The following is a 139,431-nucleotide window of genomic DNA, read 5'->3' as shown; positions in this document are numbered from 1 at the left end:
GGTGTAGATGAAATATCGAGAGACACCACTTATCTAGCTGCTTTTTTAGCATGTTGGCTCTGCAAATTTGCCTTACCTGCACACCCTGGCAACATAATTCGTCCTGGGACTTTCAAGGTCGCAAGCATGTTAGCAGATGGCTGCAACATTTGTCTTTCCATCCCGGTTCTGGCCAGTATTTACAGAGGCTTGAACGAGATTGTTTCCTCACCAGATCCTGGAAGCTACTCTGCGATATTTCCTATTCACTATGTATTCGGATGGTTGAGTGAATATTTTAGAACTAATTTCACCATTCCTAATACCAACTATTGGCCTAGAATGACATTATATGCAGGCGAAGGAGGAGCAAGATACTTTGACCATTTTGAAGCCCAAAATTTATTCAGATCATGTAAAGGAATAAACTTAACTCGAATGGCTAAAAGATCCTCAAAAGAGCGACTTATTGTAGATAATGGCGAGATGACAAAGGCTGACTTTGACACCCTAATCAATCTTCGATCATGTTATTTGACATTGCGCCAAAATGACCATCTTATCATTGAGCCCTATAGTCCACACAGATTTAGCCGACAATTTGGGTATCATCAAGATATTCCTGGACAATTAAAAAATGACTTTCGTACTTGCACCTTAGAGGAATTTTTAAAGCATTGGAACTCATCCGTTCATTATTCTTCTGGTTGTGATGCGTTACTTCCTTCAACCTTAAGCCACCAAAAATCCTCAGTTACCAGAGCATATGCCAAATGGTGGTCCAATGTATATATTGATCCATTTACACAGAAAGAAACTATCTCAAAGCAATCTAAACGCACGATTTCCCCACCAGAGAAACCAACTAAAATCAGGAAGGTTTTAATTAAAGGGCTAAAGTCAAATCTCCCATCTAAGCCAGTGCCAAAGTTAACCATCAAATCTCATAATGATTGTGACGTTGTTTGAGGATCTAGTAGCCATCACCAAACAGTAGAAGATGTCCCACCACTAATCAATAACCGTCGCCGTCGTCAATTGTCAATGGAGTTAGATGAGGATGTGAAAGCTTATGATGAGGATCGTAACTGGAAGCATGTCACCGACAAAGTGAGACTTGATTCAGTACAGAAATGTGTTGCCACTTCTCTTGATCAATTTTTTACTGGGGTACCTAGTAGTTCACAACCTATACAGGTAATTGTTATTATATATATATATATATATATATATATATATATATATATATATATATTTTTTTTTTTTTTTTGTACTGCAAATTACCATTATTTATATTTATTTATTTTAATAGAGAAAAGACGGCAAGGGATTTCTTGGGGAATATGTCTCATTGTTGCTAACCCAACATGTAATGAAGAATCTATTTATGGACCGTCTGCCTTAGAGTTGGCCACTGCGATAGGAAAAGGTACAGAGATTTCACTACAAAGAAGCAGAGTTAGTCAACACTCGGATGTTTTGGGGGTTGCTGAAGTGACTAGTCAAGCTATGGAGGTGGTTGAAAATATTGGTAAAGATCATGTAGTTATCCCTTCTTTGATTTTAAGAGAACAGAGTCCACCCTTGCATCGTGTTGCCTCTTCTGAAATGTCAATTTTCAATGCGGAAGAGATCGTTCTTGATGTTCATCGTCGTGCTGCTTTATTCTTTATTGATTCCATAAAGAATATCATACGCGATACTCCTACCGATAAAATACCGTCTCGAGCATCTAAACTTCAAACACTTTATGAAGGACTCGCAAAACTCCCTGGAGACCATTCAGCTTTGAAGAGGCGAATTGACTCATATACCAATAATGCGGCCAATTATATTGCTACAACTTCTTCATATACCTGTATGATGACTTCAGACTCTCAATCCCAACGATTGACCAGTATTGATGCACAGCTCACCAACGCTAGGTCTATAGAAGATGATGGTGCTAAACGTATAAAATCACTTCAATCTAGTTTGAGTGAAGCTGAATTTAAAGAAGCTAGATTAGTGAAAAATTGCAGGAAGCCAGGGAAGAGACTCAAGGGTTTAAAGTCCTCATATCGACAACGGATGCACAGTTATCTCAGAAGAAGGAAGCCATCACCAAACTTTGGGAAGATCGAAAATCAATAGAAGAAGCTAACGTCATCTCGAATCGCGATCTTGAAGTAGTGAAGCAACTGGAAGAGATATTATGGCAAGAACGTGACGAAATTATCGCTATGGAATTTTAGTATTGATCATCATTTTTTTTTTTTCAAAAACAAAGTTGTAACTTTGAATTTTAGCAATAAAACAAATGATTTATTATCTCCATTTTATTTACAAAGATGTTATCATTATTTATTTGTTTCACCGTTCACAGTTTATACTCTTGCGGGCCAGGAGTTTATAAAGAATTGTTTTTTTTTTTTTTTTTTGCAATCACAGTTTTAACTCATGTAGGCCAGGAGCATAGTGCAGTTTAAGCTCGTACGATCAGGAGCATTGCCTTCATGGGTAGTAGCGCTTCAGGAATTTGCCATTAATGGGCCCCACTCTTACTCCGTCTTCATCAATAATGAGATATGCGCCGTTAGTATAAACTTCGCGAACAACATACGGTCCATCCCATTTGGATACAAATTTATTTCCCTTGCGATTACAATCGGTCTACGAACAGCTAATACTAAGTCTCGAACTTGAAATGACCGAGGTCGAACTCTCTTATTAAACGCTTTAGAAAGTCGAGCTTGATAACACTCTAACTGTTATTGAGCTTCTAATCTCTTTCCATCCAATGCTTCCAGTTCTTGAAGACGTAAGATGGCATTTTCTTCACTTGTAAGACCTTCTTGTATGGCTATCCTTAATGATGGGATTTGTTGTTCCAATAGAAGAACTGCTTCTACGCCATAAACCAGAGAATATGGAGTTGCTTAAGTAGGTGTCCGATGCGTAGTGCGGTATGCCCATAATGCTTCTTCCATTCGCTCATGCCAATCTCGCTTTGTTTGGTTGACTACTTTCTTCAATAGCTCACATAGAGTCTTATTGAATGCTTCTGCGAGACCATTTGCAGGGGCATTGTACATGGAGGATTTACGTTGTTTGAATCCAAATTTCTCACAAAGGTCAGTTACCCAACTGTTTTTAAAATTCGTCCCGTTATCAGTGATGATGTATCGAGGGACACCATATCGATAAATAATGTTGGACTTGATGAAGTCAACCACTGTTTCCTTTTTCACATGTTTATAGGGTGCAGCTTCTGCCCATTTTGAAAAATAATCAGTTGCAGCCAAGATATACAAGTGGCCTTTTGAAGACTTTTCTAAAGGACCAACTACATCTAATCCCTATGCATCGAACGGCCATGACGTCACAGTAGGGTGTAATGGTTCCGGTGGTTGGTGTATGAAGTTGGCATAGAATTGACAGGCTTGACACCTTTTTGCATATTCCAAGCAATCTTTGACCATGGTGGGCCAATAATAACCCATTCTTTTGACGCGAAAGTGCAGCTTTGGACCAGATTAATGAGCTCCACAAATCCCAGAATGTGTCTCCTTCATTGCATGCGTTGTTTTATCATTTCCAAGGCAGCGAAGGAAAAGGCCCTCATAGGAACGCCTATACAATGTATCGTTGTAATAGATGAAACGAGATGCTCGCCTTCGTATTTCAGTCTTATGGCGTAGGTCTTCGGGAAGCTTTCCATGTTCCAGATAATCAATGATAGGAATTCTCCAGTCTTCTTCCTCTTGTGTCCAACAAGAAACCACATTACTTTCTTCAAATTTATCCTCCAAGACTTGTGGCAAGACCCATCTTTGACATACAGGAACATCAACCAGGTCTTCATCAGTTAACGCCAATGTTGTAGCCAAATTTGCCAAAGCATCAGCTATCCGATTTTCTTTTCTTGGAATGTGCTCTAGAATGACGCTATCAAACCATTCCAACAAATGAGAGGCGTAACGATGGTACGGTACTAGATCATCTTTCTTAACCTCATATTCTTTAAGAAGTTGGTTGATCACCAACTTAGAGTCTCCATATATTTCGAGGTCCGTGATGTTCATCTCATTCGCCATTTGAAGGCCGATAATCAAGGCTTGATACTCAGCTACATTATTTGAGCAGTTTTCAGCAAGTGCAAAAAAGTATGGAATGACATGTCTCTTTGGAGAAACAAAAACTACACCTGCTCCAGCCCCATCTGATCGTGCTGCCCTATCGAAAAACATTATCCATGGAGGGAGGATGTCCACAAGGAAGACTTCTTCATCAGGAAAATCTTCAGAAATTTCCCAATTGGCTGGAATAGGATGGTCAGCTAAGAAATCAGCTAAGACTTGTCCTTTTACTGCTTTTCGTGGCACATAAATAATTTCAAATTCGTTGAACAAAATTGACCACCTCGCCAATCGTCCGGAAAGGACCAGCTTAGACATGACATATTTGAGAGGATCTGCCCTTGCAACAAGATGTATCGTATGAGCCAAGAAATAATGCCTCAATTTCTTAGAAGCGAAGACAAGTGCGAGGCATGTTTTTTCAATTGGAGGATAATTTCGCTCCGTCGGGGTGAGTCTGCGACTTAAATAATACAATGCCTTCTCTTTATGTTCTTCATTATTTTGAGCAAGTAAGGCACCCAGCGATTCTTCTTGCGCAGCAATGTAAAGTATGAGTGGCTTTCCAGGTACCGGTGCTCCCAATACCGGAGAATTGAGAAGGTACTTTTTGATGCTATCAAAAGCATTTTGGCATGATTGGTCCCAATTAAATGGAACATCTTTTTTTAGGAATCGGTTAAAAGGCTGACAACGACCCGCTAAATTTGAGATGAACCGACGAATGAACGCAAGTTGACCTTGTAAACTTCTAAGTTCACGTAAATTCTTTGGTGGCGGCATCTTTTGAATGACCTCAATTTTATTAGGATCAATCTCAATACCACGATGACGTACGACGTATCCCAGGAATTTTCCTGAAGTCACACCAAATGCACATTTAAGGGGATTCATCTTAAGTTGATATTTTCGAAGGCGATTAAAGACAGTACGTAAATCCTGTAAATGATTTCTTCGTTCTTTTGTCTTAACCACCAAGTCATCAACATAACATTCAGCAATCTTGTGGAGTATGTCGTCGAAAATCCTTTGCATAGCGCGCCGGTATGTTGCTCCCGCATTTTTTAGTCCAAAGGGCATAACTTTGTAACAATATATGCCTTTAGGAGTGCGAAAGGCAGTTAACTCCTCATCCCTCGGAGTCATTCTTATCTGATTGTATCCAGAGTAACAATCCATAAAAGAGAGAGCTTCATGTCCAGTGGTTGCATCTACAGTGAGCTCAGGGATGGGAAGAGGAAAATCATCTTTTGGGCATGCCTCATTCAAATCACGAAAGTCCACACAGATTCGAATTTGTCCATTTTTCTTCTTCACTAGAACAATGCTCGAAATCCATGTTGGATATTTGACCTCACGGACAAACCCTACTTCAATCAATTTGTTGAGTTCTTCCTCTATCCTTGGAACTAGCTCTGGACGGAAGAAACGTTGAGACTGCTTAATCGGACGTATCCCACGTTTGACAGCGAGATTGTGCACTGCAATTTTAGGATCAAGACCGGGCATCTCTTTGTATGTCCAAGCAAAGACATCCTTGTACTCAGACAATAATTGAAAGTAATCATTTTCTTCTGAGGGGTTTAGGAATGCACTAACAAAAACTGGTTTGGGTTGATCGTCAGTTCCTAAGTTGATTTCTTTGAGTTGATCAACAGTAGCCTGCCCCCCGTCTTCTAGTGTTGGTGGAGCTTTCTCGATATCATCTGGTTGTTCACAGTCAGGTTCCTCTTCAACAGTGATGTGGTATGAAGTAACACAAGACGATTCGCCAGTGCCATCTATTCTATCCACTTCTGCTGATTGATTAGTAAATACAATGGTTCACCTTCGAGCTTTCAATGTAATATCATTGGTGACATCTATCTCTGTCTTACGTTTCATTCGCGAAGGCACTAGGCTCTGAACCTCACTATTATTCACCACGTCGATGTTAGCTTCTTCTGACTTCACAATCTTGCTGTTTTTTAGTGGTGCATCATGGATAGTACCAATTCGAGAAAATATTGACTTTCGAGATTGAGGTTGTGCAGATTTTCTTCCTTGGTCATGAAAGCTCATTCTGTTAAAAACAGAGTTACGAGGCAAATTGCTGATATGAGAACTTGAAACATTTGATTCTCGGCTTAACAACCTGTTGAATACAGATGTTCGATCGCATGGAGCTCTTATACGGTCAAAGATTGATTTTTGATGCCCAGTCTGCTGATCTTGTTCATCCTCAACTTCTTCAAACCCAATGTATGAGGTGCTTGACTTCTTATCCCTCTTTGTGATTTGAATTTGAAGTGGCTCAGAAGCTACGAAACCGAGACCAGACTTAGGTGAAATGATTTTATGCCCTTGATCTTTCAACTTCTTCTGTGTCTCATTGAGGCCGTGCACCTTCTCACCGGTGACCTCAGCATTAAGTTTTCCAAGGCTTGCAGGATTTATAAAATCATACCCCGACTTAGCCAAAAGTTGGTATGCTTTAGGATCGAATCCTTCGTCGGTCCTTTGTTTTGGAAGTAATAAATGATCAACCATAGATTGAGAAGGCCGCACGAACCCTTTTAACGGAGACTTGGAAGGCGAAGACTTCTGAATCTTAGGGAGATGAAGAGTTAACTTTCCTTTAAGCTTTTCCATGTCTTCTTTTTCCTTGGTTTGTGACATCTTTAATTTAAATTCCTTAGTTTCAATTATCTCGATAACAGGTGCCTGCCCTTCTTGTCGCTGAGATTTGGGAACATACTTTAAAATAGGTTTCGTCCGATGTGCTTTTATCGAGACCCCTCGCGTTTTAGCTACCTTTACAATGTCTGTCACTGAAACGTCTAGTGGATCACTTAATGCTTCTTTTGCTTTTGTAGATTGAATCTCTTGTGTAGACGGAAGGCTTGGGATGGGCACTTCCGAAGGTGTATCATGATCGATATAGAACTTGGCATCGGTAAAATGAGATTCTGCCTCTGTAAATGGCTTATGATCCGTCACAACCGTTTGTACGCTATTTTTGTAGAATTTGAAGCACTGATGAAGAGTCAATGGAATGACGCCATTACTATGTATCCAAGGCCTTCCCAACAATAAATTGTAGGACGTCTTTGCATCAATCACATGGAATAAGGTTTCTGCTTGGAGCTCGCCAATAGTTAACTTTGCCCGAATCATGCCGATAGCTCTCTGTCCTCCTTGGTTAAAACCTTGAATAATAAGACGGCTACGCGATAACTCGTCAATTGTGATGCCAAGATTTTTCATCGTAAATTTTGGCATTAGATTCACCGCCGAGCCACCATCAATAAGAATACAAGTAACTCTTCGTTTTTTTATGTAACCGGAGACGAAGAGAGGACAATTGTGCGGCTTCGAACCCAACTGAAGATCCTCGTCCGTGAAAACAATTGGTGCACAACATGACTCAAACGTACCTCTGACCACTTCATCATCATCAGATTTTTCAATGATGGTTGTATTATGGTTCTCTACAGTCTGGACTTCATCTTGATCCTCGTTCTTCTCATCATTAAGGCTTGTTTTCTTAGTTGAAACCATGTAAGTTGTTATAACTTCGTCATTTAGGTATCCTTTTGGAAAGAACTCTTGCAAAGTAATAGGCTTCTGACTCTTTTTGCTTATAGAGGTGTGTTTAGTTGACTGTATCTTCTTGACCCATTTTCTGTTATGGCCAGACTGTTTATGGTGATATTGGGGTTTCTTCTTCCTTTGCCCTCTGTCAGAATAATTAGTCTGAAAAATATCAGCTTGTTGCTTCCGTGGTTTCTTTTTTGTCACCAGAGTCCATCATTCTTCATCATCCTGAGGAAAAACCCTTCCAAATGTTGAAATGTCACATACACTCCCTTGGCCAATATAGATTGGGATTGGTTCCAATGAACCAAACTGGATAGTTGTGCAAGATACCTCCGAAGTTAAAGGTTGAGAACGAGCACTCCCCACGACAGAGGTTGTCAAAGTAGCAGTAGTATGATTTGAAGTTACAACTTCGTCTGTATCCAACAAGATTTTTCCTTGTTTTGCCAGATTCATCACCACCTCCTTGAAGATAAAACACTTCTCAATTGGATGACTGATAATGCGATGATATTTGCAGTATTTTGGATCGTTGATACGTCCCATCTCTGGAGGACGTTTGCATTCAGGGAGTTCTATAACTTTAGTTTCAAGTAAACATTCCAAGATGCCAGGAACATCGGAATCGGGGAAGGGGTATTCTTTCTTCTCTAACTCCTTTAGCGTAGGACGCTGTCTCTCCCTCTCTTGAAACTGGCGAGGCTTTTTATCATCCTTCTTGTCATCTTTAATAGATATCTTGATTGGGGTGGTTGAGATAGCCATTAAATCTTTAGCCGCATTTTTTGATGACTTGTCGCCCTTCTTCCAGTCCTTCTTATCTTTGCGTGGTTCTATAGTTACGGGACTTTTGCCGTCATGGGATTTCATACTGATCTCCATATCATGGGCACGCGTAGCCAATTCCTCAAATGTGCGAGGTTTTATGCCTTGCAGAATGTAGAGCAGGCCCCAATGCATTCCCTGCATACACATCTCCACAGTAGATACTTCTGACAAACGGTCCTTGTAGTCAAGACTGAGGGCTTTCCACCGATTAATGTAGTCGATTACAGGCTCATCCTTCCATTGCTTCATGTTAGTCAACTCTATCATACTAACAGTACGACGAGTGCTATAGAACCTGTTCAAGAATTCTCGTTCCATCTAGTCCCAACTATCAATTGATTCTGACTTTAGGTCAGTGTACCACTCGAACGCGTTTCCTTTAAGGGACCGGACAAACTGTTTGACTAGTAAGTCCCTCTCTGTTCCGGCATTGTTACAAGTCTCAACAAAATGGGCAATGTGTTGCTTGGGGTTACCTTTTCCGTCAAATTGTTGAATCTTCGGAGGTTGGTATCCTACATGCATTTTCATACTGTCGATTCTCCTTGTATAGGGCTTTGAGTACATGAGAGTGCTCTGTGAGACACCACCATATTGAGCTCGGATTGTATTCGTTATCATATCTTGCAATTGTTCGACAGATAATGAAGAGACTGAAGAAGAGGTATGATTGGTTTGACCAGTCGCCTGTTCTATCCCCGGCGTCTGGTTTTGACTGGTCGCTTGTTCTATCACCGGCGTCTGTTTGGGATTCTCCCTGTGAGTACCTTGTGCTGTGGAAGGTGTAGGTTTCCCAAACGGTGGTGGTGTGAAAGTTGCACGATTCCCGGATGGCATTGGTGTTTCACCGAAGGTCTGAACTTCCAATTTATTCATTAGTGTAGCGATTTGCAAGTCCTTTTCTTCAATAGTCTTTGTGAGGTTCTCAATGGAATGAGCCATAGTTGCTAGTTGTTCCTCCACCGTAGCAGCTCCAGTCATCATAGCAGCAACCACATCTGAGTATGATAGGCCTTGAGAATCCACGTTCCTTGAAGTGATTGATTGCTCTGAAGTCTGACGTGGTGACTCTGGGGGTGAACCGACACTAGAGTGAGCATCATAGATAGAACGAAGTGAATCTGGTGGTGGAGCCTCCTTTGGAACAATGTCAAGGTTTTTGACATGTTGAGTTTTCACGTTCGCCGGTGTTGCAGGATTAGTTTTCACCACATCTTGCTGAAGTTTGAATGACGCCATCGCCTGAGACTTGCTACGTGTCACAGGGCCCGTCAAGGTACTTCCATCGCTTAATTTGGTCTTCGTGCCACTTTTCATGGTGGCTTTAGCGTCGACCTTTGCAATAGCGATGTTCTTTTGGGCTTTCTTGTCTGTCTAAATCTTAGGGGGAGCCATAGAATCTGATAGAGAAGAAACTTGATGGTAGGAGAAAGAGATGAGAGGCAAAGGTGGTCCCACCGGGCATGCCACAAATTTGTACACACAAATTTTGTAAGTCTGTAATAGAAACAAAATATGGAGCAAATAGAATTTTATTAATTTATGAATATGGAGTACAGTCCTTTGTAATATCTTTTACAAAAAAAGAATGGTCCTCTGATTCGATCTCCTTATTTTTGGTTGATTGGATCCAAGGGCTGCACGAGCTTGTTCTTGAATCACTGTGGAATTTGATGAAGAACGGCACGTTGTTGGATGTGCTTGATGTTCTTCACTTTTGGGTTTCGATTATGAATTTGTGTCTGAATTCTGAGTCTCTGGATTTCTGAGTCTCTGAACTTCTGAATTCTGAATTTGTGTTTGAATTTGTAGACTTCTGAATTCTGAATCCTCTCCCCTTTTTCTTCCTCCAAGCCTCTATTTATAGGCTTCTTGGATTAATAGGATGATGACACGTGTCATCTCCTGATATGAAAAAAAACTATAACTGGGCCGGGCCGGTTATATTGTGATAATTATCTTTAAAGATAATTATTCAAAATATATTTTATTATGATTAATTATCGTTTCATTTAATTATCTGAGCTGGGCTAATTAAATAATTTAAGTGGACCAAGCCTGGTAAAATAATTTATTTAAACATTAGGCCTATATTTAATGGGTCTATTCGTTAAAACCAAAGCCCACTAAATTTTAGTGTCTACATTTGGTTTTTTTTTTTAATTGTATGAATAATTTTCTATTTTTTGAGTAATTAACCAAAAAAACCCTAATATAATATCCACAGTACTTACTATATATTAAGAAATATTATTGTAATATATTTACTCTATTGTAATATATTTACTTTCCTTATTAGAGTATATCAAATTTCACTAAAAGTGGGATTACGGCTTGTAAGTTTTAGAAATAAGATTAATTAAAATACTGTATTGTATATATATATCATACTCTGTTATTGATAATACATATGAAAAGTTATTTAGCCAAATCTTCATTGTTCATCATTTAATCCTAAAATGTCTATGGTTTATTTTCTTGAGACTATATGCCTGGTACCCGCCCAATGAATCGATAGTCATTATTTCTCTTGAAAACTTTACATTTTATATAATCAAGATAAATAATTTTTATGAATACCTGTTGACCGGAGGTACGTGGTCCCGGAATTGTATAATTTCTCCTTTATTTTAACCCATCAAATATTTTATTTGCATCAAGATGTCTGCCACCTCATTTCCACTGCATTTAAATTTATGGGCGTTGCAGTTTTGGACAGGTCTGACTTCTTTCAGTCTGACTCATCCGAATGGGCCTGTTTTTCTGTGTCTAGTAGCCCATAAATACAATATAACCAAATAACAAGGCCTGGAGGGTCCAAACCACAGGAAAATTATTGAATACCCGGGGGTACATACCCCCGGGGCATACCAACCCTTAGATGTGGTGGTGGGCCCCACCACATCTATAATCCAATGGCCCTCACTATCCCAAGTATTATATTCCAGGAGTATTCAATAACTACTCCCAAACCACCTATCCATATATATATATATATATATATATATATATGGGCCTGAATGAAAATACATACACTCAGACAATCTGGCGGTTGTTTACTATCATCTTTAATTTAGCTTGCGCTATTCCAGAGGCTTCCCGAAATTGAATGACTATTATTCAATATGCTTTATATATATATATATATATATATATATATATTGCATTATTACAAGAATATGCTTTATATTAAAAAATGTTAAATTTATATAATAATAACATAAACATTTATGTAATATTAAAGATACAGCAGTACTCCTACAACATACTATACTATAATAATAATATTAAATTAAAAATAAAATATATTTTCCTTATTATTGCATCTTCAATTAACAATATATAATATTTTCAATATAACGGTCTTAGCTAACTTTGATTCTGTGGATGATTACACAAACGTGTAGCAAAATTGGATTCCTCCAAAAAATGGCATGTAGTGTCGAGGGTTTGTGCTGAATAATAATATTAAATTAAAAATAAAATATACTTTCCTTATTATTGCATCTTCAATTAAAAATATATAATATTTTCAATATAACGGTCTTAGCTAACTTTGATTCTGTGGATGATTACACAAACGTGTAGCAAAATTGGATTCCTCCAAAAAAATGGCGTGCAGTGTTGAGGGTTTGTGCTGAATGTCAACTCTTTTGTTTGGGTTGCTCTCAATCGCCGACAGCGACTTTAATTGAAAACTGAAAGGTCAGGTACCTTAACTAAAATAAACAAACACGTCTCATGTCCTTTACTCGTTTGCGTATATGAACAGAAAGAAAGTAAATGCGCAAGTGTGTGTATATACACACACACACATAATAATAAGTCAATAATAATAAATACTGAATCGAGCTCTCGCGATTAATTGAAATGGGAAAGCGTTTTCTCGTTCTACTTCTCAAATACCACTCGATAAAAAGAAAAAGGTAACGCGGGAATACTTTTGAATGCCAAGGCAATAGTCACATGAATCTCCATTTTATGAGTCATATTGAAGACATTGACACGTTACACACGTATTCCCATAATTTGTTGAATTTATGAGCCATGTTCTCAATTTTGTCATGAACCAAGCATGTATGACACACCTCACTTTGGCATTACATCATTGGTTTGGAGCTCTTGTAATTTTTATTAAATGAAATGAAACGAAATAATAATAATAAACAATTTTTTCAGGTCATTTAAAATTGACTGAGTTTTTATATTTAAATGATATGGGTGAATTGTAAGGTGATTATACAAATTCAAATTTTATCGGGAAGAATTGTGTACCAAAGGTTATATAATGTTAGAAGAATCAAGTATTGACTTCACTTTTGTTTTTTTTTTTTCTTTAAAAAAACAAACTTCGTAAGAAATACACTTACACACCCGATTAAACAGTGCACTCCAACAAGTTATTTTGAACCTCGCAATTATTCTAACTACAATAGTTTATCTAAAAAATGAGATTAACACCGATCTTATTTAGTGAGTCAAACTTAGACTCCGAGGAGTGTGTCTACCAACTGGACTACTGTAACAGGTGGGTGCTTTGTGATTTAATCCAAAAGCTTAAACTATTATGTAGAACTAACACCCAACCCATTTATACTCATTTCAATTCCCATCGGGATTTGATATGAAACCAATCTCTCCTTGTAAGTTTGTAACATTCTCCCCCACCTAAACTCGCAACACCCTTATTGCGGCCAGGCAACCTTGCTTACCTGGATGGCACAGTTGAACACATTTCGAGACGAGTGCTTGGCGTGACACTAGATCAAGGATTGTGTATTGCTCTAATACCAACTGTAACGGGTGGGTGCTTCGCGATTCGATCAAAAAGTGGTGCGTTTGGATATATAGGAGAGAAAAGAAAGAAATGATAGTATTAGTTAAAAAAAAAAAAAAAAAAGAAAAGAAAAGAAAAGAAAAAATGATAGTAATAATTTCTATTCATGTTTGGATAAATAGCAGAGAAAAGAATAGAAATGATAGTCAATATTGTTTGGGTAAGATAGATGAGAGAAAATAAAAAAAAATGATAATAACCAAATTATTATCATACATTTTTATATTTGTAAGTTGTTTCTATAAGTCCTTTTTCTTTTAAGTTCAATCAAAGAATACTAAATCTGGATTATTGTTTGAATGTGCCATATTAAATGGCATTTTTTTTTTTTTTTTGAATGTGCCCAGGTAATTGATACCACCACCTACAAAAATTTTCTTGAATGTGCCCAGCTAAATAAAAAGTTTCTTGAATGTGTCCATGCTTTTTTTTTATTGTTTGAATGAGCCGAGTTAGACCATTAACAAATAATTTATTGAACTCAATAGTAGGAGAAAAAATGTCTTATTTGTTGCCCTAGTAGTACACACAATGTTACATAATTAGGACTTGAATGAAACAACAAATCCATACATTTATTTATGAAGGTTAGTTTTGGTGTCCTCAAAATACTATTAAATTGAGAGAAAATAGAGGATAGTTATTCCTTCCTATCTCTCATTTGTTATCTCTCCATAATTGTAACATTTTTGTTCGCTGAAGGTTTACCGATATGGAGCCAATCCTATATCTAACTCAAACTATTTTCATGGAATGTAAAACACATCCACAGTCAAACTTTAAAATTTATGTTTGAATTTACTAATGTGGTGTCAATCTCACATCTAATTCAAACAATCTCATGAGTGAAATATCACTCTCAGACAAATTTATCGATATGATGTCAATTTCATATTAACTCAAACAATCTCGTAAGTGAAATACATTTGTCATCTTTCAACCTTACATGAGCTTCGGTTAAACGCTTGTTATTTCTTTTCTTTTCTCGTCTTGTCTAACCACTCAATTCATTTAACTTTTCATCTCGATCCGACAGTAGACAAGTTTCCTTTTATAAACAACTAGCTAGCTTGTCCCATTATTAGCATGTGTAGCTTTGTGGTTTTAAATGTAATTTTATTTGCATAAATTTAGACGCGTTTGAACGGACGTGATGGACTTAATTTCCACGATCAAAGACCAATATATCGCGATATATTGAACTAGAAATTAATTGTATTTAAAGACAAAAATACCCTTAATCTTGAAATCAAAAGGACAACTGAGTCCCGTACAACTGTTCAAGAATGTTGATGGAGACTGTCAGTGCAGAAAGGTGAGAGGAACCCAAATGAGAAGAAAAAGGAAGCAGCACCAACCTAATTTCATCCTCATCTTTCACTAGATACGTATAGTATATATATTTGTATATGTATGTATATATGTATATATATTGCTCATTAGCAGCAGTGGCGTGAGGGAATACTGAGTCAACACAGCTAGAGTGATGGGCTGTTGCCAATCGTTCTTCTCGAATGAACCTCAATTGGACAAGAACCAACACCACACCAAAAATCGTCCTCATCTGTCCAACGGCAGCGCCGCCGCAGGTGACGGCGACGGTGGCGTCCCGGCCTTCTCTGAGTTCTCGCTGTCTGAGCTTAAGGCGGCCACCGACAACTTCAGTTCGGAGTTCATAGTCTCGGAGAGTGGTGAGAGAGCCCCAAATGTCGTGTACAAGGGCCGATTACAGAACCGACGGTGGATCGCAGTCAAGAAATTTACCAAAATGGCCTGGCCCGATCCCAAACAGTTCGCGGTACTGATTTGTGAAATTTTTTTGTTCCTGTTTTTGTATTTGTTTTTGATTTGAGGGTTTTTTGAAATTAGGGTTTGATGCTTATGAATGTTGTTTTATTGTTCTGATTTGTTAGGAGGAAGCATGGGGCGTTGGGAAGTTGAGACATAAAAGGCTGGCTAATTTGATTGGTTATTGTTGCGACGGCGATGAGAGGCTCCTAGTTGCTGAGTACATGTCCAGTGACACCCTTGCAAAACATCTATTCCACTGTATGTGTGTATGTTTCCATTCTGCAAATTGGTTCTAATTTCAATCATTGTTAACGGAAGTTCCTTTGATTTAAAACTCATATAAGGAATTAGATAGATAAGTGATAACCCTGTATATATGGTACAATTATTTCCCATTTAAGTTGATTAGTTGACAAGTTTTACTGCGCTTTGCTTGTTAGTATTCATTTGAGTTTCCTTTCCGGTCTTCTTGTTTATCATTTGGGTGAAGTATTTAGGATTTTGGTTTTTGTGAATTTCCTCGTCATCTGGTATAAGCATTAATCCTAATTGATGGGAATTAGCCTATCACGAACTTAGTTTATTTAATACATTAATGTAAAAATCCTTTCTATTGCATACATGACTATTTACTACTCCCACCAACCCAAAATAAGTGTCCATTTAAGAGATAAAGAAGTTTTTAAGGAGACATGCAATTAATGCAATCCCTTTTCAAATTACTAAATTTCCCTTTCCAGTTTGAATATATATATAATCAAGTTTGAAAATTTTTAAAACTTCTAGGACATATTTTGTTTGAGCTATTTAAGTGCGACAAGTATTTTGGCAACCCAAAAAGGAAAGATGGACACTTTTTTTTGTTACTTGGAGTATAATTTATTGAGCATACCAGCCTATTCAAATTAGAGTAATGCTATTGCGAGAGCGCTCTCACAAAAAGTCTAAAGAGCTCCCTCTTATAAGTCACACGATTCCTTTTTTAGGGATTTGGAAGAGAGAATTAATTAAGAAAGAATCCTTTGCAATAAGGAAACAAATAATCCTTTTTTTCTCTCTCTTCTTTCCACGTTCTCTCTTTCTCTCTCTTGGTTAACACCATCACCTAATCTGTCTCATTCTCTCTCTTGATTAACCCTCAAAGAGTCCGTCTCTTTCTCTCTCATAGTTAATCCTTTGTCTTTCTGTCAAAGAGTCTCGGAAAAATAATGTCATCTTTACCTTTTCAATTGAATAAGTTATGAAAGGGTTTGGATTCTTTACCTTTTCATTTAGTTCTTAAAGTTGGAAATACTTAACAATTGAATAAGTTATGAAACATGTCATATGATTAATTTCTTGAAAAAATATTAGATTTTTGTTTTATTATTATGTGTTTGCTTGATATAATTTAGACGGTATATGGCTATTTCATTGTTTATTGAATTGTCATTTTTAATTTAAAACATCTTATCAATTGATTCTACTTTTGTGTAGATTAAAAATGGAAGTCATTAGCGTTGATAGCATTCTTATACAGTAATTTCCCAAAAGAAGACAATTAAAACACCATTCCACCCCCCTCCTTCATATCCATCGTAATTTTTTCTTCATCAAGAGATAATGGAAACGACTTAATCTGTTTGAGGATCTTTTGATTCATAACTTAGAGAAAATAAAACCTTCAAGAAAACAAAGTCTCACCTATCTTCGGTAACCGAATTGATGGCATAGAGAGAGAGAAACCAAGGATAGAATGCAGGTGGAGAGACTCTTTGACAGAAAGACAAGGGGTTAACTATGAGAGAGAAAGAGACAGACTCTTTAAGGGTTAACCAAGAGAGAGAAAGAGATAGATTGGTTGAGGGTGTTAACCAAGAGAAAGAAAGAGAGAACGTGGAGAGAAGAGAGAGAGAAAAAATTATTTGTTTCTTTATTGCAAAGATTCTTTTATAATTAATTCTCTCTCCCAAATCCCTAAAAATGGAATCGTGTGGCTTATAAGCGGGAGCTCTTTAGACTTTTTGCGAGAGCGCTCTTGCAATAGCATTACTCAAAATGGAATCGTGTGGCTTATAAGCTGGAGCTCTTTAGACTTTTTGCGAGAGCGCTCTCGCAATAGCATTGCTCTTCAAATTATTGGTACCAAAAAAATAAAGACTCACATTGAGGGTTAACTTTGTCTAAAAAAACTATCCAAACAGCTACTGGCTATTAGTATTACTTAATCCTTTTTTTTTTTTTTTTATGGTTTGAATGATGGAAACCTCGCCATAAGCTGTTAAAATTCTCTAGGGAAGCTGCTTCTTATGGAAGGTTTGGTCACTTCACAAGTATATTGGTGACAGGCTGACAGCACAGTTATTTAACTTCACCAGGCAGTAATCCATTATGGTTTCAGGTTCTGGGAGAAACCGCTCTTCGTTTGTGCCTTGGACATAAAGTACAGAAAAGAATATTCGATCCAGTAGTCAAGCCATGCAACTGGTTCGATTTGTTCCAAAACTTGAAAAGGCCAGACACATTTTATTGCCGCCTTCATATTGGAATGAGCTGCCATAGAGGCTTGCCTGTAGGATAATAATTGAAACCAAAGCCTACCTCAAACTCTCCATTTGTGTGATGCTTACCCTCTCAATCTTTCAACCTTGCTTGAGCTTTGGTTAAATGGCGCTTCAAACTTCTCAAGGCATGGTCTCTGTTCTGTAAATTATGCCCAATCCAATTTACGTCAAATTCTCTAGCATTTTATGCCTGTAGTATTGGGGTCGGACTGCCATGCACAATACTAGATGAATGGTAGTAGTAGTAGTAGTAGATGCATACTAAGTGGTATTATCCTGCAATTAGGCCAATGGCAGCCACTTGACTTACTGTTTGGGTGATTACTCGCAAAATAAGGTATGCACAATTTCTTGTAGATACGGTCTAGATTCATCATTATCAAACTTCGACACATGGAAGGAGTGTTGGTGAGCCCAAAAGGCATCTCCAAGAATGCATAGTGCCCCTACTTTTTCTGAATGTTGTCTTTGGAATATCAGGTTGCGTGAACCAGATTTGATAATAATCAGTATATAAGTCTAATTTAGAAAAGAAACAAGAACGGTGTAGTTCATCTAGGTTTTTGTCGATGACAAGAATGGAAACTTATCTATAATGGTTGCCTGATTCAAGCCCTTATAATTGACGCACAGTCTCTTACAAAGCAATAGTACCGAATATGAATACAGACTGGAAATTTGGCATATGATACCAGCATTCAACCTCTCAGATATGTGAGAAACAATAAAATCTTATATCTATTGGAGGCACACTGGGACTCAATGGAATTTGGTGGTCTTGTGAGTAGTGCGGAGGTGGTTATTGGGGTTCTGCAAAAACTTCATGGTAAGCATTCAATATTGCCATCAGATCTGCGAGAAATGGATTGCTCTGATCATGATTGGTTGTAGGACAGATTTGTGCCCAACTTCTTGGTAAGCATTCAGTATTGCTATCAGATCTGTGAGAAATGGATTGCTCTGATCATGATTGGTTGTAGGACAGATATGTGCCCACATGCGCAATGGGTGTTTGTCTGAGTAGCTGCTGCATTTCTGAAGGTGATTTGATTGGATTGAGTTCTTTGAAATTCTTATGAGAACACGATCATATCCTGGTAGGAAAATTCATGGTTAACCTTTCAAAAATCTTGAAGTACTCCACCAATGTCTTCAGCCGCTGAAGGCCAAGTATCATATCTGCCAGCTTTAAAAGAACAACAAACAAAATTCATAATGAACTCTGAATTGTTTATTAAGATCTCGACCTGCTCACAGCAGCATTGGAACTTGAGTTTATTTTTGTTGGCCACTACACATGAGAAGGTTGCCTAATTGCACCTTGTACTTCCAATTGGTGAGTAGTATCAACGGACATCAAATTGTAGTACTTCCTGAATTGATAAGCACACTCCTTTGTTGGTGTTTCATCCAAGCAGTTATCCTCATTTTTCATTTGGGGTTTCACCAGCAGGGGTTTTAAATCTTTCCAGGTCAGATTCTTGCTTTTCCTGTTCATCATCCTTCTGCTCACCATCCAGAACATATATTTGGATATATTTTCATTGTTGACCAGGTACAAATATCTCATTATAGCTTTTAGCAATTTCCTTGGTCACTGTGTTCTTTCATTTTTGCATTAGAAAGCTTTCTTTACTGTGGGGGATTTGGTCAAGTTGTGCACTGCCTTGCCCATTGTACCCGGATATCCAGAGTAACAGACCACTCTGAGATGTTGGTTGTTACTCTTTCAGATGGGGTTATCTTGGCTTGTTTTGCTTCTTTTTCAAATTAATTTTTTGTTGCTGTACTAACATAAAACTTAAAAGCCTGCTAGAGCCTAAAGTGATGTTTGTTGAAACATCTGAACCTCTGGGCCTATGTCATCCTACAATCCAAGAATGAAGCTGCCAATGAGTTCCTTCTCAGTCCACCCATCTACTTGATTAGCTAGTTTTTTCAAACTTCTGCTGATATCAATCACCTTTCCTATTGGCCAATTTTGGCCGGATCACAGTCAAAGCGTCATTGTCAATTGGACTAAATCAAATACGTAAAAGTGCTCACCAGCTCCTTCCAAGTTACATCCCTGTAAATTTTGTGATTTATCCCCGACCATTGAGAGGCAATCTCCTGCATGTGATAGTACTTGAGAAGAATACATTAATTCTGTGGAGCAGATTGATGGTTACACCCAATCTGTTGGGTAAGTTCCATAAATTGGAGGAAAGAAACCTGAGCATATATGGTTTGCGCTATCCCTCTTCCCTGTCTTTTACTTTCATCAACAGAAATCACTAACGGAAGTTACAGCACCCCAGATTTGTAGCCAACATCAGCTAAGCATCACTCACATGACTGATTAAAGGAGTCAAATTGGCCAGTCAATGTTTGCTAGGCTTCCTTCATTTTTGCGATTTCTGATTCTGCACGATTCACCCTTTCCTCTATTTCCTGTAGCTCATAGGTTTCTTAGGCAGATCAGAAGCTTGGCTCTGATAGTAGATGTGAGATTCGTTCGCCTCTGGTATTAAGAATGACCAATTGAGGTGGATTAGCTTCCTATGGCAATAGTAGTTGATTCGAAGCATGAGTTCCCTTACTATCCGCACCAACAGAGCAAAAGTAAACTAAATCTTCCCAAACACGAGAAATAAGAACATATATGCAACCAATCAGGTGGTTGGAGAAGATTCTTGATAGTTAAAAAAAGGGATAGTGGCGGGGTTTGGAGAGGGTTCAAAATTGCATAACCAGTTGAAACTGAGGATCAAAATTGCCTGCATAGTTCATACTCATTTGATTGAAACTCAACTTGTTTAAACATCCAAAATTTATTTAAACAATAAGCTTAAACACACACATTGCCAACTAAAAATGTTCTTTTTGTTATCTGTTGGTGTATTTTTAGTTCTAAGTTAGACGTAGAAAGAGGAGATATAGAAATTGAAGGGTTTAAAATAAACTGCATAAATACCAGATATATTATATATAGGATCTATTTTAGAAAACCCAAAGATAAAACTGACAAAGTGGTGATGACAAGATGACACTGAAATACTTCGAGATGTTGTTGACTGTTTTTTATTTTTTATTCTTCCTTTTAATGACTATAAGGTAAGCCACGATTTATGGTATGTAGAGTGTTGGACTGGGAAGAGATATGCAGTTTTTTGGCCTTAATCTTCATTATGCTTGTGGTAGTGCCTTATCTGTGTTTTTCTTTCCATTCTCTTTCTTGCGGTTGAAAACATCTATTAGGTCTTAAATTTCCAGCTTGCCAAAGATCATCACTCCATTTATAGCTTGTTCTTATAAGATCTTACCTTTTATAATCCAATTGAAGGATATCTAACTAGGAAGCACGGACACTCCAAAATGGGCGAAGAATCCGCGTCCGACACGGACACGCGTCGGACATGCCCCGACACGTGTTGGACACGCCAAAAAATGTGTCTGGAATATATATTTTTTTTTTTTAATTTTCGGACACGGCACGGACACGAACACGGCACAGACACTTCTGGAAATTTTTTTTTTTTTGAATGCTGCTATATTCTATTTTTTTGTTTTTTACTACCCTTTTGGTATTGTAAATGGTAAAAGTCCTAGGTCAAATGATGGATGGGAATAGATTATAGTACACTGACTTGGTTTTTGTATCTTTTTTGGGGACTAGCCTTTAGGTTTTTGTGAATGTTAAGTGCTAACAGTAAAGTCCTGAATGTTAAAAGTCATGAATGTTAATAGCCCTTTTTGTCTATGCTTTTGTATTTGGAGTAAAGTTGCAATGATGATTAAATGGTACTAGTTATTATTCTAATGTCTTGTTTTTATTTGGTTTTATAACTCTGCAACATTGTTCTTTTATAGTTTATTAGTTATGAGTTATGATTTGTGTTTTTTTTTCATTGTGAGGTTGATGAAAAATAGTAACACTCAGTAATTTTTAAAGTACTACATCATATATATATATATATACTATTCGCCGTGTCCGTGTCCTAATTTTTTTGGATTTGCCATGTCGCCGTGTCGTATCCGTGTCCGTGCTTCTTAGATATCTAAAATTTCACCTTGATGTTCTTGCTAGTTCATTTGCATAACTTTGTTCTTCTGTTTCGAAATATTAAATTCACTTCATTACTTCCTCCACAGGGGAGAATCAAACCATCGAGTGGGCCATGCGGTTAAGAGTTGCTTTATATGTTGCTGAAGCATTGGATTATTGTAGCACTGAAGGCCGTTCATTGTACCATGACTTGAACGCATATAGAATTCTCTTTGATGAGGTCTTGTAATGAATCTTCTTTGACTTACCACATTAGATTATATTTTTTGTTTATTATTGAATGTATATGTAGATGCATTAAGACAATAACATCTGGAGAATCTGTGGATGGCTTTTGCAGAATGGCGATCCACGGCTTTCATGTTTTGGTTTGATAAAAAATAGCAGGGATGGCAAAAGTTATAGCACAAATCTAGCATATACACCTCCTGAGTATTTAAAAAATGGTAATTCTTCTCATATTATCTTTATTTGCTTATGTAAATCTATTTGTGTTAATTTATTATATAGTAGTCATATTGTAACTTTTTGAGACGTTTTATTTGCCAGGGAAAAAAACCTTTTGAGACGTTTATGTACCTTCTATTCATACCAATATGTTATGATGATAAATTATGCATTTTTGAAAAGGGCAGTTCCTAGGAATAAGATACTACTGATCATTATAATTATGTGTCAAGCATTAACAAATTAGCTGGCTCCAAATCCATTAGTGAGTTCTCTCTTTTTTATGACTGCCTTTGGAGTTCCAGCATGGCCCCTGCTGTTTCAATTTTCAAGTAAATGTGGGATGGAAGTTTCTGTTTGTTAGTACTTCATCCTCTGCACTTGGGACTTTGTGGTGGTTGAGGAAAACCCTGAGAGTGATTGATTGAACAATGGTGCTCAATTTACTATAATGCAGGTTATTCTGTGTTAGAGCTGCTGTGGGTTTGCATAGTGACTTCATGTTACTAATACTTCCTCTATACCTATGTTATATCTGTTGTAGGAAGGGTCACTTCGCAAAGTGTTATCTTCAGCTATGGGACTGTCCTTCTGGATCTTCTCAGTGGAAAGCCCATCCCTCCAAATCATGTAAGTATTATTTAACGTTATGTATTCTGTCTCTGATTATGAGACTACTAGTTTTAGTGCAGATGTTCAGTAGGATAAACCAGAGGAGTTACTATGGAGGAAAAGAATATTCATTTAAGAACTTGTTTTTGCTCTGATAATGTTGGAATTCAAATGTTTCCCACTAAGAGAATATAGCTAAATTCAATTTGCTAATATTGTTATTTTTTTCCCCCTCCTCAAATCATGAGGGGTTAGAGTATAATCATCAATAGCTATGGCTGATGTATGTGAAACTAAGGCTGGTGAATTTATAGATTCAGGGCGAAGTTCAGGATTTATTGAATATTCATCCCTTGTCCTAGCTACTAGTTTTAAAAGGATGTTAGATATCCCAAATCAATCATTCTGAGATTTATTGGTTGAGCTGGTATGCAAAATACTTTTTTTTTTAAATCTCAAGAATTTAATTTTGCATGTTTAATTCCATAGAAGTAGCAATAATGTAGCATTCCACTAGACTGATTCAAAAAAATTGTTTATGACCTGGATCTAACATAAAAATTCATTTGCATATTTATATAACATAAGTTACATGTTCTCGGGGCATAATTTTATGGCTTCTATTGTTTCTTTGTTTATTTGGATTTTTAAACATTTATGAATCATGATTTAGCATAATGTATAATGGATATCTATAATTTTTATTAATTTCAGAACATGAACTAAGGATTTCTGGTTAGAAACTGAGAAATGGATTGGATTCTCACACTTCATAGCCTAATTATAAGAGGAAGAGGAAATGTTTTTCTTTGCTTTTGTGTTTAAGGTTCTTCCCAGGAGCTTTTCCTCAGTTTGGTAATTTTAGGACCATATTCTAAGCATCAGGAATGCATACTGCATTGACACCTCTCTGTTTTGGGGCAACTCAGTGCCAACTGCCAATTGCCAACTAATAAAACCTAGGGAATAGAGGAATAATATCCATTTTGACATCAACATTAGCCTACTTCTTAGTAACTATGATCCCAATCCAAAATCTACCCATGATCTCATGTTTGGAGTCTACCACCTTGAAGCAAAACTCGTGTTCCACTCCAATAGGGCAATAATATAAATGTTCTTTATATTTACCGTTCACTCTTGGTTTTTATCTAATACCTTGTCCAGGAAGCTTCCAAGTCAAATGCTGTTTACAAAGAGTTTACTGGTTCAATGTAGCAGTAAACTTGGTTCTTTAAGCCTGTTTACACTTTAAACTGACTGTTTTAGTTTTGAATGGATGGTAATGTATTTGAGGTTAAAAGTCGTTTTGGACGCGTTATTTCCATCATTCCTTGTCAGTTGTCATACAGCCTTTCGACATTTATATAGAGAATGTGGGACCAGGAAATATTATTTTATATTGAGGTTTATATATCAGCAAAATGGCTTGTGTGGAGATGGTTGATCAGATAGACTCAAGCTCGTGCTGAGTTGTCAAGATTGGGTTGGTTTGAGTCAATTTACTTTAGCGAGTTGGTCAAGTTCACAGGACTTGAGAATCAGTGTCATCATCACTTAGTATTATTATTATTTTTAATGTCAAGCTTTTTAGTGAACAACTGAATGGGTTGATTGTTGTCAACCATAAATAGTTAGGACGAAAGGATTGTAACGATGAATGCTGTTGATTCCAGATAAAATGTATTTGGTTTTCTATTATGTAGATGCTATGGAGAATCAAATGCGTAAATAACATCCGTGTTAGTTGTGTCACTGATTGCTACCTTTACTAGCCACTGGATGGAGCACTGTATAGTTGCTATGAGTCATGGGAATTTCGGTTTACTTATCTTGTATTCTGTTTGTGTGCAGGCTCTTGATATGATACGGGGCAAAAACATTCTTCTATTAATGGATTCACATTTGGAGGGGAAATTTTCAACTGAAGAGGCTACTGTAGTTTTTGATCTTGCTTCAAGATGCTTGCAATATGAACCTATGGAGCGGCCATGCACCAAAGACCTTGTTGCAACCCTTTCACCGCTGCAAAGTAAACCTAATGTCGGTCCTCATTTCTTATTCATGCAATGATCTTCTCTTTGCCTCGTGATTTGTTTTATGTTGTAAATGCCGCTTGTGCTTACTATGTTATCAATTAGTGCTAGTTCAAATACTAATCTGCACAGGTAGCCAAGTTGGCAGCAATACCTCATGATATTAGATGTCTTAGGTTCGTCTCTCCCTTAGCTTATCTGGTGCATGTGATTTTCTAATTATAGAATCCATCCATAACAATTAGAGTCTCAACTAACCAGGAAAAGGATGGTCCAAACTTTCAAATGCTCCATCTGAGGTCATATGTGAAAACCTTTTAGCTATTAAATTTCTTGCACCAGAAGATCATGGTGGTTATGCTAGCCCAGTAAGGTTCTAGCTTTGCCACTTGTTGGCAATTTGTTGCATTAACTAACAAAATATTCAAAAAGGGTGTGGTGTGCTACAGAATATTCAAAATAGGTAGATTACTCACTGAAGCTGAAAGCATCCCACCCAACTTTGGCCTTTTGGATTTATTATTATTAGTATTATTGCACTTATTTATTATTATTATTATTATTGCACTTCTTTTTGGATTTAGTTTATGGTGGTTGATTTACACTTGCAAATGTATGTAGCACTCTCCAGGATTCTTCTTTTTCATTTGGAAGTGCATTTTCAGGGGCAATTTTTATCACACTCGAGAATGATAATTTGCTTACTATATATATAGTAGATGTGATTAGTAGAAGGGCGTGCTTTTAGTTAGCACTTGAAGACTACATTTCTTTGCTTTCAGGTTCCATCTTATATGATGTTAGGAATTCCAAAACATGAGGAAGCACCACCAACGCCACAACACCCTCTTTCTCCTATGGGTGATGCTTGTTCACGAATGGACCTCACTGCTATCCATCAAATTTTGGTGATGACTCACTACAAAGATGATGAAGGAACCAATGAGGTAATTGACTTGTAGTAAGCTAAGTTTGCAGTTGCCTCCAATTCTCTGCTAAAATGTGGTAGTTTGATATTGTGATGTGCACAGTTATCTTTCCAAGAGTGGACTCAACAAATGAGAGATATGCTGGAGGCACGGAAACGTGGGGATCTGGCATTCCGTGATAAAGATTTTAAAACTGCCATCGATTGTTATTCTCAGGTTAGTATTTTGTCAATTGAAACTATAACTGGTTCGGTGATATCACGTGAAATAATTTCTCCAATCCAAGAAGTTGTTTGTGATGGACCCGGAGTTGCCTACGCATGATTTCATTTTGCTGCATAAACCATCTAAACAACCCCCGAACAACTATTCTGCAAAAGACCAGAAGCAAAAATGTTCATGCTCGAAATGTTTGTATTATTAGCCTTGGGATGTGTGAGGGAAAAAGAAATTAATTATACTGCCTCTTCTGGTGTAAATTGATTTTGCTTCTTTGTGCAGTTCGTAGATGTTGGAACAATGGTTTCACCAACTGTATATGCACGGCGAAGTCTATGTCATCTCCTCTGCGATCAACCTGATGCAGCCCTCCGAGATGCAATGCAAGCACAATGTGTGTACCCAGACTGGTCCACAGCATTTTATATGCAGGCAGTTGCCCTTGCCAAGTTGGACATGCACAAGGATGCTGTTGACATGTTGAATGAGGCAGCTACCTTAGAAGAAAAAAAGCAACGAGGTGGGAGATGATGAGATGATGCTGATTAACTGTACTATTCTTTCATAATTATAGCTCCATCAATTGTTGCTGTCACCAACGGATTGGGTTTCTGTAGGATGTAGGTTGGGAGTAGAGTGGTCATCCAAATATGTATTATAGAGGGAGATACCCTTGTTCTTTTGCACTGAACAGCTATGTCATATTTTCAGCATCTGTTGAAATATAAAATTGGTTTGTTGTGTACATATGTATGTGAAGATTGTAATACAACACAGTTTTGGGGTTAAAAGAAGTAATTAGGCGACATATAACTCAGCCTTGCCATCAATGAATAGGCTCATGAACTCCTCCCCATCTACAGTTTCTTTCTCTATGAGAAGTTGAGCAAGTTTGTGGAGGATGTCAATGTGGGTTGTAATGATCTGCTTGGCCCTCGTGTATGCATTCTCTACCAGCTCTCGTACCTCAGCATCCACCACATCAGCAGTTGCCATAGAGTAATCTTTCTGGGACGACATCTGCAGGTGAAACACATACACACACACACACATCAATTGCGGCATCCATTATATACATAAATAGATATAGATAAAAATAATATATCCAGTTGCAACTCCTACCTGTTGACCTAAGAAAGGATTTCCACCAGGTCCACCGATGGCAACTTGTCCAATCTTTTTGCTGAACCCAAATCTCTCTACCATCTGTCTTGCCACTCTTGAAACTTGCATGAAGTCATTAGATGCTCCTGTTGTCACATTCTCTTGGCCAAAGATAACTTCTTCGGCAACCCTAATAAGTGAGAGAAAAGAGAGAAAATGGTTGTGAATGATAAATAGCAAGTGGAGTTGGCAGACTAGCATACAATGGATAAAACTCTTGCACCTCCAATATAATATTGATTCTCTAAAGATTATAAAGTCAACCAATTGGAATTAGAGAATGAATCAGACCAAAAGGGGTTCAATCAAAGCTGTATATGCTTCTCAGGAACATTTCAAGATTAAGATTTAAAGATGAGTTTGTGTAACTAACCTTCCACCAAGTGCAACAGCCATCTGATTCTCTAGGTAACTCCTGCTGTACAGTCCAGATTCCAGTCTCTCTTCACTTGGAGCGAAAAAGGTAAGGCCACCAGCTTGTCCGCGAGGAATGATGGATATCTTGGCTACTGGATCATATTCAGGCATTAGCGCACCAACCAAAGCATGCCCGGCCTCTGCAAAATAAAGAGCACAAACATTGCTATTATTCAGAAACAACATTAGAATATAATAGGCATTCCGAAGACGGCTTTGTATAAATTTATACATACCATGATATGCTACTAGTTTCTTCTTCTCCTCCGAGACAACAGCATTTTTCTTCTCTGGTCCTGCAATTATTCTTTCTAGAGCATCAGATATTTCATCTTTGCTTATTTCCTTGAGGTCACGCCTTGCTGCAAGAATGGCTGCTTCATTCATCAAATTTTGCAAGTCGGCTCCCGTGAATCCTGGAGTTCTCCTTGCAATTTTCTCGAAGTCCACATCTTTTCCAAGTGCCTTTCCTCTAGAGTGAACCTGTCATACAAAAAATAGTTGGTTGGAAAATTAGGACAAAACCACAATAATCTCACACTTGATTAAACACACCCACTCAACATTTTCAAACTAGAATCAATTGAATAAACGACACTCAGAATCTACATGTGAACCTCACCCAATTCCTCTACCACCTAAGCCAAGGTCTTAGAACAAACAAATTGAAGCAAAATGTTTAGAACCCCCTGGTAGGGAACAGATATAGGAAAACCAACATTGCCAAGATAACTAGTCCGAGTCATATACGTAAGCCTACTACTAGATTCAGCATCAAATTCAAACAAAGTAATCCTTGTGAAACATCATTCAGACTGCTAATACTGTTGTCAGTTAATATGGTTGATAAACCCCCAGTTTACGAATTTGAACCACACAGCTAACCTAAATAGCTGACATTAAACATAATTGACAAAATAAAATTACATCAACATGCTCCATTATGTATAATCTTGATTAATTGAAAACTTGAATATCTATACATTGTGCCTACACAGCTAAACTAAATCGCTGACATTAAAAAAAAATTGACAAAATAAAATTACATCAACATGCTCCATTATGTAAAATCTAGTCTTAGATTAATTAACAACTTGTACACCTATACATTGTGCCAATATTGTATAACCTAGATATTGATTAGTTCAGATTCTAATTTTTGTTCACATGTTAGATAGTCCTCTGCATAACTGGTTTTAGACATGTCAATTCAATAAAAGCTATACTTGGTAAGAAATATAAAGAAGCAGCAAATGGATAAATAGTTTCAATGGAGGCAACAGAGATAGCTAACCTGAAGGATCTTAATTCTCCCAGCCACATCTGGCCTGTCCACCGTGACTTGGCGATCAAACCTCCCCGGCCTCAACAATGCAGAATCAAGAACATCCGGCCTATTAGTTGCAGCCAACACTATAACACCCGAATTACCCGAAAATCCATCCATTTCTGTCAAGAGCTGATTAATAGTTTGCTCTCTTTCATCATTCCCTCCTCCAAGTCCTGCCCCTCTCTGCCTCCCCACTGCATCAATCTCATCAATAAACACAATGCAAGGTGCTTTCGACTTCGCCTTCTCAAACAAATCCCGAACTCTTGAAGCACCAACACCCACAAACAATTCTACAAATTCTGATGCTGCACACGAGAAGAATGGCACCCCGGCCTCACCGGCCACTGCCCGGGCCAAAAGGGTCTTCCCGGTACCGGGTGGTCCAACCAAAAGACACCCTTTCGGGATTTTTGCACCAAGAGCAGTGTACTTATCAGGGTTTTTCAAGAAATCAACAACTTCTTGCAACTCCAATTTCGCCTGATCAGCTCCGGCAACATCAGCAAATGTCACTCCAGTCTCCGGAACCTCCTGGAATTTTGACTTGGACCTGCCAAAGTCCATCGGACCGCCAAGTCCGCCAGGCCCACCGGGCCCCCCCTGAGCTCGCCGGAAGAGGAAGAACAATCCAGCAAAGGCAATGAATGGGAAGATCAAATTCCCGATAAAACTGAACAACCCATTGCCGGAATCACCCTCCGCGACCGATATGTCGACGCCGTTCATCGCCAAAATATCAATCAGGTCCGGGTCATTGGGGACAATCACGGTGGCTCGGCGACCGTCCACGGCGGTGAGCTGGAGGGCACTGCCGTCTTTACTGAATCGAACCCTCTCGACTTTGCCCTTCTTCACAGCATTCAAGAACTCGCTGTATCGCCATTGACTGCCCTCTGGAAGGTCGGTCTGGGTTTGTGGTTTTGGGGCAGTCAAGAGCAGATTTTGGGAAAAGGGTGATGAATTGGGTTTGGTGGCTTCAGCTTGAATTACAGATGGAGGAGTAGTGGGTGGGGTGGGACTGTCTAGGGCTAGGGCTTGTGGGGAGATTGTAGAGAAGAGTAGAGCAGCTAAAGTGGCATGTGATGATATGCTGTTTAGGGTTTGTGAATTGTTGGGTTTTCTGTTGAGAATTGATTGTGGTACTAAAAGCTTTCTTTTACAGAGAAAAGGTAGAGATTTGGCGGTTTTGGGCGTTGGGGGTGAGAGTAAGATTTGGGTACCAAAAAACTTTGAGGAGAGCAAAGGATTGGTAGTTGAAGAAGCCATGAGATTGGTCTGGCTGCAGTTTCTCTCTCTTCTTTCTCTCTCTTAAATTGTAGAGCAAGGAGCAAGGAGCAAGGAGCAAGGAGCAAGGAGCAAGGAGATGACTAACCCAATCCAGGACCAGTAGTATTGGACTGGAAAATAATAATTGGTATATGAAGTGTGTGATTATTAATGTGTAGAGAGTAGCAATGTTGGAAGATCTATAGCTTATAGTTTTATAATGGTTGAACCCAGGCCATAGATATGGTTGTTGCTTGATCTGCATAATATGCATATACGTGTATGAAATAATATCCAGTCATTTCACTTTGATTTTTCACATTTTGACTCACCAAAAAAAATATCTGATTACATTTTATTTTTTCCCAAGTTAAATATGAACTACATTTGGGAAAGGAATATTTCTAGAAGACGACTACATTTGCAAAATAGAGTTTGACGAGTTGTATTAGGGTATCCAGTTTTAGGAATTTTCTGCTCAACCATTTCTAAATCATCATGGATTATAAATATATCACATCATTATTTTTGTTTAAATTTAATTATATACGAAATTATAATATAATGAATAAGTACACAAGTAATAATATGACATTTTCAATAATAATGGAGAGAGAAACTATTAGAGAGATCTAAAGCAGCAGTTAGTTCTATTTCTGAGGAAGCAAAAATACAAATTCTCCTCTTATTTATTTATTTTTTAAACTCAATTCTCCTCTTATTTGATTAGGGAGGAATAGAGAGTGAGCATGAAAGGTTATTGTTCAAACTAGGCCCACTACGGATCTGCATGGCTCTTATTGGGCCTCCTATGTATCAGGCTCACCCCACAAAATCAACGGATCTGAAATAGCCAACCCAACACCACAAGAACCGTCGAAACTAGGGAAAAAAAAAACACAAGAAGTTTATGATAGGTATGATTTTACTTTATATATTATTTGTTAGGTTAAAAAAAAGGTTATATTTGTAATGTTTTATATAGATAAGGGATTGATTTGCAAGTCCAGATAGTTCAAGATTATTTTTACTTTTGCATAGTACAAAGATTTTTTTTTGCACTTTTACTTTTTTTTTTTTTTTTAAACCTCATTTTGTGTTAAATTTCAACACTTTAAAGAGTGAATTTTATCACTTCTGTGTAACGCTCCAGTTTTACTTCAATCGGGTGAATTTTATAAGGGAGTTGTTATAGAAGTAAATATGATATATTCTTTTCTTTTTTACTTTATCCATGTTTGACAAAGGTCTACGTTGAGATTGAAGTCGAGTCCATCGAACGAGACATGTAATCTGAAAATTTATGAATAAATTATTTTTGTTAAATTTTAATAAATTTTTTCTTCCTAAATATTTTAGGACAACCAAAAATATTTTACATCCAAACAAACAGAAGCCTAACTGAAAAACAGAAATATAAGGATTAGGAATATTCTATAATACAGTACTATATATTATGAGAATTGAAGAAAAAAAATAATAAATAGGTAAATATATGAATTTATTTAGGGAAAAAAAAATTATTGTGCGAAGCACCTACCGATATGGTAAGTGCACCATGAATAACATAGGTGGAATTTACAAGTGTTAAAACTCTTGCTATTAGTTACTTCCGCCGTGCCGAAATAAACGTGGGGTGTGAGTCACAAATACAAAAGGCGACGTTTATTTCTGGACAGAGGAAGTGTTTAGTAATTTTATTAAAAGTAAACAGAGCACTACAGTACTATAATGGTACACGGTCAACTTGTAATCATGACCATTCGAACTCTCAATCCAACGGCTCTGGGTAATGGGTCACTACTCCTGTCGTTAGTCTCAGATTGTTTTTTGTTTTGTTTTTTGGTTCTCTCTATCTCGGAAGGCTAGGGCTGGGACTGGACTGAACATTTGGAGGAGAAATTGAGACTTTTAGAGAGAGAAACAGAGGAGAGAGAGATGGGAGGAGGCCATGGGGCAGGTGGACGCAGCACAACATACAACGGCTTGACCATGCATCACCCCAAGCGCTGGCATGTTGTCACCGGAAAGGGCATGTGCGCCATCATGTGGTAACTCCATTGCTCTCTCTCTCTTTCTCATCCGATTTGGCTTCAATGGTTGTTTCATGCTCATGTTTGTGTCTGCTTTTGACTGTTCGATTCATGTTCTTTATTATCTTCAAACCACAAATCGCGATCTAGAAGTCGTTCCATACGGAGGAATGAAAATGAAATTCTAGGTTTGTATGTTTTCAGCTCCTTTATTGTCTAGGTTTCAGTTTTCTTATGATGCGACTCATTAAGGATCATTTGGACTAAATTTTATCAACAACCTCACTGAATCAGTCTAATTCACTCTACAGTTAGCTGATTCTTACAGGCATAACATTATATTTGGATTTTGGTCAAGCACCGAAATTGATTCTTCGAAAATGATACGGGTTTGGGAATAATACTGTTTGGGGTACAATAGAGAATGTCTCCAAGGGGAATGAGATTTCAAATGTCTCTAAATTTTAAGGTTGAGTCCTAAGGATGTTAATCTGGCATTGCTAAAATCTTCAATTGGTTAAATTTCTATAATTTCTTTCAAGGATGTTCTTACTTAAGTTTCAGAAAACGGGCGTGGTAGTAAAGTTTTCATTTGATGTGGTCTGCTGAGAATCATTGGATTCCCTGCAAGGGATTAAGTCCCTGGTCTGTTCTGAATTCCCTGATGCTTCTTTGAACGAAGCTCAAGTTATTATGGGATATGATATCTATAGAAAATAGATTTACTTGAATGTGATGGTGTTTTGCGATTGTTAATTTTTTGACTTGTAAATAGTAAGTAGTGGTATTCCTTCAAGGACATGGAAGCTTTGAATATTTTAACATATGTTAGGGTTATGCAAGTTTAGTGAATAAATTACTTTATAAAATAGAGGAGGTACTTGTGGATTAGATTCAAATTGTTGAAGGGATTTCATGAAAGTGATTTTTTTTTAATTATACCATCATTTCTAATTTCAATATTGACCCCTAAGGCAAATTTGTCCATGTCTTGGAGTTGTTATCTAATCATGTGCAGGAGATAATTGCTTAACCATTGATGATTATGCTGTGTATCTTGGTGTTGGTTAGTATAGCCAAAGGTCTGCTTTTTCTTTCTTTGACACAGGCAGACTTCCTTTGACATAGAAGCAACTGGAGTGAAATGGAGAACCCAAAGCAGAGTGCTGTCAAGTGTTAGATGAGAATATATGTTGCAGTGATCCTGGGACTATAGAATAGTGGCTGTTGAACTGGGTTAATAACTCATCTTTGGAGATGATACTGCGGCTATAGAAGGAAAATACTGTATTTATGTACTCATGAGGTTTTTTAAATTTTTAATGGAAAAGTAGGCTTTATTGGATGAAGGATATATAGTAGGATGAGAGAACGGGAGTAACACTATATTCTCTGAACCCTGTGCAGCCTAAAATTCAAAATAATGATCCTAGAATTTAAAATAGAATCACATCATTACCCCTTTTGAAGACCTTGGGTGGTGTAAGTCACTCATCTGTTGCAACTTAAGCTGGCTTCAAGAACTTTAATGGTTTTGGTAGGTGATTGTAATCAATTGATCAGATGTTAAATTTAAGCGCTGCCATCTCCCTTTTTGCGTGAATGGATAGGCGGCAGTATATAGGCTATTTCCTATTTAAGATGCGTATTATGGTCATTTTCTTGTTTATTCCCCTGATATTGTATCCTTTATCTTGTAAACTGTCAAAGTTCAACATCCACTTGTTAATGTAGACAAGGAGCCTTGTGTAGTACGGATGGTAAGCAAAGGAGAATAGATTATGTTGGAGACGAGGACAGGGCTGCTTACTATGCTGAGTGTCAAATGTTACCCAGTTGGTTGAGAAATGCTATAGTTACGGTCCAGTCTTGTCTTGCTACAAACATGCACTTGATCCCACCCACCCACATCACATTGCTATTATATGTACTGAAAATTGTATGGTGATTTGATGTTTCAGGTTTTGGATTCTGTACAGGGCTAAGCAAGACGGTCCTGTAGTATTGGTGAGCTTCAAATATAACTCCCTTTTGTTTTGAGTGAGTTCTGTTTTTGTTTTTGATATATATTTTCTCTGAATATGTTGTTATATTTTAAGGGTTGGCGACATCCTTGGGAAGGCCATGAAGATCATTCCCATGGCCATGGACATGAACATGAACATGAGGTATTTTCTTGGCAAACGTCACTTAATAGATGATTATACTGAATACTCCAGTTTAAGAATTGAACCCTTGACCTAACCCCTTGATTTGAAGATGCTACGGCAACCCGTGTGCTATAATGGCTTTAGCAATCACTCTCTTGCAGTTTTTTAATACAATTGATTATGAAATAGGTAAAGTTGATGTCAAACAGAGTGGAATAGAGAGTGAAGAAGAAGCTCGTATTGCTTTTTTGCTTCTTGATATGGTTATTGTGTTTTAATGCGTTGTAAATAAAATAAGAAATTGGTGATCATGGCAAAATATATGGGAAAATCAATTTAAGTGTTTTGTGGATGAGGGAGGAAACTCCAAATACCATTGAAAGAACTGCTGATTTGAAACACTTAGTCTATTTAAATGGAAAACACGGGCACTAATTCATGTATTGGTTAATCTCAAGTTGGGATGGATATTAGTTGCTGTAGGTGGGACTAAATTTTGCTGTATGTTTCGAGACTGGTAGAAGGAAAGAAAATATGTGGCTATAACCAACCCACCCATGAACTCCGCCCTTAGTCCTGCCCTTTCTTCTTATCATTAGGTAACACTCAATGAACAGCAATGATATGGTTGGTAAGAAGGGATCCTGATTAGTGATACACCCTTATTTCTTATCATTTATCTGTTGGTTTATTGGTTCATATTAATGCTTATGCCACGGCCCCTATCCAGTCTAGCTGGCAATTGAAATGAACCATGAGTTGGTAGAAAGTAAGATGTTTTACGTTGTATTGAAATCTATATCGACAAAGGGTGACATTTACGTATCAGTTTCTCTGTGTGTGCGCATGTGTTTTTGTGGTACTAAGTTGCATCATGTTGTTTTCAGGTATCCCATTAAAGAGTTGAAAGGAGAAGGCATAAAATGCTTTTGCTGGTATTCTCTTGGTTTGAATGTTATTTGGAACATATTTGTTAATTTCTGTTAAATAAGGTGATTCTGAAAAGAGATTGTTATGAACATGATGTGACTCACAAGAAGTCCAGACCTATATTTAACGTGCTAGTTTGTGTAATACATATGTTTTCATATGTTTTCCATTCAGTGTCTCTGCATCTTTGTTTGTGAGCAGTTGAGTTTACTGCTTTTGTGATAACTGCTGATGGTATTGAAGGTAGATGAAGCATCATCTCATTTTATTTAGTTACTTTGCAATACTAGCCCATCTCAATCATTGCGACGCTGCCTACCATATTACCTATACTCCCTACCAATTCATTGTCTAAAATTTACTCAGTTATTTATAGTTTGGCAATTTAGGAAAATGGTTTCAACATCCTCTAATACGTGTGACCAACGGACGAATGACCTAGCGGTATCAGACCCTTACCTCTCAAAAGGTGGTCAAGGGTTCAAGCTTTAGTGGAGACGTGTGTAAGTACCAATTAGAAAAAGAAAAAATAAAATAAAAAAAATAATAATAATAATAAAATCCTCCAGTATGTGTTAGTTGATGCTCCTGACCCTGGTAAAATTCTTACTTATTGGTTTTGACTTAATTAGAGAAGAACAGCAATTACAATTCGGATTTTGATTCTTTCTGGGTAATGTTTCTCGCTGCCCACGGTCTCTTTTAACGTTCCAGTCGGGGTTTTCCCTTGGATTTTGTGGTGATATAGGGATGTGAGAAGCAGAGGTAGGATTTGGGAGAATCGTATTTGCATTAAGCCTTTTCATCCGTTGGTACAACCATCTTCTTTTTTTTTTTTTTTTTTCATTTTTGGGCTCCTTTGACCCCTTGGTTTATGCCATCATGCAATGTCTTGTTCTTGATACTCTGAAAATTGAAAGGTCTTTTGTGTTTAAAATTATTGTTGATTCAGTCAAGACTTGGGAGGGTGTCCTAAAGCTATTGCTACAAGGCAAATGAAGTGTATGGAATACAATTCTTGTATATCATATATATATATATACATGTTCATGCATGTGAAGAGTGCAGATAGCGATCATCTGATCATTAAGCTACTTGTATGATTCCGACTAATTTACGTTCAGTTTGTGGTTGGTGATCTAATTTAGAGAGATAAACTGAAAATAATTTCTCAAGATGATCTTGAATGGGATCCTTTAATTTTAGAATAATGATATGGAGACTGATGAATTAACCCGAATAAGTATCGAATCTGATGTGTTTTTATTCACTTCATCTACTTAAACAGTTTTTAAAAATAATTGTTTAACATAGGATAAAAATGGCCAATCACGTCAAATTCGATATTAATTATTCTTTTTCGATTTTTCTATCATTACTCTTAATTTTATGCATCTGCACAACATGCTTTTGAATTTAATCTCAACTGTGCTTTTGAATTCAATCTCAACTGCTTGCCGTGATGAGCGAGCGGAATGGTGTGTTTTTTATAATAATTTTTTTTAAAAATATATACATAAATTAATTATAGAATGTTTTACAAATAAAAAATGCTTTTGTTTTTGCTTGATTACTCTGTAGATTGGCCTGTAATGCACCAAGCTAAACTATTGAAAAATAATGACGCTCTCTTTAGTTATATACAAAATATGTTTTACAAATAAAAAATGCTTTTGTTTTTGCTTGATTACTCTGTAGATTGGCCTGTAATGCACCAAGCTAAACTATTGAAAAATAATGACGCTGTCTTTAGTTATATACAAAATATTCATTCTTTGGGGAGAGGAAAATTATTTAATAATATCCCTTCTATTCAGATTTCCTTTTTCAGAAGAGGAGAAATATTATTTGTCTGTCTTCTGTTGTAAACTCCTTTCCCTTTCTCTTCTGGAACTCCAGGGAGGTTTTCAAACCTTTCCTCTTATTCATCTCAATATTGCCAAATCATGATATATATATATATATATATATATATATATATATATATATATTTCAACCAAATCATGAAATCAAGTGTGGGATTTAAGATGTTTCACTATAAAAAGTCGTTATTGGAGTACTGTAACCAACTTCTTTTCTCCTCCTTCAATTTATTTATTTATTTTCCCTTAAAGTGATCTTAATATGGTCTTTTCGGTTAATACAAAAGGAAAATATGATTTTCTTAAATATGAATCAATTGAAATATTTTGAAAAGAAAACACTATTTCATAGGATAATGACACATACATAAGTAACGTAACCAAATCTCAGCCTGATCGTCGGTATGTACAGTTAAAAATTCTTTAGTAGAACATGTCCTCCGCCATGCTGAACCGCTTGAGAAACCAAACCCAACAACTCAAATACTCCCCTCCTCCTATGCACAAGATCCAGCCTTCGTGACACCCGTACACAAACAACTCCTGCAACCTCTCCTGCGTCGGAGAGATCCTTGTCACAACAAAGACAATCTGCCTTCAAAAACAAATTCAAAATATATATCATAAAATAAATTACCCCTAGATGTAATTAGTGCGTTGGAAAGGATCCTTGTCACGACAAAGACAATATGCCTTCAAAAACAAATTCAAAATATATATCATGAAATAAATTATCCCGAGGTGTAATTAGGTGAAATTTGTTCGTACATGTAAATCACATCGCACTCCATGGACCTTGTAACCGAATGATATTTTTTTTACGTTTCAAAATGGATGGTGAGGATTTGAGTCTCCAAATAAGTAAATTGAGTGTGTGTATGACTCTTTTTGTTTGCAAATGTTAAAAAATTATATTCACATACTAAATAGTAGTTTGTTTGTTTTTTGTTTTTTTTGTTTGTTTTTTTTTTTTTTTGACACTTTACCCTTATTAAAAAGACAACTGAAATACCACTTTATGATTTTTTTTTTTTTTTTTTTTTCTTTGTAAGTGTTTTTTTTTGTTACACATATTCCAGTGAATATATTGGATCTGTTTAGTTTTGCTGTAATTCATAGGGTGTTTATCTTGATGTTGAGAAATAGAGGTCAGACAAAAGATTTACTTTTGAATCTTTCTAGTCTTCACCAAGAAAATGAATTCTCCAACATATTCCCTTTTTTCATCTTCACCATGAATTCTCCAACATAATCCCTTTCTTCCATCTTCCACATCTCATTTTAGATCTTTAGGAGTTGAATGTGATTCTCTTTTTACCTTCTTAATTTACTTCTTCTAGTATTTACTTTTATCATGAAATTTTGATAATTCTTCAATATTTCACATGCTACAAGATCAATTAATATGTTCAACTCAATTATTTCTTCATTTCTTTATTACAAATATGAATTTATTTTGATATTCTTACAATTAATATGTTCAACTCAACCAATTTTTTAATTATTATTATTACTCTTTTGACATTATTGTAATGAACTATATTGATCAAAATTAGTTTTTACAACTAAGTTTGGAAAATATGATTTTGCTTGCTTAATTTATGTTTTGCTTTTACAGTTCTTTGTAAACTTTTGATTTAGATAACCGAGAGGAAAGAGTGTATACATATCTAAATTTAATTTCTTATTTTGGGTAAGGTATGAAGCAATTTTTCACCTTCTCATCTATTATCATTGCAGACTAAAAAACATTGAACTCCTGAGGAGAGAGTTTGAGTGTAATTTGTATTATCTAAAGAATGTTTTATGAGACTTGGTTGGGAGTGGACAAATGAGCTACCACCCTATAAAGGCGCGAGGCCTTGCAATGAATGACTAGGATCTAAACAAGTGGCTACAATCCAACTATAGGAAGTATTGGTTCTAAAATGTTACAAAAGAATTTCCATACAACGCTAGACTACCCTAAGAGAGTTATATATATACATACATAACTGGCTTGGAAATAAAAACTCTATACAAGTGTAGAGAGAGTGCTCTAGACTTCTAGATATTCCTGCCATGCAGGGGCAGGTTTGAATGAACTAATGAAGTAGAGGCAACACCATGAACCTGACTTTCATATTCAAAACCATTTCTAGGTCTCAATGTTTCTTATATCTAAATTTTATTGATGGTCTATAATTAATGAGATATCCTAGTTAGCAAAAGATTCCATGCCCACCTCATCATCAAGTCATAAACGACGCATTATGTGAAAATTGTTATTTGCCAGAAGTCCCCATATATTCCTACTGTGTACATTATCTTATGTTTCTTTAAATTAGATATTTTATGATTCTTCAAAGGCTTCAGAAATCTCATCCTTCAAGGAGCAAGTGGAATCTGAACAGCTTTAATCAGTATTTAAAATGAATGTCTGTGTGTAACATGAATCTGGCAATCAAACTTATTCTGGTTCGGTTCAATATCACAAAGAAATAATTGGCGCAAAGGAAAAAACAAAGTAGCAACGTAATATCAATAGGTTTCATCTGAATATATATATATATATGTGTGTGTGTGTGTGTGTGTGATGAATATGGTATTGCTATACATGTGTTTATGATGTCGTACATAAAGTTGTTGCAGCCATGGGAGATGATGAGCTTGGTCATGTACAAAATTGGTTAAGAAAATGAGCTAGTGGTTTAGTGTTACGGGGTTTGGACCTTGACAGGCCCCCTGACAGCCATGGGATGCTGTCAGCGTGCACTAGGGGGTGCCTAGTGGAATTTTCGTAAATATGGCGAAAAGTGAAGTTTGGAGTTTTGGCTCGGTATCTTTATGGGAGGTACCTTGAGTCCATATAAGATGGTTGGCGCAGACGACACTCGATTTGGATGTCGGGAAGGGCCTGAAAGGCTATTATGACTCCTCGAACATAGGTGATGTCTACTCCTGTCAGAGTGCTGATATTCGTTGGAACTATACTAGGGAGGGGTCTGTTGAGCACATCAGTTGGGCTATGGTATGGCTTGCTTAAAGGGCTTAGCCAACGTGCATGGGCACGTGTTGCACCACTTCTAGATGGTTGCACAAGAGGAGAGTATCCAAACTACCGAAGGGCAAATAAGTGTGCAGCAGCGCTCATGCGGGCGTCTAGGCGGGCGTGCAGCCGCGCGTGTACGGGCATTCAAGCACGACGCGTGTAGATGAGCACCAGCATGCGCGCCGGCATGCAGCAGCGCACTTATGGGCGTGCAAGCACGCACGTACAAAGGGGCGTCAGCGTGCGCGCCAAGGTGCGCAGCAGAGCGCGTGCGCACGAGCGTGCAGAGCTTGGCACTCCGTGCACTCAAGAGGCATTTATATGTGGGTGCAGATTAGTGCGCTTGGCACAGGTTAGGTTCACAAGGTTGGCTCAGATGTTGCTTAAAGCATAGACCACACAAGTCATGGACGTGTGGCATAATCAAGTCAGGGACATGGGCACAAGGCAGTGAGCGTAGGCAAGGCTCAGCGTGCAAGGTTGGCTCAGGGGACTCAGACATGACTTATGGTTACAGAAGATGGCTAAGTGGGCTAAGGCGGTTGGGGGCAGTTACTAGCACTTCCCACTCATGTGCATATATTATGGGGAGTGGTGATGTGTTGAGTAACTTCCTATGCATGTGGCACAGATCTGAGGTGACAACACATAGGTGGTTGCGGTCGGTTTCCCTCTACTATGCTGATATATAGAAGGTGGCAAATAATGTGCAACTTCCTGTGGACATGTGGCATGAGCATAGCATGCCAACAAGCTAGCAGTTGGGCTAGTCAACTGCATATGTAGTGCTGGCACACTTAGAGGGTGCCAGCACGACCCTAGGTGGATAGGGGTGTCATCCACCACTTTAGTGGGCAGTTGTTGGCGGTTTTGAGAGTTTGCCTATATATTGCTAATGTGGGTTCTGTAGGAAGCAGATTGGGAGTGAGACACAGAGTTGTGTTGTGAGAGACTCTTGTATGCTTCTGCAGGTTGAGGCCTTTCCTTGTACTGTTTTGTGAATAATAGTAAAAGGTTGGAAACCTTGTGCTTTTGTAAATTCGTGGGTGTTATTGTCCTTACATTCTTGTAACTATACTTGTGTGTGAGAGTGTTTTACTTGCTGTGTGTTCTAGGTAGTAAGTGTGAGTTGGCTGAGCTAAGTTAGAAATTCAGAGAAAAATTGTTCATATTTTTGGCTTAGTGCCCTCACAAGTCACTAGATTCGTGTTTAGAATTTACCCTTGTGACAATTGGTATCAGAGCCCAGAGTTGGGTTCATCATGGCCGGTGGTAATGCTACAGAAGCTCTCAGAGATCGTGTGACTCGTTTGGAGGCCTTGGTGGGTGCTCCATAATCTGACAATGCTACTGCCTTGACGGAGCAGATGGAATTGTTTACAGTTGAGTTGCAGACAATACGATCAATGCTTGAGAGTTTGTGGGCGAGACAAACTCGAAGATGCAGATTATGACGGATGATGTGATGTCCATGATAGACCTCTTCGAAGAACATGTGAAGGATTTGGAGGGCGAGGTGGCTCTGTTAAAGAGGGCTATGCATTAAGCATTCAGGTTAACAACTTTTCTTTGAATTTCTAACTTAGCTCGGCCAACTCACACTTACTGTTAGAATAGTGGAGTTGTTGCAGTGTTAACATTTAGCTTTCAGGTTGGTCAGTGCCTACATGCTAAGTTGCAGGCAGAGACTTGTGACATTTTTGTGATTGCTTCAACGAGGACACTGAAATTCTTAAGTGGGGGAGGTTTGTTACAGGGTTTGGACCTTAACAAGCCCCTGACAGCCATGGGATGGTTGTCAGGAGCAAGGGGAAGGTTGATTATCCAATTAAGTAAGGGGAAGGTTGTCAGAAGCAGATGCATCTTATCTTACCCAGCAGCTGTAGTAGAATGAGTATATAGTAAACGGTAGACCAGTGGGATCAAACAAAGGTCTTCCCTGTTTACACTCTTAAGTTTAGACAATTTGCTTTGTTTTTGCTATTTCAAGTGTTGGGCAATTCCCTTACATGTTAGGTGCTGCTTAGATCGAAACTAAACCTCTTTTCCCTCTCTCACCAACCACCAATGACGTCGGCCACCACCAACTACCAATCTCGCTATACTCACTCTGACTTATCTTCAACCATTACCCCTAGTTTGTGAATCAAGTATTCAGAGTTTAAAACCATCACCAGCGCCACACCTCAATCACCACCACTCATCGGCGAATCCCTTTTCTCCGGCGAAGCACTACCTCCCCTTCCTAACCAATAACTTTGTAATCCAATTTACCCATCGCAGTTCTAATGCCCCAATCAACTACCACCACCAACAACTACATAATAGCCTCCACTACGACACTTGCCACATCCACTTCGATGACTCAATTGCAATTTTCGATGCCATCATCGCACTGTCGTTCGCGTGCTTGCCATCACAGTCCAGCATCATATCTATTTCTCCCAAATTTGATGTTTTCTTGACCACGGCGTGTCAATTAGGGTTCCAATAATTCCTTGTGTCGCTAACGTGCCGAGCCTAGGTGGAATGATTTTTTAGAATTTTCTATTTCTGTAAATACTCCAATTTGCTTCAACTTCAGCTTCACAGTTATGTATGTATATATATTGTAAAATATATGCGTGGTGTTTGTTTTGTCTTAATACAAAGTGGTTGTGGGGTTGGGATGGTGGTTGTGGCTGCTATTACAGGATTAAGTAGTTGGATACAAAGTGGTGGTGGTGGTGATTGTGATCGGAGGTGGGATGACAGTGGTACAGGCGTGCAGAAGAGGGAGAGAGAATTGTAGAGAGAGAAACAAATGAGGGCAATTTTGTCTTTTAAATTTGTTGATATTTTTAATTTAAATAAATTTAAAAAATTAGGGTAAAATTGTCCTTTCACGCGTTTTTAACGGTGTTAATAACGGAAAAGCAAAATTGGACCTAACTGATAATAATTTTTCAAAGTTGTTTCAGTGTAATATTTGACCAAACCTGAGGGGGTATCACTGAAATTAATATATATATATATATATATATATATATATATATGGTAATAATCCATATATTTCTGATAACAAAATAATAAAATTAAAAGGGAATTTATGTTTGGTGCACCTAATAATAAAGAAAATGTCATTGGACCACACTATTCAGGTAGATGTTTATGTTATTAGTTTTATTTACACATGACTCTTCTATAAATTTGAAATTGTATAATCAATCCATTTAGAAGGTTTTATTAAAATTATAGGAAGACTTGAGCAAGCTCACTAGTCAAATAAAAAAGAGTTTTATATTTATTTCTATTCAACCATTTAATTTAGTTAGAGAGTGATTGATTTCTTTATTATAATAAAAAACTAAAATAATAAGTACAAGAAAATAGATTATTTTGGTTTGTAACCTTTCTCCTTCTATACTCAATTATTCACATCAATTGAGAAAACATTTACTATCAGAAGAGACAAGTGTGTGTGAGTACCAACTAGAAAATAAAAATATATATAGAAAATAAAAATTAAATTGGAACATCTAAATAAATTTTGAAATGAAAAGTATCTATCTCATCTAAGATATTTATACATAATTAGGATTAAAATGCAATAAGTCCATTCAAAAATTTAATAAGCATCTATTTCATCTAATAAGCATATATCTCATACAAAAATTTAACTCAAATCCCCTCCTGTTTAGAGAATTTGGTATATTATTAGTGCAACACACTACATCATAATAAAATAAAATTATATCCCAAAATACAATATTCATATAATAACAATGTAATAATTATGCAAATTATTTATATCGAAAATACAACACTTATCTAGGATTTCCATGTCAATAGCTTAGGCAAAATCTTCTTTTGCACTATTAGAATGATTTTACATTTTTACTTCACAATAAAGAAAAAGTCATTTGGGCCACTATTCTTATTGATGTGTATGTTATCGTTGATTAAGTGCAATTTTGATGCAAGTTTTCTTCATAGTCTTTCTCATGGAAGTGGGGGTGCTGTGTTTCGTGATTTTCTGGAAAATATTCTTCATGTTGTTGTGTTTCGGCCCTTTTATGCTTCGTCGGCGCTGATGGCTGAAGCGCTTGCATGCCACCATGCTATCCTTTGGGCTTCCCATTTTAGGTATGATTGTGTATGTTTCGAATCTGATGCAAAGGGCGTTGTTGATGCAATGAAGGATGTTTTAGTTTGTCCAACAGAGATTGTTTCTCTTTGCTTTGATATTCAGATAGAGCTTCATTTGTTCTTTGTGGCCTCTTTGCGGCATGTTCATCGTTCCGGCAATAGGGTGGCTCATGCTCTTGTTGTATTGTCTCAGGTAATGTCGTCTGCTAATCGAGAGTTGGTTTCTATCTCGCCTTCGATTGTTGATTGTGATCGAGTGGACGCCATGGGTATGGCTATGTAGGTTCTGTTTGTTTTGTTTTGTTTTGTTTTTGGGTCGTTGTTTTGCCAAAAAAAAAAAAAAAAAGTGTATGTTATCGTTGATGCGCGTGCTACTAGTTTTATTTCAGTGACACATGACTATGAGTGACGTTATATTGTAATAGAAATTTAAACTAATAAGTACAAACATGTCAATTATGTTGGTTTGTTCTCTTTCCTTCTCAATTATTCAAACTTGACACTTATTTATTTAAATATATCGTAAATAAATCCATGAAGAAATCGTAAATAAATCCATTAAGTCATCAAAGAATATAGAAAATAAAATGATCAATAATTTTTGATGTTTAATAAGCGTCTATTTCAAATGTTACAAACATTACAATCAACTTATTGCATGCGTTACAATCAACATATTGCATTATTTCAATTTGAAATAGTTGTTTATCAAACACAATTATGATTAAAATGCAATAAGTCCACAAACATCTATTTTAGATGTTTATACATAACTAGAAAATGTCAAACATTTAATAAGCATCTTTCTCATCTAAATATTTTAACTTGGATCCCCTCTTATTTAAGAGATTTGGTGTATCAGAGGCACTATATCACAATACAATAAAAGTACACCACAAAATGCAATACTCATATAATAATGAAATATTAATAGTAATGCAACACATTTATATAAAAAATACAATACTTACGCAACATTGTTACATTGTATTGCAATATCATAACACTATTAAATTAAGAATTTAATTATTTAAATAATTGTTAAATAGTTGATAAAAAACATTGAACTCACTAATTGTGACGTCCACAACTTGCATTAGACACAACCAAAATACAAATTCTAATTTTTAAATATACATAAAAATAAATAATAATATATCTTTTGAATTAGGAGAACGTCTAATACGTATCACCGTATCATGTGAGTGATGGAGGTGGGACTAACGCGAGCAACCCGATTTCCATTCAAAATTTTTATAGAAATGGGATGGGACTGAGTTTAAATTTTAGAATCCAAATTTATTTTGGACGGAATTTGGGCAAAAGTTTTTAGTAACCCAAGAAACTCAAAGAACCCAAAATATAAGAATAGTTTATAACTTTTTATATTTAAAATTATATTATTTATAAAATCATCAATCATGGATTCATCATATGAGATCATTTTATTATTGTTACAAGATTATATTACACATAATTTAGTTGATTTTTGTTACCCATTTGGACGGTTTAGGCAAGGGACAATAATAATTTATTTCTTTTAATACTAGCCAGGGAAAACTGATGAGCGCTGAAAAGTGCGCATTTAAACCCCTTAAACTTAGGTATTCTAGAACCTTTATCTATCTTACTTTCCCGTTTTAGACTAATTTTGTATTATTTTCATTTTCAGGTACTTATCCCCAAAATAAGCTAACTCAGCTAAATAAGAGCATAATTGAAGCAATCTTGAGATGAATCAAAGAAAGGAGCAAAGTGGGAACAAAAGGAAGCAAGTGGTGGAAATTCAATAAGTTCGATCGATCTCAGGAAATATTCAATCGATTGAAAGTTTATCGATCTAGACATTTCAAGATGGATCCAAGCTCTTTTGTCCTTATCCAAAGATCCCACAAAGTTTGATCGATCTAACTTTCTTCCGATTGATCGAAAAGATTCCATCTTATCTAGTTGTACCACCACACCTACCACTTTTGTCTCTTTCTCAAAAATACCAAAATATCTCAGATTTGTCTTTATCCAAAAGGGCGCCGCCATAGAGGATCGATCCAGCTTAAGTTCCATCGATCTCAGCCATGTTCGATCGATCTCACCACAAGTTCGATCGATCGAACTTCCCCAAGTGTGAGAAAATTTAATTTTCAGCTCATTAAAAGTTGTCTCATATCCAATCATTGGGAGGAATATTGGTGTACGAGCCCAGGTCATTGGGGGTGACATTTTAATAGGGGTGGCCACGGATCGGATCGGATTGGATTAGGCATCATTCCTAATCCGATCCGCTCACAGCGGATTAGAGAATGTTGAATCCGCCACCAATTTGTTAGTCCACGGATCGGATCTGTGAAATGACGGATCAGATTGGATCCAATCCGCGAACTAAAATTTCTAAATTAGTCTATTTTTAATTTTTTATCAATTTCATATCCAATTACAGAAGTGTAAAATAGAACATAGATTAACCCAATTTAAATGCATAATAACAAGAATAATCAAACGGTAAAATATTGCATAACCAAGAGGATGGTAGTTATCCAAATTATCCGAAAAAACAGTAGGACTATGCCAATATTACATAACAGTAGCAGTGAAATGAAATAAAAAAAAGGGATAGCAGATCTATATGCCAAATATTACATAACCAAAGGTCCAAAAGTAGTAGTGAACCAAATAGGCAAATATTACATAACCAAAGGTGGCAAATATTACATAACCAAAGGTCCAAAAGTAGCAGTGAAATGAAAAAACAAAAAAAGGAAGTAGCAGACTAGCAGTGCAGTGAAAAAAAAGGGGTAGCAGAACAATTTCCATGAATCTCCTCAAACCGTAGACTATCAGTAAATACTTACCAAAAAAAATAAAAAATAAAAAACGTCATGTATGTGGCACACGGATTGCCATGGATAGAGTTGTTATATATTAATATTATATATATATATATATATATATATATATATATATATATATATATATTTACGGATTACCCACGGATTGCCACGGATCGGATTCACGGATCGGATCGGATTTTTAATAGCCTAATCCGTGATCTGATCCGTGGACTACGGATTCAATTTTTTAGAATCCGCCACCGCTCCGTGGGTCTGGTAATCCAATCCGATCCGTACGGATCGGATCGGGTTCGCGGATTGGCGGATTTTTTGCCCACCCCTACATTTTAACCTACCTATATAAGGAATATGAGCCATTCTTGAGAAGATATATATATACATACACTAGAGAGACTTTTAACACAATTGATATATCATATTCTTAGTGAGGAAAAAAAGAAGAGAGGAGGCTAAAGACACAAGCGTGGAGTTCTTCCATTAACCAAGAAGAGGAGCAATTTCTACCATGGAGTTAGCCCTTGAGGGTTGGAGGACACCATCCATAAGTGGCTAGACATTCTCTTGGGGCTAGAATTAGCCCTAAGCATGCTTTCTATATCTTGATTTATGTATTTTTGAGGGGATTTGTATTGTGATATATGTTTTGACATTTTTATATACATAGATCTTGTTTATTCAATGATTTCTGAGGTTTAATGCTTCCAATTAATCATTTCATTCTATCCATATGCCTATGTATGCTAGAATAGATGTTCATGTGTTTGTTTCTAGGTTTTGTATTATTGATGCATGTTTCTGTGTATTGATGCTATAGATCTAGAGATTGTCAAGACATAGTACTTAATAGAATGCTCTTGTGGTTTATTTGATGGTTTATACTCATTTCTTGATGGATGGTGCCTCTCCCTTAGTTTAATTTTATGTCATTAGCTTAATTGTAGTGTAGCTGTAGTTTAGATGTTAAATGGGAGGACAATCCATACTTGTTATTTGATATTCTAAACTTATGAAAACAAGTAGCATATGTCTCTAACCTTATTATGTGTTTGGATTGTGAGCTTAAATAAATGATTAATGGCTTAGTTTGATATATTATGCTATCCACCATGTTGCTTAGACAATATATACTTAATTAGTCATCTATACTTGTTAAAACAACCACACACATACACTATTGTTGCAATAAATGTTTTTCCCCTCATTAATCATTCATTAAGGGTGTAGAAAAGCTATGTTTAGTGGTGATCTCTAAACCCCAAGATCTCTCTTTCTTATTTTCTCTCTATTGCATTTAATTGTTTACTTTAGTTTAAATTACATCTTAGTGTAATTCAATCACCAACCAATCTTTTGATCACTCGACCTACTAACCCTAATCTCGATTCCACAACCTAATACGACCTACTAATCCCTTGGGACGATCCCTACTCACCCTTACTATATTTTTAGTGAAAGGTAGTAGTGACAAATTATAAATGTAAAACTTGGCCACACTCATCTTAGTTCATATCTTTGCAAACTTTTGGTGCATAGATACGGCACGTACCAAAACTTTGCCATAGAGATCAATAATTTGAAATTATAAAAATGGTATGATAAAAAAATTATAAAAAATTATTGTCATAAAATTCCTTCAACCATTTGTATGACAGTAATTTTTTTCTGTGTAATGTTCTCTACAAAAGATTGAAGAATTTTATGATAGTAATTTTATGACACTCAAGTTCTTGCAATGGAATTTTATGCCTCTCTCAAGTTCTCACAACGTAAATGTTACCGTAGGATTAAGAACTTGAGAGTGTATGATTACAAGTTGGCCACGTGGATAAGGAGCACACTCACAACCTGGTAAAATCCCTACTATGAATATCTCGTGGAATGTTCTTTACAAAAGGAGTTGGTATATAAGAACATCACCAATGTAAAATGTTATTCTCCATACTAAGCTATATTTTTTAAAATAAGTTTAGGTGCCAAAATCTTATATTTTAACAATCATGTTTTAATGATACCTTTTATATCCAAAATGCTACTGCTATATATGAGAAGTTTTTTGGCACCTGCTATATATGAGAAAACTTTCGAGATTCTCATATTTTAAGAGGCTGTATAACCGACCATTGGAGTGCATCAACTACAACAACGTGCTATATTTTGAGTTTGAGAGGACTTTTAAAAGAGCATTGGAGAAGCTCTAAGAGCATCTCCAATGAAAAATGCTATGCTATATTTTAGCAATTCTGCTCCAATGGTGCATTTCATCTAAAATGTTATTTGGAGTGTCTTATTTTCATCCACCTATTATATTTTGAGAAACGGCACGGTATAAGAAAAAAGAGACCTCTCAAAAAAAATTTAAGAGCTGCTATTTATGGTAATACTTTTCACAATCTCAAAATATGAGAGATCTTTTGAGAGCGCGCCCAAGTGTATTATTTTCATCAACCTGCTATATTTTGACTTTAAGAGGCCCTTTGAGAGGGCATTGGAGTCGCTCTACACGTTCCAAATTAAACGAAACCTACTATTCCATGGGATTCGAGTCGGAAAAAATCCCTTCTAGTGAGATTTCACTGCGCAGAGAGTATTGATTGTTACCATTTTCCTATAGAACTATGTTTAAAAATTACTAAATGTGAAAAAAAAAAAAAAAAATTAATTAAATTATACTTACCTCTATGAGATTTGGATAAATTACATACATAAATCGTCAACGTTTACTATTTTAATCTCTCTAAACTCGTTCACCGATGACTTTGAATGTGAAAAGTCAATAATGCTCTTATATTATATATTATATTACAAATATTTGTTAGTCTAAAAATTCAAATAACTCGTGTGTAATTTGTTCAAAATTAAGAAAAGGTTAATATAATTTATCTTTATTATTTTTTTCATTCAAGGGAAGGGTAAAATTGTAATTTTATAAAATTTGATTAATAGGTCTAGCAGAAAGAAAAACATTAGGAGTTTCCTTAAGCACATATGTGAAATTTCAAGGGCGGTCAAAATAATAAATGTTAAACAATAATTTGTCCAAATCTCAAAAGAGATTAGTGTAATTTATCCAAGAAAAAGAAATATAAATAAAAATAAAAATAAGGCTGAATGTTAGTTTATGGTACCTTCTCATCATTTTACACCATAGAAGAATAATTTAAAAACTGTTTTGAAAAGAGTACTGCTACACGCGCCACAAAAAATAAAAATAATAATAAATTGTGACATGTATTTTGAATTAAAAAAAATATAACATTTTAACGCAAATTTTTTAATTATTTTCACCTGTCTATTTTAAAAATTGTGACTCACAATATTTAGACAAATCCATGAGTTTCAATCAACGTGAAATACTTTCCCAAACTCATTACCCATAACCACACATTTCTAAGGTTTAGTTTACCACAAAAAAATGGAATGAAATAAAATAAAATATCCGTTCCAACAAGTATGATATTGAGAATGACCATTTATTTTATTAAAATGAAAATGAAACTCCTTGGTCGTCGTCGTCGTCGTCGCCGCCGCCGCCACCATCGTCGTCACCGTCACCGTTGTTGCCATCTAACCACACATTTCTAAGGTCTAGTTCACCACAAAAAAATGGAATGAAATAAAATAAAATATCCATTCCAACTAGCATGATATTGAGAATGACCATTCATTTTATTAAAATGAAAATGAAACTCCTTGGTCACCGCGGCCGCCGTCACCACCACCATCATCACCATCACCGTTGTCGCCATCTTTCACTGTAGCCAACGCCTTTCACCGCCACTGCTTTCCACCTCACCACTGCCCTCCCACTATCGCCCCTGCCACCGCCTTCCACCACCACCGCCTTCCACCACTACTGCTTTTCACCACATTCCATCACAGTCAGCCTTCTACCTTTACTATTGTCTTCCACCACCACCGCCATTTAAAATGGTCATCATTTCATTCCTATGTCATTTTATATGTGGAACCAAATTCATTCCCAACTTCATTAATTTCATTTTGTTCCTGCGTATCAAACTATACTTGAATGTCTTTTGGTCCACGGTAGATTTTGTGGAGTTAGATCTCGGATGATTATCTTCGACAGATTAGTCTCTGTGTTCTAATTAATCAGATGGGTCATGAAGATTAGGGGATCTTGTATGAGTAACGGTTGCTAAGATGCAGGTGCAAGAGATGATTACCTGAACAAAAGAAGGCTCCCTTGCGACGAAGAAGAAACCATAAAGGTGATTCCATATGGTGGTGAATCAATTCTGAGATGCCAATGCAGGAAGCAAAGAACGAAGCTTGATTCGTCGTAGTTGCTTAAGTCGTTGAAGGGATGGAGAGAATAAGAGAGGGTCAAATTTTGGGTGAAACAAAGAGACTAACGTGGACAATAATTTAGTGGCAAGTGTGCTATTATTAAAAAAATAATAATAATTTAGTGGTGAAACAATTTTAGATTGCATTTACAAGTATAAAATTGATGTCTGAAAACTGAAATTGAGAATTAAATTAATCAAAATTTAAACTAACTTGTTCCAATTTGATTATATGAATTTCATATTATCGAACACAATAATATATATATATATGTGTGTGTGTGTGTGCAAAAAATACACTCACACACCTACTTTTACTCTTATAAAAATTTAAATTCTTGAAATTTTTACTTTGTAAGATGAGAAAATACCATTCTTGGCACATCATATCTTTTTTGTTCTTATATATTAATTTATATATTTACCCATTTGCCCTTTTTTTCTATCAATTTTAGAATTTAGTATTATCAAATATTTTATGATGCAATAATTAAAAAAAAAAAAAAAATCAAATAAGTAATTTTAAAATTTATCAATAGCAATTTTGTTGTTTTATTAATTTAATGAATTCAAGTCTTTTTTTAATCTCTTAATATATAAATTATGATAATATCCATATGTTCTTATTAAGGATGCCAAAATGGGTCATGAACCACTACACTGTCCATATTCGTCCACTTTAAAATGGATATGAGTGAATCATTTTAAAATATGGGTCAAACTGGGTGACCCATATTCAACCCATTTTGCTCGAGAATTAAACGAGTTGAATACGGGTCATCTATTTTGACCCACGTTTCACTTATTATATAAGAAACTCAATTTCACATCCTCTATTTGTCTCAAATTCACTTCTTTTTTCTCTCTAAAATTCTCTTACACGATATCAAATTCTCTCTCTCCCACTCTTTCTCTCAAATTCTTTGGAGTAACTATGGTATTACTCTGCTACATCCACAACACATTGTATATTGTATTATATCTACTCTGCTTTCCTACCTAAGGGATTCTATGGGAAGGCGTGTTAGAGTTGTATCAATATTCTTTTTTGGTTTATCTACCACACACACACACACACACACACAAAAAAAAAATTCTAAATTCTAAATTCTAAAATAAAATAATATAAATTTAAAGAATTTCCAAATTAGAGGATTTATAATTATCCATACATATTTTTACAAGTTTTTATCCATATAAAATCTAGAACTATAATAATGAGATTATCCAAAATAATAACATTTTTTTCCCCTAAAACTAATTGTCGGGTTGACCCAATCCATATTTAATCTGTTACAAATAAGTTTAATATGGATCACAACCCATATTAGACCCTGTTCAAACTCGATCCAACTCGCCCGTTTGCCACCCTTAGTTCTTATGGATAATTCATCAATTTAATTGAGAAGAGTAGTATTAATATTAGTAAGTTAATTATTCAAGTTAATTTCTAACAATTTATAATAGTATAAAATATAATGTATTGTTTATGCTTGAATGAGGAATTGGATGCTATTGTCACCTAAAATCTATAGCGACGGTTCTAGTAGCATAGTAATGTCGGAATTTCATTTTTGATGACAATTTTTTAGTTAGGGAAAATAATGGGGAATAGTTTTCAAAATAAGGTAACCAGAGTATCTACCTTAGTTCAGAATTATCCTTCCCAAACAAATTCACTTTCGAGAGAACATTTCGAATATAACTAATGATTGAAAGAAAAACCATGTTAAAGATCAGCATTCTTCTATATAGGTACCCTCCCCTCAATCGGATGTTTTACTATCAATAGTTAAAATTTAGTCTTCTAGAATTCAATATTTAAATACCTAAAAATCTACAAAACTCTCTACTCTTTTAAATCTTCTATATATACTTTACAAATCTTTACGAGCTCTACAATATTTTAAAATATTTTAATTTCTCAATACTCGGCAATTTTCATTAATGTAAAAGACTCTAGAACTCAGCACTTAATCATATCAAAAAAGAAATGAAATTATTTTAATAAATTTATCTTTACTATTTGTCTGTGATTAAAATAAAATTAAAGAAGAAGATAATATTAGTAGTTTACCTTTACTATTTGTATGTGATTAACATAAAATAAAATAAGTCTAATTTGGATAAAAAGTATTGAGTTAGAAATAAACTTTATATCATAAATTTTACCTAAGGCAAGATCCATCACTGTAGCTGCACATTAAGTTTAAACTGTTAGGATTTATATGCCCTGGCATAACAAATTCCTATTTGGATTAAAGTGACATATGTTTCTGACATATCTAAAATATTTATGATTTATATAATTGGTGAATTCAATGTATTATGTTTTGATTCACTATGAAATTGATAGTGTCCCTGTAATTACAAGAAATATTTATATATATGTATGTGATGGCAATCAATGCATGATATATAAATAGTAATTATAAATTGTTCATAATCGGTAATTATGGATGGACTCATAATTAATTAAGACTTGAACTGGATCCGCGTTAGGTTGAGATATATTGCGAGAACCGTCGTATGCAATTGCTTCCTATCACCGTCATGGCATTTGACTCTTAAGCATGAGAAAATTATAAACTCTTTTATTAATTAATAAATACTTTGATTTGTTCGGCGGATACTTCGGGATCCTTATACCGACACTTTGGGTAGTTATGTAATTAATAGTTAGATGGTTATATTTTCGATATTTGCATCATTGCTACTTGTATTTATTTTGTATTGATTATGGTTGATCACAAAGTAAATTCGAAGGCCTTCGTATGTTTTTAGACAAAATGATTTATTATATATTTATTTATTTAAATTATTATTTTTGTCAAACAAATGTTTTATTGTGATCGAGCCAGAAATAATCAAAGGTACCAAAATAAATATATTAATTAAGTAGTCGGATTGATGGCTTTATTTATCCGATAACTAATTATGCATAGAGGGGTCAAAGTGCAATATTGACTTAGAGGTTATTTATTATTTAATTGGAGTTCAATTAATTTCTTTTAGTGGAGCAGAAATTAATTTATGAATTAATTGAATTGAGTCCATGGACCGGGCCAATTATTAATTCATTGTAGCCAATAAAATAATAGGCCCAATGGATTCTCACTCATAGCCCAACTTGATATTGGAATCATATTAGATTTGAGACATGTGAATTAGAGATTGAGAAGGATTTGTAGTTTCCTTTTCTTTATCTATGTTGCCTATAAATATACATGGTCTATGTATATTTTTGGGGGTGATTTTTGGAAGAAAGAAATAGGAATCTATTTTCTCTCTCTAGAAAATTAGGGTTTATGTTCTCATCTAATGGAGGCTTCCACAAGCCTAATTTTCAAGGTCATTCATGGAGGCTTATGAGTGATTTCTAAAGGCAAAACCATTATCAAGAAGATAGAGATCCATGGAAAAGGTGTCTAACAAAAGGGATTTACAATAAGTGAGAACATTCACTTTAGAGGAGAGATCTAAGGTTTACTCAAATCTTGATGTAAGTATTCAATCTTTTAATTGAATGATACATCATATTTTATTTTTACATAAAACTTGTCTCTATGTGGTGAATCAAAATCTATGAATCAAAATTCCTCAAAATTTTTTTAAAACTAGCACGTTTCCCAACATAAACAACCCTTGGAATAAATGGAAATCTGAAGATATCAATAACGTGCAAATGATGGTGATTGGATCGGGATCAATGCTTTTAGGACTATATAATAATTTTTGGTTGTGTGCGTAGAGAGGTAAATTTATGATATAGTGTATATTACATTATCTGCATTTTCTTTTAAATTAGAGATTAGAGACCTTTAATTTAACGAGTGATAACACCTGAAGTTTGTTCATCAAAATTCAAAGTGGGGCATGGATGGGATAATTTAACAACCTTCTGTGAAACAAAAAAGGAGAAATTATTACATGTGAAGAGGGAGGCTTCAGTGGAGCTCACGCCTTTATCATTGTTGTGTGAAGTCATTGTTGACAAGAGTCTATCTCAGAAATCAGGTCATTGTTGTTGGTGTTGTGAAAATTACATATATTTATAAAAAATATAAAGTGCAATATTCATATATAATGATTCAAACTAACGAATAATCAAAGAATTATTCTTTATTTTCAGTAATATAATATTAATATTAGCTCAATATTATAAATCAAGAAACAAAACGATAATAATAAAATAGGTAAAAAAGGACTGGTCTGATTGTTGAGGCATGTGTAAACACATTAATCAAAATGATAGTCTTCCCCTTAATACTGATGTTGGCCAACCTAGTCAGCTCTAAGATATAACCCAATCAGCTCGCAACGGTGCTTCTTCCATGTGCACGACCGCGGGAAGATTAGGTCTAAGTCCATATATATAAGTCCAGTTGCTCATACACTCAATATTCAAACAACTCTAAAAAAATAAAATAGGTTTACAACCTTACAAAAGTGTCACTAAATGTTTTTACAATATATCAAGTACTATAAATGCTTTATATATAGACTATAAGTATAATTTAATTAGTGGAATAAAATTCCAATAAACCATAATACAATTTAATTATATTTTTATTAAAATATTCCCAACAGTTGGCAACTTTTTATTGGGAGCAGGGAATCAAATTCTCTCGCGTACACATTTTTTCTCAAGCAAATTCACCACGAAGTTTCACCATTTTGAATGGTGAAATTCTACGAAATTTTAGTAGTGAAAATTTCACTAGTTAAAGTGGTAAAATTCAATATACAAAATAATACAGTATTGTTTTTGAGAGGAAAAAGTTTTCAAAAGTTTGATTATCATTGCTCTTTGATAAATAGTGACATAACACTTTTTGTGCACTTATAATTTCGTACGAGGAGATACCACTAGAAATAAGTACAGTAAAGTGACCATCATTTAGTGATCACCATACTGCAATCATCCACTGTTCTTCAACAATTAGTTTTAGGTCTTGTTAGTTGTTACCAAATTATCATATTTTTCTTAAAATCTAACTTAATTCTAACATATATATATAGTGAGCTAAGAGTGATAAAGCTAATCAAGTTCATATATTATAGGGATGAGTACAAAAAAACTACTTGAAGTATACTTTTCATAATACTTCTGCTCCCTATTTATTAAAAAAGGTGTACAAAAATTAACCCTATACAAACATCCCTCTATTAATATAATACTCATTTTATTCTTTTATTTTTTCAAAAATGCCCCTACCATTTAATACTTATATTTATAACATTTTTATTCTTTAAAAAATGCGCCTACCATATAATACTTATATTTATAACATTTAATAAAATAAAGATGATTTCCATAGCGTGATTCTGATGTGTCAGCCGATATCTAGGGTCGGTTCAAAGGGCGACCCCTCAAGCAAGGGGGAATTCTTGCCTATTTTTAGACATCAAATCTTCCTTATTCAGAAGCTATATTTAGATATTCCCAGAACGCGAAAGGCAAGCGAAAAGGCTTCATCAGGTTAGCCTGTTGCTTCCCATGAGAATCTTCAAGGGACTTTTTGATTTTACGCCATTAGAATGCGCAGGAGACCAATTTGGGTCTGAAACTTTAGGTTCGGAATCAAGTGGCATCTGCTTAAGAGGAGTAAATAGCAGCTTCAACCGAGCTTACGTCTTACGCGTGAACAGGAAGAACAGAAATCCTTTCTCTAGATCCTCTATTTCTAATGAATTTGATTTGTAATCTGGGAATCGAGCAGAACCTTGCGAGACCGCCCTCGTAGCTCGCCGGTTTTAATGGACACTTGAACTGGGCACGTCGTCACCGGAGTGGGTCTTGACAACTTCGAGTTCTTGTTCACCGACGGATCTACAACTCACCCGACGGATCTTCTCCGGTCTTCCCTTCGGCGGCGACTACCAAGATGAGAAGAAGAAGTAGGGCAAACCCTTTTTAGTCATTTCACAATTTATATATATATATATATATATTATAAAATATGTTGTTAAGGACATTTTACTTCAATTTTTATAAATGGAAACCATTTGCACAAATATGATATTTTTTTACACGGAGGCCTGTAAACATCTATAAGGATATTTTTTTTACGCTTGACTTATATATTATATCATTTATTATATAACATTCACAAAAAAAAAATCTCTCACGATTAAGTTTAATTTAATTTTTATAACATTCATAAATTTAATTTTTATTTTATAAAATCTACAAAATCAGTTTGGCATACATTGATAAATTTTTCCCATAAAACAATAATAAACAGCAAAGCCTTCTTTTGGCTGGTGGTAACTAACAAACAACAATGTTTATCAAATCCAACAAATCTCTTCATTTTATAATACAAGTAAAGGGTAATCTTGTCCATGTCTCTCGGTTGGTCGCAGCCACCACCGGTCCCAACTTTCACACGATGCACATGTTGATATTCCGTGTGAAAATCTAAACAAATATCACGTGCACATGCCGTGCAGAAATTGTTAAACGGTTACTCTAGTCTACACATTTCTTATCTATAAATATCCGGAAAAAGTAGAATTTACACACTCGGAGTTTCGGACCAGAAGATCATAACAGAGAGACGTACTTTACTTCAATGGCGACGATCGATTCAAGAAGTGGCTTCTGCAAATCCAACTCTATCTTCTACAGTAAACGCAAGCTCATTCCTTTACCTTCCAATCAGTCCCTTGATGTCACCACATTCATCTCCTCCCGTCCCAATCACGGCACCACCGCCTTCATCGACGCCGCCACCGGCCGCCGCCTCTCCTTCTCCGACGTATGGACCGCCGTCGAATCCGTCGCATTGGCTCTCTCCGCCATGGGGATCCGCAAAGACCACGTCGTCCTCCTCCTCTCCCCCAACTCCATCTTCTTCCCCATCGTCTGCCTCTCCGTCATGTCTCTCGGCGCCATCATCACCACCACCAATCCTCTCAACACCAGTCGCGAAATCGCCAAGCAAATCGCCGATTCCAAACCTGTTCTCGTCTTCACCATTCAACAACTCGTCCCCAAAATCGCCGACTCCAACCTTCCAATTGTCCTCATCGGCGAACACGAGCAATCAACTATTTCAAAATCAGCTAAAATTGTGACTACATTAGAGGACATGATGAAGAAAGAACCGAGTCAGATCCGAGTTAAAGACCGGGTGACTCAGGACGACACGGCGACTCTGCTTTACTCGTCCGGCACGACCGGTGCGAGTAAAGGTGTGGTGTCGTCTCACCGAAACCTAATCGCGATGGTTGAGACCATTCTGAGCCGGTTCAAGCTGGAAGCCGGCGGAGAGCAGACTTTCATCTGCACCGTCCCTATGTTCCATATCTACGGCTTAGCTGTGTTCGCGATGGCGCTATTGGCGTTAGGATCAACGATCGTTATTCTCTCAAAATTCGAAATGGACGAGATGTTTCTGGCGATCGAGAAGTACCGCGCGACGTATTTGCCTCTGGTGCCGCCGATACTGGTGGCGATGGTGAACGGCGCTGATCAGATAAAGCGGAGGCATGATATCAGGACGCTGAATTCGGTGTTGTGTGGCGGAGCGCCTCTGAGTAAGGAGGTGATAGAGGGGTTTGCGGAGAAGTATCCGGGTGTAGGGGTTTTGCAAGGGTACGGGTTGACGGAGTCGACGGGGATCGGGGCGTCGACGGATTCGCCGGAGGAGAGTCGGCGTTACGGGACGGCGGGGATGTTGTCGTCAAACATGGAGGCGAGGATTGTTGATCCGGAGAGTGGGGGTGGGGGATTAGGGGTGAATCAGACAGGTGAGCTTTGGCTTAAAGGTCCCACCATCATGAAAGGTAACACTAACGACAACACATACTTTTTTACCATCGTTCTTTATTCTTCTTCTTCTTTTTTTTTTTGGGAGGAAATATCAATTAGGGGTGCACACGATTTCGGTAGGAACCGAAATCATTCAGAACCGGAATCGGAACCGTATAGGTGGAACCGAACTGGAACATGGAACTGACTGTCAATGAAGATCTGAAGAGAAGATGAGAGGATGAGGAGTGACTAGTAAGGATGAAGATCTGAAGAGATGAGACTTGATTTGAAGAGGAGGCGAGGGCGATGGCTGATTGGCTGATGAGAGGACTCAGAGGAGGCGAGGGTTTAGGTTTAGATGAGAGGAGGCTGGAGGCTACGACTGAAGTCTGAAGCTTAGGGCAAAAAACAAAATTCAGAATCTCAGACAATTTCATTTTCGAACACCATGAACAAACAAACATCTACTTGGCAACTAAAAGTTCACATATAAAAAACACTAGTTTCAAAAACCAATTTGACTTGTTTCATTTTTCCACCGTTCTCTAAGCCACCAAACGAATGAAAAATAAGTAAAAGATCGGAAACTCATAACTCAAACCATAAGATCCAAACACTATTACCAACCAAACCTAATTCAACACCTGATTTACACCTAATTAACCACTTGAGCACAATAATTCAAAATTTCTTACTTTTTTCAAAATAAATCTAGAACAGTAATTACTTGAGAGAGGTTTAGCTTCAAAAGAATCGTCCCAATTCTTCGACGTCTTGACCTCCGGCGGAGTGAAACAAGCGACAAAAACTCCGGCAACCGATTTAGCGGGCGATCTTGACGGCGTGGCCTGGAGTTGACTTGTACGCGGAGGACGAGGAGGATACGGAGACGGAGCTAGGCGACCTGGTCATACGGACCTAGTATAGTTACTTTTTATATATATATATATATATATATATATATACTGTTTCGGTTCTTACATATTCCCACGGACTGAAATTAGAATAGTATGTCTACTATTTCTAAATTTAGAATCTAGATTGGAATCGAAACTGTAAGAACTAAAAAAAAAACGGTTCTGTTCTTTTATACACTCCTACAATTATTAGTGGTTGGTGTGTCAATTTAGTCCAACAGGCCCGAATCTTTTGAGCCCCAACTTTGATTGTTCTGGTTGACCCAAGACAACTAGTACTATATATACAAGTGTATGATTACATGTTTTTTTTTTTTTTTTTTGATAAGTACAAGTGTATGGTTACAATATTAATTTATTAGCATCATGCTCTTGACTCGGACTCTTCACGAGTAGTCAAGTACTCCATATGATGCATATTGTTCGAAGAATGTGATATATGTATAAATATTGATTTACATAAAAGCATTACTTTCTCTACAAAATAAAATTAAATGATTAGCAGTGTTCATGCAGGAGATTTGACACGTCCAATCAGCTTAAAATATCATAAAATAAAATGTAATTTGGTGAAATGAAGTCAAAAGAAAGGTTGTATAAAAGTTTAATTGATTCGTAAATGATCTGTTAGATGTGTGTCTCAATATTTGTACATTATCACAACAAAAAGACAGAGAGGTCATGACACCTCATTGTAGCATTACACAATATTTATATCTATTATCTATTGAAAAATGATATAAGACCTGATGTGAAAATTATTGATTGGGATAAATACCTTGAAAAGAGTGTCATTTTAAAAAAGAGTCCTTTTCAGACTCTGTTAATCGGCGTAACTACAAAAGCCAATTGGTTTTTATAGCATTACTCTTATACTATCCGGTGTATTGGCACTATTGTTATCATAAGTAACTGCTACATATATTGTGTTAGTAGTATATTGGCACTATTGTTATCATAAGTAACTGCTACATATATTGTGTTAGTTTTACTTATAATTTATGTATGATATGTCTTATAAGTAGTATACTGTATAACTAATAGGAAATGCTTGTAAATTGTATTTTAGTACAAGTATACATGACTTGCTAATTGTTATGCTTTTAGTTTATAAGCTTTTGTAGTACATGTTTTTTAAAATTTTACTTGTGTACTTAAGACTTGATAATACTAGTTTTTAAGTTGATGCTTGTTTGGTGAAGTTCGTACTTATTAATCATTTTATAAAAATATAATTAATATTATGGTACTTAGTATACCGGATAAAAATTGTATACTTGAATCGGAAATTTATTATATAAATCCATATGAATATATATATTTTTTTAGGATAAAGTGCTCTAAACCCTCCTGACTTTCTTCACTCTCCTTAAAAACCCTCGTGAACTTTAATGAATGCACTTAACCCCCTAGACTTTCCTATTTGTTGCAAAAAATAGAAATTCGTTAGTTGTCACCTACTTATAATTAACATTCAGTAATGGCACGTGACCCACGTGCCTTGGTAAAAATACAAAATACCATACATATCCTTATCACCGTTGAGTCCATTATATTCACCATTATTATATATATACATACCTTATATATTCATTCGAAGCAGGAAACCTTTAATAGGCTGAAAAATTGAAAATCATAAAAATATAGGATTTTGGGGAGTAATTTTATAAACCCATTTCCTTATCATTGATAATTGGAGTGTTAATCTGGGAATGAGGTAGCTATTTACGCTATTGAGTGAAAGATATAGAACTTCATAACTTCGGTATGGCCATCAGGAATTAAAAAAGTGAAGTTTTGATCGGATCCAATAATACGGGTCAATTCAGAACCGGATCTCTAAAAACCGGTTTTAGTAAACCAAGGTTGGGATAGCTTCACATCCGTAGCCAAACACCACTCTTCGGTCTGCAGAACTGGGTTGAACTAGATCTCTGCAAACTTGGTTTAGTAAACCAAGGTTGGAATAACTCCACATCCGTAGCCAAACACCGCTCTTCTTCACTGTTAACACCGACGAGGAACACAATCTGCATTCGAGACCGCCACAAATCAATTAACAGCCAAGGGAAGACGGTGAAGCCCCTGCAAATCTCTCGGCTACAGCAAAGAACCACACTCAATTTCAAACGAAGCCACCAACCACAAAATCATTCACAACGGCGAATACACAAGACAGCCACCGGCGTCAGCAAACGGAGAGGTCGTCGGTGGCTACACAGCACAGTCGATCTCTGCAAATTTCCGATCTGCACACTAGTTCACAACAAAGGCACAGTGATGACAACATCTCCTCGCCGACAATCCAGAAATGGTCATCGAAGAAGAAAAACGTCCATAGCACAATTTCAACCGCAAGCCGAGTTCGTCGACGCTAGGCGATCTCTTCACGAGCTAGTACACACCCAGCAATCAGGGTTGAGAGAGAAAAATTGGAAGCAAGAGGGATGGAAAATCACTGGAATTCTGAGACGAGTCAACGGTGTACATACGACTTTTTTGGCATATTGTTAACTTGGGACTTTTTGGCGCGAGAGAATGATACGTTCGGCGCCCATTTGATACAACCAATGTTATTGACAAGGTTAGGTGGGTACGTGTCTCTTCTTTATTAGTCCTAGAGATTATTATGCCATATCATCATCTGATAAAAAACCAACTATGACGACGTCGTTCAATTAAGGGGCTAAAAGGTAACTTCAATTTTCCGTTAACGGCTGCTTCACGGTTAGTCATTGAGTGCAACAAATTTATAGTTTAGAGAGTTTTGCTTCCTTTGGGGTTTTCTGCAATTGAGGTCATAGATTAGGGAGTTTAGTACACTTTACTCTATGTTTTTATGAACTTGTATACTTGCCAGTTCTTATTTCTTTTGACTAGTTAGTTACGCCCACAAAAGAAAAAAAATAAAAATAAAAAATGTGTGTTTGGTACTCTTTTAACCTGTTCAATGCCACATATAAAGTCTCTTCTGCAGCAAGAGTACCTGTTCTTATGTGCCATGTGTGGCCTACTTTATCTTTTTAAATTTCTTTTATACATTCCAATCATGTTATTTGTCAACTTGTACTATAACTTCACCTCGTGATATTGGAAAATTTCAGATTTTGCTAACTTTGGATGATTTTCCCATCAAAATTCTCAATTTTACCTGTGCCTATAAATCAAAGTTTGTGGAACCTGGTGATGATTGTATGCTCATATGAAATGCCAGTCGACTTTAACGGAAAAATAGGATTCATGTCCGTTCCCAAGAGAGAAAAGCTTTGTTGAGTTGAGTATGAAATGCCTTGACTGCTAGTGTTTTCCCAAACATACTGTAATCCTCAATAGCCCAAGAACCCTGGTTATTTACGTATCTTTTGCTATGATCTGTTTGCGATGATTTGCAATGAACTTTCAGATGTGATAGATTCTTAGGCACAAAGATGGCCCTGTCTGGCAATGTTGTACATTGTGTAGGTTCATTCATTGTTCACTAGTTGGAACATTTATGTTAAATCAATCTTGGAATGGTTCTTTACAGGTTATTTCAGTAATGTAGAAGCAACCACATCAACTCTAGATTCAGAGGGATGGTTAAGAACCGGAGATCTTTGCTACATTGATGATGATGGATTCATTTTTGTGGTTGATAGGTTGAAGGAGCTAATCAAATACAAGGGATACCAGGTGAATGTGATATTTAGTTACTAATTCCTCCCCAGCTGGCTGCCTTTATCAAACTCCTGTAACTTAATTTTAATTATACTTCTCACATTACATGGTTGGTTCATTTTCCTTTATAATCCGATCTGTCTATATATTTATAAAAAATGCATTTATCATGTTGATGATGCGAAGAAAAGTTGTCTTAGCATTCGAATTAAATAATTCTCATGAAGACTTTTGTTTAGTGAATATACTCTCATGGATTAGACACTTGAATTTTTTAGGTCCCCCCAGCAGAGCTAGAGGCTTTATTACTTACACATCCAGAAGTTGCTGATGCTGCTGTCATACCGTAAGTTTTTTCTTTTCCATCAGAATGGAAGACCTTGCAAATTCGATAACATAAGAGAAAATAACAATAATAATGTTCCTTTGTCAAGATTTTCTTTTCATGTTATTTCCAAAATAATTTTCAAGTTGTTTTTTTTTTCCCCAAGAACGCAATCAATCTCATATGGTCATTTGATGAACTAAGAGAGAACTTAAATTTGATATTTTGTATCTTAGATTCCCGGATAAGGAGGTTGGGCAGTATCCCATGGCATATGTGGTACGGAAAAGCGGAAGTGATGTATCCAAGAGTGAAATCATGGACTTTATTGCTAAACAGGTTATTTAAAGTTTAAACTGGAGTTGTTCAAACTATTACAGCCAGCCACTGACTTATTCCAAATTCTTCATCTTACGAGATTTGTGATGACTTACTAAATTGTTAAATTAACATGCTAATATATGCAAACAGGTGGCTCCATACAAGAAAATCAGGCGATTGGAATTTGTAAATTCAATCCCCAAGAATCCGTCAGGCAAGATATTACGGAAGGATCTGATAAAGCTTGCTACCTCCAAACTTTAGAGAAACTGGGTGTCTGCTTCGAAAGGATCAGGAAAGGTGATTGTACCGTTTAGCTCAATCCGTGTTAGAACTCATTTGCATACTGTAATATAGCTTTGCGGCTTGTTAGTTTTCTTTGATAATTATGCCTTGTATGTATGTATGTAGTATGTATAATAATACTAGAGAGCTTCTATCTAATAATGTCAAAATGGGCACTATTTGATTTACCTGTACGTTCATGAATTAATAAAATGCATGTTTTTGCTGATATATGTTTGTGTGTGTATCTGAAAACTTTTTTCTTCTTTTGTGCCATTTCAGTATTTTATGTTGTATGAAGAATGATCATTGATATGGTAATGGCAATTACATACTAGTTAATATTTCTTTATGTGAAAAGGTTATTTAGAGGTGGGGAATAAAAATAAGAGAAACTTCAGAAACTATTTTAATCTTCATTTAAAAAAGTGTGAGAATTATTTCTTGAACTCCTTTCAGTCTACAAGAGCATGGCATTGGCAAGTTCTACAAATTTCAACCGAAGCCCCTAAAACTATGAAACCCCATTACTTAACCACAGATTTGAGCTCGCCTCGATTGGCGGCCTGAAAGAGAGGAAATAACGAAGAAATCGAAGCTCCTCTGGAATCTGTGATTGAAACAAGTGCTTTATTCCTCCTTAGCAAACACAGAATGTTTTCCATCAGTTCCTCCTCACATGGAACTTGAAGTGGCCCGTGAATAGTCAATCCGAACTCTACCTCAGCCATCTCCAGTAGCACTCTGAAAATGGGGTGATTCAGATAGTAGAGAGGCACAACAAACCTTTTGCCTTCCTTTGTGTAGACAGCAAAATGACCCTTTTTTCTCTTCCTCCATTTCTCTATTATCTCACCATCTTCTTAGAAGGACTTGTCTTCATACTAAAAAGTTTTGGGGGTATCTTTGTGTTGTTGCTCAGAGCAGATTTGAAGCAAAGATGAGTGATGGGTCAGTTACAAGTACTTGTTACAGGTAATAGATATAGAAGGTTTTGTATCTATAGGTTGATGGCTTCTGGCGTTGAGGGATGGGTTTTGATTGGTTGGGACTTCTATTGGCAGTTGGCAGTTGGCAGTGTGCTAAAAGGTGACGTTAATGTGATAAGATTGTAGATTGGTTGAGAATGAAGGGAATGAGATGGCCTGTGACTTCAAATTATATTGAAATTATGTTCTTGATTTGTTTCGAGAGTAAATTACATTTATCTCCCCTGGTGTTTGGAGACACTATAAATAGATAGACCGTTCAACTGGTTGAGAATGAAGGGAATGAGAGGGCCTGTGACTTCAAATTATATTGAAATTATGTTCTTGATTTGTTTCGAGAGTAAATTACATTTATCTCCCCTGGTGTTTGGAGACACTATAAATAGATAGACCGTTCAACTGGTTGAGAATGAAGGGAATGAGAGGGCCTGTGACTTCAAATTATATTAAAATTATGTTCTTGATTTGTTTCGAAAGTAAATTACACTTATCTCCCCTGAGTTTGGAGACACTATTCACAGATAGACCTTCAACGGTTATTACTTTGACTTCTTAAGGTTTCCACAAATTCATTAATTGTTTGACAAAAAGTGATTTTGAGTATGAAAAGTCAATAATATCTTGATTTTTATACAATGGAAGAGCAAAATTTTTAAAGTGTGTTGGGACAGGTTTAGAGCAGTTTTAAGGTTCCTACCAAAGTCTCACTTCATTTTCTCAATCACAGCATTTCAATAGCAAAACCACAACTCGCAGGGTCATTTCGGTAGACAGTTTACAATTTTGGCTTTTATCCTTCTTAATGCTCATCATATATACCCATCATTCCATCACTAATAAATAAATAAATAAAACCCATATGTCTTCCATTGCAAATCTTCCCCCTTACTTTCCCTGTCCATCCCACTCATCATCATCTACCCATTACCATCTCACTGTGCGTAACTCATCACAAAAATTCCATCATTCCATGTTACCAAATTCAATTAATTTCCTCCAACTCTTACTCTTTTCCTCCCTCCATCTCTCCATAATCCACCACCAAATTACTTCTATCTTCCCATAATCCATTATCATTCGACACAATCACCACCTTTCCTAGCCCATTAGAATAATTTCAACTCATGGAAGATGACATTGATGAGCACCTCTTTGATTACTTGGTGGGTGAGCTAACCCAACACCGAGCTGAATTTCAAGAAATTCGTCAGGATCAAAGATCAATGATAGACATGATACACGCGCTTATGATTCATAATGAACTTACTTCCGACGCTCCGCCGCCTCCATTTTAGCTCTCCTATCAGGTGCTTTCGTTCTTTGTTTTTATTTTATTTTTAGTTATTATTTTGTTGCTTTTGATTTTTGCCCAGTGAGGACACTATCTAATTCAAGTTTGGGGGCATAGAGTCTACTCTAGATTTAATTCAAAAAAAAAAAAAAAAATCAATTCTTTTTCTTTGGGATATTGACTTTAATTCAAGTATTTGAGAATTGTTGGGGGGATTAAAACACTTAAATAATTTTTAAAATTCTTTTTTGAGATCGTCTTGAATCCTTAATATTCGTGTTTTATCTTATGTGGGTTCCATTATCTAGTATTATAGGAATTTTAGTATTTGTAGTCCCTAATGGATTTCACATGCACACTAGAATTTTATCTATGGGTATTTCTATTTTTGGTTGAATTCTGATGAACATTGATGGATATGAATTTGTGAACTTTGAAGGTTCTTACTATGGCATATATATAAAGAAGAAGAAGAAAAATTTGAAATAAATTGATTTGATTTGTCTAGGTTTGTAGCCTAGTTGACTTGAGCAATTAAGTCTTTAGGAGTGTCTTAACACCTAATGCCCTAAAACTATATACTTTGGGAGTCATTGGCTGAAAGCCTGTTACATGAGTCTTCTAGAAAGCTTAATAGACCAAACATTGCACAACCAATCAATACAATGTGTGTAAGAAAAGAAAAATATTTTGTCATAGAAAATAACTTGAGAAGGGATCTGAATAATTGAAGTTATAGAAGTTGGGTTCAATTGAAAAGACATTACTACATAGGTGATTTGCTAGTTCACAAATTTCACAACATTAGGTATTGATTTTGCTATTGTTCTTGTTATACAAGTGTGTGGGAAATATTGGGATGAAGTATGAAAATAAGGACAAATGAGTATTGTCAGTTGATAATTTTTAAAGTACTTTTGTGTAGTCTTCCCCTTGATTATTGTGATGATATAAAAATAAGTTGATTGCCAAATGATTGAATTATGTTGCATGTTTGTGGATATCATCTCTGGAAACCCTCACGAGACTTCACTTGTCCACTAGGGGTTTAAAAGACTTGTTGCATACGTTAAATGCAATCATGATTCCCACGAAAACGGCATTTATGTTTTCTTTAGTTTTTTATGCTATGGGACTAGCAATATTTAAGTTTGGGGGTGTGTTAGGCACTGAATGTTATATATTTTAGCCCATTTACTTGCATGTTTTATTCTCTTAATAGTAGTTTATTTGTGATTTTACATTGTTTTATTGTTTATATTTATTTCAGGGCTTTAATTGTAAAATCAGTCAAAACCAGTGATTCCAAGCTTTAAAAGATGACATTCTGTTGGACCGAGTAATGTTGAAAATCCAAGTCTAATTATACTTAGAAAATAGTCCAAAAGAAGTCACAAGTTGATGCGAATGGAAAGAAGAAAAAAAGGAAAAATCATTTTCCAAAAAGGAAACTTTCGCCAAAGTTGGTAACTTGAACCCATTTTGGTAATCTGGCTGTATCACCCTCCTCGAGTGTCAAAACAGCTAAATTCTTGTGTACGTTGAAAGGAAATTCGAAGAGTTACAATTTTGTATTTCACGATAATTCCATAAAACAGTTGTTTACCTTGTCAAAATTGGGCTGGAAGTCTGTACGAATTTTGGAGTCCTTGTTTGGCAGAATTTCTATGTATGTCTTCTATATGAAAAATGGAACTTTAGGACTGATCTTTTATTATTTAAAGGGAGTCCTCTACAGCATTGAAGTGTCATTATACAGAGGAGCTTGAGGCTGAGATCAGAAAAGAAGCATTCAGAAGCAAGAAAGGATCAATCCATGGCGGTAAAGATGTCTTCCTCAACTATGAAGAATTCCACTCCAGTCATGCTTGGCTAAACGTTTTGCTAGGGTTGTGATGTAGCTCCAGCTTAGCACCACTGGTTTGATTGTATTTATTTATTGGAGAACAATTATTATAATGCATAATTGTGTAATCTATAAGGTTTTTAATTGAATTTTCAATAAGAATCGGTTTTAAAGTTTTAATTCAATTACAAATATTTTTCTATCTTGTCTTAGATATTTGAATCTTGTAATTAAACACAACTTATGCACTTCTTGTAGTTGTGAATGAGATGATTATACAATGGTATTTCTCTGAATATAATGTTAAAGATTTGATGGATTATGCCTAAAAAAGATAGATCATGTTACACCCTAGAGTATAGTAGTTAGACAGATGATTTATACCAATCGAAGATAGTCCATGCTTAGCTTTAAATTATATTATTTTCTAGTTGAATTAATATGTGATTCTAGCCATGATTAATTCCCTATGCATGTTATATGATATATTTCTAATAAATTAATACAATTAACTGGTGGTGCAACGTTAGTGGTGAAGTCATTCCCCTAGTTTTCTCTCTCTATTTTCTATATCCTATTCAATTATTGTTCTCATTTTATTTTTTTTCTACTTAGTTAAATTTAGAATAAATCATTACAATCTGATTATCCTACTTTCAAGTTAATTTGAAATTAAAAAATCTGTAGACAAACTTATTTTACACAAGTCATTTGGGTACGACACCCTTATAAGTAAGCCCTATCTGCAGAGATTCGTGCACTTGCGAGTGGTACATATAAGTCTCAACAGCTATATATGGCAATACTTTTGACAATCCCAAAATATGAGACATCTTTTGAAAGCCCAAGTGTATTATTTTCATTAACCTGTTATATTTTGACTTTGAGATCGAGGCCCTTTGAGAGGGCATTGGAGATGTTCTACACATTCCAAATTAGACGAAACCTACTGTTCCATGGGATTCGAGTCCAAAAAAATCCCCTCTAGTGAGATTTCACTGTGCAGAGATTGTTACCATTTTCCTACATAACTATGTTTAAAAATTACTAAATGTAAAAAGAAAAAAAAATTATGTAAATTATACTTACCTCTCTTGAGGTTTGGATAAATTACACACATTAATCGTTCAACTTTTATTATTTTGATCTCTCTAAACTCGTTCACCGGTGACTTTGAATGTGAAAAGTTAATAATGCCCTTATATTATATATTATATTACATATATTTGTTAGTCTAAAAATTCAAATAACTCATGTGTAATTTGTTTAAAATTAAGAAGAGGTTAATGTAATTTATCGTATTATTTTTTTCAATCAAGGGAAGGGTAAAATTGTGATTTTATAAAATATGATTAATAGGTTTACTCGAAAGAAACGCATTAGGAGTTTCCATGAGCACATATGTGAAATTTCAAGGACGGTCAAAATAATAAATGTTAAACAATAATTTGTCCAAATCTCAAAAGAGATTAGTGTAATTTACCCAAGAAAAAGAAAATTAAAAAAAAAATTAAAAATAAGGCTGAATGTTAGTTTATGATATCTTCTCTTCATTTTAGACCATAGAAGAAGAAGAATTTGAAAACTATTTTGAAAAGAGTACTGCTACACGGGCCACAAAAAAAAATAATAATAATAATAAATTGTGACATGTATCTCGAATTAAAAAAAAAATAAAACATTTTAACACAAATTTTTTAATTATTTTCATCTGTCTACTTTGAAAATTGTGACTCAAAATATTTAGACAAATACTTTCCCAAACTCATTACCCATAAGTCATAACCACACATTCTAAGGTCTAGTTTACCACAAAGGAATGGAATGAAATAAAATATCCATTCCAACTAATATGAAATCGAGAATGACCATACATTCCCTTAAAAAGAAAATGAAACTCCTTGGTCACCGCCGCCACCACCATCACCGTTGCCGCCATCTTCCACTGCTGTCGATGCCTTTCACCGCCACTACTTTCCACCTCACCATTGCCTCCCACTACCGCCCCTTCCACCGCCACCGCTTTTTACCACCTTCCATCACAATCACCGCCTTCCACCATTACTATCGTCTTCCATCCCCACCACCATTTAAAATGGTTATCATTTCATTCCTATGTCATTTTATATGTGCAACCAAATTCGTTCCCAACTTCATTAATTTCATTTTGTTCCAGCGTATCAAACTATGCCTGAATGTCTTTTAGTCCGCGGTAGATTTTGTGGAGTAAGATCTTGGATGATTATCTTCGATAGATTAGTCTCTGTGTTCTAATTAATCAGATGGGGTCATGAAGATTAGGGGATCTTGTATGAGTAACGGTTGCTAAGATGCAGGTACAAGAGATGATTCCCTAAACAGAAGAAGGCTCCCTTGTAACGAAGAAAAAACCATAAAGGTGATTCCATATGGTGGTGAATCAATTCTAAGATGCCAATGCAGGAAGTAAAGAACGAAGCTTGATTCGTCCTTGTTGCTTACTTGCTTAAGTGGTTGAAGGGATGGAGAGAATAAGAGCATCTCCAATAGACCTCTTCGAATTTGCCACATCAGCATTTTTCAATAGCCACATAAACATTTTCCATAGTCACGTCAGCATTTTAGAGTCCCTAAATTTTAGCTATCACATGTACTCCAATGGTGCACTTTCGCTCTCCAAAAATATTAATATTTTAATATTTTTAAAATTTAAAATAAAATTTATTTTTTAACTTTTTCCTAACGGCTATATTTCTAATGGCTATAATGTCAATAGGAACATTAAAAAATTTAAAAACGAAAAAAAAAAATCACTTTTTTCCAATTTTTTAAAACTTTTTTTTGCCTAAAAAAACCTTTAAGGCACTATTTGTGTCAGCCAAACAGTGCCTTAACAGCTCTTTGGTTCAATTATTTTAAGGGGAAAAAAAAAAAGACCAAAGCCAAAAATCTGAATTTTAGCTTTTATTTGAGCCAAACATGCACTTAGGAATAGTGTTCTGGGCTTAGGAATAATGTTCTGGCCTGAATTTAAAATATAAAAACAAAAACAAAAAAAAACAAAACAAAAAACAAAAATGGGCCCACAAAAAGTGAGCCCAATCACCAACCCACTCTTACTTTCTGGCAACCTCCATCAAGAGTCATTCTTTGGGGCCCACTTTTCCCATAGTCCATTGGAGCATCCAATCTTCAAAAATTGGTCCAGTTTCGCCAAAAAGAGCACTGATGAAGTTGCTCTAAGAGGGTCGAATTTTCGGTGAAGCAAAGAGACTGACGGGTGTTGACATAAGGACTATAATTTAGTGGCCTATTATTTAAAAAAATATGTAATTAATATATCATTTAGTTTTCTTTTTTATTTTGACAAAATATTTAGATTGCATTTACAAGTATAAAATTGATGTCTGAAAACTGGAAATGAGAATTAAATTAATCAAAATTTAAACTAATTTGTTCCAATTTGATTATATGAATTTCATATTATCAAACACAATATTATATATATATATATATATGCAAAAAATACATTCACAAACCTACTTTTACTCTTGTAAAAATTCGAATCCTCGAAATTTTTACTTTTAAACATGAGAATACCATTCTTGGCGCATCATACCTTTTTTGTTCTTATATATAAATTTTTATATTTACCCATTTGTCCTTTTTTCTATCAATTCTAGAATTTAGTATTATCAAATATTTTATGATGCAATAATTAAAACAAAAAAAATCAAAAAAGTAATTTTAAAATTTACTGCAAACTTAAAAATGTTAAAGTCCTCCAAAACGTTCAACATCAATTTTGTTGTTTTATTATTTCGAGGTCTTAGTTTTATTATTTTGAGGTCTCTTTTAATCTCTCTTAATTTAATGAATTCAAGTCTTTTTTTAATCTCTTAATAAATGAATTATGATAATATCCATATGTTCTTATTAGGGATGCCAAAATGGGCCATGAACCACCAACCCGTTCATATTCGTTCACTTTAAAATGGATATGAGTGAATCACTTTAAAATATAGGTCAAAATGGGTGACTCATATTCAACCCATTTTTATAGAGGATTAAACGGGTTGAATATGGGTCATCCATTTTAAACCACGTTTCACCCATTATACAAGTAACTCAGTTTCATATCTTCTATTTGACTCAAATTCACCTCTTTTTCATTTCTAAAATTCTCTTACACGATCTCCAATTCTCGCACTCCCACTCTCTCTTTCAAAAATTATCTCGTATCATCCTCTTCTCTCTCTAAAATTCTTTGGAGTACTATAGTATTATTCTGCTATATCCACAACATATTGTATTGTGTATTATATCTACTCTTCTTTCCTACCTAAGGGATTCTATGGGAAGGCGTGTTAGAGTTGCATCAATATTCTTTTTTGGTTTATCTACTGCACCAAAAAATAAAAATAAAAAAACATTTACCTTCATGGATATCTAATCATAAAATAAAATAATATAAATTTAAAGAATTTCCAAATTGAAGGATTTATAATTATCCATACATATTTTTACAAGTTTTTATCCATATAAAATCAAGAACTATAATAATGAGATTATCCAAAATAATAACATTTTTTCTCCCTAAAACGAGTTGGCGGGTTGACCAAACTCATATTTAACCCGTTACAAGCGGGTTGAAAATGGATCACAACCCATATTGACCCGCCCATATTAGACCCTTTCCAAACCCAATTCACACCCGTTTGCCACCCCTAGTTCTTATATATAATTCATCAATTTAATTGAGAAGAGTAGTATTAATATTAGTAAGTTAATTATTTGAGTTAATTTCTAAGAATTTATAATAGTATAAAATATAATGTATAGTTTATGCTTGAATGAGAAATTGGATGCTATTGTCACCTAAAATCTATAAGTAATAGTAATGTTAGATCATTTATTCAGTGTCAAGAACATTTCAAATTTCATTTCTGATGACACTTTTTTACTCAGGGATAATAATGGGGACAGTTATTCCATATATTTTAATATTGAAAATCATATTTTTGATATAGACAATGATCATTCTAAGGGTAAAAGATTTAACTTTCAAAAAAAAAAAAAAAAGATCATTCTAAGTGAACTAGAAATTTCATAAATTCTAGTTATCTGAATCACGGCACCCAGACTATCGACCTTTGTTCAGAATTATCCTTTCCAAACAAATTTACTTTTAAGAGAACATTTAGAATATAACTAATCATTGAAAGAAAAACCGTTTTAAAAATCAGCATTCTTCTGAATATGGTCAAGCTTATAAGACACTTGGCAAGAAGTTAATATACAACTATCACTTATTTATAGGTGTTGAGGGTGAAATTCACACGGTCCGATACGCTACCATTTTTCTACAAGGAAGAAAGGAGAAGATCGATGAACCTTGACAGCACCGGTGTAGTGCCTACCAAGAGCTCTCCGACGATCAAGTTAGTTACCGGAGGTCTAAAAAGAAAGCAGGGATTTAGTAATAGTTTTTTCGTCGTACCTTATTCCCAAGTCATCGTCCTATTTATCGTCGCTTCCCTTATTCTTAATAAGGGAATTTCATCATCCTTATCTCATGAAAATCTTATCTTTGATAAGATTTATCATCATTCTTATCCATATAAATCGTTACCTCCAATAATGAAATATTATCATTGATCACCGAAGAGGTCGGGCGGTTGGTCAAAGTAGGTTAGGTTTATTTTTTCTTATCAGTTACCCCCCATTCCCAATAATGAAATATTATCGTTGATCACCGAAGAGGTCAGGCGGCTGGTCAAAGTAGGTTAGGTTTATTTTTCCCTATCAGTTGCCTCCCATTCCGAAGTTTGCTCGTCTAACTTTGGGAATGTAATAATAATTTTTTTTTTTTTTTTTTTTTTTTTTGCCCTTGGAACAGTACCCTCGGGTACTATTCATATGAACAGTAACTCCTCCTTTCTTTTTCTTTTTTTCTTTTCTTGCCCTAGGAACAGTACCCGCAGGTACTATTCACATGAACAGTACATAATTTTTTTTTTGCCCCCGGAATAGTGTCGTGGGTACTCTTCCCTTGGGTACTCCACCCCTGGATACTACTTTTGGTACCCTTGGGTACTCTGCCCCTGGGTACTATTTTTAGTATCCCTGGGTACTCTGCCCTGGGTACTATTTTTGATACCCTTGGGTACTCTGCCCCTGGGTACTATTTTTAGTACCCTTGGGTACTTTGCTCCTGGGTACTATTTTTAGTATCATTGGGTAATCTTCCCCTGGTAAATGAATGAATTGTACGAGGTTCACTCAGGTCGTCACTTCTTTAATAAAGGAATTAAATTTTACGAGTTTTACTCGTTCCTTTAATGAGTGATTTTTATTTATTATCCCTTATAATACGGGGATATAGATTACGGGATTCATTCAGCCCGAGTCCTGGTAATATAGGACACTCATTTACTATCCCTTATAGTACGGAGATATGGATTACGGGATTCATTCAGCCCGAATCCTTTTAATACAGGACATTTATTTACTATCCCTTATAGTACGGGGATATTGATTACGGGATTCATTCAGCCCGGGTCCTTTTAGTACAGGACACTCATTTACTATCCCTTGTAATATGGGGATATTGATTACAGGATTCATTCAGCCCGGGTCTTTTTATTACAAGACACTCATTTACTATCCCTTGTAATACGGAAAGTAGTCATCTCGTCTCTCTAGTAAATAAATGAGGCTTTAATTATCTCACCCTTTTGTATTGAATGAGTAGTCGGCTTCTTGTTTCTTTAATAAGGGAAGAATGTGTAGTTGGCCCTTTAAGGAGATAAATAGATTATTATGAGCTTAATATTACCACATAGGTAGTAGGGAACTGAAAATATAATATTTTATTGCGTAGAAATTGAGGGTCATCCATCTTATTGGTGATGGTGACTTTATTGGAAAATAAAATAAAATAACATGTGAAAGGATGAACTGAGATGCCCCCAGTCTTTATTTTGAATGACTTGATAAGGCTAATTCCAGCTGTGAGACAATTGTTAATCGGTATACTTATCTGAGTCCTCCTCACTATATGTCCTATCGCTTTGGCTGAAGAATGATCTTTGATAATTGGTATTCTTTTCATCCCTGGTGAGAGGGGCTAACCTCTTCTTGTCTTCTCCTTCCTTTCCCTTCCGTGCATTCATAACGTCTTCAGCGTTCATGTGTTTCTGCGCTCTGATCAACAACTCTGCCATGCTAGTGGGAGGTTCTTTAGATAGGGCAAACAAGAATCTGGAGGTTTGGAATCCTCCTATGAAAGCGGTCAAGGCCACCTTGTCGTCTACCTCTTCTGCCTGCAACATCTCTGTGTTGAATCGGGTGATGTATTCCCAGATCGACTCGCCCTCTTGCTACTTCACGGTAAGCAGGTAGGTGGCTGGCCTCCTATGCCTCTGACCTGCAATGAAGTGGCTCACAAAATGCTTACTCAGTTCTTCGAAGGTGTTGATGGTTCCTAGCTTCAGCTTGTTGAACCAAACTCTTGTTGATCCCTTAAGTGTAATGGGAAAAGCTCGGCACATAATTTCGTCCGGTACGGCGTGTAAATGCATAAGAGCTTGAAAGGTTTCTAGGTGATCTAGGGGATCTTTGGTCCCATCGAAGCTTTCGAATAAGGGCATCCTGAACTTGTTAGGCAGTGGACATTTCGTAACGACGGGGTTGAACGGCAAGTGGGTCCTTTATACCAGGTCATTCACGACAACAAGAGCTTTCCCTTTCATAGCCTACATTACACCTTCCATTTTCCCCTTGAGATCCTCGATCTGCAGGTCGAAATAGGTAACTTTCTTTGTCTTTTCCTTAAGGCAGAAAGCTGTGCCTTCCTGAGGTCGAGAATTCCGTGGGAGAGATAGGTGTACCACCTCTCTATGTCGATTTCCCACCTGGCTTTGTTCCACTCCGATCTCATTTTGGCAGGGATGATTATCATACTCTTCAAGATTCCCATTACCTCCATTTATATTTGAGAGATCTTGTCGTGGCAAGTTTTGTTGAACCGGTGCAACAAGATGTTGCAGGAGCGTTGCACTTTGCTGGATCAACTGGTCCATTCCCTGACTCAGAGTTTGGACCTGCAGTTCCAACGCTGCAAGCCGTGTCTGGTTGTTTGGGACGTCTAGGTTTTCACCCGACTCTACCCTTTGACCAGATCCCTGCGACGGTGTTCCCTTGGTAACCATACCGGACCGCAAACGTATATACCTAACCGAGTAATTAATTGATTCAAGGGAATCGTCGTTCCCACAGACAGCGCCAACTGTTGAGGGTGAAATTCACACGGTCCGATACGCCACTGTTTTTCTGCAAGAAAGAAAGGAGAAGATTGATGAACCTTGACAGCACCGGTGTGGTGCCTGCCAATCCGAGTCGTCATCCTATTTATCGTCGCTTCCCTAATTCTTGATAAGGGAATTTCATCATCCTTATCCCATGAAAATCTTATCCTTGATAAGATTTATCATCATTCTTATCCATGGAAATTGTTACCTCCAATAATGAAATATTATCGTTGATCACCGAAGAGGTCGAGCGGCTGGTCAAAGTAGGTTAGGTTTATTTTTCCCTATCAATAGGTATCCTCTCCTCAATCGAATGTTTTACTATCAATAGTTAAAATTTAGTCTTTTAGAATTCAATATTTAAATACCTAAAAATCTACAAAACTCTATACTCTTTTAAATCTTCTATATATGCTTTACAAATCTTTACGAGCTCTACAATATTTTAGAATATTTTAATTTTCTCAATACTCTCCAATCTTCACAGATGTAAAAGGCTCTAAAACTCAGCACTTAATCATATTGAAAAAGAAATGAAATTATCTTAATGAATTTATCACTATATTCTTCACATTAAAATGACAAATATATAGGTAATAAGCGATAAAATATGCAAATTTTAATATTGTGCTAAATATTATTCAAATTAAAGTGACACTTTGAGCACAAAGGAAGGATCAAAAGAGAATAAAAACATACCCTAAGACTCATATGATATTTTATTTTGTCAATTATAAAAATAAATGCAAAATTGGTACTAAATTTTTTTCATTAAACTCTAGTCATTTTCGTCCATTTACTTCCCTTTTTTTATTTTTTATAATATACTATTTCCCTACATTACCTTTCTTTTCTTTTTCTTCCAGTTCTCTCTGCAAAATGGCCCTAAATATGCACTCTAACCCCTCCTCAAGTTCAAGGATAGATTCCATTAATGTCTCCAATTGTTTCAACACATTTTGCACTTGGTACAGTTTTGCTGTCTGTACTTGACTTCTGCAGGATGTTTAAGGCAGACAATGCATCATCAATGTTTCTCACTTAATTCATTGGCATCAGCTTCCTCTGCGTGAACTTGGAAACTAATGACCAGCCACTTTGCTTTGATTTTGCTTTTAGTCTCATATGAATAACATAAGAGGGACTCCAAGACCCATAAATGCCTTTGTCTGACAATGCTGAATTAGTGTTACTCTCTAATCTCTTCAAACTTGCAAATCACTAGCTTGGACACCATTTTACTCACCTTTATTGAGATCGTACAAGCGCCAACTCCATCAACAACAAGCTCTTGAACAGCTTCCTTCATATGCACCAAAACATCTCCAAAACCACCACAAGCATCCAACAATCCGTGAGATCCATCCAGAAGCTCTTCTGCCCATCTGTCACGCCTTACATGAATCATTGGCAGTTGAAGCGAATCATGCATGAATGGCTTCAGGTCTCTGAGGCCACCTTAGCTAAGGCATACCGATGAAACAGACGAAAAGGGTGTGGCTTTTTCTTCTTTTCTTTTCTTTTTTATCTAAATGAAGATTTTTTTATAAAATTTCAACAATAGCGTACAAAAAATAAGCAAGGGAGGACATACTCCCACTTACACAACAAAAAACCTTCCTAAGAAGGCCACCAAAAAATATAAAATAAAATAAAGTAAAACATGACAAAACAAACAAGAAAATAGATTACAAGATGTCTTGAAGACTAATCCCCATTACATCCATAACCTCCCACAAAATACACTTAGTTAGTTCTATAGAGTCACACAATTTATCATTATGCAACCTCTCATTTCTTTCTTTCCAAATAAAATATAAAACTGCAATAAATAATATCCTCGCTTATTTATTGCCTTTTCCTTGAAACCTTAGAGTAAAGATCATTGCAAAATTCTAAACCTCATCAACCCTTTGTAAGTTCCAAGCACAAATATCAAAAAAAATCATCCACACTTGCCATGTATACTCACAGCTACAAAACATATGATCCAATGATTCCACACTTCTGTAGCACAAATAGCATCTAGAAACCAAGGAAATACCTCTGGATTGCAGAAAAGAATGCCGAGGTATAGCATTCTGCAATACCAGAACCGAATGAGTAGACCACCTAGGTCTCCCTCCACTCCAGCATAGACCAGACCAATTAACCTCAGGATTAGAACTTCTACATTCCTCCCATGCTGCCTTGAAGCTGAAAATAGTCTTCCACTTGACTTGTTCATCCCCTCCATAGATTCTGTGATCATGGAAAATCTGAATAACCTCCTGTGTAGCATTTCTCAATTTATAATCATCCCACTAACATTCAATCATGAACTCACTTAAAGCGATCGTCTTGTTTCTGCTGAGACCTCCCAGAATTCTACGGTTTAATAAATCACCCAAGAATTTCCCATCGCACCATGGATCTAAGAACACCTTAATATTCTGCCCATTACCAATCATGTATCTACAATTTCTTTTAATAATCTATCTTGTTGTTGGGAAACGTGCTAGTTTTAAAAAAATTTCGAGGGATTTAAATTCATAAATCTTGATTCATTACATAGAGACAAGTTTCATGCAAAAATAAAACATGATGTATCATTCAATTAAAAGATTGAATACTTACATCAAGGTTTGAGTAAACCTTAGATCTCTCCTCTAAAGTGAATGTTCTCACTTATTATAGATCCCTTAGCAAGACGCATTCTCCTTGGATCTCCATCTTCTTGGTAATTGTTTTGCCTTTAGGAATCACTCATATGCCTCCATGAATGACCTTGGAAAACTAGGCTTGTGGGAGCCTCCATTAGATGAGAACATAAACCCTAATTTTCTAGAGAGAGAAAATTTATTCCTTTTTTTCTTCTCATCAAAATCACCCCTAAAATATACATAGACCATGTATATTTATAGGCAACATAAAGGTAAAGAAAAGGAAACAACTAATCATTCTCAATCTCTAATTCACATGTCTCAAATCTAATATGATTCCAATATCAAGTTGGGTTATGAGTGAGAATCCATTGGGCCTATTATTTTATTGGCTACAATGAATTAATGATTGGCCCGGTCCATGGACCCAATTGAATTAATTCATAAATTAATTTCTACTCCACTAAAAGAATTTAATTGAACTCCAATTAAATAATAAATAACCTCTAAGTCAATGTTGCACTTTGACCCCTCTATGCATAATTAGTTATCGGATAAATAATGCCATCAATCCGACTACTTAATTAATATATTTATTTTGGTACCTTTGATTATTTCTGGCTCGATCACAATAAAACATTTGTTCGACAAAAATAATAATTTAATAAATAAATATATAATAAATCATTTTGTCTAAAATCATACGAATGCCTTCGAATTTACTTTGTGATCAACCATAATCAATACAAAATAAATACAAGTAGCAATGATGCAAATATTGAAAATATAACCCTCTAACTATTAATTACATAACTACCCGAAGTGTCGGTCTAAGGATCCCGAAGAATCCGCCGAACAAATCAAAGTAATTATTAATTAATAAAAGAGTCTATACTTTTCTCATGCTTAAGAGTCAAATGCCATGACGGTGATAGGGAGTAATTGCATACGACGGCTCTCGCAATATATCTCAACCTAACGCGGATCCAGTTCAAGTCTTAATTAATTATGAGTCCATCCATAATTACCGATTATGAACAATTTATAATTACTATTTATATATCATGCATTGATTGCCATCACATACATATATATAAATATTTCTTGTAATTACATGGACACTATCAATTTCATAGTGAATCGAAATATAATACATTGAATTCACCAATTATATAAAACATAAATATTTCAGAAACGTCAGGAACATATGTCAATTAATCCAAACAGGAATTTGCTATGCCAGGGCATATAAATCCCAACAGCTCCCACTTGCCCTCATAGCCAATTCAAATTGCACCTAACTCCAATATTATCCAGATGATGATCAAAATTATTGATCAATGACACCTTTGATAATGGATCAACAAAGTTGTGTTCCAATGCAATGTTCCAGCTACAAGTACATTTTCTTGCCGGATAATATCATGTAGAACATGATACTTCCTATCAGTGTATTTTGTTCATCTATGGAACCTTGGGTCATTGGTTTGGACTACTTCTGCACTATTGTCGCAATATAGCTCGATAGGCAGGCTAGTATGCTCCACAACCTCTAAATCAGTGAGATCAAACCAATAGGCTTATATTGCCACCTTTAAGGCTGCAATATATTCCACCTACAGGTTTGAGTCAACAGTTGAAATCTGCTTGACAATCTACCAACTGATTTCCCTTCCATTAAGTGAACATACACTAAGTCATGAACCTCATAGTATCTACTTCTGATTGAAAATCAGAACTAGCATACCTGACTAGGACCATATCATCACATCCATAAATGAGTATGATATCATTGATTCTCCTTAGGTACTTAATGATATTTTTCACAATAGACCAGTTGTCAAGTCCAGTATTGGACTGATCTCTACTGACTATCCCTACTATGTAGCGGATGTCCTGTTTGGTATAGACCATGGCATATATGAGACTCTCATATGCCGAAACATATTGTTCCAGTCTCATTTGCTCAATCTCCTTTGATAGTCTTGAAAAACTACTTACTAGAGAGAGCCATCCATATCAATAAAGCAAGAACTCATTCTTTGAGTTATGCATACCAAACCTGGTCAAAACTTTATCAATGTAGGATTATTAAGATAAGCCTATTTTCCTTTTACCCTGATCTTGCAAAAGCTCGATCCTAGGAATCTAGCTTACATCCTGAAAATCCTTCATTTAAAAGTAATTGAACAACTACCTCTTTATTGATGACAAAACTTCCACATCATTCTAAATGAATAGGATGTCATCAATATATATAGAATTAGAAAAATAATGACATTCCCTTGTACACTCATGATTTATTCACTAAGAAATCTTCTGGTATCTTTTTGTAGATTAACTTGCCTTCCATAGGAATCACCCTACTAGAAAGTTCTACAAGATCCCAGAATTTATTAGAATACATAGATTCCAACTCTGATTTCATAGTAACTCACCAAAACGATCTGTATCCACATCGGTTCACGCTTCCGTGTAGTTTACTGGGTCCAACTCATGTTTAACAGGGATGTCCATAATGGTCTCAGCTAAAAACATGATTCTGTTGAATTAGATGATAATCCTCCCACTACATCAATGTACCGATGCAGAAATCGATGATGCTAACGCATTAATAGGGAATTCATATATTATTCTCAATCTCTATAATAAGTGTGTTCACATGTAGTACATCTAGTACTCATACCATATTCTCTAACATTATGCTACTAGGTATGTAATTCATAATATGATCCTCCTATGGATAAACAGTGAGTGTAAACAATCAACTTTTATCATTGAGATCATAAAATAATCCATCCTAGTGACTTTTAGAGTAGCTATCAAATCTATCATGCGTATGATCTGTTTCCAACTTACTTGTCCATATCAAGCGCACATGTGCAAGACTACCCCATATGCGCATGTGATTCAAACTAAGATTTAGTCAAAAACACAGCTCAACGGTATCCTTGAGACAGACTAAGATGGAATGCAGTTCATAATACGCATCAATATCATTAATGCTAAACTCTTAAATGAAAGAGATAATGTGGCATAACTGATCATAGATCTAACCATGTTAAGTGGAATTCTGTTATTCCTATTTGACACCTAAATACATTTAGCGTCAATTGCGGAAAACTGGTACATAATACCCTCATTGACCATATAGTCTTTGCACTATCCCAAGAAATACTCATATCCTCGATCAGATCGAAGTGTCTTGATAAGTTTACCTAATATGTGTCCCACATCAGTCTTAACCTTCTCAGAAAATACCAAGAGTTTAAGACTTGTGTTGCATCAGATAAACTTATCCAAAACGTGAGTAATCTTGCTTGGATGTTCATAAGACCACACGTGTCAGTGTGTACCGACTCCAATTGTCCTTTATGTCTATTTCATCTGGCTGATTAAGCCCTAAGAGTTATCTATCCTTCAAAACAGGGTTCACAAGTTTGGTTTAGGCTCCCCTGCCTCACTAGGTAATTAACCTTCTTTGACCAATCTTTGAATCTTATTTTGATTGATAATAACCCAAAAATAGACATTAAAAATACAATGAGTCAGGAATAACAATTTTTCTCTTAACATTCAATCTTGAAGATGCAACATTAGTTTCTACATCCTGCAAATCTTAAGAGTTTGTGATTATAGTATATTAACCATCTTTCAATGCACCAGAAGCAATCGCATATCTATTCAATTTTATAAAACCAGTTTTACAAAATAACAACACAGTTTTTATAAACCAAAAGTGAAATAAGAATGAGATTGCGTTTCACTTCTGTGCATAAAGATAGTTCTCTAATACTAATATCCTCATACTCTCTAATTTCAGATGTAATACTCCCACTGACTTAACTACAACCTTGGCATCAGGTCAAAAGATAAATATATATCCATATCATCAAGGCTTCTGGATTCCTGAAATCCTTACAATAAATTGCAAACATATTTAGTGGCTCCAGAATCTATCCATCAGGAATTAATAGACGCAACCACATAACATGGCTCAATGATTAAATATATATTTTCTTATGCCACGTCATTGCTTAAACAGTTCGTCCTTTAGTGTTTTAGTTAGCGACAAAAGAAACAGTTTTCTTCGCCCTCAACATACACTGCCTTATTCCCTTTAACCTTTTTGAATACCCATGTTTTGTGCTAGTCTAGTCCTATTATCATCATTCTTCTTTGCTTTGCCCGTCCACTTGGGCCTAGAAGAAGATGGTATAGACTAGGTTAGATTGATAGGAACACCCATACTCTTGATTATCCCTTCATCTGTTACCAATTCTATAAGAATATCAGCGAGTGTAAACTCAAACTGATTCCTTATTTAGTTCACTCTAACAGAGTCGAACAAGTTTGGTAACAAGGCAATAATCATGTCAACTTGAAACTTAGCACCCAAGTCAGCCCTATTGATCTCCAGCTAATTTTAAATAATAAACAATCATTTTTCAAAATTCGATTTCATACTGGAGTTCCTTAGGCTATCTTGATGCTATTTAAGTTTGACATAGTACTTTGGCATACTCTCTATCTAATCTCACCAAAACATCTTATTAAATTTTAACATGATGCTTGAAGAAAATAAAATAATGTAAATGTTAGCTTTGGAGCGTATTCGAGGTAAACTCTAGAATATTGCACCAAGTCATCTCATTTGCCTTATTTCACTTATTCAAAGCATTAATGTTCTCTTGGGTATCTTAAAGTAAAAGGATTAGGTTTAGAAGTAGTAAATACATTTGTACCCTTACGTTGTGAATAAAATATCTAAGTTCATTTCTCAGTCAATATTAATGAGGTCCAGTTACATTGAATATGTAAGCAAGTAGACAAATTGATTAGACATAATTCATCTGAATATAAATGCATTCATACAATATGCAAGGTGAATTATTAATACTGTCATGCATATTTAAAATTAAAATGAATTTGTTTACCACATAATATAATAAATCTCAATCGAACAAGAGATCATTATCATTATTGGTGAACAATCCCTTTTAATTAACGCGGGTCCCTCAACTCTGTAGCATAATAAATCAACTAATCAATATGTCAATAACTTATCATGTTGGAGGAGTTCATTATTACTATTATTGAGATTCATTTCCTATTAAGCGAGCACTTCCATTAAAATAATAATATGTGGGTCCCTTAACCACTGCATGAAAAATCGAATAACCAATACGCCAATAACTTATTCGGTTGGCGAAGTTCATTATTGCTATTGGCGGGCAAATCCCATCATTTCCATATCTCTTAAGACAATGCCTTGTCTATCATATGAAATGATTCCCGATTTAATTTAGCCTTTCTAAAATCACCTAGTATAGACCACTTCGTTGGGAAGCTAACACTATTGATTTTAGATTGAGTGTATAACGTTATTAAAACTCTAATGAAAAATAAAACATTAAATATCTTGTCATTATAATCTAGATTCTTTAAATCATGCGTAGGGCCTTATTTTTAAAGATCTAATTACAATGAACATTTAATATTTTAATTTTCATGAGACAACCATTCTTGTAATATTAAGACTCTTCAAATCATGCGTGGAGCCTTATTTTTGAAGATCTAATTACAATGGTGTTAATAACGAAGGCCATGGGGCAATGTATAAAAATCTCCGCTCCCACTCAATTTTTAATCATTCATAATTAGGGTTTTCAATTTATTCAAATACATGATATGATGCATGCAAAACGTCTTGATTTTAATCCAATTAAATTTAGAAAATATTTGGACTTTAAACGATTCACTAATATTTAATTTGAAGCACACTTTAAAAAAAAATAATTTATAAAAAATAATTTTGCGTTTCCCAATAAGTGCCCTCAAATTAACTAGTAATCAGATCCAATTAATTTTCACAACTTAATTAATATAAATCAAGCCATTTAAATAAATATCATGGATCCAATGCATGAATAATAATTAATAATCAATTATCTATTCCATGCATCACATACATCAATAAATAATTAAACCACAGACAGAAACAATTTAAATGGCCAATGGATTTAGCTTTTAACATTTAATTGCTCTAAGTATTGCCCGAGGGTCCTCCATCCTTTTGCAAACACCCGTAGGAGACAAGAACGCGCCTGAAGAAGCATAACAGTGCCTGGAACAAGCCTGAAGGACCCCACACGCGCTCCCACGCGCCCAGGGGAGCTGCCAGGTCAAGACACGCGCCCCCACGCGCTTGCACGCGCCTGGGGCGCGTGGGAGCACCTCCACGCGCCTGCACGCGCGCGTGGAAGAGGTTGACTTGTGCTGGCGCTTACTTCTCACGCGCCAGCAAACTGATGACCCTGGCGCGTGCTCCTCACGCGCCAGGTGTATTATGTTGGTGCTGCACTTGATTGCAGCCCTTGATCAACGGTTGTGGATCCGGTTGCATGGTCCTGCGTTGCACCGGATCCTATCTTTTCCTCCGGTCTTGCCTCTTGCCGCCGGCGAGCCTCCGGTCACCGGAAAACCGCCGTTAATTCCAGAAAAATTAATAAAAATTTCCATAAATTAAATTTAGGCCCTAAAAATTTCAGAAAAATTCCAGAAAATTTCTAAAAAATCCCAGAAAATTCCTGAAGCCTAATTTAACCCTTTTGGACCTTCTTGAAGCTTCATAGCATCCTTTGATGAATATTACATGGCTTTAAAAATATTTATAACTTGAAATACAATGGGAAAAATAAATTACATCATTGAACTTTCAAACGGCTAAATCAAAGCCTTAATTACATTCATCCAAAGATAAAATTACATTCAATATTCCTATAAGCTTCATCCATGACCCAAAACACACATCATCATTCATTCACAATTATACATACATCATGATCATATAATAATATAAACATATGCATATATAAATTTGGATCCATGATGATGATTTTGATAAAAACATGATCTCTAGTAATGAATCAAACCATGCTCTGATACCACTGTTGGGAAACGTGCTAGTTTTAAAAACTTTTCGAGGGATTTAAATTCATAAATCTTGATTCATTACATAGAGACAAGTTTCATGCAAAAATAAAACATGATGTATCATTCAATTAAAAGATTGAATACTTACATCAAGGTTTGAGTAAACCTTAGATCTCTCCTCTAAAGTGAATGTTCTCACTTATTGTAGATCCCTTAGCAAGACGCATTCTCCTTGGATCTCCATTTTCTTGGTAATTGTTTTGCCTTTAGGAATCACTCATATGCCTCCATGAATGACCTTGGAAAACTAGGCTTGTGGGAGCCTCCATTAGATGAGAACATAAACCCTAATTTTTTAGAGAGAGAAAATTTATTCCTTTTTTTCTTCTCATCAAAATCACCCCTAAAATATACATAGACCATGTATATTTATAGGCAACATAAAGGTAAAGAAAAGGAAACAACTAATCATTCTCAATCTCTAATTCACATGTCTCAAATCTAATATGATTCCAATATCAAGTTGGGTTATGAGTGAGAATCCATTGGGCCTATTATTTTATTGGCTACAATGAATTAATGATTGGCCCGGTCCATGGACCCAATTAAATTAATTCATAAATTAATTTCTACTCCACTAAAAGAATTTAATTGAACTCCAATTAAATAATAAATAACCTCTAAGTCAATGTTGCACTTTGACCCCTCTATGCATAATTAGTTATCGGATAAATAATGCCATCAATCCGACTACTTAATTAATATATTTATTTTGGTACCTTTGATTATTTCTGGCTCGATCACAATAAAACATTTGTTCGACAAAAATAATAATTTAATAAATAAATATATAATAAATCATTTTGTCTAAAATCATACGAATGCCTTCGAATTTACTTTGTGATCAACCATAATCAATACAAAATAAATACAAGTAGCAATGATGCAAATATTGAAAATATAACCCTCTAACTATTAATTACATAACTACCCGAAGTGTCGGTCTAAGGATCCCGAAGAATCCGCCGAACAAATCAAAGTAATTATTAATTAATAAAAGAGTCTATACTTTTCTCATGCTTAAGAGTCAAATGCCATGACGGTGATAGGGAGTAATTGCATACGACGGCTCTCGCAATATATCTCAACCTAACGCGGATCCAGTTCAAGTCTTAATTAATTATGAGTCCATCCATAATTACCGATTATGAACAATTTATAATTACTATTTATATATCATGCATTGATTGCCATCACATACATATATATAAATATTTCTTGTAATTACATAGACACTATCAATTTCATAGTGAATCGAAATATAATACATTGAATTCACCAATTATATAAAACATAAATATTTCAGAAACATCAAGAACATATGTCAATTAATCCAAACAGGAATTTGTTATGCCAGGGCATATAAATCCCAACAGAAGCAACAATGCTCTTCCAGATTGAAGATGAAGACTCCCTAGGTATGACATTCCAGAATGAAGCCTGTTTCAAGTACATCTGTTGATACCAAGCCACCCATATTCTATCTTTAGACAACAAGAAATCCCATGCTAAACTGCATTTTGAGGCCATGTCAATGTCAACAAGTCTTCTCATCTCCAAACCCCCTTCAATTTTGGGAGCAGCTAACTGCTTCCACCTCAAACCATGTAATTTCTTTCTATCTTCGACATGTCCCCATATGTAGTTCCTCATTTGCCTCTCAATTAAATTAACAATCACTACTGGAAGGGTGTACACAGATGTCCAATATTGTACCAGAGGGAGTATAACAGCTCGACATAGTTCCACTCTACCAGACATGGAGACATTCATCCCATTCCATCTAGTTGTACAGCTAGCCCCTTAACCTGTTTAGTTAATCCTCAACAGTAGAAATTGGAGGAGATTAGGTGGCAAATAGCTTTGGGATTGCAAGAGAGCCATACATTATCCCTTATGGCATGAAAAACCCTAAAACCAAAATGCACAGTTGATTGGAGATTTATATTCAAGACAGCCTCACTCCACCAAATATATATAGAGAGAAAAAAAACACACACATGTTATATATTTCACTATCCTAATTTCATCTAGAGAAATGATATGATCACAAGAGTACCATGCCACCATGTTCCCAGAATAATTGATCGCAAAAGGTCTTTCGAAAATATGATTCATACCCTGCTTGCTACTTGAAGACAATTGGAACATGTGACAGCCTTGTAATTTCCAAAAAAAAAAAAAAAACACATGTGACAGCCTTGTGCTATATATATGAATTATTTATGGTCCCACCTGTGGACATGATCTATTTATCATTGGGCTGATGATACCCTTTTCGAGAATATATATATATATATATATATATATATATATATATATATATATTAGTTTTTAAATTTCAACTTGTCCCCCTTCTTATAATTGAGCTAATTAATATTCAAATCTAAATAAAAATCAATCAATCAACTCCCATGTGTGCATGGTGGGAAAGTGCCTAGCTTGTTCCCTGTTGACTAAGGCAAGATCCATCACTGTAGCTGCACATTAAGTTTACACAGAGGTAAATTACATTCAGACTCTTTCATATAGGTCATGTCATTTTTCAACTAAATTAACATTTTAGTTTTATATTTCACTTGCACGTGAATTAGTAGTTTAACATTTCACTTAAATCCAAATGTCAATTTTTTATAGAGTTACAGAATTTGTAAGTATTAAATAACTATATTATCCTTTGAGCTCTTGTTGACTATTTTTGTCACCAGACTATCCCCATTATTATATCCCCTTCCTCTTCTTCCTCATCCTCAGACCATCATCATCCCCAATTCACCCAACAATTTTGCACAGTACTTTTGAGATATATATATATATAGACAGATAAATATACACACACATACAAAATAGCCATATATATACACACACACACACACACACGTACACAGATCCAAAATAGCCATACATATATAAATATATACACACACGTACAAATCAGGCAAACAGGGGTTTCCTCGCCAATTCATATTCGTATTTGTCTTCCTTCTCTTACCAAAACAAGTCTCTTGCTGAAGGAAACGAACCCGAAGTCATTGTTTCGATCCCGCGGCTCAGAAGGAGGGCTAGCCATATGGTTAACGTCTGCAACATCTCCCTTCCTTTTCTCTTTGTGCATTTATAGGGCTTAGAATTGTGATCAGTGATGAATTGGGGTACAGAGATGGTGTGAGAAGGTTTTGAATGTTAGGAAGGAATGCAGAGGTCTGTTGAGGGTTCATTTGCCAGGATGAACAGTGGTGGTGATGGTTTTGGGGTAGAGACGGTGGTGGTGGTGGTGGTGGTGGTGGTGGTGGTGCTTCATTTACCGTATTACGCATAGTGGTTATAGTGGTCGGCTGGTCACTGCAATGGAATCCATGGAGCCATGGTCGGTGATATATAGTTGCAGATCCACCAATTTCAAGGGTTTATTTTGGATAGGAAGAAAAAAAAACTATATTTGAGGTTTGTTAAGAGAAATAATTATAAACCAAAACATGTATAATTAGCTCAAATTTATGTAGTTGTACCAAATTGTAATACACTTGATAAATTCTGGAAGTAAGGAATTATGTCTACTTTTTATTAGGCAATTCAAATCCTTACATGGACAGTGAATATATAATTGTGTGTGTGTGTGTATAGAGAGAGAGAGGGGGGGGGGGGGGTCATTTTTATATATATTTTATATTAAAAAAATTAAAGATAAAATGGTCAATTCACATATATTGGAGGTCAAAAGGTAAATTAGGGTGTAAATGAAAATTAAAATTAAAATCTTTCAAATGGCTGAAAAATAACCTAACCTTAAAGAGTGGGGGTGGAAGTGGGGGTATAATTTAACCTTTAAACAACCCTTGGATTAAAATGAAAACCGGAAGGCATCAATACCGTGCAAAATATGGTAATTAGACGAGACCAACGTTTTTAGAATCATGTAATAATTTTTTATTATGTGAGTGTAAAAAGGTAAATTTATTATATACTCATACTATATACTGGCACTAGTGTATTTGGAATCGCTCTTCCGTGTGTTTCATCAAAATTCGTGAAACAAAAAACGAGAAATTATTCAGTGAGCTCAAGTGAGTGACACGACACTACTCATATAGCACCACTCCCTTTAGTGTGGAGAAGAGGGGACAAGAGTCCATCCCCGAAATCAAGTCAGTGTCGTTGGCAACTTTTTATTGGGAGCAACGAATCAAATTCATCTGGACACTTTTTTTCTCAAGCAATTTCACCATTTTGAATGGTGAAATTCTACGAAATTTTAGTAGTGAAATTTCACTAGTTAAAGGGGTAAAATTCAATATACAATTATACAAAATAATAGTATTGTTTTTGAAAGGACAAAGTATTCAAAAGTTTGATTCTCATTATTCACCATAGGTCCATAGCTCTTTGGTAAATGAATGACATAACACTGATATTTTCGTACAAAGAGATACTACCACTTGGAAATCAGGACAGTAAAGTGACCATCATTACTGAACACTATACTGCAATCATTCACTGTTCTTCTCTTCTTTTTTTTCTTTTTTTTTTTTCATAAAAGCAAGTCATAAAATGGCAAACAAAATTTGAAGAAAAATAAATATCAAGCTCCAGATTTATTAAGAAGAATATCGAAAGCTATCACATGAGATAAGCATCAATGGAAGCGACAAAAAAGTAAGGTCATTAGCAAGGCATACTCCAAAGCCCAATTCACAAGGTGGCTTCGATTGGTAGAAAAATCACCCAAACCCCACACAAGTCCGGAAATACAAAAACCAACATAGATATGAGATCTAGCTCGAAAAAAAAAAAAACACAGATCCACCCAGTCTGACCAGAAACAAGCCAAACCAAAGCTGATCTAGTAAAACAAAAGTGAAAACGTCGTGACAACCTTCCACATATCGTACTTACTATTACACGCCGATTTTATTTAGCATGTGGGAGGCAAAAAAGAAAGAAGACCAAGGGGAGGTGGCGGCTGAAAGAGGGGTCGGTGGAAGTTTCTAGAGAGAGAGAGAGAGTTAGTATATAATCATCCACTGTCCTTCAACAATTAGTTTTAGGTCTTGTTACCAAATTATCATATTTTTCTTAAAATCTAACTTAATTTTGACATATATATAATGAGCTAAGAGTGGTGATAAAGCTAATGAAGTTCATATATTATACTACGTATCATTTATCATATAACATTCACAAAAAAAATCTCTCATAAAGCTATTTCTTGAGTGGAATCAATCCATAATTAATAAACAAATAAATTTAATTTTTATTTTATAAAATTTACAAAATCAGTTTGGCATATATTGTTGAAATTTTCACATAAAACAATAATAAACATCAAAGTATTCTTTTGGCTGGTGGTAACAAACAACAATGTTTATCAAATCCAACAAATCTTTCATTTTATAATACAATATAAAATAAATTTCTTTTAAAAGGACTGTAAAGTCGATTAAAGGGTAATCTTGTCCATTTCTCTCTGTTGGTCGCAGCCACAACCGGTCCCAACTTTCACGTGATGCACATGTTGATATTCCGTGTGAAAATCTAAACAAATATCACGTGCACCTCTCGTGCAGAGATTGTTCCTCTAGTCAACATTTCTTTTACGCACTAATGCTATAAATTATCCGGAAAAAAGAAGACTTACACTCGCACACTCGGAGTCTCGGACCAGAAGATCATCACAGAGAGACGTGCTTTACTTCAATGGCGACGATCGATTCAAGAAGTGGCTTCTGCAAATCCAACTCTATCTTCTACAGTAAACGCAAGCTCATTCCTTTACCTTCCAATCAATCCCTTGATGTCACCACATTCATCTCCTCCCGTCCCAATCACGGCACCACCGCCTTCATCGACGCCGCCACCGGCCGCCGCCTCTCCTTCTCCGACGTATGGACCGCCGTCGAATCCGTCGCATCGGCTCTCTCCGCCATGGGGATCCGCAAAGGCCACGTCGTCCTCCTCCTCTCCCCCAACTCCATCTTCTTCCCCATCGTCTGCCTCTCCGTCATGTCTCTCGGCGCCATCATCACCACCACCAATCCTCTCAACACCACTCGCGAAATCGCCAAGCAAATCGCCGATTCCAAACCTGTTCTCGCCTTCACCATTCAACAACTCGTCCCCAAAATCGCCGACTCCAACCTTCCAATTGTCCTCATCGGCGAACACGAGCAATCAACTATTTCAAAATCAGCTAAAATTGTGACTACATTAGAGGACATGATGAAGAAAGAACCGAGTCAGATCCGAGTTAAAGACCGGGTGACTCAGGACGACACGGCGACTCTGCTTTACTCGTCCGGCACGACCGGTGCGAGTAAAGGTGTGGTGTCGTCTCACCGAAACCTAATCGCGATGGTTGAGACCATTCTGAACCGGTTCAAGCTGGAAGGCGGCGGGGAGCAGACTTTCATCTGCACCGTCCCTATGTTCCATATCTACGGCTTAGCCGCGTTCGCGATGGGGCTATTGGCGTCAGGATCAACGATCGTGATTCTCTCAAAATTCGAAATGGACGAGATGTTTCTGGCGATCGAGAAGTACCGCGTGACGTATTTGCCTCTGGTGCCGCCGATACTGGTGGCGATGGTGAACGGCGCGGATCAGATAAAGCGGAGGCATGATATCAGGACGCTGAATTCGGTGTTGTCCGGCGGAGCGCCGCTGAGTAAGGAGGTGATAGAGGGGTTTGCCGAGAAGTATCCGGGTGTAGGGGTTTTGCAAGGGTACGGATTGACGGAGTCGACGGGGATCGGAGCGTCGACGGATTCGCCGGAGGAGAGTCGGCGTTATGGGACGGCGGGGATGTTGTCGCCGAACATGGAGGCGAGGATTGTTGATCCGGAGAGTGGGAGCGGGTTAGGGTTGAATGAGACGGGTGAGCTTTGGCTTAAAGGTCCCACCATTATGAAAGGTAACACTAAACATGCTGCTTTACCATCATTGTTTTCTTTCTTCTTTTGTTTGTGGATGAAATATCAATTATTAGTGGCTGGTGTGTCAATTTAGTCCAACAGGCCCGAATCTTTTGAGCCACAACTTTGATTGTTCTGGTTGACCCAAGACAAGTAGTACTATATATAGTGTATGGTTACATCATTAATTTATTAGCCTCATTCTCTGGATTCTTCAAAAGTAGTCAAGTACTCAATATGGGGATATGGATGTGATATATGCATTGCTTATTTAATATTTTTTATTAGACATGTACTTAAAAAGTTTATGTAATTATAAATAGGGTAAAATGTAAATAAAAAAAAAACTCCTGAACTATTAGTAAATTTGCAAGAAATCCCCTAAACTATCAAAATTACAAAAAACCCCCCTAAATTATACACATTTGTTGCAGATCACCCCTCCGGCCACCGGCCGGTTGAATATTACTGTTTATGACCTAAATTACAGGACCATAATGCCCTTATTTTTAACCTCACATTAATAACTCTAATTAACCTTACACCCAAACACTACCCATCTCCACTGTTTATCTTCTTCATCAAACCCAATCGTAAGATTTCGCTGCTCCATTACGGCAGCGTAAGCAGCTGTTTGTGTCTATATATATATATATATATATTTGTGCTTGTCTGGAGAATTGAAGATATCCAGAAGAAGCATTTGCGGGAGAAATAGTTGAATATGAAACAGAGGGATTAAAATCCAAACAAACCCTCACCACTCCTCTCTGGCGACACACCTCCCTTTCACTCGTCGCCAAATTGATGGTTCAAATTAGACCTAATTGCTTGTTTTGGCGAACCCAAATCGAGAGCATGGTCTCGTCGCCGAATTGATGTTCATATTGAAACCCAATTGCTTGTTTCGGCGAACCCAACCCAACTGGATTGTAGAGGGTTCAACCTAATTTTCTAAGTTTTCTGCGATGAAGAGAATTCACATATTGATTTCGATTCTCTGTGATGGCGGTGGGTTTGTTGGGGTTGTGGTGGTGAATTTGTGAGGGAGCAGTGATGGTGGTGGAAGTGAGGGAGGTGGTGACCAGTGACCGCGGATGGTTTGGTCTGTGCCGATGTACAATAATTTTCACCCAAAATTGTGTCAATGAAGAAGATGTACAGTAATTTTTCCCCAAAATAATGTACGCAATTTGCGAAGAGGTTAATTTGAAAAAGTGACAATGGCAAAGGCGCACAGTAGATAAGAAGAAGAAGCGAGGGTCTGCCACTGGAGTTCTGTTGTGATGCAATTTGACTACGTAGCTCGCCGCTGCCATCACGCCGCCGTGATGCTCCACTGTGCATACGGCGCCGTCAAGAAGTCCGTACAGGCTTATGTATCACGCGCCGACAGTCAGGTAATCGAAGTTCAATTACCATTTTCTGTTAATTCCAAGACTAAAATAGCCAACGAGTTTCGATTAGCCCTAGAAAGGGGCAAATCGAACAGTCGTAGGGTTAGGTTAGCAGTGACCGATCACATCACATCGATGCCGAGTTTTGTGATTCCGGTGAAGGAATTGGTTAAGATCTGTAGAGACAAAGGTGTTGACCAAGTCTTCGTCAATGCAGCACACGCAATTGGGTGTATTGATCTTGATATAAAGGAAATGGGGTTGATTTTTACACTAGTAATCTGCATAAATGGTTTTTCTGCCACCCTCTGTTGCATTTTTGTACTGTAGGAAAACTGAAAGCTCATTTGATTTGCATCATCCGGTGGTATCACATGAATATGGAAATGGATTGGCAATAAAGAGATGTTGGGTCTCCACTAGAGATGTGTTTGAGTATAGTTATGCTAGGGTTACCGGCATGTTGCTTTTGAAACGGCGTCCAGAAAGTCCACACCGGTGGCTACGCCGGAGGAAGATGTACGGTAACTTTATTTGGAGCTGCGTGGTTTTATAATAAGGGCAAAATTGTCTTTTTTTTCTTTTTCGGTGACCTGATGGGGCAAATTGCAACAAAATCATAGTTCAAGGGGTTTTTTTTTTAGTTCAGGGGTTTCTTGCAAAACCCCTATAGTTCAACTGGGTTTTTTGCATTTTTCCCTTATAAATATTGATTCTTTGAATTCTTTTATAAAATGCGTCAATATTGAACACAATTTTACATAAAAGCATTACTCTCTCTATAAAATAAAATGATTAGCAGTGTTCATGCTGGAGATTTGACACGTCCAATCAGCTTAAAATACTATAAAATAAAATGTAATTTGGTGAAATGTAGTCAAAAGGAGTGTATAAAAGTTTAATTGATTGGTTTGTTAGATGTGTGCCTCAATATTTGCACATTATCACAACAAAAAGGCAGAAAGCTCATGACACCTCATTGTAGCATTACTCAATATTTATATCTATTATCTATTGAAAAATGATATAATTGTCGACTCTTTTTTACCTACGTAATGGACCTGATGTGGAAATTATTGATTGGGATAAATACCTAGAAAAGAGTGTCATTTTAAAAAGCTAACAAGGGTCCTTATCGGACTCTGTTAATTGGTGTAACTACAAAAACCAATTGGTTTTTATGGCATTACTCTTATCTATTACAATCCAGTGTATTGGCACTATTGTTATCATAAGTAACTGCTGCATATATTGTGTTAGTGGTATATTGGCACTATTGTTATCATAACTAACTGCTACAGATGCTGTGTTAGTTTTACTTATAAGTTACATATGATTATGTCCTATAAGTAGTATATTGTATAACTAATAGGAAATGCTTGTAAATTGTTTTTTAGTGCAAGTATACATGACTTGTTAATTGTTATGCTTTTAGTTTATAAGCTTTTGTAGTACATGTTTTTAAAAATTTTACTTGTGTATTTAAGACTTGATAATACTAGTTTTTAAGTTAACACTTGTTTGGTGAAGTTCGTACTTATTAATCATTTTATAAAAATATAATTAATATTATGGTACGAAGTATAGCGGATAAAATTGTATACTTGAATTGGAAATTTATTATATAAATCCATATGAATATATATATTTTTTATGAACTTTGTATGCTTGCCTATTCTCATTTCTTTTGGCTAGTTAGTTACCCCCCGCGAAAGGAAAAAAAAATGTGGACTGGTACTCTTTTAACCTGTTCAATGCCACATATAAAATCTCTTCTGCAGCAAGAGTACCTGTTCTTCTGTGCCATGTGTGGCCTACTTTATCTTTTTAAATTTCTTTTATACATTCCAATCATGTTATTTGTTAACTTGTACTGTAACTTCACCTCATGACATTGGAAATTTTCAGATTTTGCTAACTTTGGATGATTTTCCATCAAAATTCTTAATTTTACCTGTGCCTATAAATCAAAGTTTGTGGAACCTGGTGATGATTATATGCTCATATGAAATGCCAGTCGACTTTAACGGAAAAATAGGATTCATGTCCGTTACCAAGAGAGAAAAAAGCTTTGTTGAGTTGAGTATGAAATGCCTCGACTGCTAGTGTTTGCCCAAATATACTGTAATCCCCAGTAGCCCAAGAACACTGGTTATTTACTTATATTTTGCTAGGATGTGTTTGGGATGATTTGCAATAAACTTTCAGATGTGTTAGTTTCTTAGGCACAAAGATGGCCCTGTCTTGCGAGTTTGTACATTGTGTGGGTTCATTCATTTTTCACTAGTTGGAACATTTATGTTAATCAAGCTTGGAATGGTTCTTTACAGGTTATTTCAGTAATGTAGAAGCAACCACATCAACTCTAGATTCCGAGGGATGGTTAAGAACCGGAGATCTTTGCTATATTGATGATGATGGATTCATTTTTGTGGTTGATAGGTTGAAGGAACTAATCAAATACAAGGGATATCAGGTGAATGGAATTTTTATTTACTAATTCCTCCCCATTTGGCTACCTTTATCAAACTCCTGTAACTTAATTTTAATTATAGTCTCTCACATTACATGGTTGGTTCATTTTCCTTTATAATCCAATCTGTCTATATATTTATCATGTTGATGATGCAAATAAAAGTTGAATTAGCATTCGAATTAGATAATTCTCATAAAGACTTTTGTTTAGTGAATATACTCTCATGGATTAGACACTTGATTTCTTAGGTCCCCCCAGCAGAGCTAGAGGCTTTATTACTTACACATCCAGAAGTTGCTGATGCTGCTGTTATACCGTAAGCTTTTTCTTTTCCATCAGAATGGAAGAACTTGCAAATTCGATAGCATAAGATAAAATATCAATAATAATGTTCCTTTGTCAAGATTTTCTTTTCATGTTATTTCCATATTATTTTTCAAGATGTTTTTTTTTTTCCAAGAACACAATCAATCTCATATGGTCATTTGATGAACTAAGAGAGAACTTAAATTTGATATTTTGTTTCTCAGATTCCCGGATAAGGAGGTTGGGCAGTATCCCATGGCATATGTGGTACGGAAAAGCGGAAGTGATGTATCAAAGAGTGCAATCATGGACTTTATTGCTAAACAGGTGATTTAAAGTTTAAACTGGAGGTGTTCAAACTATTAGAGCCAGCCACTGACTTATTCCAAATTCTTCATCTTACGAGATTTGTGATGACTTACTAAATTGTTAAATTAACATGCTAATATATGCAAACAGGTGGCTCCATACAAGAAAATCAGGCGATTGGAATTTGTAAATTCAATCCCCAAGAATCCGTCAGGCAAGATATTACGGAAGGATCTGATAAAGCTTGCTACCTCCAAACTTTAGAGAAACTGGGTGTCTGCTTCGAAAGGATCAGGAAAGGTGATTGTATTGTTTAGCTGAATCCATGTTACAACTCATTTGCATGCTGTAGTATAGCTTTGCGGCTTGTTAGTTATCTTTGATAATTATGCCTTGTATGTATGTATGTAGTATGTATAACAATACTAGAGGGCTTCTATCTAATAATGTCAAAATGGGCACTATTTGATTTACCTATCCGTTCATGAATTAATAAAATGTATGTTTTTGCTGATATATGTTTGTGTGTATCTGAATATATTTTTTTTCTTTTGTGCCATTTCAGTATTTTATGTTGTATATATGATAATGGCAATTACATACTAGTTAATATTTCTTTATGTGAAAAGGTGGTTTAGAGGTGGGGAATAAAAATAAGAGAAACTTAAGAAACTATCTTAATCTTCATTTAAAAAAGTGTGAGAATTATTTCTTGAACTCCTTTCAGTCTACAAGAGCCATTGGCAAGTTCTACAAATTTCAACCAAAGCCCCTAAAACTATGAAACCCCATTACAGAACCACAGATTTGAGCTCACCTCGATTGTCGGCTTGAAAGAGAGGAAATAACGAAGGAATCGAAACTCCTATGGAATCTCTGATTGAAACGAGTGCTGTATGCTTCCTTAGCAAACACAGAATGTTTTCCATCAGTTCCTCCTCACATGGAACTTGAAGTGGCCCGTGAATCGTCAATCCGAACTCTTCCTCAGCCATCTCCAGTAGCACTCTGAAAATGGGGTGATTCAGATAGTAGAGAGGCACAACAAACCTTCTGCCTTCCTTTGTGTAGACAGCAAAATGACCCTTTTTTCTCTTCCTCCATTTCTCTATGATCTCACTTAGCTTCTTCGAAGGACTTGTCTTCATAATAAAAAGTAGTATTGGGGTTTCTTTGTGTTGTTGCTCAGAGCAGATTTGAAGCAAAGATGAGTGATGGGTCAGTTGCAAGTACTTGTTACAGGTACTAGATATAGAAGGTTTTGTATCTATAGGTTGATGGCTTCTGGCGTTGAGGGATGGGTTTTGGTTGGTTGTGGGACTTCTATTGGCAGTTGAAGGTGTGCTAAAAGGTGACGTTAATGTGATAAGGTCGTAGATTGGTTGAGAATGAAGGGAATGAGATGGCCTGTGACTTCAAATTATATTGAAATTATGTTCTTGATTTGTTTCGAGAGTAAATTATACTTATCTCCCCTGGGGTTTGGAGTAACCACACAGATACACCGTTCAAGGTTATTACTTTGACTTCTCAGGTTTCTATAAATTCATTTATTGTTTGACAAAAAATGATTTTGAGTATGAAAAGTCGGAGTTTTATACAATGGAATGGAAGAGCAAGATTTTTATATAAAGAAGGATAAAATTATCATTTTTTAAAAATTTAGTCCGTAAGTCTAAAGAAAAGAAAACATTAGGAGTATCGTGTGCTCAACGTACCAAATCTCGAACGGTCAGTCATTACCCTTGTTTTAAAATATGTGAGGGTCTAAATCAGAAAAAGTAAGAACCAATGGTCTAGTTTTGTTGTAAAAGCATTCAATTTTATGGCTAGAGACATGTAGAACAGTCCAAAGTTGAGAGATGGAAAATTAACAGACTTTGTTGAATTACATTTAGAACTTTTCTATGGTAGATAAGTGTCAAGTGCGGATATTTTTCCTGTTTTTAACTTTTTACTTTGATGGTATTTCAGAGTGTCTCTATCAATTAATCTATTTGTAACCAAGTGGTGTCTCAGACATGTGAGCACAACTAAGCTCAGTACCCAAGTGGGGTCTTTAATATTGAACTGTTTTTGCCTTTTAACAGTCATTTTGTGACCGTCTTAAACACACCGCTCACATTCTGCCTCTTGAAGTGGCAAAAAGGAGGTGCATTTTTTTGGTGACTCTAATGAATTAAAGTTTGGTGATTTGGATCCTAATTAATTAAGGCAATTTTGTACTAATTTATGCAAAATAATATTATTTCAGCAAGTTACTTACAATAGGTTTATCGAATATGGGTGGTTTCTTTTGCTCTCCTCTTTCCAAAGGTGAGGGTTTTAAAACTAATAAAACTTCATGAACAATACTTAAGGACCTAAGTATTGTTCAAACTTCATTGAATTGAATTAGGAGCTAATTTATCATATTTCGAATTTAATCCAATTGATAAAAGGCGATATTATGTACAAAAATGTGTTATTCAGTGGATGGGGATAAGGATATTTATGGATAGAGAGACAGCTATTTCTTCAGATAATCAGTGATTAAATTAGTTCAGTGATAAGGACCTGATTATTTTAAATTTTTAAGAATAGTTTTATTTCTCAAAAAATTTGAAAGAAATGGACCCTTATTTGCACAAAATCATTATTGAACCAACGGGTAGACTGCCAAATAAACCAAGTGATGACATATGCAATAAAATTATAATATGTCTGTTAGAAAAATCAATTGAATGAGTTCAAACATACGCAAATCTGACCTACCTGACCTCGAGTCTCTGTTCTGAAATCACGGACATGTTTATTATAATATGTCTGTTAGAAAAATCAATTGAATGAGTTCAAACATACGCAAATCTGACCTACCTGACCTCGAGTCTCTGTTCTGAAATCACGGACATGACCATCAACTTGACAAAGCTAGTCTTAAGATAAATCTAGTATATTCTTGGAAAGATAATGTTACTCCCATGTGACAAGAGTAAAGAGTAAACCGTACCATTACAGTGCACTAAAACTATATCGTTTTGATGCAAAACAAAGTCGAATATGGGAACCACATTGAACTCGTTTGCACAACACAAAGTCAAACGTGGGAACCGCATTGAACTCGTTTGGTGCACAGAAGGGATCCACTTCGGAGTAATGAGAGAGAGAGAGACTCACTGGGAGCAATGTTCTGGCATACAGTAGTATCTGATTGCAGGAATTCAGTATTCCAAATCTTTGAAACAAAAGCACCATATTCACTGGTCATGAGCAAATCATCTTTATAAACCGAGTGACTAACCCAAACAAGATTACTTACCCAAATCTGGAAAATATCATGGAACAGGAAGCAAAACCTACAACCAACCAGCCACCCCACTGGCACCACTTTGAACATCTTTCCTTCTTTCTTTTTTTTCCTTTGTTTTTCAGTTAATTTTCTCGACAAACAAACAAACAGAAACAAGAAAATAAAGTATGTTACTTTGAATCTCTCATCTTGAAGTAATCACATCAATTGTATTCTTTAATGAACTCTTTTAATTACAATTACATATGCCAATAAAACCCCAAAATCGGAAAAAGAGAAGATGGACCAAAAGCCATGGTCATGAATTCTCACAAATCACACAACATAATTTGGTGATTTCAAAAAGAATTGCAACTACATGGACTTTCTACATGGATAGCGGAAGAAGCATCCTTCGCCTCTTTTTCCTGGCCAGTCTTACTTGCTTTGTAATTTTCATACATAAAAGCAGTAGTGATGTGACGCAAGCTAAGATAAGAGCAAGTGTCAAATGCCTGAAATATAATGAAACAGCTGAGAAAACCAGGAAAGCTAAAATGACGAGTTCCCATATTACAAAGACCACAACGTCCACCCTGTGCCAAGAAGAAAGCAAAACGGAGCATGTCAAAAAATGCAGAATCTCGTTACAAAAAATGCTCCTGACAATATGAACTCAGGTCCTAGTGTTCTCAGGAATTTCAAGCACACGCCAATTTTATTGATTCAAACAAGCAAAACATCAAACTAATTATGAACCAAAAAACATCAAAGCAATGACAACCAATGTCTGCTTAGAAACATTCAGAACTTCAATTTAAACCCAATTATGTATGTAACTCGGTGGACTCAATCATCCAATTTAAAGGTAAATGCCATGCTTTATTTTCTATCAAGTATTCAACTTTACAACAGTCTAGCCCAAAGACCTCACTCATTCACATATTGTACATTAGTTAGTAATTTTGCATGCCATCATGATATCCAAGATGTTACAAGCCTCATTTGAGAGCTCTACCACCGTCTTTCCACTATTTCAGCCAAAATTCTGAAATGTAAGCCTAAGCTTGTGTTGTTGAAAGGCTTGAAGATAGACTTGAGTAGGCATTAGCCTTTAGAGTAACATGTTTAATGCACGTGCAACATAATGTGTTAAAGGCAGTATCCAGTCTTAAAAAATGCAGTGTAGGCAAACGACACCTAATGATTCCTGCTCTACTTTCTCCAATTTGTGGACTACTTATCACTTCATAGCAAATGACAACCACACTCATTGACGCACAAGCACCGAAGAGATATACAAACCAAAATAGTGCCTATAGGAGCACTGCTTTGGTTAGGAGGATTCATGTATTAAGCCATCTATTTGTACGAGTGTTGGGCGTTGAAAAGAAATAATAACTCATTCAAGTAGCGGAAATGAGGATATTGTGGTGGATGATAGGAGTGACCAGAAGAGATGAATCAAAGCCAGAGAGTTGATCAACGTCTAAGGTGCACGGGCCTAAATTGCTTGGGGTGAGGAACTACAATAATATACAATAAGGTTCAAGATGAGAACATGTGTGAATCTTCTACGACCACACAATCCCTTAGATGGATAAAAAAGGCATTGACAGCATCAGTATATGACAAAAAGTTCCAAGGCCACATTAACGGATCAAGTGTTATTTTATAGTTCGGTTGTACCTCCCCAACCGCTTTACATACAGATACAACAGGGCCAAAACTGGTAACTCTAATTCACACAACACTCATTCACTAATCAAGGTAAAAGTCCAGCATATTCCTAGATGAATCAAGCAATTTAGCGTCATCGAGACTATTGGACCTCCATGAAGCCATGGAATCCTAGGCTCTAATTATAAATCTTTAATGCTGGGAGGGAAAGACTAAACCACATATGTAATTACCACATCTACTTTACATGCATGAGCACATTCTATGCACATGTTTTTGGAGAAATAAGTTGGAGACAAATTTGTCAAAGACAGTTTACACGTCACGGCACCAACACAACAGATGCAGCAAACAGACATCAGCTATCAGTCATGGCGAAATTGAAAAGCACCAAGCAGAGCTTGATACTGAACCACCCACGTCACAACACTACAACTACAACGACACCAGTGACACAAGCCCATTCATAACATACACAAAATAGTAAGAAAAACATTCATCATGACAATTTACAATAGTCAGTGCGATGAATGCATAGAACAAGTAGATTTTTTACAAATAAAATCATTCAAATTTCCTATCAAAAAATAAAAACATTCAAAATCATTATTTACTTTACTCCTCCAATTAATTTCTCCTTAGAGTTTGAACCAATGAAACATATTTTCATAGACAATGAAACCTTATGAGATATTGGTTAAACAAAGACAACAACATGAACCTTAATTCTAGGGTATCTCAAGGAGGAAAAAACAGAGTCTAGTTTCACAGGATCGAATTCGACTAAAATCCAACAACTTTGTGAGGGTCCTATTACAAAAAATATATATACTAATAATAATGTGTAAGAGTAAAAAATAATAATAAATAAAAACAAAGGAAGGGCATCAACTAGACAAACCTGAAGTTAGTACATCATATGACAAACAGCAATTGATGTGGAATAATTAGTGTGGGACATGCACAGGTGAGGGTGTGTGGACAAAAGGTTATTCTAGAGCTTCATTAGTCAATAGGATTATTGCAATTATAACTATTTATACATCACCTTAGAAAAAGAGAGTCTCGCATTTTCACAATTCAAAAGTTCTCAGCACTTTAATTAATAGTCTACCTTCATCTTAAAACAATATACTTGATAAAAGACGAAGAACTTATGCTACAAATCTCAACAGTTTTTCGCGCTTCACTCATAATATTTAGATTATTTATGGTTTCTTAATCCATATCAATATTAAACACTACAAGAACCACAATATTAATCAAATCTATATATGCATTGTCTGACCCCACACAGCTGTCCACACAAAGAATGCCACCCTAGTAGGTGCCGAAGAGCGCCATATAGTTTTCCACGGGAAGACAAAGCTAACAAAATTAGACAAATATAAGAACAAAGATCTTACTTCAAAACGACCATGAGAAGAGGGAATCCATATCAAATTGTCATACCCCCTACCAATTCCTTCCTGCCGATACAATTGGTCCAGAAAAACCTCTTTCAACTCCCAATCCTGAAATGACCGCCTAAAGTGCACATTCCACGTATATCAAGCCGATAACAGTCAATCACGTAAGCATGTTTGTCAATTGCAATACTGTATAATCTGGGAAATGTGCGAGATAATAACTGATCCCCACACCAAAGATCTTCCCAGAAACGGACGCATCTACCATCACGAACTTTGAATCTAATATGAAGAGAAAAAGCATCACATCCCTTCCGAATGAATTTCCAAGCCCCAACTCCTCCCGTAATAGAAACCGGGCGTGTAGTCCAACCGCCAACGTCTTCCCCATACCAACACGATACTAGCCTTTGCCAAGGACGTTGCCTTTCCTTCCCGAACCTCCACAACCATTTGCCCAACAAAGCTTGACTAAAAGGAATCAATCGTCTAATACCAAGACCACCCAACTTCATAGGCTTGCAAACTCACTCCCATCTAACAAGGTGATACTTGAACTCTTCTCCCCTTCCGCCCCAAAGAAAATCCCTTTGAATTTTTTCAATCCTTTCAGCAATGGAGCAAGGAATTTGGAACATAGAAAGAAAATATGTGGGAAGACTAGATAAAGTGCTCTTAATAAGAATTACTTTGCCCCCCTTTGACAAATATTGCTTTTTCCATCCTGCCAACCTCTTTGCATACTTGTCGAGCACAGAGTCCCAACTCCCCCACTAACCTTGAGGAGACCCCTTAAGGCAAACCCAAATAAGGAATAGGAAAGGAACTAACCCTGCAACCAAGTACTGCAGCCAAAGAAGAGATATCCTGAACATTCCCAACCGAGACAAGTTCACTCTTAGCCACGTTAACCTTTAGCCCGGAAACCGCCTGAAAACATGCCAAAATGCACCTCAAATATCTAAGTTGAAACACATTTGCATCACAGAAAACCAAAGTGTCATCTGCAAATAGCAAATGAGAAATCTCCACCTGATGGTCAATATCTCTTCCCACTCTGAATCCCTTAATGAGCCCAAGATTCTCTGCCCTACGCATAAGTCTGTTAAGGCCCTCCATGACAATAAGAAAGAGGAAAGATGACAATGGATCACCTTGTCTTATTCCCCTAGAACACCCAAAAAAACCAGCAAGAGAATTGAAGGACATGTCTCAATCCATTTCCTCCACTTACTTCCAAACCCCATTCTTTGTAGCAAATAGAGGAGAAAATTCCAGTTAACATGATCATAAGCTTTCTCAATATCAAGTTTGCATAGAACTCCAGGAACACCGCTGCGCAATCTTGAATCCACACATTCGCCTGCAATAAGAACTGAATCAAGAATTTGCCGACCTCCAACAAAAGCATTCTGGGAGTCTGAGTTAATCCCATCCATAACTTCTGTCATCCTTTGAGCAAGCACCTTAGCAATAAGTTTGTAAATACAGCCCACCAAACTGATAGGACGAAAATCCTTAATATCAGAAGCGCTTCCCTTCTTAGGAATAAGGGCAATAAATGAGGCATTTAGCGAATTCTCAAAGACACCAGAAGTATGAAACTCCTGAAAGGTACCCAACACCTCACCTTTCACAACCGTCCAGCTTTCCATCAAAAAAACGCATAGTAAACCCATCAGGCCACGGAGCTTTATCCCCATTACAACTTGACAAGGCTTTTAGAACTTCTTCTTCAGTGAAAGGAAGCTCTAACCCATCTCTCTAACTCAAAGATAGCCTCAAAAGGGAGTCCATCAAGTTTGGGTCTCCAACCGAAAGGTTCTGTGTAAAGCTTCTGATAAAAAGAAACTATCCTATTACGCACCTCTTCCTCCCTCCACAGCTCCACACCTTCCACCCGAATGCGTCCAATGTGATTACTCCTTCTATGAGCATTAGCTAATCTGTGAAAAAAATTTGTGTTACGATCCCCCTCTTTCAACTAAAGAGCCCGAGATTTTTGACGCCACGAAATCTCATCCATACTAGCAATCTCAGCTAAAGCTGCCTGACAGGAAGTTCTCCTAGAGCAAAGAGACTCCATATCTCCACCTGCCTCCTCAAGATAATCAATCTCAGAAAATTCAGGACTCTATTCTTTCTCCATTCAAGATTCACAAAAACATCCTTATTCCACTGCTTCAGATTGAATTTGAGAGCTCTTAACTTCTGTGTTAATATGAAGCTAGGTGCTCCTATAACCATCGCTCCATCCCACCAAGATCGAACTTTCCCTTGGAAATCTTCCGATCTCAACCACATATTCTCAAATCAAAACGGGGTTCTACGAGAACACAAACCCCCACAATCCAAGACCAGAGGAACATGATCTAAAACAACCCTTGCGAAGACCGCCTAAACAACATCTGGGAATTTTTCTTCCCACTCCCCGAAGATCATAAATATGTCCAGTCTTGAGAGAGTAACTGAATCCCTGCCACTAGACCAAGTAAAGGTTGCGCCTTCCATTGGTAGATCAATGAGAAGATGCTCATCAATGAAGTCAGAAAACTGATCCATATCTAAAGACCTCCTTCCCCCAGTAAACTGATCCATCAATGAAGAGGGGAAATTGTATTGTTAATTGATGTTGCCTTTGTAAGCAAGATAGGGAATCTGTTAATCATCTTCTTATGTATTGCCCTGTGGCGTACAATAGTTGGAATCTTATTCTTGGATTGTTTGGCATGTGTTAGGTAATGCCACGTTCTATTAAGGATTTGATTTATGCCCAGAGAGAATGTCGCGTGAGCAGAGGTGTGCGCGATTTCTGGAGAAATGTCCCACATTGCGTATGAATGGAAAGAGTCGTCTACGGCGACACTAAAATTTATTATTATTCGTTCTCTCTTTAGTTTTGTGAAGAGGAGTTCTTTCTCTTCTTCTGATGCTTTAATTTCTTTTCTGGATTCTTTGGGGCCTTAGTCCCCGATTATTGTTCTAGGGACACGTTCCCCTTTTGAACGCTTTTTTAATTTATTATTACTTATCAAAAAAAAAATCTATATATGCATTGGCTAGAAAATTTATTTTAGACCAACAATAGCTTTACAACCAATTGTATAGCTAAGGTGGTACTTATTCCAACCCACTAGGGAGATGGAGTTGGGTTCATGTCCCATTGAGGATGTGGGTTGGGAGTTTTGGAGCTTACATATGGGGTAGGCATGGAAAATCTTTTTAGAGAAAATATAATAATAATAAAGAAAAAATTTAGTTCTTTATCAAGAACTTGGAAACTCAAGTTCGTGGGACTGGGACGGGACACAGACCAAACAGCAGATTCATCAACCTGTAGGGATAGCAAGATTTATCCGGTATGACTTTCTTCATCTCAATCCCCATACTATAGCCTCCACTCTGCCTTCTTTCAAGTTTCAGTGGTCTGCGACTTTCTTTTTCATCACTGCTTAAAAGTTAAAACCTCCAAATTTCACCCCCTAAACTTCTGACTGGTTTTAATTAACACATACTGCCTTGAAAGAGTCTGACTTGGAGTCCTGAAAGACAGTCGTAAGAGATCCATGGGAAAACTAAAACCCACTGCATTTATACGTTTGATCATTTTTCATATACTTGTTAAGAAGAAAGAAGACGACTTCTCTAGGAGTGTACTTTGGCAAGCAATCTCATGTTTGGGAGAAAAAAGTTGATCAATGAAACACAACGGATGACAACATTTAAAGTAATGATGTGAGCTAAAAAGCTCCACAAGGACAAAAATTATAATTCAAATGCTTAAAAGTGTGATCCTTTCAAAAAGAGGAAAGAAGTCTTCCATCTGAACAATTACATTTCAGTTAAAATTCTTTTTATTTATTTTTAAAAAAAAATCCCGTCTGTCTGTCTAATAACTGCCAACTTAGTTCCCAATCCAAATTGAAATAGCACAAGAAAGCATTTTCTAGAAGAACAAATCAGACCAGATGGACGAAGTCCTCACACCTAAGTTTCGATAACTCAAATTAACAATAAGAATCTAACAACTTATACCCATTACGCAAAACAATGCCAGGCATAATTAAAAAAAGTGCTTCAATTATAGGTTTCACGTGTCAATTTCCTATATTCCCTGGTTTTACAAATCCAAATTTCAAAAAACAGACCTTCTAAAATAGAAATCGGTGTATAAATTCTACCAAAGACACAAAAACCCTAGATGATCCAACCCGTGATCTTCCAAATGAATTTCAAAATAGGAGAAATTCTAATCAGATGCTAAACCATTTAGATCACCAAAAAAACAACAAATTATCTGAAATATATATATATATATAGACACACATATATATATGATTACTTGCATATGAAACTCTTATTTTGAAAAAAAAATTATATATAGAGAGATTACATAAATTTAAACCTATTTGATGAGAGTGGATTGAAATTGGATGATACCTTGAAGAAGTAGGCTTAGAAGTGGAGGAGAAGAAAGAGACAGAAGCCCAATCATGCTTGGATCGAATCTGATATTCCCTCAGCTGTTCCGCCAGATTCGAACGCGTTATCATCGTTGCGTTCTCCGCCTCGCTCCTTCTCCCCTTCTCTCAGCTTCTCTTTCTAAATCTCTAGATATATGTGTATATATATCAAAAGCACATTTGTCATTTACATTGGCAAGTCACGATTTGCAGAGAAAGAGAGAGAGAGGCGAAGAAGAAAATTTGAACGGGAGAGAAACGAAAGGCATCAACGTTCGTTTGGTTTTTAGTTTTAGTAGTTGCGTATGGAGTCTCTCTACTCTTTCTATTCTATGACCCAATCATAGAGAGAGAGTATATCATAGGTCATTTTTTTTAAGCCCAAACTGGTTGGGCTTTGAGACTTACTTGGTCCAACTGGTGTTTAACTCTTTGAGATAAGGTTAAAAACGTAAATTGAACATTAGATTTTTCTCTGTTTTTTTGGGCAAGAAACTGATACATTCGTCACTATCACGCTGGGAGTTAAAAAAGATATCACTGGATTATAGTGTTTGATTGTAAAATTATTTTGAATTTGAATTAACAGCAATTGAAATACTATTTCTGCCTTAGAGATATTAAAATCTTGAAAATTCATTCAAAAAGGTAATAAACACGTGTATGGGGTTATTCAATATCTCAACTTATTCACATATCTAAATTTCAATGCCAAATCCAACATTAACTAGGGCTCAGATTTCCAAATAGACCTTACTCAAACTTTGTTAAAGAGTATCCATATCACACACAAACCAAACACAACCATTTTTTTAAAATTGTGGACTTAATTCCAACCTTCTATTTTATTTTTTTATTTTTTTCATTAGCGAAAAAAATACTCGTACACCACTTTATTTTTTATGGAGACCTGAACCTCCACGTTCTCCTTTAAAAAGTGAAGAGGAACTGCAATGCCTTTGGTCCAACATTCTATCTTACTTGCCGTTTATTTAAAAGCAATCGAGAATGGCAATTCAATTGGGCTTATGAGGTTTGGATCAACCCAGAACGTGTTTGGTATTTACTGCGACCCAACCCAATCTGGATGTGTTAATGGGCATATGGGCCTTTTTCAATTTTATAAACCAAAAGTCCAGAACAAACAGGCGTATATAATTGGGCTTTTAGACACCATAAAGATTTTCAGGTTCCGATGCTTCTAATATTGGTCTTCCTCCAAAATTGTGTAACTTAGATGTTAATCCAAACATTGAATGCTTTGATGATCTCCCTAACTTATCGAACTTTCAGCCTAACTATGGCGACTAACACGTAGCTATCCATCAGGCTCAAATCCATTGATCTGTTAAAGCTTACTTACTTTATAGGCCTCTAATAGTTAGGTTTTCAGCCAAATTTTCAAAATAGTTTCAAGTGAAAAACTAAACCTTTAGCAGGGCCGGTTATGCCCTGGCACATGTCCCTGGTCTGGCCTGTTTATTATTTAGCTGACAAATAAAAACTTACTACTCCACCGAGTCTATGTGACTACATTTTAAAGTCAAATATAATGAGACCTATAGTTTCAAGTCAAATATAATGAGACACATTTTAAAATATAGGATAATTAACTATTTGAAAAAGTTATAACTCATTTTTTAGGTTTCATCTTAATATAATATATTTGTTGGCTATTAAAGTTTCAATCTATATCAAATTGTACATGTGTTATATATATATATCACATTGCATCTCGATCTCTAATACATAGATATTTAAGATTGTATCTCCTATATATAATTAGATAAACATTTGTGCATTGATGTAATGATTAAAACTAATGATCTATGTGATTCCAAACAAAAAATAAATAAATAAATAAAAATTGCAAAGTATTGAAAAATTGAAAAATATTGCAGTTTTGTTCTAGATTTTGTACCAATCAAATTCTTCTATTTGACTACCATGAAAGATTTGAAAACGAAAAAGAAGTTACGGTTATGGAAAACTGAGTTATGAAAAACTAGGTAGATAAAGAAATAAAAATTGACGTATTTTACGGAAACAAATATATAATAACACGTCAAATAGTAATGATACTTATTTAAGTTGACATTTTATAATAACATGTCAAATTTCTAGGTTGGTTTTTAGTCGAAATATTAAAGTCCTCAAAAATATAATTTTTTATAATATATATACTAAATTTATGTATTTTTATATGTATATATGAAAAAAAATCATATAATGCCCCCTTCAAATTTTTATTTTCTAAATTTATCTCTTAAATTATGTATTTTTTGTCTTTGTTACTCTTTAAATTCATTTAATTTTCTTTTTTTAAAAAAAAGTCAAATTTCTTTTTTAATCAAAATCCAATTTTTTCTCTCATTTTTCTTTCATTTAAAAAATATTTGTTAAATATTTATTTTTTTAAAATGGCTCTTTGATTGATATATTATTTTGAGTAATTTATATTTATTGTTATGTTATTAATTTTTATTTTTATTTATTTTTTTTTAAATGTGACCCTTAATTTAATTTCTGCCTCCACCCATACCTTTTAGTAGAAGTCAATTATAGAATCTATCCATATCCCCCCATTAGCCAAACAAAACAAGAACCATGCGTGTAGTTCAAGCTCCAAGTGAGATAAAATTTTGTGGATTTTATTTTACCTAACTTAAAGGAAAAAGAAAATGATGTTCAATCAAGCCAACTTGCATTTAAATTGGAATTCCTTTAGGATGAATGAGATTCCAAACAAAATTGGATCTACAGAATATTAAAGATATCAAGATATTTTGAAATCTCATAAGAAATATATTTTATTTAACTCTATATTTATGGATACAAATTAATAGAATAAATATTCAAAGTGTTATCGAAAGTGACCTAAAACATCTCGGTGCACCAAATGATTTAGTGCATTGATAATGTAATACGATACATTTACTTTCGTATATCACAGTACCATTAAATAAAAAATATAATTTTTTTACTATATTATACATTTACTACTTTCGTATATTACAATGCCATTAAATAAAAAATATAATTTTTTCCCTGTACGATACATTTGCTTTTAAAATATCACATCCGTGTATTACAATGCCATTAAATAAAAAATACAATTATTTTATTATTGTTGCCCCCATCAATTTATTATTGTAGGACACTCATTTGTTCTAAGTTTTTGATGGACTTGAATCCTTTAAATTAAATATTTTATAAATTAACCCACAATATTTAAAATCTATCTACTTAAATCACGTCAATTAATTTAAAGTTATCCTAAATTAAATTCATTATAAATTAACACATAACATTTAAAATCTATTTACTCAAATCACGTCAACTAAGTTAAATTTATTATAAATTGACACGTAACATTTAAAATATATATACTTAAATTACGTCAACTAATTTAAAGAAAGTTTAAAGATTATACATTTTTTAGATAAAAAAAAAAAAAAAAAAAAAAAACAAATACTATCGTGACTTGTTTAAGATACAAATAAAGAAAAGAGAGAGAGTATGGTGAATTTTTCTTAATTCAAACACTAATATTTAAAGTTGATGTGATTTAAATGCCACGCGTAAATGTACAGTAAATTCAACTTAACATAATTTAGAAGATATTTAATTTAGAGAATCCCAATCTGTTTTTGATACAATGATTTACGTTAAGTATTCTGTAAAAAAAAATTCAAATTCACTGATGCATTAATTATGATTAATAAATTGATCCTATCATTTAAGAAGATATTCAATGTAATCATACATCGTGCACATCACGACCGTTGATGTACATACAATAACCGACTGTGATATCCCGATACACAACACACCGATAACATTGAATATCTTCTCCTACCGTTCAACTTCGTTAGGTCTGTGGGGCAACATTATTCACTGGCATTCTTAAATTGTACAAACACAAAAGTGGATCTCAAATTCACTTTACCTTTATATTATTACCCGGTAAAATGAAATTTCATCTACTGTTTTCGAAAGTTGTGGGCAACGTCAAAGTTTCAAACCGACCAGCTGTCCTCTAAGGTGGGCCCAACTGGCAAGTCTTTGGGAAGCCCACAACCGCTCATTCTTTCTAAATTACTGTACACGTATGTTGGAGCCCACACGAGCTTACCCACCGACCTTCCCATATTTATCCCATCAATACCGACAATTTTGTGTCCCACTAGTACACCTCTCTCACGTTCTTATCCCACGTGTCATGTTCCTATTCGATCACCTACCCAAATCATGACAGCGTGTTCTTCACCACTTTTCTACTTTCTTCTTTTTCTTCTCTCATCATCTCTCGCCTACATAAAACCCCATACTCGCTCCTTCTTACCAACGCTGACACGTGTCCTTAGCAAATATCGAGTAGTACAAAACTGATATGACCCGAGAGTGTATTAAAATTTGATGCTCTTTGTCTGATACTTTAACACGTCGGTTAGAGTAGGCCTTTGGGCTTCTGATATTTTAGTTATTCGCGTCCGGTACGTGTTGGATTTGATCATTTGGCCTATAAAAGACCACTACCCTCTTGAAATATCAATTCATCGACTATTGTTCAAAGCTTCGATCGTCAGCCAACTATATTCATATTCATATACATATATTCATTCAGTACACTACATTTTGATCTTTAATTTTTTATTTTTGTTTCCTTTATCTGTTTTATATCTGTGTTTGCTAACTTGATCGATATGGCTGAGGAACACAAGAGCCATGAGAGCGAGATCCCCGTGAAGCCCGATGCGGTCGCGGAACGTGGGTGGTTTGATTTCTTGGGAATGAAAAAGGAAGAGAAGCCTCAAGAGGAGGTACAGGTGTCTGAACCGGAGCACAGTCTCTTACAGACCGAGTTCAAGAAGGCACACGTGTCTGAACCAGAGCCTAAGTTTGACGAGGAGCACAAGGAGGAAGAAAAGAAGCACAGTGACTTAGAGACCGAGTTCAAGAAGGTACACGTGTCTGAACCAGAGTCTCAGTTTGAAGAGGAGCACAAGGAGGAAGAAAAGAAGCACAGTCTCTTAATGACCGAGCTCGAGGAGAAGGTAGACGTGACTGAACCAGAGCCTAAGATTGGAGAGGAGCACAAGCAGGAAGAAAAGAAGCATAGTCTCTTAGAGAAACTCCACCGGTCTGGCAGCACCTCTAGCTCATCGGTAAGCTTTTATTTTATCATCATTTAATATAATTCAACACAGTGATATGTATACATGTACGTTGCTTTTTATTTGTTTTTCATTCACCTTTAATTTATATAGTACATAAATTGGCATATATATATATATATATTCAGGTCATCAACATGAATAGATCGGGTCATATACAGGTCTTTAGGCGTATACAACTATATATGTGTGACTATAAAGATATTTTGAGAAGGACTATAAAGACATTTGACAATAATGATAATTGATCCTTACCCAAAAAAAATATATATATAGTTATTTGAGAAGACTATTATTCTTTTAATACTACAAAGATATTTGATTTATTGTTAGTTGTTTTCTATGTAAATATAGTCATATTTAGTCTATATAGATCTATATTTTGTGCATGTCTTTATGTATATATATGATCTTGATTAAGATGGTTTAGATCCTCTTCAAGAGGTTGGTATTCAAATTAATGAATTGAATAGATGATAGGTACATGAAGTTGCAATTCAATGATAGTGAAATACAATTTAATTCCATTATCTACATCTTTGGATCATAACTTCTGACTAGAATAAATAATTAAATAAGTTAGTTAAATGTCATCTTATATATGGTGAGGCATTTGCATCAGGCAGGTAGTATGAAAGTACCTTACCATCCAAAAGGGTAAAGTAGTAATTTCAAACACCAGCACATCTCCTTCTATGCATGTCCTTATAATAATAATTAATCAATATAATTGATAAGCTCACCATTATTTTATTTTAATTTTTAAAAAAAATATGCAGTCAAGCGATGAGGAAGTAGAGGAAGGAGGAGAGAAGAAGAAAAAGAAGAAGGGACTGAAGGAGAAGATATCACACAAGCTATCAGGAGAGAAGGAAGAAGAGAAATTCCAGGAGGGCTCGTATGTCCCTATAGTGAAGCAGGAAGAGAAACACCACGAGGACTCATATGCCCCTATAGTGAAGAAAGAAGAGAAACGCCATGAGGACTCATATGCCCCTGACTCGTATGCCCCTATAGTGAAGCAAGAAGAGAAACGCCACGACTCCTCGTATGCCCCTGACTCCTATGCCCCCCCTATCGTGAAGCAAGAAGAGGAACGCCACGACTCCTCGTATGCCCCTGACTCCTATGCCCCCCCTATAGTAAAGCAAGAAAAGAAACGCCACGAGGACTCATATGCCCCTATAGTGAAGCAAGAGGACACACCTGTCCCCAAGTATGAGGACCTTCCTGAGTCAACTCAGCCAGAGGAAAAGAAGGGCCTCCTTGAGAAGATCAAGGACAAAATTCCTGGACATCACAAGAAGGCCGAGGAGTTCGCCGGTGCCCCTGCACCACCGGCGGAGTATTCCACAACCGAGCCGCCCTACAGCCCCGAGAAGAAGGGCATTCTCGAGAAGATCAAAGGGAAGATTCCTGGATACCACCCCAAGACTGAGGAAGAGAAGAGGGAAAAGGAAAAGGAGAAGGGGAGTACTGCCTATTAAGAAGACCAAAACTTTGTTTTGAATTTTACAGTCATGATTGTGCTGTGTGTGGTTTAAGTAATTATATGATCTTGTTTGGTTTGTGTTTTTTTTTTTTTATTATTATTATTATTACATTTTGTATATATGTAAGTACTTTTATGTGCTTATATATAAGTTTGTTTAGGGCTGGAGAGTTACATACCTTGTCCCATGTCCCTGGTTTTATTTTTGAGTTGCACAATAATTAATGGACTGTTTACTTTGATTTTGTATATTCAGTGTATGGATATTGTGAAAAGAAGGTAAAGTGGGACTCTTTTGCTTTAAAATAGTTTGTAGCTCTTGGCCTGTCTTGACTCTAAGGAAGGTGCATGTAACCAATAATATGCTTCTTTGGTCCTCCTCTCCACTAAGCAAAGCCACTTTGTGGCAAAGCAAGCAAAGCTACCTATCTATCTGCTAGTCGTCGTTTAAATTGTCTGATGCTCTGAATCAAGAAACTAGTCATTCTAAAGTATAAAATGACAGATATACTATTTAGTGGTGCAGCCTATTGTGCATATTATTAAACTGTGATATATAGTGTTATATAGATCGCTGATGGAACCATATAGTGAAAGGGACGTCTCTGTTAAAGGGATACTCCTATATAATTAAGCTGATGATTATGCCTCACTGATTTCAAAGGTTTGGTTTTGGTAAATATACCGTGTATTTGCAAAATTTAGCTTTAAGAGAAATAAAATAACTTACTCAACAAATAATAAAAATAAATAAGAACAATATATAGAAGCGTAAAATTGTTTGACTATTTATACATAAAAATTGGTAGAATTAAGTTAGCACTCGTTACTTGTCCTCCAATTCTTCCCATACATGACTTTCTTTACAAATAGAGTTTTTTTTATTGTATGGTATGTCCTGTGTAGAATTTGCTTTGTATAAAAACTTACCATCCGAATTCCATCCGAATTGACTCCTTTGTTAAATAGGACTGAGCCATCTTTAGTTATACTTGGGCCGGATGCGATTTGGTGTAAGTGACTTGATTAATGGATCAAAACTCCAACAGTGGTGATGTTGGGCTGATCGATGCTTTTGTTTAGTTTCGGAGGCCCAACATAAATGATAATGGGTTAAAGCAAAACGTAACTTGGGCTTGATCTAGATGGGCTTCTGAGATCTCCAAAATGCAGATTTGTATAGTGGTGGCATGTCTCATTCTCATTGGAAGGAAATTTTTTCCTCCACACTTTGCCCCCAATTCCACTTTAATTAGGTTACGGCTCCTAATTAAAGGGAAATTGAAGTCGTGTAGTTGCCATTCTTGCACGAGGCGTTTCCATTCGCGTCTATTGTTATTCTGACTCAAGGGCTTTTTCAAGACTCGCTTTTGTTCTCAATGTGCTCTCGTTCTGTCTACTGCGTTCTTCATACTCTTCATATCTCCAGGTTAGTTCTTCTTTCCCTTCTTCCAATCTTACATTATGAGTACTTCGACTACTCCTGAGCGTATAGAGATCGTAGATTCTGAGTCCAAACCCTCGTCTTTCCCTAATCTCATTAGGGTTCCCCCTTCTAGGGTTTCGAACTTCCCTAAACCTGTAAATGACTCGGTTAATCAACCAGATGCTTCCACGATCCAGGCTGAAACATCCACCTTTAGGTCAGACAATATCTTCACTAAAGAAGAAAGGAATGCAATTTTATCTATTCGTCATATCCCGTTCTCCATTGAATCCGTAATGGAGGAATTCGAGATTCCCGAGGGGGTAGAAATTGCAGAATACCCCAAAGGCACTGATTTTTGCTCCGGCGAGGGTGTCGGAGAAGACGAGTTGGACCTCTCTGTTGGGCATCTTAACGCTCTTAGGTTCCCCCTTCATCCTTTCTATCACGTAGTCTTCAACAAATTGGGGATTGCACCCCTACAAGTAAACCCTAACTTCCTTCGAGTAATCTCGGCACTCCTTATTTGCCGATGGCAGGAGAGTCTTGACCTGACTCTGGTTGACTTGCTGATTACTTATTCCATTTCTAAGCATGGGACCGAACTTGGTCGTTTCTTTTTCATTCCCCCTGGCACCAAAGGATATGTACAGACCTCCCTACTTCTGAGAAGAAGTGGAAAGAGATGATGATAATCGTTAAAGGGAGATGGGCCGTGCCCCAATCGAGCAAACTCCCAATCCCTCGCAAGTTCAGGAAGTTAGGTATAGAACATCCCCCCTTTCTTCATGAAGTTTGTTCTGGCTATTTCCCATGTCGAGTCTTATTCTTTTGATATATTTACGAGTTTCTTGGTGTTTTTTCAGCGACATTTCCTTCTTCGGCTGCTAAAAAGAGGCTTTCCTTCCTGGAAGGGCAGGTTTGGAGCGACCCTCCTTCAGTTGAGAACTTACTCACTTCTGCAAGTCTAAAAGCAGTTGCTTCCAGAGCTGTAATCGCTGATCTCATGGACCTCTCACTTCCATCATTTGACAACTTCCCCATGACTGAGGAAGAAAAACAGAGGGCTAAAGCCTTGAAGAGGAAAGTTGCAGAGAGTACCCCGTTGACTATATTGCGTACAAACGAGCAGGAGAAGGAGATTGACTAAGTCCCTTTGAACAAAAAGGCAAGGCTGAACCCTTCTTCAACCACGAAACCCAAGGGTGCTTCCAACCCAAAAAGCAAATGGAAGAAAGCTAAAGAGATTAACCCTGAGGATGAGGTCAGTGCTTACGTCCTTGCTGAGGCTGGGGCACCTTGGACTCCTTCTTTCTCGAGGGCTGACAAGTCCATCCTCCATGTTGGTGATTCTATGATCACTGACCCATCTGCAGCACTGGCCGTCGCTCGGGGAATGTGGCTCCCCAAGGATGAAGAAATTATTAGCAGAATGGGGTTGGAACAGCTACTCCCATCTACCCCTGTTCGAGCCATAGAGGTTTGCTCCTTCCTTTATTTTCATTATCATAATTGTCTTACAAATTTTCTTACATTGTTATTGTCTCATGATGCAGAGCTTGTATCATACTATGGCCCTCTGTGCCACTGCTGAGGCTCAGTCTCTCTCTCTTAAGAATCTGGAGAAAGACCTCAGCAATTCTGAGAAGAAGGCATCCCATGCCATTGCCAATGCACAAATTGCATATGAGGCTCGGGATGTTTATAAGAAGCGTCTGGCTGTTTCTGATGCAAAAGTTGAGTCGCTGGAGGCTGAAGTCCAGCATTTGAATGATGCCCTTAGCACCTGCATCATTGCCGGGAGGCAGATGCAAGGTCGTTACTCCAGTCTGGTGCGCTTGTCAAGTGCAAAAGCTTATCGGTCCGGCTTCAATCAAGGCTCAGGCCCCAAAACGATGGATCCTGATGCCTTTGATGTGAATATAGGGGTGTCCTTCCCTTACAACGATGCTCACTCGGAAGATCCTCCAAGCTCATCAACTCCTGTAACTCCTGGTCCTTCAATTCCTCCACCTGTAAGTCCAGCTGTGGTAGACGCTTTCGAATTTGCCCCGTTTGATCCGAAGAGGACGTAGGATCGAGCAACTTTTTTTCCCTTTTTTCTTTTGTAATGAAACAATATTGAGAATGATAAATTTGAATGATATAACCTTGCTTCTTAAGCTGTGTTACTTTTATTCTGTTTCGACTGAGTATGCCTGTATGCTTCTGATATTGCACACACTCTGTTGGATGAGAGATTTGTTTTTTTTTTTTTTCAAGGAAAGTACCCTGCCTGAAGGTTCCTTATTTGTTTTAGTCCGAAGCAAAATAAATAAGAAGTTTTCCGAGCCGGACACTTAGTGTCCAAGGCGAATGAATTACTCCCTGGCGCTGAGCCTGAGGGACTCCCCGGCGCTGAGCTTGAGGGAGTTTTCCGAGCCGGACACTTAGTGTCCAAGGCAAATGAATTACTCCCTGGCGCTGAGCCTGAGGGACTCCCCGGTGCTGAGCTTGAGGGAGGTTGTGCCGAGCCGGACACTTAGTGTCCGAGGCGAGGTTTTGCCGAGCTGAACACTTAGGATCTGGGGCGAATGAATTACTCCCCGGCGCTGAGCCTGAAGGAGGTTTTGCTAAGCCGGACACTTAGGGTCCAAGGTAAGGTTTTGCCGAGCCGGACACTTAGGGTCCGAGGCGAATGACTTACTCCCCGGCGTTGAGCTCGAGGGAGGTTGGGCCGAGCCGAACACTTAGGGTCCGAGGCGAGGTTTTGCTGAGCCGAACACTTATCCGAGGCGAATGACTTACTCCCCGGCGCTGAGCCTGAGGGAGGTTGAGCTGAGCTGGACACTTAGGATCCGAGGCGAATGAATTACTCCCTGGCGCTGAGCCTGAAGAGAAGTTTGCATATATATATATTCTTCTCTTCGTTGTTTGTTTGTTTGTTTTTTTTTTTTTTTTTTTCAAACAACTTGCCGAGGACTCAAAAATGATAGGAGGCCAAGAAAGCGAGTAACAATGGCTGAGAAGTTTCCTATTTGTTTACTTTGGAGACTCTCCTCCATTAATACTCCCTTCTTGGCAACAATACGTAATGGACTACGCATATATTAACCACATTTCCTTTCTATTTTTATCCGATGTGGGATAGAGAGTTTTAACCATAGGTCAAAACGCATGCTTTTTAATAACTTACTTCCAACATTGCTTTGCATAAAAGCATAAAATTGCATAATCATAATGTAGTATGAAAATTTCTTTGCATAAAAATTGCTAATGCATAATGCGACGCAAAATTGCATAATCATAGAATGGTGGTATGGCCCCCATTTTTATGGAAAGAAACAAATAGAAGTAAAATAAAGAAAAGCTTGGCTGACTGTGGGCTTACGTAGCCTTATTTGTGAAGAATTCTTAATAAAATTGACAAACTTATCTAATGGAAATACCTTTTAAGATGTATTACATTCCAAGGACGCGCAATGGGATGTCCATCAGCTTCGGCCAAACGATATGCTCCTTTCCCCACTACTTCGGTAATCCTGTAGGGTCCGGTCCAATTAGGTTCCAGTTTCTTTACATGAGTTGTCTCTTGCTTCAGAACCCAATCGCTTACCGCAAAGCTCCAGAATCTGACACGTTTGTTATAATTGTTGCGCAGCTGCTGCTGATATGAAGCAAGCCTAATTGCTGCAGCATCCCTTTTTTCATCCAGGAGATCGAGACTATGTTCGAGCTGCTGACTATTGTTTCCTTCAAGCAACAAGGATGTCTGAAGGGTTGGAACCGCCGCTTCGGTTGGAATCACTGCTTCGGATCCATAAGCCATGGCAAAGGGATTCTCCCCTGTGGGCCGCCATGGTGTGGTTCGGTATGCCCAAAACACCTGAGGGAGATTCTCGTACCATTTCGTTTTGAGTTTCTCCAGCTTCTTCTTTAAACAACTGAAAATGGTTCGATTAGTTATTTCAGCCTGTCCATTCCCTTGTGGATGACTGACTGCAGCTAGCTTTTGTACAATTCCATGCTCAGCGAAGAATTTTCTTGTACTTCTATTGTCGAGGTTCTTACCATTGTCCATCATAATGACTTTTGGGACCCCAAACCGGCAAATGATGTTGTTCCAAAGGAAACTTTTTACCTGCTCATGGGTCACACTTGAGTAAGCCTCGGCTTCTACCCATTTAGTAAAATAATCTGTAACCAGTAGCACGTACTCCTTTTGTTCCACAGTCTTGGGTAAAGGGCCCACCATATCAATCCCCCATTGTGCGAATGGCCATGGATTTGCCATTGTATGCAAATCTTTGGCAGATTGATACTTCATGGGACCGTGGCGTTGACATTTGTCACACCTCCGAGTATACTCTTCTGCATTCCGGGCCAAGTACAGCCAGAAGTAGCCCTGAGTTAGAATTTTATATGCAAGGGATCTACCCCCAGAATGGTTGCCACAATCTCCATCATAGATTTATTTCAACACCACAAGAGCCTCAGTAGGCTTTAAACATTTCAGGTAAGGACCTAAAATGACTTTCGGTATAACTGATTGTTAATGATGGCATATTTAGTTGCGGTGAGTCAGAGCTTCCGTGCTTCGGACTTTTGGTTTGGAAGAATTCCATGTTTGAGGTAGGCTTCCAATAGATTAATCCAGCATGGTTCTCGAGGAACAACTGGAGTCACCATTACTTCCTGCTGAGGATTAATGCTGGGCTCATCCAGGACGTCAATCGGCACAATCCGAGTCAGATCTTCATTTGAGGATGACGCTGTTGTGGCCAATTGATCTGTTTCGGCATTCTCAACACGAGGTACCTGACAGAATTTGATTTGATCGAATCCCCGTGCAGCGTTCTCTACAGCTTCTTTATATACTTTCATTCTTTCCTTTTTGGGATGGTATTGACCTGTCACTTGATTTACAACAAGTTGTGAGTCACTAAAAACCTTTAAACAATGTACTTGGAAGCTGCTGGCCAATCGAAGACCAGCAAGTAACGCCTTGTACTCGGCCTCATTGTTCGTAGCCGGGAACTTCAAACAAATAAATTGTTGCAACTTGGTGCCTTCGGGTGTTGACATTACAACCCCTACCCCTGCATTTGTTTGATTCGAGGAGCCATCGACCCGAAGCTCCCACTGTGGTTCAGGGTGTACCGGCTTTTCGGGAGTGTCTTCATATTCGAGAAGAAAGTCTGCTACAGCTTGTCCCTTGTGTAACACATTTGGCTCATAAGTTATGTCGAAGAAACTAAGCTCGATAGCCCATTTGGTAATTCTCCCAGATAGATCAGGCTTAGAGAGTATACCCCGTATAGGATAGTTGGTGAGTACCACAATGCTGTGAGATTCAAAATAATGCCAAAGCTTCTTCTTGGCATAGACCAAGGCTAAGATGATTTTCTCTGCTTTACTATATCGTGTCTCCGCATCCGTCATTGTCTTACTTGTGTAGAAGACTAGATATTGCCTCTTTCCTTCCTTTCTAATCAATGTTGCACTTGTCGCTATATTAGAAACTGCCAAATACATAATAAGAACCTCTCCGGGTTTTGGAGCGAATATAATTGGTGGTTTGGCCATGTAACCTTTCAACTGATTGAGGGCCTCCTGCTGCTGAGGTCCCCATATATCTTTATTCTTAGATCGTATAGCATCGAAGAATGTTTTGCACTTATCTGACAATCGGGATATAAACCGGCTGAGGGCTGAGATCCGACCAGTAAGAACCTGCACCTCTCTGCAATTTTTTGGTTCTTAATTCTGAATGAGGGCCTTAGCCTGAGCCGGACTTACCTCTATCCCTCTTTTATTCACTATGTGGCCGAGGAACTAACCTGATGATACCGCAAAGGAGCACTTGGATGGATTCAGCTTCATGTTCACTTCTTCAAGGTATTGAAAACTTCCTGTAGATGTTTCGGATGATCTTCCTTCTTCACACTTTTAACCACCATGTCATCTATATATGCTTCAACTGTCTTTCCCAACAGATTATCAAATATCTTATTGACAAGACGTTGATAAGTAGCTCCAGCATTCTTCAGTTCAAAGGGCATGACCCTATAACAATAAGTCCCCTTTTCTGTAATGAAAGCCGTTTTTTCTTCATCTTTGGGGTTCATAGGAATTTGATTGTATCCCGAGTATGCATCAAAGAATGTCAGCCTCTCGTAGCCAGTGGTAGCATCAACCATCTGATCTATCTTGGGCAGAGGGAAGCTATCTTTAGGGCAGGCTTTGTTAAGGTTGGTATAGTCTACACAAACCCTCCACTTTCCATTCTTCTTTTGTACGACCACCACATTTGACAGCCACTGTGGATATTGCACTTCTCGAATGAAACCTGCTTGCAACAACTTGTTCACTTCTTCAACTATAATGTGATTGCGTTCGGGGGCAAAACTTCAGTGTCTCTGCTTAACCGGTTTGAACTCTGGATCCACCTTCAGACTATGGTAGGAAACTAAGGGATCAATCCCTACCATGTCCGAGTGATTCCACGCAAAAGCATCTGCATTGCTCCGGATAACATCAATTAACGCCTCATTTTCTTCGGACGTGGAGGAAGAGCCTAAATAAGTAACCTTCTGAGGGTCGCCGAGGATAACTTCCACGGCTTCAAGGGTCTCCTTGGTGGGCTTCGCAATTTCCTCTTCCTCCTCTACCTTAAGATACTTGGGCAGAAGGCTCTGTAATTGCTATTTGGGTATAGTTTTGGAAGCCACACCTGGTTGCTGCTGAGTAGACACCTTCTTTGCTTCAGCCTGTGTCAACATATTGCATTCCTTCACTGCGACTTGATCGCCCCATAGATTAATCACTTCTTTCCCATCCGGAGATAAGCACCGCATCACCTGGTGAAGGGTGGACGGAACTCCTCTCATCAGCCTCTTCCCATGATGAGATTATAAGAAGGATGGATCTCTGTTAAAACAAAATTCTCCTTCAGAGTCCTCTTCACCACTGGGATCTACTCTTGTGCCATCGAATCCCATCAACGGGCTGGATGTAGGTCGAATAGATGATGACGGGATCTCTAGCTGCTCAAAGACCGTCTTTGTGATTATGTTGGTACTACTTCCTGGATCTATCAAAACCCTCCTGATCATACAATTGGCCACTAAAAGACTGAAGACCAATGGATCCTCGTGGGGGAGTTGAACTTTGGATAGGTCGCCATCTCCGAATCCAATACTGATGCTACCCGAAGCGATAACATTGACCGAGGATATCTTCCTGAGCTTGTGGGTTGCCCTCAGTCTGGATCTGTATACCCCCTCGGACTCTTGATCATCTTCAGACCTACCATGTATTAAATGAATGACATTTACTTGCGTACCTTCCACCTTGCGGGGATAGACCTCGCGGGGCTTTGTATACTCTTTTGTCATGAGGTAATCCGCCAACTCACCTCTGGCGATCATATTCTCCACCTGTCACCTGAGGGATCTGCAATCATTGGTTGAATTCCCATAATCTTGATGATAAGCGCAATGCTTGCTTTTGCCCCTTTGCTCCAGGGGTTGCTTTATTGGCTGCGGAGTTGTGAACTTCATCTTATTATCTTGGAAGAGCCGAGCCAAGGTAGTTCGGAGAGGTGTAAATCCTCTCTCTACCCTTTGCCTCTTTTCAGGTGCCTAGGTGATTGGCGTTGAGGAACGTTGGCTTTTCTGAATCTTTGGAGTTGGAATTCTTTCTCGAGGCTTGTTCTCCACCGTCACGAGAGTGGCGTGCTGCGCTCGGTGAGCTATATTTTCCTCGAGCCGAATGTTGATCTTGGCCCTGGCATTGAGAGTCTGCATGTCGGGAGGAGAATACTTGACTAAGGAAGTGTGGAACTTCGTCCCCTGAATCATCGCAAGTTTAAATGTCTCTATAGCAGTTGCGGGATGACAATCCGCTATTTCTGAGGCTTCCATGTTGAATCTTGATAAGAAATCCTGCAATGTTTCCCCCCTCTTTTGCCTTACGGTGAAGAGGCTGGCAATGCTCTTCTTTTGCTTCTTATTTCTGCAATACTATGCCAGGAACATGGTGTATAGAGTTACGTAATCCGGGATGGACTTATGCGGTCTATTCCTGAACCACTCTAGTACTGCTCCTGTCAAACTGGTAGGAAAAACTCTGCACATCCAAGGGTCATTACGATCATCCAAAGCCATCTTTTGAGCGTAATGATCTAGGTACCGAGAAGGATCCCCCGTTCCATCAAACTAGGTGAAAGAAGGCATGGTAAATTTCTTGGGCCTCTCAACCAGATACACATCGTCAGTGAAAGGAGTTTTGACCAAGGAATTTTTGTGTTCTCTAGCCATCTCAGCAGGTTTCTGAATCTTCAGGAGTCTTTTCTCATCAATAGCATCCTGAACACCTGCACCATCTGGGATTCCATTGGACCACACCGTGAGCTTATGGCTGGATTCAACTTGCTCATCCTGTGTGCGACGAGGGACGTTATCTGAAACCGCAGCCTCGGATCTTGCCCTCCGTTGTTGCTGAACCTCATTCGGCTGAGCCTCATTGGGTCGTGCCCCATTAGGTGGAGCCCCATTAGGCGGAAGTCCGGTAATCGGAGGAATTTTCTGATTAGGGGTTGCTGCTGTGTCACCCATTGGTGGCGGTGGTGCCAACTGAGCCATCGCCGTTTGCAGAGTGTTATTTTGCTGTTGAAGCAAGGCGATCTGAGCCACGCTTACTTCGTTTGCCTGACAAAGTATGTCAAACTGGTGTAGAAACTCTTCACGCATCTTCTGCATCAACTCCGTCTGTTGATCCGTTGAAGATCCTTCATTCGACATTCTGGATGGTAGTTGCAGGATTCACCTGTGAAACAAGAGTGGGAATATATTTGCACACGATTCCCACAGACGGCGCCAAAGTGTAGTTGCAAAATTTCGCCTAACCAATAATGATTAAGAGAAATAAAGCAACTCACTCAACAAACAATAAAAATAAACAAGAACAGTATATAGAGAAGCGTAGAATTGCTTGATCCCTTTATTGGAGGTTTAGACCTCTATTTATACATAAAAATTGGTATAATTAAGGTAGGACTCGCGTTACTTGTCTTCCAATTCTTCCCATACATGACGTTCTTTACAAATAGAGTTCTTTCTATTGTATGGTATTTCCTATGTAGAATTTGCTTTGTATAAAAACTTTCCATCCGAGTTGACTCCTTTGTTAAATAGGACTGAGCCATATTTAGTTATACTTGGGCCGGATGCGATTTGGTGTAAGTGACTTGACTAATGGATCAAAACTCCAACAGCGGTGATGTTGGGCTAATCGGTACTTTTGTCTGGCTTCGGAGGCCCAATATAAATGATAATGGGTTAAAGCACAACGTAACTTAGGCTTGATCTGGATGGGCTTCTGAGATCTCCAAAATGCAGATTTGTATAGTGGTGACGTGTCTCATTCTTAATGGAGGGAAATTTTTCCCTCCACATATCATTAAACAGTTTAATGCCTATTATTATCTGATTAATTAGTAGGTCGGAATGATTTCTGACACTATTATTTATGGGTTGGTACCTCTTCACTAAAATACCTTTATGCTAACATGAATTGCGATCTCTACTGATTTGGTTGTTTTTAATTAATTTCTTAAATTATGTGTTGGATCATGGATGGAAGGTTTTTTTCTTTGTTTGGAAACGGAAACCATCCAACTACCACTCTTTGGAATTATAGGTGGTATGTGCATTCATTTGCACCTTGTAAGAGTGTCAAAACACAAGATATGAGTTTACGACTCCTCTTTAAACCCCTGAACTATTGGTCATTATCATGGATGGTTGTTTTCTTCTCTGTATATTTAGGATAATTCCATTGTTTCTAATCTGATTACTCCTTTTAAACCCAAAAAAAAAAACTGTTACACTATTTGGAAAAAACTTAACAATTTGTCTCTCTGTTGGCTCATTTAAAGAACGTGGTCATTTCCATCCTCCCTTACCAGGAATATAGTTCAGAAACACCCCGACATTGCCCCCAATCTCATTTCTTAAGGGGGAATTAATGGTGTCATAAAAGTTTGCTACAAATGGCACATTTTCCTTAGCTAAAACTCTAAGAGCCATCTCACCTCCTTCTGTTATTGTGGGTTGGGCTCACCTTGTTTGGTTCAAGCCATGCATTCCAAGTCACAATTTCATTCTTTGGCTTGCCCTTCATGAAAGACTTCAGGTCCATGGATGTAACTCCATTCATTATCATTGGCCCCAAATCTCTACTCATTTTGTAGGTCCTCGGAAAAATCATACTCCCATATGTTTAGTGATTGTGAATTCTCTAAACCAATTTGGAGATACATTCAGATAAAGTGCGGATTTCATATTTTGCCCTCTAGCTGGAATGATCTAATAGTTTGGTCATCTCACCATTGGAAGGACAACTCAAAGGATTGTGCAAATTGATTGTGCAAGTTATGTTTTACAACATGTGTTTATGGGTTATGGAGGGTGTAACGACCCGAACTCGGGGGTTCAAATCGTCACACGAGTCCTTACCCGGACTCGAGGTCAACTAGGGGTAAAACCGTCATTCTACATTATGTGATGCCTCAGAAGCCACAGTATTGCCAAAATGATTTGCTATGATGACACTTGAATGAATAAGACCCAATACCATACTTAAAATTTAACTTGGAAGTCCAAAGGTCACAAGGGTAAAATGGTCAAATGACATGACCATGGCAAAACTGGCCAAAATGAAGTACCCAATAGGTCTTCATAGGTCATACAAAACAGAAGGGAACCTCCCATGGAGTTCTAATCCCAAAAGGGAAGGTTTAGAAACAAACCAGCACTTTTTAACATATTAAAAACATGACTAATCTTCAATAAAATGGGCATGACTCTATCTATGTTTGGAGTCTTGGATTGAGACTTAAACCATTGGAAATATCGTTTCGATGCAGTCCATTTAGACACAAGATCGACCCAATTAGGAGTTAAAACGAATGAGATATCACTGTTTGAAGTCAGAGCAATAGAGCAGAAGTGGAGTCAAAGGGATACGAACGCTCGTCCATTAGGCTATGAGCGCTCGTTATTATGCCTTAGCGCACTGCCCAAAAGTAGAGCGCTCGTCCCCTGTCCAAGGAGCACTCGAAGGGTACTAGAATGCCCCCAAAATGCCTATTCTAAGTACCTAAGACTTTAGGGACCTTCTAGGCTTCAACTACGGCCACAAACTAAGTTTAAAACTCATCACAAACATACTATATACATGCTATAAGGCATGAAAATGATAAATCCCAATGATGTGTGTAAAACAAGATGAAAACAACACACATTAAATAGAGGTGGCCTTATGGCCTCAATATGATACATTACATTGCCATGACATCACCTATACATACATGATACATAAGTGGCTCGTTTGATTACAATTGCTAAAGAAATGAAGTGCAACATAGGAGTTGAAACCCTAATACATACATTAAAGTCTATAAACATCAAAAGTACATCCAAGTCCACAACGAGTTAAATTAAGGGCTCGTTTGGCATAACTTTTACTTTTACTTTTACGCAAAAAAAAAAAAAAAAAAAAGAGAAACAAAAGTTATCACTTCCATTTGATTTATGTGTTAGTGTTTGGGAATATTTTAGAAAAGTTTTTAATGGCAGAAGAGTTTTTTATGTCTATTTGGCAAAACATTTATTAAAGCTGTTCTACTACTGAAATAATTATTTTGCCCTTAGACAACTATTATTTTTTAAACAAATAAATAAATAAATAAATAAATATATATATATATATATATATATATATATATATATATTGGCAACATAAAGTTGTTAAACAAAAAAAAAAAAAAACCCTTTCAACAATTTCAAATTATCTGACCAATCCATATATAAGAACATTTATAAAAATGTTGATCCACCCCCTCCACCTTGACCTCCATGGGGAGGTTCATTCATTTGTTTCCCTCACCATTCAATAATAATCGAACATACAAGACGAAAGAAATAAATGAAGGATAACTTATAAGAACGCTTAAGATATAGATTAATTGAGATTGTAATTCTTAATCTCAAGAAGTGCTAGAGTTATTTTATGGTTTCCTTTTTCTTTAGAGATTTTGCTCCACCAATTTCTAAACAAACAAGACGACATTAAAAAAATAAAATAAATTTGATTTGAGCTTATTAATTTTGAAACAAAATTTCACCTACGACCTGTTAATATGGATCCATATTAGTAGACAATGAATCACATTATCATATTGAAACTTTTTTTTTTCAAAAATTTTCTTGCCCTCACTTATTTAATGCGTACTACTCATTTCAAACCATTACTTCCATAGATCCAAATTCATCGTACAACATGATCAAATATATTTGAAATAAACATTAGAAAGAAAAGAATGCAAATTTTCTTATAATTACTAGTACACATTGCTCTCAATGGATTGATGAACTAAAACTATTTTGTTTATACAAACACACAGAAGAGAATTTACATGTACCCAATTGAAGAACAATTGTTGCTAACAAAAATTAAGATTTTACACACATCAAACTAGTATAAATATATACCACATAGAGAGAATTTTGTCATCAAAATCAACTTCAAACAGAAAACCCAATGTCTCATTCTCAAATTATGAACGTTGTGTCGAACTCTGCAACCGATTTCATTGAAGAGAACGTTGGCAGAATTGATTCGGACTTGAACCACGAGGAATTGCTGGAGTACCACCAGCCAATCAGCCAATTTTGATCAATCAAACTCAGATGAATATTCTGATTTGTATCCTATGCCAAATGGTTATGCCGATGTGTAGAGAACAGGATGTCCACTCTTGATCTGAGCGACAACAAAGAATCGGAAGAAGAAGAGAAGAGGATAAGAAAGGCATCTAATTTGGCGATGCTGAGAGTAAAAAAAAAAAAAAAAAAAAAAAAATCACCAAAAAATTTGGGTATGTAAAATACCTTGAATATGGGTTTTTTTTTCATCCCAGTGAAGGCCGTTGACTAGAAATGAAGAAGATAACTTACTTGTAGAGAAATTTCAAAGGTCGTCATCTCTAGCAAGGCGTATTGTTGTTGCTAAGGTTTCGGCATAGCATGAGGTGAGGAAGAAAAATGACAAGTTATTTTATAGGGACACGCTTGGAATTTTATTTTTGTACCGAGTAAAGAGAAGGTTATGCTTGAAATTTTAAAAGTTTCATTAAAACACCCACCAGCTTCCTGTGTTTTATTAGAAGAGCGTTTTGAAAAAGCTAGAGGGCATCAGTTTCTCCAAAATGTTCTTCCAAGACTGAAAGCTCTTAAAAAAAAACATGCCAAACACTATCCAAAATAGTTTCTAAGCTCCAAAAGCCAAAAGTTGCGTTTCAAAAGCCAATCTAAATAGGGCTTAAGTCTTCAACACAAAAGGTCTTCCTGAGTTACTCCTTTCCTAAAAAATGTTTCAAGTAAAAGGGTGAGCGCCACCGTTCAATAGAGTATGCCTAAGGCATGGCTCTTAAAGCCCCATAAATAAACACATAAAGAAGAGGGAGGGCAAAGTAAGAGGATCATAATATTACGGGGGAAATAATGGAATCCACAATATATGGCATTAGCAACAACATATAAGTAATAACTTAATCACATCCCCACAAATTAGTTCACCACAAAACTAACAATACGATTAATGATTATGTCATGAATCCACCAGAACAAATCCCATGATCTCATCCTACACACAGTAGCATTTTCCCAACCAATCCATCTCACTACACAAATTCACACTAAATGCCTCTAACTCCAATTGGCACAAGTCTCCGCTTGTCCACCATTTGGAACACTGGCTAGCTATCCCTCGCTTGAAGCTACCGCTCATCCAACCGTTTGGGGCCTAGCTACCGAAATCTCAGAAACAAGACCACCGCTTGTTTTCCGTCCATCACAACTTCACTTACTTAAAATTCCATCATTCTCACATTTCATTCTCTTACACACATCATCTACCCAATGCATGCATAATGAATGCTAGCATGTATGCTCCATTTGACAACTTAGCAATGAATAATGTCTTAGCTATCATCATGAATTTGGGGTAACATTATATACTCATATAGCCACATTATACATATATATCTTTACAACACAATTTCAACATTACCAATTGTTACAACTTTAGCATGGATTGACATTGAACTCAATTGTCATAAGTAAGCATGCTAACAAATTGTTCAAATAATCACCTTGGCATATAAATTTGTACAACTTCATCACGCTAAGCATACTAACAAATCTCTACACATAGGTGGCATGCATTCAGCATCATAAAGCACCACCTAAAGAATGGATTATCATATAGTCAATCAAATTTCTACACCACTGATACATAGTATGCTATATCATGGAATTAACACATAAATACTCACAAACAAACCTAAGACTTCGTGAATTAGACACCCCTACTTTTTGAATGCAAAAACCCTAGCTTTGGCTCCTTGTGAAACCCCTCCGTATTGCAAATTATGGGCACCAAAATGAAAAGGATGAGAAGGAGACCAATTTTTCCCACTTGAAGCTATCCTAAAACTCAAGCCTTAGCCATAATATATACACCATCTTATGGATCAAGACATGCTTAACAACTTTCCTAACTAGCCTCTCTTCCAAATCCCACCTCCAAGAAATTTAGAGATTTTAATATGGTTAAATAGTGAAGATAGTGGCATCAATAGAAAGCTCATAATTTATAGGTTCAATTTCTCTTCTAGCACTTTGCCCGAATCTCACTAGAAATGGATTAAAATTAAGCTCCAAATGTGAGTTAATGGTGGAGTGATGGAGGAAGAAGAAAAAAAAAAGAAAGGAAAAGAAGGGTGAGCCAAAAGTGGTAGGGAATTCTACAGAAAATGGGATACGTTTAGTCCCCTCACATGTTTGGTTAAATGGTTGACCCACCTTTGACCACAAAAATGATTGAAATGCCCCCCACATGCAAACTAATCCCTACAATGCCTTACCCATGTGAAAATCCACATGTATCCTCACATATACACCAAATTAACATACATATAACATGTATATGAATTCAGGAAATAAATCCGAGCACACAATTTTCGAGCGTGTGGCTCGTGCAGGACCTCCTGGCCCGAATGACTACCGGAGGCCTCATGCCACGCGAATCGGTCTATGACACATAAAACGATGCATAAAAAATAATTATCAAAATTTTAAAAAAAAAAAACCAGAAAAATCCGAGACGTCACAATTGGAATACAACGCCAGGCTGTTTTAAGATAAGTCTTCCCATGCAAACAAGGTCATGATCAATAACATTTTGGACATCATCAAGGGGAAGCTTGATGGTGAGATGGAAACCATAGGCAGCAGCAGCTAGAGTGATGAAATAGTGGGACCTCCATTCTTTATTCGTCCTCAATGGATTGATTTCGTCCTCAATTCAGATGAATGATGCTCTGGTTGTGAACTAGAGCACCATTCCTCTGTATTAGATGTTGGGTAGGCATAGGTCATTTTTTGGTGGGTTTGGCTTGTTGGGTAAGCCTGCCATGTTTTGTTTGTTGGATCCTAACTTCCGGTTGGATCCTCTTCTCTTTTCTAATAAAATGATTTACTTTTCAAAAAAAAAAAGACTCAATTCTTGATAGCAAAACACCTAGTTGGTACAAACCCATCACCCCAAAGGAAAGGTCGAGGGGTTTGATCTTTGGTGGAGGCATAAGTGTGTAAGTTTACTTAAAAAAAAAAAAAAAAAATCCATTTTCAATATTAGTGGGTCATCAGCCAACGATTCCATTTCCCCTTCCCTAAAGAGGAGGTGTGTGAGATATAAATTTATAATTGGCATATTTCGCTGTCAAAACGAGTCCGATCGAGTTGTACACTTTTAGTTTGATTTGTCAAGAATCAAAATCGAAAGCGGAAAACCAACAGGCATGTGGCCTAGCGGTACCAGACCCCTACTTTCTAAAGGGAGGTCAGGGGTTCGAACCTTAGTGGAGGCATGTGTGTGTGAGTACCAACTATGAAAAAAAAAAAAAAAAAAAAAAAAAAAAGAAGATCGGAAGCGGAATTGAAGAAGTTCAAGTGTTCATGCTTCGATACATTCCGGGATGATGAGAACAACGCTTTAGAAAAGTAAAAGAGTGTACACTTAAGAGGTTTAAATTAAGTTTTTGGGAAGACTTTACATTTTGCCCAACTTGAACTGGTTCAAGTTTCTTGGAACAGGTTCAACTTTTGAGACTTTTTAGTATTTTTCAAGTCTGATCAACTTGAACTAGTTCAAACACCCTGAATCGGTTCAAGTGTCAGAGTTGTTCTTTTCGAAAACTCTCTGGTGAACTTGAACAGGTTCAAGACTTCCTGAACCGGTTTAAGTCCTTCAAACCTTTTTGAAAACTCTGTTTCCTTGTATGTTTTAGCTTCATATTTTGCATAGACTTTTACCATAATGGTTATGCACGAAATTGACTTGTTTTCCAAGTACAATAAGGTTTTCAAAAGTCTATAAATATATGTTTTCTCACTCAAAATTTTTAGGACTTGAAAATATGTATTTTTCTAATTGAGATATATGTTTGAGACATATTTTTATTCAAAAAACCAATCTCATTTTTCTTATTTTATCTTTGAGAGCACACACATAAACATAAGAGTGGTTTAGGAATGGTGTTCTTTATCTCATCGAAATTGGAGCATAATTGAAGACTCGGAGATTTCGAAAAACAAAATTCATTCATTCTTCATCAAATTCAGATTTGAAGAAAAAAGGTGAAATGATCACACTTTGCATGGGGTCAAAGCATTCGTGGATTGTTGTTTGATCTACCAACAATCCTTCTACAGAGATCGAGGGTAAGCCTTAGGTCGAGAGCTATTGGACGAGGGAGTCAGGGATTGTCAGCAATTGGTTTTTGGTAAAACGATAGGGTGTAAGTCTTAGTCAAAATTCAGTGTAATTTGTTTCAATGTAATGAATTATTTTGCTCTGAACGATAGTCCATGAGGTTTTTCCCACACACGATTGGTCTCTTCTGCCAATCGAATTTCCTCACTAAAAATCCTGGTATCACCTTTCAAAGTTTATTTACTTTACTTATACTTTTTTTTTGTTTTGTGTGTTTGAATTTAGTTTTATTTTAGTAAAATTAAAATAAGTCAAAATTAGTTAAATGAAGAAGTAAAACTTATTCACCACCCTTCTATCTTCTTCTTCTTCTTCTTCTTCTTTCTCTTTTTTTTTTTTTTTTTTTTTTTTTGGCACTCACAATGTGAAAGGTGAAAGGTTCAACTGCCTGATTGGCAATTTGTGAAATGTGAAGAAAAAAAACATTTCAATGTATTTCTTCGAGCTCAGAAAGTCTTTGTTCATGAGCCCTGCTGGAAAGATCTAAAGTATGTCGTATGTCCATCAATCATTCAATATGGTTGAGTTAGATATGGTGATATGTGAAAACAGCCCAAAGTAAAGAACTAAAATTGAGAATGGTGCTTTAAGATCATACTTTTATTTATTTATTTATTGTTTCCTTTAAAAAGGTCGACCACACCAATGGATTGCTTTGCTTTATTGAGTGCTTTCACAACATGGTATGAGATGATTCAAAAGGGCTGATGGTGGTTAAATACGGACAGATTTTTCCAAGTGTGTATTCATCCTTCTAATTATAGTCTATCAGGGCAAGTGGAGAGTGAAGTGCTGAAAGTCGTTAGCTTCTGTTTCTTGTTTTTACTCTTTACAATACTGTATTGAAATAAAAGTAAAAAGCGATGCTGCGATTTGAATAGTATTCCGAAACGTTTTTTTGAAGAAGAGTCCATAAATGAAAGTAAAAAATTGATATTTTTAGTTGCTTCTGCACTATAATAAAAAAAAAAAAAAAAAAAACTGTGCACAAATAATAATAATAAATAAATACTCTAAAATAACATTTTAATTAGTCATTTATTTTTTTAAACTTGCAACAATTTTTTATTAAAACTTTCAAAAATCTTGCAACAAATGTATGTTATCAAATAGACTTCTAAATAGTATTGAACATATTTCGAAGCAAAACACAAAGCAATTGCGGTTGCCAAACGTGCCTTTAGTGAAAAAAAAATGAGAAAAAAAAAGTTACCAATATTATTATTGAAATTGCCACTTAGGTTTTGTCCCATTGATATTTTAATTTTCTACGTCATAATAGTGAAAGAGGTGGGAGTTTAAGTGAACATGTGAATTACTTCTTAACTGCAATCTTTTTATATTATAAAAACATAAATCAAATTTATTAAGTTGAGGCAAAATATTCGTAGTTCCAAATTATAAATATATATATATTTTTCAATAATTCATTCATACATATACACACAAGAAATAACGGAGCCATAAACATACTTCAGTGAAGACAATCAGGATTCATGAACAATAATAAAATATAATTTTTTTGAACCAAACAATAAGTAAAGTCTTTAATATTGCTTTATAAAATTTCCAATCAGCTCATTTTAATTGTCCTCCACCAATTTTCATGTCTTGAAAGTGTTGCACAATGACTATTATCAAAGTTATTAGCAAAATTTTGATCCTTTTGCCAAAAGAACAATAAAGGAGATTAAAGTTTTTTTGCGTTCCAAGTTACACCTCAGAAGAGAAAAATATTTTGATTATTCCTTTACTTTGTGCGGTTGCTTTGCATTGAGATTGGGATATAAAAGAGGGAAAGTGATGACCAAAATTGATAAATGAATTTGGTGTCGGAGAGGCATAGAGAATTTGGGGGAAAAAGCGACAGAAAGTTGAGAACCTCAAAGTTAAATAATTTTGATTAGCAGCAAAAATTAATATATATATATATATATATATATATATATATATAGAGAGAGAGAGAGAGAGAGAGAGAGAGAGAGGGAGTAGTGATCTCTTGTTCCTGAGAGTAAAAAAGTTCTTCCGCACTTTCTATAGTGACCATTAAATTTAATTTAATGGTCACATTTCAAACCTACCTATATGATTTCCTTTTAATACAAAATCACTATCACTACTTCGAGTTTTTAAATTTAATATTTACCGATACAACTTATTATTACATTAAAATGTAAGTACCAAATAAATAAAAATAGAAATCGTTTCACCTGAATTTTTTTGTTTTCTTTGATATCTTTGTTGTTTGTTGTTACTTTACATGTTAGCTGTCTTTCATATCTTTTTTACTTATAAAAAAAAATTGATTATAGTGAAAAAAACACTAAGAAAAATAACTAATTTACAAAGGAAATCTGAAATTTTATAGAATAATAGCATTTTTTTTTTTTTTTGTCATGAATCTCCTCATTATGTCAATAAAATTTTGTTATTATAGTAGAACTAGAAAAAAGATATTGTGCGACTTATTATGACAGATGAGTAATTTGAAATGTGTTTACAACTAGTTAGAATCTGGAATAAAATAAACAAGAAAGATGAGACAATTTGTGACAAAGGGGTCGGAGAAAAATAGATTGAATTTCTAATTAGATTTTTTATAGGTGAAGTGTTGGATAAAAAAATAGAGATTTTATTTTTAAATTTTTATTATTTTTTAATTAATGTTTTGTATGTCAATAGTTTAATTTTTGATTTTTTTTTCACACTCAAACAAATAGGTAATTTCAACTTTAGCATCAACTAATGGATGCAATTTTATAACACTTATAATTTTTTTAAAAGAAAACAAAATTTCGATTAGCGGAGAGGCGTGATTTCAAGATGTAAAAAGATTTTTATTTTTATTTTTTTAATACTTACCTTTTATTGTTATAATTAATGGTATTGATAAATATTAAATTTCAAAATTAAAAATAGTGATAGTGGTTTTGTAGTAAAAGGAAAACTATAAGTGGGTTTAGAATGTGATCATTAGATTAAATTTACTAGTCACTATAAAAAGAGCGAAAAAATTTTCTTGCTCCGCAAATGATCACTACTCTCTCTCTCTCTCTATATATATATATATATATCTACACATAAGTCACAAACTCTTCATATTTAATCACTCGTTTAAAATTGTTTTACAAAATTTATTAAAATAAAATAAAATAAAATGAATCAATTTGGAAGAGGTCCTTCTAATGGTATCAATATCTTTCTCTAGGAGTTCGTTTGGTTATATGTAATCAACTAGAAAAGAAATGAAAGATAATTTTTTAAATTTTTTTAAAAGTTTGGATGGAAAAATAATCGTAATAGAAAATATAGTGTTCCGCGTTAGACTTGTTTCCCCCAAAACTTTTCTCACAAAAAACACGTAAAAATAATATTTTCTCATGAAAACTACTTTTTTTTATTTTGGTTCCTATTTTATCCAACAAGTGAATCATTTTAACAACCTGAACCCGTAGGTCCGAACCGCTAACCAGGTCTTTACCCGAACCCGAGCTCACCTAAGTCATTCCACATCATAACCAGTGTTCATGTATCATCCTTGCATCCTAATTGAACTTCAAGAAAGCTCATAACAACTTTAAGGGGCTCGGAGTTTAAATAAACTGATGAAAAGAGAAAGGTACACAGAACAGTGTCATTTCGGCAGACTGAAATGGCCTCTGAAGTCACCCTGAACTGTTCGACTGAAAGGGAGGCTGAAATAGAAAGTCCCAAGACTATCAATAGAATTGGTCGACCAACATAGCCATTTCGGTCAATCGAAATGACCCTGCAACCTGTAAAATTTGTAAAGAATTGCAATGTAAAAAAAAAATGAAGAATGGTCTCAATGGAGACCTTGAAACTAACCCAAATCCATTCCAAAACACTGCTAAATAATATACTACATTCCACCCATCCAAAATATAAATATACTTGTCATTTACATAGAATCAAAATCATTTACATGACTAAATCAAAATTACATCAAGTGCGATACCCCTCGGATCCGAGACACGGGTTGATCAGGCCCAGGCCCAAACCCGAGGGAATATCAAACAATTAAAGTATTTTAAAACGAACACAGATGACAAAAAGAAACAATAAAGATAGAATAAAGCTGAAAGAAATAATAATTATAAAACCCTCCATGTATAACTGAAAATTGAAACTCCAATCCTCCAAAACTTCAAGGTTACAACTTGGAAATCCACTGATGGACCCCTAACCAAAAGTTCAACTGAAACTGAAAACTGAAAATAGATAATGCTAGAAACATCGAGAAAATCCTACGTAATCAGATGAATGTGAGACTGTCCTTGACAAGCACGATCAAGCTCTAAGGCTGGAACTGTCCTGTACCTGAAAAGAATAATAAAGGAGTGAATAAGACCCACGAGCAAGTTCTAATCTAACTGCAATCTATACAATGACTCGATACGCAGATACACCGTAGACACCTCACAATATCTATCTAGTCCATACGTATAAATATATCCACACTAAGGGACATTCACTAGTTTATAATAGGGGTCTCAACCTGAATAGAAGGCAACATGCGAATACGCACCCAAAGGTAAGCATGAGTACCTAGACCTAACAGGGTACACCTCAACCTATTATAACCAGCTACGCATCCACCGCATATACGCACCCTAACCAACGAGTCTGAGACTCAAGCTCAGCTCGTGGTACCATAAACATATATATAACATCCATCCAAATCCAGGGTATGTAGTTCAAATATTTAATAAACTGACATACAACAAACCAACTGGTTAGTCACTCAACTTATTCAGTTGATGTGACTTAACCTCCGTCCATTAGTCCAAGAAGCCACTCAACTTAGTTGCAGTTGACATGTTTTAACCAAAATTAGGATTCAATATTTATAAATCCATTCCTTAATCCATTAGGTTAGGTTTATGCGTTTTGAGCTAAACCGTCCCTAGTATGTCACTGTCCCATGCCGGTACATACAATCCTCCATATCCATGTAAATTACAACATATATAACAGTTCAATAATTTACAGACCAAAAACCACCATCCAAATAATTACAGAAAAATATTTAAAATTTCAGCAGTTTAAATCCAAGCATTTAACCATATAGTTGCAGGAGACGATTTAATAAGGGACTCCATCATGCATGTGAATAGGTTAAATAATCCTATTATTATCCAATAAATTGCTAAAACAATTTTAGAAGATTGTTTAATGTTTCAGCAATTTAAATCCAAGCATTAACCATATAGTTGCAGGAAACGATTTAATAATTCAGCAACTAGCCTCCTAAGCATGCATAGATCAAAATTAATAATTAAATGACCTTATCATGCATTTGAATAAATTCTATAATCCCATTATAGTCCAACAAATTGCTAAATTAACCTAAACAATTTATTTCGTTCCATCCGATAACAGTGTATTAAGTCATACGCTTTTATACTGTTTTATCCTTTATCTTAGAGACTTAAACCATGCATCAACTAGTTTAATCAC

At 36.3% G+C, this 139,431-nt stretch overlaps 9 protein-coding genes across 9 annotated transcripts; 5 read left to right on the top strand and 4 right to left on the bottom strand.

Annotated features, from left to right (window-relative positions):
• The first annotated feature begins 14,635 nt into the window (after window positions 1–14,635).
• LOC132276500 (serine/threonine-protein kinase BSK1-like) lies at window positions 14,636–26,711 on the top strand. The gene is made up of 9 exons (XM_059777937.1): window positions 14,636–15,139; window positions 15,255–15,390; window positions 21,810–21,943; window positions 22,064–22,169; window positions 22,715–22,800; window positions 24,637–24,825; window positions 25,601–25,765; window positions 25,850–25,963; window positions 26,249–26,711. The coding sequence occupies exons 1-9, from the start codon at window positions 14,828–14,830 to the stop codon at window positions 26,495–26,497; spliced, it is 1,491 nt and encodes a 496-aa protein (XP_059633920.1). The 5' UTR covers window positions 14,636–14,827; the 3' UTR covers window positions 26,498–26,711.
• LOC132276498 (ATP-dependent zinc metalloprotease FTSH, chloroplastic) lies at window positions 26,662–30,350 on the bottom strand. Its single transcript, XM_059777936.1, has 5 exons — window positions 28,842–30,350; window positions 27,784–28,030; window positions 27,504–27,687; window positions 27,089–27,260; window positions 26,662–26,986 (listed from the first exon to the last, which is right to left on the bottom strand). Exons 1-5 carry the CDS (start codon window positions 30,144–30,146, stop codon window positions 26,765–26,767), a joined length of 2,130 nt encoding a protein of 709 aa, XP_059633919.1. The 5' UTR covers window positions 30,147–30,350; the 3' UTR covers window positions 26,662–26,764.
• Window positions 30,351–31,993: 1,643 nt separating this feature from the next.
• LOC132278523 (NADH dehydrogenase [ubiquinone] 1 beta subcomplex subunit 2) lies at window positions 31,994–35,432 on the top strand. The gene is made up of 4 exons (XM_059780330.1): window positions 31,994–32,197; window positions 34,141–34,186; window positions 34,279–34,347; window positions 35,217–35,432. Exons 1-4 carry the CDS (start codon window positions 32,085–32,087, stop codon window positions 35,226–35,228), a joined length of 240 nt encoding a protein of 79 aa, XP_059636313.1. The 5' UTR covers window positions 31,994–32,084; the 3' UTR covers window positions 35,229–35,432.
• A 22,476-nt stretch (window positions 35,433–57,908) lies between these two features.
• LOC132276474 (probable CoA ligase CCL5) lies at window positions 57,909–64,934 on the top strand. Its single transcript, XM_059777908.1, has 5 exons — window positions 57,909–59,230; window positions 63,642–63,787; window positions 64,051–64,118; window positions 64,334–64,436; window positions 64,569–64,934. Exons 1-5 carry the CDS (start codon window positions 58,015–58,017, stop codon window positions 64,680–64,682), a joined length of 1,647 nt encoding a protein of 548 aa, XP_059633891.1. The 5' UTR covers window positions 57,909–58,014; the 3' UTR covers window positions 64,683–64,934.
• A 155-nt stretch (window positions 64,935–65,089) lies between these two features.
• Window positions 65,090–76,142, bottom strand: LOC132277892 (auxin-responsive protein SAUR62-like). The gene is made up of 2 exons (XM_059779734.1): window positions 75,866–76,142; window positions 65,090–65,562 (listed from the first exon to the last, which is right to left on the bottom strand). Exons 1-2 carry the CDS (start codon window positions 76,140–76,142, stop codon window positions 65,231–65,233), a joined length of 609 nt encoding a protein of 202 aa, XP_059635717.1. The 3' UTR covers window positions 65,090–65,230.
• A 16,214-nt stretch (window positions 76,143–92,356) lies between these two features.
• On the top strand, window positions 92,357–98,670 carry LOC132276475 (probable CoA ligase CCL5). The gene is made up of 5 exons (XM_059777909.1): window positions 92,357–93,665; window positions 97,394–97,539; window positions 97,788–97,855; window positions 98,070–98,172; window positions 98,305–98,670. The coding sequence occupies exons 1-5, from the start codon at window positions 92,453–92,455 to the stop codon at window positions 98,416–98,418; spliced, it is 1,644 nt and encodes a 547-aa protein (XP_059633892.1). The 5' UTR covers window positions 92,357–92,452; the 3' UTR covers window positions 98,419–98,670.
• A 275-nt stretch (window positions 98,671–98,945) lies between these two features.
• On the bottom strand, window positions 98,946–99,302 carry LOC132277891 (auxin-responsive protein SAUR36-like). The gene has a single exon (XM_059779733.1). It carries the CDS (start codon window positions 99,300–99,302, stop codon window positions 98,946–98,948), a length of 357 nt encoding a protein of 118 aa, XP_059635716.1.
• A 2,290-nt stretch (window positions 99,303–101,592) lies between these two features.
• LOC132279212 (uncharacterized) lies at window positions 101,593–109,296 on the bottom strand. Its single transcript, XM_059781140.1, has 2 exons — window positions 108,952–109,296; window positions 101,593–102,018 (listed from the first exon to the last, which is right to left on the bottom strand). The coding sequence occupies exons 1-2, from the start codon at window positions 109,062–109,064 to the stop codon at window positions 101,811–101,813; spliced, it is 321 nt and encodes a 106-aa protein (XP_059637123.1). The 5' UTR covers window positions 109,065–109,296; the 3' UTR covers window positions 101,593–101,810.
• A 4,216-nt stretch (window positions 109,297–113,512) lies between these two features.
• LOC132276470 (dehydrin DHN1-like) lies at window positions 113,513–115,892 on the top strand. Its single transcript, XM_059777904.1, has 2 exons — window positions 113,513–114,142; window positions 114,931–115,892. The coding sequence occupies exons 1-2, from the start codon at window positions 113,681–113,683 to the stop codon at window positions 115,636–115,638; spliced, it is 1,170 nt and encodes a 389-aa protein (XP_059633887.1). The 5' UTR covers window positions 113,513–113,680; the 3' UTR covers window positions 115,639–115,892.
• The last annotated feature ends 23,539 nt before the right edge of the window (window positions 115,893–139,431 follow it).

This window comes from Cornus florida, unplaced genomic scaffold, assembly GCF_030987335.1.
Source record: "Cornus florida cultivar Cherokee Brave unplaced genomic scaffold, ASM3098733v1 CherokeeBrave_3.0.0_Hap2_Chr10, whole genome shotgun sequence".
Classification (NCBI taxonomy): domain Eukaryota; kingdom Viridiplantae; phylum Streptophyta; class Magnoliopsida; order Cornales; family Cornaceae; genus Cornus; species Cornus florida.
This window is presented reverse-complemented; position numbering and strand designations above follow the sequence as displayed.

What these genes read in the sequence shown, in the direction of transcription:
- LOC132276500 (XM_059777937.1), top strand. Translation starts at nt 14,828, where the DNA reads ATGGGCTGTTGCCAATCGTTCTTCTCGAATGAACCTCAATTGGACAAG. An exon ending in TGCAAAACATCTATTCCACT is followed by an intron (nt 15,391 to 21,809) that starts GTATGTGTGTAT and finishes CTTCCTCCACAG; the next exon opens with GGGAGAATCAAACCATCGAG. An exon ending in CGCTGCAAAGTAAACCTAAT is followed by an intron (nt 24,826 to 25,600) that starts GTCGGTCCTCAT and finishes CTTTGCTTTCAG; the next exon opens with GTTCCATCTTATATGATGTT.
- LOC132276498 (XM_059777936.1), bottom strand. Translation starts at nt 30,146, where the DNA reads ATGGCTTCTTCAACTACCAATCCTTTGCTCTCCTCAAAGTTTTTTGGT. An exon ending in GAAACTAGTAGCATATCATG is followed by an intron (nt 27,688 to 27,783) that starts GTATGTATAAAT and finishes TTTATTTTGCAG; the next exon opens with AGGCCGGGCATGCTTTGGTT. An exon ending in GCTGTTGCACTTGGTGGAAG is followed by an intron (nt 27,261 to 27,503) that starts GTTAGTTACACA and finishes CTCACTTATTAG; the next exon opens with GGTTGCCGAAGAAGTTATCT.
- LOC132278523 (XM_059780330.1), top strand. Translation starts at nt 32,085, where the DNA reads ATGGGAGGAGGCCATGGGGCAGGTGGACGCAGCACAACATACAACGGC. An exon ending in GGCATGTGCGCCATCATGTG is followed by an intron (nt 32,198 to 34,140) that starts GTAACTCCATTG and finishes TTGATGTTTCAG; the next exon opens with GTTTTGGATTCTGTACAGGG. An exon ending in AAGACGGTCCTGTAGTATTG is followed by an intron (nt 34,187 to 34,278) that starts GTGAGCTTCAAA and finishes TTATATTTTAAG; the next exon opens with GGTTGGCGACATCCTTGGGA.
- LOC132276474 (XM_059777908.1), top strand. Translation starts at nt 58,015, where the DNA reads ATGGCGACGATCGATTCAAGAAGTGGCTTCTGCAAATCCAACTCTATC. An exon ending in AGGTCCCACCATCATGAAAG is followed by an intron (nt 59,231 to 63,641) that starts GTAACACTAACG and finishes GGTTCTTTACAG; the next exon opens with GTTATTTCAGTAATGTAGAA. An exon ending in TGGACTTTATTGCTAAACAG is followed by an intron (nt 64,437 to 64,568) that starts GTTATTTAAAGT and finishes ATATGCAAACAG; the next exon opens with GTGGCTCCATACAAGAAAAT.
- LOC132277892 (XM_059779734.1), bottom strand. Translation starts at nt 76,142, where the DNA reads ATGTTGCAGGCAGAAGAGGTAGACGACAAGGTGGCCTTGACCGCTTTC. An exon ending in CCAAAGCGATAGGACATATA is followed by an intron (nt 65,563 to 75,865) that starts GTGAGGAGGACT and finishes CCTTCTAAGAAG; the next exon opens with ATGGTGAGATAATAGAGAAA.
- LOC132276475 (XM_059777909.1), top strand. Translation starts at nt 92,453, where the DNA reads ATGGCGACGATCGATTCAAGAAGTGGCTTCTGCAAATCCAACTCTATC. An exon ending in TCAAATACAAGGGATATCAG is followed by an intron (nt 97,540 to 97,787) that starts GTGAATGGAATT and finishes TTGATTTCTTAG; the next exon opens with GTCCCCCCAGCAGAGCTAGA. An exon ending in GCTGATGCTGCTGTTATACC is followed by an intron (nt 97,856 to 98,069) that starts GTAAGCTTTTTC and finishes TTTGTTTCTCAG; the next exon opens with ATTCCCGGATAAGGAGGTTG.
- LOC132277891 (XM_059779733.1), bottom strand. Translation starts at nt 99,302, where the DNA reads ATGAAGACAAGTCCTTCGAAGAAGCTAAGTGAGATCATAGAGAAATGG.
- LOC132279212 (XM_059781140.1), bottom strand. Translation starts at nt 109,064, where the DNA reads ATGATAACGCGTTCGAATCTGGCGGAACAGCTGAGGGAATATCAGATT. An exon ending in TCTAAGCCTACTTCTTCAAG is followed by an intron (nt 102,019 to 108,951) that starts GTATCATCCAAT and finishes TTCTTGGCACAG; the next exon opens with GGTGGACGTTGTGGTCTTTG.
- LOC132276470 (XM_059777904.1), top strand. Translation starts at nt 113,681, where the DNA reads ATGGCTGAGGAACACAAGAGCCATGAGAGCGAGATCCCCGTGAAGCCC. An exon ending in GCAGCACCTCTAGCTCATCG is followed by an intron (nt 114,143 to 114,930) that starts GTAAGCTTTTAT and finishes AAAAATATGCAG; the next exon opens with TCAAGCGATGAGGAAGTAGA.